Source organism: Desmodus rotundus, chromosome 3 (genome assembly GCF_022682495.2).
Source record: "Desmodus rotundus isolate HL8 chromosome 3, HLdesRot8A.1, whole genome shotgun sequence".
In the NCBI taxonomy this organism is placed as follows: Eukaryota; Metazoa; Chordata; class Mammalia; order Chiroptera; family Phyllostomidae; genus Desmodus; species Desmodus rotundus.
Window position 1 is genome coordinate 19,354,404 of NC_071389.1, and position 112,227 is coordinate 19,466,630.

At 45.0% G+C, this 112,227-nt stretch overlaps 3 protein-coding genes across 3 annotated transcripts; 1 reads left to right on the forward strand and 2 right to left on the reverse strand.

The window, feature by feature from the left end:
- Positions 1-3,628: 3,628 nt before the first annotated feature.
- SNRNP40 (small nuclear ribonucleoprotein U5 subunit 40) lies at positions 3,629-28,275 on the reverse strand. Its single transcript, XM_024554771.3, has 10 exons — positions 28,087-28,275; positions 27,276-27,405; positions 25,928-26,021; positions 24,584-24,749; positions 18,837-18,959; positions 13,549-13,669; positions 11,586-11,668; positions 9,944-10,005; positions 5,751-5,854; positions 3,629-5,017 (listed from the first exon to the last, which is right to left on the reverse strand). Exons 1-10 carry the CDS (start codon positions 28,228-28,230, stop codon positions 4,968-4,970), a joined length of 1,077 nt encoding a protein of 358 aa, XP_024410539.1. The 5' UTR covers positions 28,231-28,275; the 3' UTR covers positions 3,629-4,967.
- A 186-nt stretch (positions 28,276-28,461) lies between these two features.
- Positions 28,462-79,207, forward strand: ZCCHC17 (zinc finger CCHC-type containing 17). Its single transcript, XM_024554491.3, has 8 exons — positions 28,462-28,550; positions 37,130-37,250; positions 44,518-44,575; positions 55,792-55,892; positions 57,291-57,382; positions 64,186-64,286; positions 66,076-66,218; positions 78,299-79,207. Exons 2-8 carry the CDS (start codon positions 37,185-37,187, stop codon positions 78,458-78,460), a joined length of 723 nt encoding a protein of 240 aa, XP_024410259.2. The 5' UTR covers positions 28,462-28,550; positions 37,130-37,184; the 3' UTR covers positions 78,461-79,207.
- Positions 79,208-79,937: 730 nt separating this feature from the next.
- Positions 79,938-86,927, reverse strand: FABP3 (fatty acid binding protein 3). Its single transcript, XM_024554492.2, has 4 exons — positions 86,780-86,927; positions 83,583-83,755; positions 81,643-81,744; positions 79,938-80,216 (listed from the first exon to the last, which is right to left on the reverse strand). Exons 1-4 carry the CDS (start codon positions 86,850-86,852, stop codon positions 80,163-80,165), a joined length of 402 nt encoding a protein of 133 aa, XP_024410260.1. The 5' UTR covers positions 86,853-86,927; the 3' UTR covers positions 79,938-80,162.
- Between the last annotated feature and the right edge of the window lie 25,300 nt (positions 86,928-112,227).

The window sequence follows — 112,227 nt, forward strand, 5'->3', positions numbered from 1 at the left end:
AGAGAGACAGAATACCAAAAGCGTGAAGTGGGTTGATTCCAGATCGAAAAATGCCATGAAGACATTTTTGATACTGAGGAAGTTCTAACACGACCATTAGGTGGTGGTACACAATCTCCATTCATCTTCTTAGGTGTGGTGACGGTCTTGTGGTTGTAAAAGGGAATGTGCTGAGGAGAGACCTGCTGGAGTATTTAGGGATATTCGGGAGTAACGAGTTGTGTCACCACCTTACTTTTTCATTGAAAATGATTGAAACAGTCATTGAAAATGATGTGTACCGGTCCGCACGCGTGTGAGACAGAGAGATTACTGAATCCACGTGGAATGGACAGATGGCTTTTAACCCACCACAAGACAAAAGTATCAGTGAGTCCAAAGTGAATTTAATGCTGCCCTGTGGAGCACCAGTTGTTAACCCTCAGGATCGCGTGGCTGACATCTGGGAACAGGGGCTCGCTGTCCCTGCCCAGCATCTTGACAGTATCTTACCGCATATTGCTAGCGTGGGAAGAGATCAAACTTCAAAATCTGAAGTATACTTTCTACTGAATGTGCATTGCTTTTGTACCATTGTAAAGTCGACCCACTGTATCTATGTCAGCAGCTGTAAGTATATAGACAATTATGTTTGAAAAATTTCCAAAAAAAAAGTTGTAGGGCAGGAAAATCGTACATTTTACAAATTCGTGGTAAAATTTCAAAGCTATTAATTTCAGGAGTCCCTTCTTCTGCTCCAGTTCTCCTCTGCCAATCAAGGACACTTGTTCTTCTCCCCACCATTCTGCTCTGTGAGCGCCCAAAGAGGCCAGGACTCGGTCTGTAAATTCGGAGCCCAGTACAGGGTCTGCCCTAGAGGCATGTTGAATAAATGCACCCTGAATAAGCAAAACCACTAACTTACATGCATGTGACCTTGGCAAAACTGTCTACACTGTCTCCCCTTCTGTAGGAGGAGGTCGGACTAGATGACCTGAGGTCTTTTCCCACCCTAGGACCTTGGGATGCTATAGCTGGGGCTTTCAAGGAAGGTCAGCGGCCTTTTTTCCACACAAAACCCCAGAGTCCCAGCAGGCAGAGATGATCAGTGAATCAACCTCTGCTCTCTGGTCAAGCCCCTGAGTTTCAGCTCAGCCATGGGCTTTGGGAGAAGTGTTCTTGGCTCATACAGAACATGTGATTGAGCAGTGGTTTCCTTGAGAGCCAAGGGGTGGCAGAGGAAGTCACCTTAGCTTCCTACCGCCCTCTTGGCTATAGTCATAGCCACGGCTAACACCAGTGTCTTCCACCTTGATTGCACATTGCAATTACTTAAGGAAGCTTTAAAAATACTGATTTTCACCCTAGGGATTCTGATTTAATTGGTCTGGGGTATGAGCCAAGCATCTGGATTTTTAAAGGCTCCCACGGTGATTCTATGTGCATTCTAGGGCTGGCAGCCGCGAAGGCCTGCATCCTGGCAATGGGGTGAGCGCTCGAGCTGGGTTTGCATCCAGGGCTGCCACTTCCCACTCGCTGGATCTTGAGTGTTATTTCTTTGAACCTGTTGACCTGTATGTGACAATCCAGGGAGATCGTGCCCATAGCACTGACCCAAAAAGAACAGCAAAATTGGTAAGGACGGCTTATTCATGAGCCAACAGGAGGGCCTCTGTGGCTCTTCTGGGAAAGAGGAAAACTTTCCGAGCCTGAAGAGCAGTGGTTCTCAAACTTGTGTCAGAATCACCCGGAGGACTTGTTACACCAGATGGCTGAGTACCTCCTTTCCCCAAACTTTCTGACTCAGGTCTCAGGTGGGGGGTCTAAAATTTGCACTTCTATCAAGTTCTCAGGTGATGCTGCCTCAGCTGTTCCAGCAACCACACCTAGAGAACCACTGTTCTAGAGCAGGGTGTCTCAACAGCCCCACTAACGACACTTCGGAGCACCCAATTCTTCGAGCACCTTTGGCCCCGACCCACTGGAGGTGCATGGCATCTCGCCAGCTGTGGAAATCAAGTGTGTCTCCAGATGCTGCCAAATGCCCCTTGGGTGGCAAAACTGCCAGTTTTAAGAAGTACTGGTCTGGAGGACAAAAGTTAAAGAAAACTCTAAGAGTCTAGGGGGTTTCAGAGGCAATTGAGAAAAAGAAGTCGAAGCCTGAAAGGAGGGGGGAGTTTGGGATGGCTCAGGGCTTGCTGCAGAGAGGGTGGGCGCCCACCAGAGCTTTTCCGGAGAAAGATCATTTGGGTCTGGGGTAAAGACAACTGAGCAGAAGGCAGGCTCAGAACTCAGACTTGGCTTCAGCTGGTCCCACAGGAATGGGGGCTGTCTTTTAAGCCTGGCTCCTCCCTCTGTCCTGGGACACAGCTGTCAAATCTGAAGTCTCTTTGAAGAAGCAATCTTGTCCTAACTCAAATGGCCTGACTGCTTTTCCCTCAGGCTCCAACACCTGCAGCCTGAAGTTGCCCAGCGCTCTCTCACACCTGTTTCCCAGCGCACGCCAAGAGGCATCAACAGGCAGCAGACTCTAGGTCCCCCTGGGAGAAACAAGTACCTTGTAGCTGCACTGTGAAGCAGCTCTGACAAAAGCCCTGACCTGTCCAAATGCGCCTGACAATTCAGTCCACAAAACTCAACCAACCTGGTGGGGGGAGGGGGCTTGGCTCTTTTAAGTGCCAACAGTATTAAGAGCTGGAGACGGCAGAAGTCATAAAGGGAAATTAACTGAAAACCAGAGATGCCATTACTCATTCGGGAGCAATCTCTCTCTCCCAAAGTGAGAATACGATTTGCACCCTCTGGGGATATTTTATACTCAAATCTTTATTCCCCAGGCTAGGGCCTCTATTTCCTTCACATTCTAAGTGGTGCTATTTCCTGCTAATGGCCTCTACCCAGCCTCTGTAGGCACTTGGCAGGAGTGAAGAGGCTAAGGTTGGAGGGAAGCCCTTCGCGTTTCCAGGGCCTTTGTTCTACCCAATCACTGCCAACTTCTCAAGGTATTAATCAGGCTTTAAAAAGTGCAATGTCAAGGTTCAAGCCTTATTTTACCCCAAGCCAAGAAAGATGGGTGAGTGGAGGGTACTGGACGGTGAGGTATATGGACCTTCACAGGAACTAGGCAGTAACCTATGATAGTGGGAGTAGTGTGAAGAGCAGCTTGCAAAACATCTTTGGCCAAACCTCTCCTTGTTACAGGCATAACCAAGTATTTATAATTACTGCCCAGGCCTGAAACCTGAGTCACCATTCTCTTAGAAAATTCCACTATACTTGGGTATTAAAGGCTCTAAGCAATTCTGTAGTAAAGAAATCTGTTTCCCCGCACTTAACCCAGGCTTCTTCATTTATTTGGGCATGACGTCTCTATGCCCCAATGTTGCGAAGGTACCTGGGCAAGTGTTCTGTGGAACACACTAGGAAACCCAGGATCTGGCTCCTACTTAAGTCTGCAACTTTACTACCTGCTGCTCCCCACCTGTAACAACACGGAAGTTCAATGCACATGTTCCTCTCCGCCTGGCAGAGCCCCTCACTTTTTAAGTCCCAATCCGAGCACAATCACATCATCTGGGAAACTTCCTCAACTCTCCCAGGCACAATAAATTGCTGTTTCCAGTGGTCTTTATTAAAATTTTATTCACTGTATTAAAAGTAATTGATTTGACAGTTTTATCATCCTGTTAGTTCCTTCATCAATAAGTTAAATATTGGGCACGTGCTCACTCAAAACCATCCTCTCTCTTGTGTAACTGAAGATACACAGACGATTCAGGTTTGTGAGCTGAAAGAATAAAACCAAACGTAGTTAGAACAGGCTGGAGGCGTGAAGACCTCTGTGTTGATACAAGATTTCAGAAAAGACACACTCCACTCCCCAGTGTCACCTGGAGTCCGTTAGTGCTGGCTTGTGTGCTCGGCACGGTCCCCCGTGATCCAGGGAGACAGTAACCTGTCTTGGGGATAGAAGACAATAAATAGCATTTCTTAATACCACTGTCAGTTTAGGAGACACAGATAAGCAGAATCATAAACAAGTCTCAATGTCACGGCCCAGTTATACCCGAACTCTCACATTCCCTTTACGCTGACTTGATGCAGACTCCCCGTCGTCATTTCTGCCAGGGGAGACTGCCCCCAGGCTGCCCACTGCAGGAACTCTCCAGTCGAGAAAACACTGCTCAGAAAAGCGCTGGGTGTTTGCTTTGGTTTGGAGTTTTTTGGCAGGAAGGAGGGAGAATGGACAGACCCTGTTCATTAAAGATCAAGTAAAGTAAACAAGGTTCTTTCAGACCTTTTTTATCACCTCTTTACAGCTATGGTTCTAATAGGGGAGCAGTGTTTGTTACTGATAATTATTCTGTCACTTTTGTGAGAGTGAATTAAACCTACAAACACATAAATGGGGAAAAAAGCACAAAACATCCCAGTAAACAGCTTCTTGGAAGTTTAACTGAATTATTTCACCTGTCCACATCATGCCTCGTTCAGACTTATAGTGATCAAGCAAAGAAAGGACAGCAATAAATCCAGTCTACACAGCTCTTGTAAAAAGGCATCTATGTGGCTTTTAATACAAAATGACTCAGAGAAATACAGAAAGAAAATATACAAGCCAGTTATTGAATTAAAAAAAAAAATCCCCCAACTTCAGTCACATTCTGTCTTCGGTCTGGATTAGAAAACAGGAAGCTGCACACCAACCAATGTCTGTCCCTTTGAAGGAATATTAAAAAGAAAGAAAAAAAAGTAAAGGAAAAAAAACCCAAACAGTCCCTGAAATCTGGCAGGTGGTTTTTTAAGAGGCCACTGTCCGCTTGCCTTATTCATCCTGGTGAAATGCGATACATGTGGTTGTTGGAAGATGGCCACCTCCGCCTAGGTTCCTGATCTTCATCCAAAGGGCGCGTGCTGGCCTGGGCACCACTGGGTGCCGCTGATGCAGTCTGAGGTCAAGCAGCCCTGGAGTCGTCCACTCCTCATCCTCACTGAATCTCCCCCATATACAGTCTCTTGTCACTGGACGCTGAGAGAACTGAGGTGAAAGAACAGAGGAGAGTAACTGGTCATAATGAAGGCTCAAGGAGACTTGGTGTTCAAGGGCTCTTATTTCAAGAGCCAATTTTGGTATAAAAGAGCAATTGGATTTAGCTTAAACCCCCCTCCTCCTAAACACTATTCACGGGTAATTGTAGCCTGGCTTTTCAATCCACGTCCTCTCAGGACCCTGAGGGTGGACTGCGTGCGCCGCAGGAAATAACATTATCAGGCTCCAAATCCTGATGTGTCCTGTCAGTCACACTGTGGGAAAAAGATCGTCTCAGTCACTCCAGAAAAGAAGAACCAATGTCAATGCTAGTCGTTTTCTAAGTGTGCTTAGCCCTAGAGAAAGTCACATTTTCTCCTTAATTTCAAGGCCCATTATTTAGTCTACAAAATGACTGGCTAGCCAATAAAATGTGAGTTATTACAATTGAAATCTGAATATTAAGAAATATCATTTTTTTATCCAAATACTTCACTGAAACAGACTCGAAGCAAATACGCTCAAAAGAAAGAGACTCAGCAAGATCGCCCCGAGACTGAGAAGAAAATGAAACACTGCTCTTACCCCACCACTTAAGAACGATGGTGAGACTGTAACGACAGCCATAAAGGATGTGTGCGTGGACATACAGAAAACAGACAGCCAAATCTGCCTCTGTATTCTCAGGGCTCCCTTTGGGAGATGCCCGTAGTTTCCCTTTCCGTAGTCAGGACAGACTTACTGATGGGCTCGTCGGGGTGGAAAGCTACTTCATTGATGGAGCCAGCGTGGCCGGGCAACTTATACAAAATCCTCCTGCTTGTGGTGTCCCACACGTACACAAACCTGCAAGGTATCACGAAGAAAAAAGTTAAGGCCTTTCAGAGCTGAGAACAGGGTAGAAGTAGTGTTTTAAGGGAAATGAATGTAACCATTATTTACTCACCCATATTTATTGAACTGTACTCTAACTTCTAGAAATTAGGAACAAAGATTTTGAATAAGACATGGACCTGCCCTTAAGCAATTGAATGGAGAAATAGAAAGAGCCAAAAATATAAGCCTGACTGGTATTTTCAAACACCAGTTTGAAAATGAAATGCTTACGAAAGAGGAAGAATATGGAGGAGAAAGTTTTTCCTAGACCCCATACAGAAATCTTCCTCAAAGAGCACCCCATATAATTAGGCTGTAGTTAACATCATATGCATCCAGGAATGTCTTAAAGGTAACCCAATTCGTAGTAGGTTGGAAACCTAGGTTGTAGAGGCACCTAAACTTCTAATATAGTATTCAAATCACAGAGCCAGAGAAGGAACAGGAAATCTGTGCTACGTAAACATAATCCAAATATACACTTGACCCAAATCTTGCAGTGAAGGAATGCTGAATCCTAGCATGGGAAGGGGCCAAGAGAAATCAGGTAGTCTAAACTCCTTTTACAGTAAGAAAACTATGGTACAGTGACTTCTCCAAGGTGACACAATGCATCAGTGGCATAACTAAAACCAGAACTCTCAGTGTATCCCAGTGGTCTCCTTTGTCTTACCACCCTCAAACGCCTTGTCCCCCTCCTCCCCCAAAGAGATTCCTTTGACCCCCAATCTTGCTTGGATCATTTTAAGCTGAAGGTAAATAGAGATATTATCTTCATATGACCATGCAAAAATAATCTGTTGGTAAATTTAAAGGGTTTGTGGTTTTCAAACAGGTTGCATAAATTATTTATTTACACATTAGTTTTGTTTGGGCAACACCTAAAAGGGTACACTCACCAGTACTTGATTATAAAATGCCTACTTCAGACATGGTAGTACTGAGTTGGCCAAAAAGTCCATTTAGCTTTTTCCATAAGATGAAAGACACAGTTTTCATTTTCACCAACGACTTTATTGATTTGGATATTTTGAGTATGTCGGATATCTCCCAATATTGGCTTCTACTGGGTGCTGCTCAACATCTTCTAATGTATAAGGCAGCCCCACAGCAAAGAATTACTTGGCCAGCACATCAATAGTACCAAGAAACTTTGCAAACCACTTTTGACACATTCAATCAGAAACAGTACCTTCTCTTCACACTGTACAAACCATTTTTTGCGTTTCAGTTGTATTTTTACCTCTCATGAAATAGTAAAGCATAATATGTTGAAAATGTTGCTTATTTTCTTCCATCTTCAATATCAAAATGGCTGCATAAAAATTCACCAACTTTGATAAGTTTTTTTTTTAATGCACACTGATGTGACACCTGTCACAATACAATGTAACAAAATTGTTTCAAATGAAGTTAAAGACAACAAAGTGCCACTAGAACCATCATATGGAAAAAAAACTAAACAAACTTTTTGGCCAACCCAATAAACACTTTTGGTCTAAAATGGTGAAAAAGTGTATGAGTTCTGGAGTCAGAAAGATCTGGGTTCAAGTCTCAGTGCAACTACTGAATACTAAGTAATCTCAGACAATCATTTATGTAACTTCTCTGAGCTGCTCTTTCCTTAGTTGTAAGGATGGAAACAATACTGATCTCACAGTTTGGCTGAAAGAAATAATAAGATAACCCTGGCTGGTGTGGCTCAGTGGATTGAGCACCGGCCTGTGAAGCAAAGGGTCACTGGTTCAATTCCCAGTCAGGGCACATGCCGGCCAGGTCCCCAGTGGGGGTTGTGTGAGAGGCAACCATACATTGATGTTTCTCTCCCTCTCTTTCTCCCTCCCCCTCCTGTCTTAAAAAAAAAAAAAAAAGAAAGAAAGAAAGAAAGAAAGAAAGAGTAAGATAACGTATGCTAAGTGTCTGGCATACACAATTAATGATAGCTATTGCTATGACAAATACATTCGTTATCGAAACAGAATCACATACAATTAAGAGGTTGAATAAATCACTCACAGTAGAAAGACTGGCCAGTCTTCCTGTAATCTATATTGACCCAAAAATATATGACAGGACTTAAAAAACGTTTATTTTTTATTGTATTTTTCCCTCAATTACCGTTTATCACCCTTATTCCCTCTTCTATCTCCACCCGTCCACCTCCCTCGTTATGACAGCACTTTTGAAAGGTTTCAAGTCTGAACATGAGGGAGGTAGATGATTTGCAAGTAGAGAGAAAAAACTGGCCAATTCCAGGCCAAGCTGAAAAGCAGTTTTCTGAGAAGGAAGATTACATTTTCCAGGCACATAAAGGCCAGCAGAACCGCAGATCTCCAAAGCTTTACTTCAAGGCCTCACTCTCCATGGCTGCCAATTAGATACTAAATTTAGAGAGGTTCCATGTCCTATCGTTACTTTGGCATGGCAACATTCGGCAGGAAACGGCTCTTTATGTAACAGAGCTGCTTGCTGACTTCGGGCTAATTGGAGAGGAGGCTTGTGATATCTGGCCAACTCCCAGCAGGTAGACAAGCAGACTTTCCCCGGGCCAGAGCCATGCTCCTACATGTAAGGTTTAAAGAGAAAGAGGCAGAAGAGGGAGAGAGGACACTGAAAGTCTGCGCCCATGTCAGAAACAAACTGTTCAGGAGAAAAGCTTAGGCAACCATCACTTAAAAACTTAATCACACAGGAAAGATACAATATCTCTACTGAAAATAATGTAAGAATACTTTAGAATGGTTCTTATTCTGTCAGAATGCAAGACACCTTCTGCTGCGGACCTGGTTTAAGATCTTTAGCAACCTGACAACAGAAAATCTGCTACATTCTGCTTTAAGGCAGAGCTCTCTAAACCACTGGGCCTCAAACCATCAATGTGACACTTTTCCCTGGACCTCCTTTCACCCCAGAAAATAGCCGAACACTTGTTCATTTTTCCTGCATTAACTTTGCCAGGAAACAAAAGCCCATTCTGGAATTTCAGGTATGTTCACAAATAGAAAGGTGTGGGACAGACCAAATGAGGCTGCCCTATGGCCATGCTAGGGCCCCATATAGGAGGAGACCCTGGAACACGGTGAGAGCCTAGGAAAGGCTTCACATCTGTGGGATGGTTCCTGTTTCAGCAGGGGAGCAAAAACTCTCTACAGGGGAAGAAAGATGGGAGCCAAACCCAAAGTCTGTGACCAGAGGGGTTCCTCATTCTTTACCATTCCACATCTATGGTCCAACAGCCTGGGCACTTGGACATCCCTATTCAGCCTCTGACTCCCTCCCAAGTATAGGTCACCATATGCAGGGTAAAATTTGACTGCCGTCCTTGAAGTAGGAATTCATTCATATAATACTCACTAAGTCGCTCAGAATAGGGCCAAGACTCATTCTCTGATCCCTATGAGCAGATACTGTATGCGGGGTGCCCCACTGTCTGTCTGACAATAAGATGTAATAGATGCTAATAAAGGTTAGGTGTACAAAGTGTGGCTATAGCACGAAACAGAGAAATTAGTTACGCCCCAGAGGTAAGGGAGGGAGGACCAGGAAAAGTTTACAGACATAACAGAGAGAGGTGATCACTAATGAGAGAGAGAGAGGAGTCTGAATAATGGAGAAGAGGAGGGAGGGGAAAGAAGCCTAGAGGCACAGAGGATGTGGAACAGGGAACGTTCCATGTGAGCGAAGCACTGTGGTGATGGTGGGTGAGGAGAGTACACAATATGTGTTTACACAAACTGGAGCATGGCAGAAGAATGTGATAAAAAAAACTGGAGTCAGATTATAAGTCTGAAGTTTATTGTAATGGCAAAGGGAATGCAACAGAATCAAAGAAATTGAAGAAATTTACACCCTCCAGGTGTAAAATGTATCCAAAGAGGGCAGAATTGGTGTGTTTGTCTGATATGATCTTTAAACTCTACATAGTGCACATGGCTTCATCTCTGACTACAGCTGTAATTCTACGTCTACTCTAGCTCAGAGTCCACACTCAATGTATTAAACATGAGAAGATACCTGCATAGCTCCACCATTCTTTCCCACTCACCCAGTAACACTTACCTGTCGGCTGAGCCAGCTGCTATCTTGCTTCCATCAGGTGACCAAGAACATCTCAGAAGATTCTAAAATGATGAATAAGCAGGAATTCAATGAAGACACTAATGTACCAAACTCCTCTCTATTAGACTATAGAATCGCTGATTTTAAATTTCTTAAGCAGAGTTTTAATTTTCCCCCTAGAAAGATGATCAGCAATTATTTTATATTTGGTGACCTAATACAGCATGCTTTATAATTTCACAATATTAAAACCAACTGCAGAAAATGCTTAATTTATAGTAGAGTGGACCTGGCAACAAAATTTTGTTCTACCTACAAATGGAGGTTCCCTTTGTTCCGTTTACCCTGATCCTCATTAAAAAGTCTGATTATCTTGAAGAAAAAGAAAACTAAATTCAACAACAACAACAACAAAAGACTTGATTCATAAAGTGAAACAATCTCAATGGGATCTCAAAAGAAAACCATTAGTCTCTGTTATCAAATTACCTGGGGGAAAGCTGCTTTCAAGAGCTGACCTGGGATGCCCTGGCTGGTGTAGCTCAGGGGATTGAGCGCAGGCCTGCGAACCAAAGGGTTGCCAGTTTGATTCCCAGTCAGGGCACATGCCTGGGTTGAAGGTAGGGTCCCCAGTAGGGGGAGCGTGAGAGGTAACCACACATTGATGTTTCTCTCCCTGTCTTTCTCCCTCCCTTCCCTTTATCTCTAGAAATAATAAAATCTTAAAAAAAAAAAGAAATTTTTTTTTAAAGAGCTGACCTGGGATTTGAGAATTTAGAAAAAGTTTCTGTCTCTCAGCATTTGGGCCATGGTGCTTCCTGAGGAGAGAGATGTACCGTATTTTGCCCTGTATAATGTGCTCCCATGTAAAATGCACACCCACGTTTTTGGCCCAAACTTTCAGGAAAAACACCTTTTGTTTTAATTTTTTAACTCAAGTTTTTATTCATCTATATTAGATACTCGTTTTTTGTATTATAAAGGAATTTTAGCATTTATTTTTGAACATATTATGGTATAAGAAATTTTGTGTAACAAATAATTACAAAACACAAGAACAGATACAAGGTATTTCAGGCACTACCTATGTATAACACACATCCTTAGTTTCCCCTCAAAAATTTGGGCAACAAAGTGCACATTATACACAGTAAAATACAGTATTCTCTGGGCTCTAACGGCTGGTCACTGGGACGGGGAGGGAGGTTGTCTGGGTAACAGCCATAGGAGCCCGGGTCCCATTTGGAACACTAACCTACAAGCGTCAAAGTTACCAAAGAATTAAAAGGACAGGAGTGAGTGTCTTGTTGGAGTTGGAAGTCCTAAATTGGTGGGTTGGCCCCATCACTATTTATCTCTGTGACTGCTGTCTAACCTATCCTTCTATTGGTTTTGTTTCTAACAAGAGTTCTGATGGAGAACAGTGTCACTGGAATGCAGTTCTCCTTGTTAGGGGAGCTACCGATCTCTAACCTCAGCACCATCCCTCTTTTTTAATTTAAATTGAGATAAAATTGACATAATATTGTATTAATTTTAGGCATATAGCATGATTTGATATATGTAGATACTGCACCTCAGCGCTCTTTTCAGTATGTCCTTGACTCAAATGGACAGAAGAACTCTGCTGTGTAGAACTCACCTTTTCAAAGTTGTGCACATTTCCTTGAAATATCTTTACACATCTCTCTTTGGGAGCAAATGGTCGGACATCCCAGACCCGCACTGCAAATTAGAATAAAAAAAGCAAAACAGTTATCAGCCAGGGGCCTCCTGAGAACCCAGCTGAAATCAGTATCCTGACAACAACAGATATTATTTCCTGGGGGGAGAGTGGAGAAAAGGTCAACATGGTGCACTGTACTCTGTTAAGCTCTTTCTTTTTAAGAGGAATAAAAAATGCATTCAAGCCCCACTAACTGGGCCTAAGGGCACAGAGGAAACCTGAGGGGACAGAAAGGAAAAATGTCAAACACAATGTTGGGGACTCGCAACAAAGAGTAGTTGGGTTTAACATTAATTTCAACAAAACACTTTGCAAATGATTCCTCTGCCAACCCAGAGTCACATCTAGCAAAGCTTTGATACGGCAATCTAACCATCACTGGCTGCTGAGACATTCAATCTACAAAAATCAAACTCAGGACTAACCTTTTCTAATTTTGCTCAGAGGGGCGCCTGACAGTCTAAACTTGAACAAGGTCAAATATAAATATAAATATAAATTTATATATATAAAAAGCACTGTATCAACAATAAAAAAAGTGAACTTTGATTCTAATTTTAGCTCTTATGTATAAATGGTAGTATCAGATAAACAGTGAGGTCCTTTGTGTTTTGGTCTCCTCTGTAAAAAGAGAATAATACCACTTGTTCCTTTTTCTTTTTTTTAGCAAGAGTATTTAAAAATCAAGTAAGATGATGTATGTAAAAGGGCTCTAAAAGATTGGAGGCAATTAACAAAAATAAAGAATTTATAACTTTATTATATAGCCATAACAAGAAATTCTTTTTCTCCTTACTTTAATAACCATTTCAGGAAGCTCATCTTTCCTTACTGTGAACAATGCTAGAAATTAGTCATTGGTAAATCCATCGAAATCAGAACACACATGAGCAGTGTGGGTGAACATATACCCACAGTGAGCAGGGGCTATAGCTGTCATTTTAAATGTAAAAACAAAACAAAACTCAGTCCCTGAAGTCAGAGGTATAAAAAGGCAAAACTATGCATAAAGGTTTGCTACAGAGGTGACAATACAGCCAGAAGGTAAAGAATGCCCATTCACTCAGCAAGTATTTACTGAGCGCCCACTGAGTGCTTAAGACACTGTTTTTATCACGAAATGTGAGTGAAAACTCTTTAGCTTCTGACAAGCCTATGAACTCGAATACCAGAGGGACATTTCCAAACATATTAAGCATATAATCCAACAAGTCACCCTCCTTTTCTGCTACACCCATCCTCCCACCCAACAAGTTAAAAACAGGCAAAGAAAAGAGTGTGTGTTTGTGTAAAATCAGAATGTTGAGATGTTTTAATGAGGACCTCTTGTCACACCAATGCTTTGGAGTGGGAAAGGAAGACATAATGGCACAAAGAGCACAACTGAGATTCAACAGGTCTACCCATCAGCCGAGTTTGGTGCTCTTTGGAAATGCCTGAGAACTGCCTTGGATGGATCTCCAGACTCTCATCTTTCTCAATAAAGAAATCATCAAGAATTTCTTGTGTCCTGCTTGAATCCATAGCCTTGGATTCACAGCACACCAGAGCTAAAACAGGCCTTAAAAATAAAAGACCAGTCCTCTTTTTAAAAAAAATCAATGTAGAAACCGATGCCCAGAGAGGAGAAATGTTATGAGCAAAGTTGCTCAGGGATTAGGTGGCAGATCTGGGACTGGAGTCCTGGCTTCTTGACCACCTCCTTCAAATGTGTTCTATTACATGTCCTCCTAAGTGCCCTGGTGAAAATCTGTGAGCTGTCCTAACTCTTTCCTTGGACCTTCATTTATCCCAGCACACATTTTTAGCACCCAATGACCGCTTTTCTTTAGGGTCCACAGTGACTGGGTATTTGAAGTGCTTTCCTTTCCAAAGTCACCTGTATTGTCCATTGCGTTGGACAGGAGATAAGAGCCTTCAGAACTTAAACTCAGGCCAGTCACCGAATCTGCATGGCCTCTCATGGTGTAGGTCAGCTTGTTTTGGCGCAGGTCCCAGACCTGCAAAACAAAAAGATGCTCTCAGAAATCAAGCTGTGAACAGCAAAGGAATGAAATTACTAAAGAATCAATTGCCTGGAGAAATTGGTATCCCTTCTTAATATGGCTCTGGACCAAGAATTACTTTATCACAAAATATAGGATTTCTATCAAAGAGGAAAAACTCTCCTCTTTCTGAAAAGGGAGTCAAAGTTACTAAATATATTTGACAAGACAGATACAAACAAATGAATGTCAAATATTAAGATAAAGTTTAACAAAAAATAATGGAATTTACAGAGGTTATTTTCTAATCATAACAAAATATATCAGAACTTAAAAAACTAAGTAGCATTTAAAATGCTTAAACTAGGATTCTTAGTAAATAAAAACACTATTATAACTATAAAAATAAGTAAACATGTTATAAAAAAGGCATTATGATTGCAAGTACATTGTATATATCAGATAACATGCAAAGAGAGAGGCTTAAAATTTTTCATTTAATGTCGTAATATGTATCTACACACACACACTTTAGATGAAAATAACTTATGTCAAACAAAAAAATATAGTTTATTAAGTTATGGCTCATGAACACATTGCAACACTATGAGTTCTCATGCTAGAGGTAGGATAGCAGAATGGAAAAAGCAGAAATTTAGGGTCAGACTAAACCACTCATTGCTACTTAAGAGTCATGTGTTTTGGCCACTAACCCTTTCTGACCCTTTTTCTGGTCTGTAAAATGGGAACAGCAGCATTTACTCCTTGTGGTGTTGTGAAGATAATAGAATGCTTAGCAACATATGCCTGGCACATAGAAGGCCCTCAATAATTGGTAGCTTTCATTAAGCAACTCTTAAAGATAACTCTGAAGCTATTAAGCAAATATGGGAAATACAAGAAGAGTATGTATATTTACACAGACTATAACTATGTGAAGAATATATTAAAGCCAATAGAAAGGGTCTGAAATGTTATATAGAAAAAGAATAGCACCCTGACTGGTCCAGCTCAGTGACTGAGTGCTGGCCTGTGAACCAAAGGGTCGCCAGTTTAAGTCCCAGTCAGAACACATTCCTGGGTTGCAGGCAGGGTCCCCGCTGGGGGCTGCGCGAGAGGTGACTACACAATGATGTTTTCCTCCCTCTGTCCGTCCCTCTCTCCCTCCCTCCCTCAAAAAAAAGAGAAAAGAATAGCAATTTCATTAGGGTCATTCGATCACACACAATTTCCTCCAGCTTTGATTTAATATTGCCATTTACCAATAGTTTTTCTAAGTAAAAAAAGAAAAATTTGCTGTCCCTTCAGGCAAGGCACCTTCCTCATCTAGAAATGAATTTGGTGTTGTGTGTCAAAGCAACACACAAGGCAGACAACTTCACTTCCCCATCAACAGCTCATTCATGTGCGCGATCCAACACACTTCACCTTACATACACTCATTTTTTTCTCCGTCAGGATGTGTACTGGATCAATAATTAGGAAAATTTTAAATGGCTGACATCTTTAAAAAAAATTCAAGCTGTTGTTCCTCTTTTCCAGAGAAGGCACTGCTGAAATCTTCAGCTTTGTAACAACTGAGAGAGAATGCAATTCGCCATCTCTTACAGAGCTTGGCTGCTATTTCCAGACTCTCCCCATTAAGGCCTGCACATAGTGTTTGTGCAGGGCCAAAATGTATTTGGGGTTTGCCACACAAAGAGTGAGTAGGGCACATATTTAAGCAAAATATTTTAATTTTTAAGATTTTATTTATTTTTAGAGAGGGGAAGGGAAGGAGAGAGAAAGGGAGAGAAACTTCAATATGTGGTTCCCTCTCTCGTGCCCCACACCAGGGACCAGGCCAGGAACCCAGGCATGCGCCCTGGACTGGGAATCAAACAGGCGACCCCCTGGTTCTCAGGCTGGTACTCAATCCACTGAGCCACACTGGCCAGGGCAAGCAAAATATTTTGTAAATGACCTAATTGACTATTCAGTGAAGATCTGGGCATCTCATTAGGGGAAGGCACTTGAGAGATTAAAAAAAAAAAAGGCACAAACCCTGCTCTCCAGGGACTTCCAGCCTCCTAGAGAAAACAGACATGGAAATGTAAGTGGTGAGAGGTCTGTACAAGGTGCAATTGCAAGGAGGGCAGAGGGATTAACTCTCCTGTGGCACAGGGGTGGGAGTGAGAAATGGAAGGTTTCACAGAGAATGAAGAGGCACTTGGGCAGGGTAGGAAAGGAGAGAGAGAGATTTTTTACTTAGACAAAGCAGAAAGGTATTGTCAGGCAAAAATGTGTGAAAGCAGAGAAGCACGAAGAAATTACTGGGCTGGAGGGAATCTGACAAAGAAAGGCAACAGACAATACTTGAGAAGTAGGCAGGCAGAAGCCAGATCATGAAAGGTTCTGAACGTCTGGCTTGAACCTGATCTTCCTCACTGGGGAAACAGAAGGGTTCAAAGTAGTGGAATGAGTTGGTTAGATATGCACGCCGGAAGAATGCTTCTGGCCCAGACAATTAAAAGGATGAGAGCAAAGACTGCGAAATCGATGAAAATCTATTCTAACCCCTCACCAACTACATTAATAACAACAAAAAAACCATCAACTAAACTCCCATTCTGGAGCTCAGGATTATAAGTAATGCCAAAGAATTGCCAGCTTAGTCCTTTAGGCCATCGAGAAGAGGCACACTGTATTTTTTTACTCGTCTGCCTGATTCTCCAATTCTATACCCAGAAAGGTCATCCCAAGAGGCTGGGAGAAAAGTATTTGTTCACACGCACACGCGGAACTTGTTCCCCTCAGGTTTTAAAAGGGGCTCCTGTTCCCTACTTGTTCCCCCTTTCTTAGAATAGGCGGTGCTGTCCAAGAGACTAAGCAGCAAACAAAACCAAGGTCTTTCAGGATCATCTCTGAAAGGCGTGAGGAGTACAATGATTTGCCAAACAATCCCCCAAGACTGGAACCAAAGGTTACATCTGACATGACTCCATGGACAGGACATTGTAGAAAATGAGCTATAGGACAGAGAACAGGTCGATGGTTGGTAGGGGTTAGGGGTATGGAGAGGGTTTGACACAGAGGAGCACTGTGAAACTCTGGGGGGTGACGAAAGTTGCTCTACACCCTGTTTATGGTAGTTGTGCAAATCTGTGCAGCATTAAAATTCATAGACCTGTACACTAAAAAAGTTAATTTCACTGTACGCAAATTTAAATACCAACAGTAATACTAGTAATAATTTTAAAAGTACAAAAATTATCGTGACTTAATGACATTAACCTACTTTCATGTGTATAAGAAGGCTTTTAGTGATTCTAATGCTAGTGGGCTCTCAAACGTCACTCTGGGAAATACTATATTAGCTATTAAGATGATCTAATTAAGTTCCCCATGCTCTAATTCCACACTTCCCATATAGTTATAAGGTGGAAAGGCTGAATTTTTGAAATGGTGAATTCTGAAGTATTTATGAGATGTCTAAACCGGGGATGCCGAGTAGCTGGTTGTATACAGGGGTCTGAAGCTGAAGATCTGGTCTGGGAATATAGAGTCAGCCTAGAGGTGACAAGGTCATGGAAGTAGATGAGAACTTTCCAGGAAAAAGGTGTGGAGTGAAAAGAACACCTAGAAAATCACTGTGAAGAATGGTGTTTAAAAAATGCACAGCGAGACTAGCTCACAGAAGTTATTTGGGAAGAATATGTCAGAGAGGTAGGAGATTATATTATGTTGTTATAGCCAGTTTAATTAAAAAAAAAAAAAGACTAAAAGAATTTACTGGATTTATTTTTTATAGCTTAAATTAAAAAGAAAATCCTTATTTGATATGTTTATTGATTTTAGAGAGGGGAAAGGAGAGAAACACCGATTAGAGAACAACATGAATCCGTTGCCTCCTGTATATGCCCCAACCAGGGATCGAACTGGCAACCTAGGTACGTGCCCTGATGGAGGATCAAACCCACAACCTTTGGTGTATGGGGACAATGCTCCAACCACTGGCAAAGGGCAGGTTTGCTGGATGAAAGCTCATTGGTGACCTGGAGGAGAACAGCATCAATGAAACAATGAAGACAGAAGCCGAAATGCTGAGGAGTGATCAGGAGATACAGAAGTGAGGAATGAAAGGGAGGCAGGAATTTAAGACGGCGAGTGCAGGGAAATCTTCAGGGGGTTTCCCTCGGGCATTAAGAGCAGGACTCTGGAACCCAACTCTGAGGTTCCTTCACTATTAGCCATATAACCTTGGGTTAAGTTGCTGTATCTCTCTTGGCTCTGATATCTTCATCTATAAAATGACATTAATGTAGTTACTTTACAGTGTTGTTCTGAATTGTTAGTTAATTGAATGAATAACGTAAAGCTCTATGAACACCTGACAGAAAGTAAGCACTGTGGAAGTGTTAGAGGATGACATTATTATTATCACCACCATCATATCACCTTTCAAAAAGGCCGTGAAGGGGAAGATGGACAGAACGGTGACAAGAGAGCGCAGAGTTGAGAGAAGATTCCTCACACTCACAACCCTGAGGTAGATTTGTTATTATTACCCATGATATACATAAGGGAAAAACAGATGCTTAAGAAAGTTAAAGGACTTGCTTGACATCAAAAAAAAAAAAAAAAAAAAAAATTAGAAAATGGCGGAACTGGAGTTAGAACCCAAGTCTTAAAAGCTTGGGCTACACTGTACTGCCACACGATCTACTGCCCCTTTCTCCAACGTCATTACCTTCTCTCATTCTTATGTATAGACTCTCTACAACTTCCTTTCCATAGTCTAAACAAAAAAGGAAGAAAGGAAGAAAGAAAAAAAGACACACTGAGAGATTAGGGTACAGAATCACCCTAACGGATTCACTGCTCTCTTATTAGGTCAGTACAGTTTAAAAAAAAAAGGAGGTTTTGCATGTCTTTAGGCAGGAAATGCACTCTTCATTTTCAGAGTTCCCCCACAGGGACCCCACACTTCCCATTAACTGCCTGGTCCCTGAGAGCACTGATGTGAGCAACCCTTGTCTTAGGAAGTCAATCAGGATAGGACAGAAAGAACACAGTATCTAAATTACTGTCTTTCTTTTCACTGGCATTAAGTGCAAGCTACCACAATCTCAGAAGTTAGAAAAGATTCACCTCTGTGAGTAAAGACAGCGAAAGGGAAATGTAACATAAACACCAAGCATACCTTGATATCATTGTCTATTCCACCAGAAATAATCTGGTCACTTGTGTCATTGAAGGTCACAGCTAATACCTGGTAGGTATTCTGAAATGTCTGAATGGCTGCTTTCTTCCGGATGTCCCAAAGCTGAAGCAGAAGAAGAGGAGAGTCTATATTAACAACACTCCAACAAGTAATTGCATAATACACTCCTTGGTCCAAGGACTTCACGGAGGTGGACCCATTTCCATTAGCATCCAATTCAGAAACTTCTCTGGGTATCCCAATAACATGGTGAGAAGTGACCACAATTTTGCCAGCGTATCTGAAGGCTGGTGAAACAAATCACTTTAGTTATATTTTCAGATGTTAAAATTTAAATAAGTATAGTTAATGAAATCATCTACCCGCATAGTTCATATATTCTTAGCACAGCAAGAATATCAGATGAGTGTTTTCAAACAGTAGATCCTACCTTATTAGTAGGCTGCAACTTACATTTAAAAATATATATAGAGAGGAAATTATATCAGCAAAAATTGCAGAGTAAGAAATGCTAAAAGACTGTCCCTCTATAAAAGCAGATTATTTAGAATGTCCTTCGGTTTGGAGTTGTCTGATGTTTACTTGTGATTAGGTTTAAGTTACACATCTTTGGCAGAAATATCTCTGAAATGATGCCGCAATATTGAGTGACTCACAATTTTGATTTGTCCCACTGCTAATAAAGTTCAATTTGATCACTTGATTAAGATGTTTTGACAAGGTTTCTTGCATAAGATATTCAAGGTACAGGGGTGTCAAACTCATTTTCACCAAGGGCCACATCAGTCTCAGTTACCTTCAAAGGGCCGAATGTAATTTCAACTCCTTAACAGTTAAGGAGTAGTTACGTTTATACAGTCCTAAAATTATTTTGGCCCTTTGAAGGCAACCACGAGGCTGATGTGGCCCCTAGTGAAAATGAGTTTGACATCCCTGACCTAGTGCTTTCCTTCTCAGTCCTGCAATAATGAGGCCTGGTTCCTTTTAGTAGCAAAATGCTATTTAAAGCCAAGACCTGGGCAGTAGATATGCTCATTGCTCCAGGTGTTGTGATTCCTAAACCCCCTCGGTGGACAGTTAGGAGGAAATATAGGTATACATAGGTACACACACATCTACATCTATTTTTTTCTATACCTACCTATTTGTATGTTAAATGTCCTGAGTTCACACTCATACTTCCAATTTGACACCAACAATACAAGATGTATTTTAGTTTTTTCTTTCAATATTGGTAACTCCTTTCTCTAACAGTAAGAAATCTGTCTCCCATTATACTTATATTTACTTATTTGATCAAGCTTCCTGTATGTAACCACCTCCCATATCCTTTCCCAACCTTCCCCTGCATGGATTTCCTCCTTTTCCTGTATGAACTGTGATTCCCATTCTCGGCTGACTCTGTGGACCCCATTCGGGTCATCCTTTTGTGTGAACGAACATTCTCTTCACTCTGCCCAGGCTCTAATACCCTTCTCTAAGCCCCCCCGTCCCCAGGGATGCCATCTTCATCCGGCTTAGCCCCAGATTCCCTACCTGGACTGTTCCCACCCTTTGTGGGCGCCCTTAGCTCAGGCTCTGAAACCCACATTGTCTCCTCAACCAACGTGTAGATGATCCTTTTACCTCACTAGGGCACTGACTCTCCAGCCTGCGCAGTGCCCACTCCCCCCTGCCCCCAGTTCCCCACACTGAGATACCTATGGTGTGTTGTGTGGATGCCTCCTTATCCCACTCAGTCTCCGTCGCCCTACACTGCACTGCCCCGCCCTCTGTAGATGCTCTCTCCTTAGCTCGCTTGGCTCTGACACACTACTCTGGGCCACTTTGGCCCACCCCCCACCTCTTACCCAAACACGTTCCCTGCTTTGGTCTCCGTAATAAAGCTAGAACTGAGCTGTTTGTGACAGGGAACAATTTATTCACATGCACACATGTTTTCACCTGACTGCTTTATTAGAAGAAAGCATGAATTACTAAAAACAACAACTTAAAAACCACTGGTGAGGACAGTGCCCAGGATATTACTTCTAGACTGAAAATGCAAGGTACTGAAACCTTTGCTTTCTACTGAGCACGCTCACAAGTAAAACGCAACATGATGTTTCTCCCCTAAGGTAAGCAGAAGTTATTACATTCCTGTACTTTTAAACCTAGTAACAGAAAACAGTAACACCAAAGTAACTTGACAACTAAAAAGTCTATGTAAAAGATTGTTTGATGAAGCATTAATTATAAGTATATGGAAATTTAAAATAAGGAACTGGTTAAAAAGCAGTCATCTTTAGGTAATGTGACATGATGCACATTAAAAAAATACTACCTTGAGCAATAAAGTTAAAGTAATTACTTCAAGTCATGTTTAATTACAGGGGAAGAGAAGCAAAAGACTGAAAAAAAGAAAGGCTAGAAAAGACAGTATTATTTACAATGGAGGGTCACAGAAAACAAAAAAGCTAAGAAAGATTAACATAAGGACAGAGATAAAGGAAACACAAAATGAAAGAAAGTGAGAAAGTCCTGGCTCCTGTGGCTCAGTGGATTGAGTGCTGGCCAGCGAACCAAAGGGCTGCCAGTTCAACTTCCAGTAAGGGCACATGGCTGGGTTGCAGGCCAAGTCCCCAGTGAGGGCTGCGAGAGAGGTAAAACCACACATTGATGTTTCTCTCCCTCTCCCTCTCTTTCTCCTTTCCTTTCCCTCTCTCTAAAAATAAATTTTACAAAAATCTTTTTAAAAAAGTGAGAGAAAGGCAAAGGAAGGAAAAGCGAAAATAAATAAAAATAGGTTCCTTGATGTTTATTATCTCAGGGCCTCAATAAATGTTTGTGAACAAAATTCATGAGGGCATTCTCATCTCTAGCTGCCTTTTGAAACACCAATTATCCAATCGGCTACTGTCAAAACTCTCCAACTATAATACACCTAGGTTAAGAGCTCTGGCTTTTGGAGCCATTCCTAAGCCAGACTCTCCTCCTAGCCAAGCATCAAAGGGCCCCAAGCAATTAGATTTATTTTAAAAACCATCTAGTAGAAAAGCATCTCAAAGCAGATGTCAGTGTTACCACCTTTAATTATGGAAAAAAAGCAAATTCATTTTAAAGAGAAACAATCACAAGTTTAGTGTGGTTTCTCAGAGGTATTCCTTTGAAGTCTCTCCTTGTATCAGAGTCCAAAATTAGTGCCAAAGAAAGAATAAAATGTTTGGTACTATAAAGCAGTGTATCCTCCTGTGCCTTTGAAATAAGCTACTAATTCTAGGCCTCTTTCTCCTCATTCGTAAAATGAGAATTCTGGACAAGATCAATGGCTTCCACAATGTCAGAGACCTACTATATCAAATCATCTGAAGGACACATTTAAATTATGATTCTTAAAAACACAACACCATTTACATCAGCATCCATAAAAAGAGAAAAACTTAAGTATAAATTTAACAAAATATGTACAAAATCTATAGAGGAAAACTTCAAAAATCTCTCATGAATGAAACCAATGAACTAAATAAATGGTGAGATATTCCATGTTCATGGACAGAAAGACTCAATATTGTCAAGGTGTCAGTTCTTCCAATTTGATTTGTAGATTAAATGCAATTCAAATAAAAATTTCAGCAAGTTATTTTGTGGAAGTCAACCAACCGATTCTAAAGTTTATATGGGGACAAAAGACCCCAAATTGCCAACACAATATGGAAAAACAACAAAGTTGAAGGACTGAGACCACCTGGCTTCTAGACTTACTATAAAGCTACATAATCAAGACCGTGTAGCACTAGTGAAAAAAGAGAAAGAGGTCAATGGAAGAGAATAGAGCCCAGAAATAGACGCCCGTAAATAAGTCAATTGATCTCTGACAAAGGACCAAAGGCAACACAATGGAGCAAAGACAGTTCCTTCCACAAGCGGTGCTTTAACAACTGGACTTCCAGATGTCAAAAAAAACGGATCTAAACACAGACCCGACGCCCTTCACAGAAATCAACTCGAGATGGATCACAGATTTAAACGTAAAACATAAAATATGAAACTCCCAGAATGTAGCATAGGAGAAAACTTAAGACAATTGTGGGTATGGCAACGCCTTTTTAGATGCTATACTGAAGGCACAGTCCATGAAAGAAATAATTGATAAGCTGAACGTCACTAAAACTAAAAACGTCTGCTCTATGAAAGATGGTATCAAAAAAATGAGAAGTCAAGCACAGACTGAGAGAAAACATTTGCAAGACACATCTGATAAAGGACTGTTATCCAAAATATACAAAGACCTCTTAAAGCTCAACTATAAGAAAACAGCCTGATTTAAAAAACGAGTTAGAGATCTTAACAGACACCTCACCAAAAAAGATACAGATGACAAGCATGTGAAAAGATGTTCCACAGCATATGTCAAATTAAAATGACAACCAGATACCGCTACACATATGTTAGAAAAGACAAAACCTGAAACTGGACACCAAATGCTGATGAGGATGGGGTGGAACAACAAGGACTCTCTTTCATTTGCAAAATGGGACAGTCACTTTGAAAGACAGATTGGCAGCAACTACACATACTCTTATCATACGTTCCAGCAATTGCACTCCTTGACATTTACCCCCAAGAACTGAAAATGTACGTCCACACAACCTGCATATGAATGTTTACAGCAGCTTTATTCATGTTGCCAAGTCTTAGAAGCAATCAAGGTGTCCTTCATTAGGAGAAGACATAAATAACGGAATATTATTTGGCACTAAAAAGAAACGAGGTATCAAGCCATGAAAAGACACAGAGGAATCTTAAATACACATTACTGAGAGAAAGAAGCAAATCTGAAAAAGCCATATACTGTATGATTCTAACTATATGACATTCTGGAAAAGACAGAATTATGGAGATAGTAAAATGCTCAGTGGTTGCCAGGGCTTGGAAGGGATGAATAAGCAGAGCACAGAGAATTTTTAATGCAGTGAAAACACTCTGTATAATACCATACCGATGGATACATGTCATTACACCTTTGTCCGAACCCACTGAGTGTACAAGACTACAAGTGAACGCTAATGCAAACTGTGGACTTTGCGTAAACATGATGTGCCAGTGTAGGTTCATCAATCGTAACAAACGTACCACTCTGGTGCGGGAGGCTGTGCAAATGTGGCTGGTGGGTGTAGGGGAAATCTTTGTAGCTTTCCTTCTATTTTGCTGTAAAATGAAAACTGCTCTAAAAATAAAAGTCTTAATTTTTAAAAAATCTCATTTCAGACCTACTTAACCAGAATCTAGGTATTTTTTAACAGGTTCTTTGGCTGATTCTGATACACACACAGGGTGAAAATCATTGGACTAAAGGACCTTTAAGATCCCATCCTGGGTTACTAACCCATGTGCTGACATTTTTACGTACTGACTAATTTCACAACAGCCCTGTACGACACGTATACTACTGCCACCACTGGGAAGACGGAGAAACTGAAGATAAGAGAAGCGAACTGCCTAAGATCACACAATTAAGTAGAAAGCCTGGCCAAAAATCCAATTCAGGTGGCCTGTTTTATTCCAAGTCACATGGTCTGATATGGTTCAAATATTATTCTGTAGAAGACTTAAAAGTGTCTGTTTCGAGAAATAACTGCTAAAACAAAGTTGTGGTGAGGGGGATACAGCACAGAGGGTAAGGCAAGACAAGGTTCACATTATGTCACCTCAGAAACTGCAACATTCAGAGAGACAACTGCACCTACCTTAACTGTACCATCATCACTGCCAGTGCAGACAAGCTGGGGGCCTCTCCTGGCCGGGTAACAGGAGTTCACAAATGAAGTATGTCCCTTCAGCCTTTTAACCCTCTCGCCTGTTTCACTATCCCACACTGCCACAGTTTTATCTGTGGATGCTGAGAAGAGCATGCTAGAAGGTAAGGAAGAATAAAAAATAAGTGAATACACACACCAGCAATCTATCTTTCCCACTTACCGAAATGTACCAAATTCTTTAAGATCATTGATATGTTGTCCCCTGACAGGCAAATGATGCTGGAATGCCTGCCTCACCTTACCACTAAAACCCTACTGGTGCTTTAGACCCCAGTTATGAGGTCTACCCTAGTAAAAAAATTGTCCTTCTATCAGTCCCCAATGATACAGTACATATTTAATACAGTAGTTTTCTCAATCTTTCCCTCCTTTGTGACAGACAACACTTATACCTAAGACAACCTCCCACTTGGAAGTGTTTATTCACTCCATGCTGCAGAAGTAAGAGAGACTAGAAGTTCCTAACCCAATGGCTCAGCCTCTCCGACCCTTTCTCTAAAAATCAAAGTTTTAATTCTATCTAAGGATAATTCCTAAGTTATAATTATTTTAGAAGGCTTCCTTTACTTAAATATTAATAGGAAAAGTGCACACAAGGCTATGCACTGGTTGATTCAGGGAACCCTAAGGTTTTAAAGGTCAAAGGGGTAAAACAATGTTTACTGAAATACCTAATGGGAGTAATTACCTTTGTATAAACACATTTCTATGTTATCTATGGTTATTCTAAAATTACGCAATCATTAAAGTGTTTGAAACAGTATGTTATAACAGATATGTTAGGCGAATGAAGCTAAGGGGAAAAATCAGCAGCAAGATTGTAAACATAGCTCATAAAACCCACACAATTTTGAATAGGAAAAAGGCTTGAGAAAAATGTATCATAATTTTAACAGTGATTATCTTTGGACTGGTAGGAACATGGATTATTTTTTAATTTTTCTGGGGTTTTTATTTGAGTTTCTCAAAATAGTGTTTTACTACTTTTATAATAAAATAGCTAATTTCTACATAAAATTATTTTATGTCTTGAGAAAACAAATTTGAGATGTTGATATGTTAGATGACAGAGGTGATGTATGGAGAAATGCCCACATGCAACAGCAGACACCTTACTTGCAGTGACAGTGATAAAATAAAGCAACTGCCCAAACATAGCAGTTTTTGATAGCATGGTCTCCTGGGAGAGAAAACTCACGGACGGAAGGTGAAAGGATGCCGAGAAGAGTTAGTAGAAGCAGCAGCTGTCATTCCACCGTGCAGAATACTCACCTGCCATCTGTGTTATAATGCAGTTCCATCACTGCTCCACTGTGGCCCTTCAGTGTTGCATAGTTATCACAGTCACCGTAGACATTCCACAACACTGCCAGGGAGACAGGGGTTCTGTGAGCATTACCGGGCAAAAAGAAATGCAGTACTGGCCGGAAAGGGTACTTTATTTTAACATTTTACAAGGTAAAAAGTTACTTAGCGGATATAATTTTTTAAATCTTCAGTTACTTTATTATAATACTTATAAAGCTGACACTCACTATTGCTTGTCTCTTACAGTGGCACTTATGGAAAACCTAGGAAGCTGCAAATGACTTGAAGTCACACAGCAATGACTACAATTACTCAATCCACACGTAGTAAGTACCTATAACATACCGGGTGCTGGGGTGAAATGAGGTCAATGAATAGACACAGTACCTATCCACAGAGGGCTTGCTCTAGAAAGGAGCAAGTTTAATGAGAATTATTAAGGAGCACCCCTATACATAATAACGTACATATACACAGTAGTTTCTTTTTGCTAATAAAGTGATTTCTAGTTTGTTGGATAAAATGAAGCATACCAATAATTCAAGGATGTTCTGCAAAGATGTCCAAGCCTTCCAGATGCTTGGCCGGCAGGAAGTTTAAGGATCACAGAACTAGAACACCTGAATCAAACCGTGAACACCTAAACTACCATACTTAAGCAGTTATCATCCGCGCTGAGGTGCAAAGAGCCAAAGGACTCATTTCCTCTCACAATGCAGCAAATGATGCCAGAAGAAATAGTCAGAGGCTTGTTACCTTCTTTGTCACTTTTTCTCACAACGCCCCCCAAAGTGATTTTTTCCTACTTATTTCTCGAGAATGGGTGATCCTAAGGAGGAGCTGAGAATCTGGAAGCAGACCCTAGCGATGTGCAGGTAGACTGACCAAGTGAGCTGCCACTTTTAAGACCCTCCTCTCCTCCCCACACGCTAAGATTCTGAGAGTGAACCAAGAGGAAGGCCTCTCACCTTTTTGGGAAAAAGAAAAGTTACGTCTCTCTTCACTCTTCCCACTTGTTAAACCTAGAATTCTTATCTTGCTAAATCAGCTCCAGATCTGCCCCACGAGGAAGATATTCTCAAACTAGAGCAACCCACTTTCCAACCAGTAACATAATTCCTTCTGTATTTACCAGTCGGACCCCGAGTTCTACAACCAAGACCGCCCGGCATTTTCATGACCCTATTTTACCATGTTAGCCATGCAGTTTGTGATGTGATCAGACTGATACCTACTGTGGCACCAAAGACTTTAAAAATAATCATTATTTGGCTGAGCGTAACTACTCCAAATAGAAAAAACTATGCCTTACATATCAGTCGGTCAAATCCTGCAGACGCTAAGGTGGATCCACTGGGGTGAAATTTGCAGCAGTACACTTCCCCTTCGTGTCCCGAGAGAAGCATGATTGGCGCTTGGAGGGAGGAACACCTTGGAGGCCCCTAAACAAGTCACACACAGAGTAGTTACTGCAGAGCAGCAACGGAAGCTGGAAGGGCGGGGCGGGGGTCGGGAAAAGACAAGGGGAACAGCGAGAACCGCAACTCTTGTCACACATACAACATGGATAACGGTTCCTAACTCTTCAAGATTAATGGAGTTTTCATTTAAAAAAGGCACTTACTACAAGGGCTCAATGAATGCTATTCTTCCGTTGTTGTTAATACTACAGGAAATAAAGAGAAAAGCAACTTGCCCAGTGCCAAAGCGAGCTGGTATCATTAATTTCCCTCCTTCCCTCATTCATTCATTCACTCATTCATTCATTCTCCATCCACCCACTCTACACCCTTTTCTGAATGTTTATTCTATGCCGAATCCCCCGAAGATTTAGGATGGGAAAAGCGTGGTCTCGATTTTGAGCTCAATGTCCTTAACTTTAAATCTAACGCCACCTCACAGGGAGGTCGAGATGCTGAGAATGGGCATCTAGCAGGGAAACGTACGGAGTATTCGCAGGGTGTTAGCCGATTTTACAGTGTTTTTCTGCTTTAATTCCAGGTAGAGATTCTCGTTCCGCCCTGCAGTGCAGGGACAGGGCCGCTGCGGGATCACCCCGTGCAGCGCTTAGGGAAGAGAGGAAGATGAGCTGAGGGCCGAAGGCCGCCCGCTACTTCACTCACCGCTTGCAGCAAAGCTCCCGGCGCCGCCTGCTGCTGTCCCGCTCCCGGGCCAGACCCGGTAGCTCCCAACAGCAACTCATGCCGCTGCCTCTTCACTGGAACCAGCGGTAACTCTGGACCCTTGCGCTTCTGTTGTTCTATCATGGCGGCAGCCCTCTCCTCAGCGCCGCTACGAACCGCGCTGACACTCTCAGCCACCGCACGATTGGTTCCGACTTAGTCCTTCCCCTAGAACTTCCGGCTTGGAGAAACCAATCAGCTTCCAATACTCCCCTTGCAACGCCCCCTGGACGGTCTCCTGTTACTGGTCAGCTCTTTCTGATGTCACGAGAGTACGGCTCCAGGATTGGTGGATCGAGCTGGAGGCCCGCCTGAGCACGCTGTGTCTTGTGGGTGGGAGCGCGCTGACTGGGTTTTGGCGTTTCGCGCAATGCTGCGGCGGGGAGACCTGGACCTGACGCCTGGTAAGTGTCGGGGAGGTCGGGGGCGGCGGCTGCGGAATCTGGGGGCGGTCCTTCGGTTGTGTAGGGTGAGCCTGGCCCTTCTCAGCTCAAGTTTTGATTGCAAGGGCTGGAGGTGGGCCCAGATGTCCCAGCTCGGGTATGCGGTACCCTGGGTTCCCTTTCAAGGCTGGAGCAGAGCTTTGAGGTCTCTGTGGTTTCCTGGGGCCCTCGACGGTCGACTTCATGGAGCGCCTACCGTGTCCAGCCGTGTGCCAGGCGCCCCCAGGGAGAAAAGGCCCATCTCCCAGCCTTCACTAGGGTCCTGTCTGAGAAGGACCCTTGTTTCTGCAAGGCTTTTATTAGGCCTGCCCTGTGCCCCTGTAAAATGAAGGAAATATCTGGCTCCTGCCTCTCCAGAGCAGCCTGGTTGAGAAATTTGCACTCATACCGTGAACTAGGCCGCCTTCTTAGTGGTCCAACTGTTGTTTATTGTGCAAAGCTTGAAAGATACATTGTGAGCCAAACATGGTCCCTGACCTCAGGGGGTTGAGTCTGGTGGAGAAAACATGTTAAACAAAGTATCTCACTAAGAAATATAAAATAAGTGTGACCTAGTAGAGTCACCTGAGGTTATAAGTGCCTGAAATAAGCAGGAAGACTTATCCGAGGAAAGACGCCTGAATGGAGACTTCCCATTAGGTAGATGAAGAGAGGCCGACCATTCCGTATAGAACAACGTGTGCAGAGGCGCCGTGACAATGGCAGGAAAATGGCTAAAAAGCCCAGAGGCCAGTACGCAGAGAATGAGGAGGAGTATGGTACAAGATGAAACCGAAGGCAGGCCGAGGTCAGACCTTACAGGACTTTGTAGCTTTTGTTAGAAGACTGATGAGGTGTCTTTTGTTTGTTTGTTTTTGGTTTATTTTTGATGGGGAGTGGGTGGTGTGGTGGGGGAGAGGGCTAGATCCCTCAGGGACTCAGTAATGTGAATAAACGGAGAGATGGATGCACTTAGGTGAGAGCTGTTGGCAGCGAGGACTGAGGTATTGGTGGTGCTGCAGAGAGTTGGACAGATTCCAGAGATTTATAGGAGGTAAAATCAATAGCATTTGGTGATGGATTGGAGTCAAGGAGTGAAAAGAGAGGACTTCAGTGTAACTCCTAGGTTTCTGGCTTATGACAATGGGGTCGTTTTGGGGGGCTCATGGGAAGGGGCAGGTCATCTTGACATCAAGAAGGCAGTTTGAAATATGGTGTTGGAACTGGGAAAAATATATATATTTTTGAAATATAAATTCGGGAGTAATTTGTATTTGGTGGTAGTTGAACCATAAATGTGAGTAAGATCACCAAAGTCAGGACCTTGATTAGTTCTAACAAGGAATGACCAAGAACAGGAGCATGAGCCTACAGGAGAGCGAAGAAAGAGCTGGAGAGCGAGATCAGAGGAATGCTGTCTCAGGAGCCAGGAAATGGGCCTGGAACTTGTAAAGGAGAGGGGAGGGTGGAAGGTAAAGGAGAGGAGGGGTCACCACGGATCCAGTTGAGAGGGTGATGAAGAAATTGAGTACTTGGGAGCGGATGGGATCCAAAGGGTGGTTAGAGGGAGCAGCCTGGGGAAGATGGACAACGTCTCCATTTAACAGACAGGAAGATAGAAATGAAAGCAGTAGGTGTAGGTTGTTTGCGTGTTTGGAATTGGTAAAATGAGTTCTTTCCTCGTGACTTTTGGTTTCTCTGTAAAGGATAAGGTGGAAATAAGACTGAGAGGAGGTCAGAGATTTGAGAAGATGGCAGAAGATTTGGAAATCAGAGTGTGGGGGAGTAGTTCACCAGAGAAATGTAGATATTGCAGAATTAAGAGCCCATTTGAAGTTGGAGGTCATGATTTTTCTTCCCCCAGCAGTATCAGGCTATTTTGTGAAGTCTTGGAGAAAATGCGTCCATGTATGGCGAGGACTGTGGATGTGGTTTGCTTAACACACATTCCCATCTCTGGTGTGCTTTCTCTTACTGAAAATTCTGGGACACTGAAAATGATCTCTGGGACTCCTCGACGCCTAAGAAGGGAATTGAATGTGGAACTGAGTGAAGTGTGCAGAGAAGGGCGAGAGTATCGTAGCAGAAGCAGCGAGTTTCTTTAGCCAGCAGCGTTCTAGTTTTAGCGACTTTCTTGATTGTGGCAAAGACTTTTTTGTGTGTGGATTAGGCGTTGTTCCTGAAAGTCCTCCCAGAGCCTGTTCCTATAGCTCGTGTAATTCTGTAAGCTGCGTAGCAACTGGCAGTAAGTCCCTTTCGGCTTTACCTTTCAGCTTTCAGACATTAGAATACAGCTAGAGTGGGTTCTAACGTCTGCACCAGAGTAAGGGTTGTGGTGAATAGATGAACTGTACAGACAGAATTAAAGGGAGGTCAAGGTCACTGGTGTTTGAATAATAGACGGCGGAATCTGATCTGGATAGTGAGGAAAGTGAAGAAAAAGGAGAGGGCCGATTGGAAGAAAATAGACAGCAGGTAAGTGTTCTAATAAGGTCAAAGGACAGTATTCTCTGCTACAGGATTTTCATTGTTTTTAAAGGTTTTACTTACTTATTTTTAGAGAGAGGGATATGGAGGGAGAGAGAGAGGAAGAAAAACATCCATGTGAGAGAGAAGTATCCATCGGTTGCCTCCCACATGCCCTACCAGGGACTGAACCCGCAGTCCCAGGTAGGGCCAGTCAGGGCCTTTCCTTGATTCTTAATAAAAAGTCGTCACCTCTCGAACTTCCCTGCTTCTCCCAGGCCCTTCTTCTCTTTTTTATTCTCCTAGTATTTTGAACCTAGTCACTATTTTAGCTGTGATCATACTGCGTTATCCCTGCCAGACTAGGAAGTCTCTGAGGACAGGGACTGTGTCGAAAAGGGCGATTTAGTGCTAAGTGTAAATGGCCCTTGGACTAGCCTAAGATTTTGGACCAGTAAATTCATTCTTGTAATGCAGGGACATCTACTTTGTAGGCTTGTTTTAAGGATTGAAAGGAGATTTATGAAGTGCTAGCACAGGGCCGGATATATATAAACATCAATAAATGTGCTGAAGTGATGAATTTAAACTAACAATTTAAAACAGGGTAAAATTAAGTACTTCAGTATTTGAGTGGACAGTTTTAAATTTATATGTGCTTTCCACTGTGCTAGGCACTGGAGATTGGAAGGATATGCTGATGTGCAAGATAAGGGCATGCTCAGAAGATTTTCATAATCTAAAAAGGAGAAGCCCTGGTAGGTGTGGCTCCGTGGACTGAGCACCAGCCTGCCAACTGAAAGGTCTCTGGTTCAGTTCCCAGTCAGGGCACATGCCTGGGATGGGGGCCAGGTCCCCATTTGGGGGCATGCTAGAGGCAACAGATCTATGTGTCTCTCGCATATACTGTTTATCTCCCTCTCTTTCTCCCTCCCTTCCCCTCTCTCAAAAAGTAAATAAATAAAATCTTTAAAAAGGGAAAAAAATGTTTGTAAATAGGATTTTAATTTCATCTGCGTCATTCATAGTTTTTGTGATTTTTAGCAAGTTACTTAGCCTCTCTGTGTCTTGGTTTTTTCATCTGTAAAATGGGAACAAAAATTGCCTGTTTTGTAGGGTGGTCAAAAAGGGAATTAAATTAGTTAAGACAAGTAAAGCTTTTAGGTTAAGACATGGCAAATAGGAAGTACTCAGAAATTAGTAATTATTATTAGGGACTTGGAAGGGACTTTCAGGATTATTGACGGAAAGAACAGTGTGGAGTGGTAGAGTTAAGTATTGGTCTTGGGGTCTAGTACCAGCATGGCTGACTGTGAGCAGCCTTTATCAAGTTACTTGATCTCTGTTGGTTTATTTTCAGTTAAATAGGAGTAATGGGCTGAATGAGCTCCATAATTCCTTTCAGTATTCATAGTTTGAGTCCATTTTGTGTGTGTGAGCGCGTGGGTGTGCGTGTTTTTAAAAAACTTTTTACTATTCTCTTTCCTGCAATTTTGACCATTTTCTAACAGGTCCATGACGAGAGTTCAGGGAAGAAGTAGCATCGCTCTAAGATAATCACTCTTAGAAATTGGGCGGGAAGGAGGAAGGTTGGACCACTAGTTTGGCTTTTGAACGTCTCCCATCTTCTGATCTATCCAGTGTATTGTTGAAACTCAGTGGCTTCTTCTGCATTCTTTAGACCAGAATGCTTTCTTCCTTCTTTCTCTACCTTGGTTTGGCACATAGTAAGGCTCTGCTCACTCGTTTAAGAAAACTTTGGGTACCTACTGTTTACCAGGCATGGGGAACACAAAACCAAATAAGAAGTGGTCCTGGATATAAGTTTGGATGAATGCATCCAGCCCTGGCTCATTGTTGCCTCCTCCATGAGAACTATACGCTACAAAGTTTAGGTGTGGAGTGTGAATTCTTTTTGAGGCAGTGTAGAATAGTGGTTGAGAATGCAGGCTCTGTAGGCATTCTGTCTCTGCTCATATCCCAGTATTTTTACTTATCAACTTATCTCTTCTCAATTCATGTCCATAGGTTAAAGATGGATTAAAATCCCTTTTAATGCTCAGGGTTCTATCCAATTAGTACTGTTAAGTAACAATAACAAATCTAAATCCAAACAAACTTAAAACAACAACAAAGATCTTGGCCAGATCAGTAAGTGTGCACATGAAATGAGGTTCCAAGGGGGCTGTGAAGTATCTTATCAATTTAATATTATTCTATGAACTTCTCTTTGCTTGAGAAGAGGAAGGACAAGACAGGATGTAGTTATTTTTCTTCCAATTGCATGCACATTACAAAAAACTTTGAAACAATCACAAAATTTTGGAAGTACAGTGCAAATAAGATTTTTTTATGAATCATTTGAGAGTTCAGTTGTTGACCTATCACCCCTAAATACTTCTGTTTCCTACAAACTGGGACATTCTTCTGTATAACCACAATGTAACCACCAAAATCAGAAAATTAACATTGCCTTGCTCAGGGTCTGCTTCTCCGTGCTTGGTCACTGATTCCCTGTCCCAGACTGCCCGATGTACGGATGGCCTCATCACCCCATTCCTCCCCACGCTGGGTTGCTCTTCTTTGCAGATTTTCTCCTCACCCGACATAGGCTTTGGCTTTACTCTCGGCCACCATTCCCCTGCTATTGCTCCTCTTCCTACATTATTCTTTCCTTGCTCTGCCCCTGGGTTTGGGAAGGGAATGCCCAGTAATTGGGTCCTTACTGCTTTCCTACATATTATAGTTTAAAGCATTGAAGTAAAATGAAGTGTGTAAGGAAGATTTTCTGTTTCCGGAACTATTGCAAGGCAACACCAAGTGGTGTATCTCATTCCTTGTCAATTTACTTGCTTTTTTAAGTCTGTAGATATCATCCATTCTGACTGGACTATATTTCAGTGTTTTATAAACCTTTTTTTCAAAAAAGATTTTATTTATTTATTTTTAGAGAGGGGAAGTGAGGGAAAAAGGGAGAGAGACTTCAATTAGTTGCCTCCCACACATGCCCCAACCAGGGACCGAACCCACATCCCAGACATGTGCCCTGACCAGGAATTGAACCAGCGACCTTCCACTTCATGGGATGTCTCCCAACCCACTGAGCCACACTGGTCAGGGCTGTTATAAACCTTTTGAAAGCAGAATAACTTTATTTCCCCCCAAATAAAAGCTTACATAGAAGTTTAATAGGTAAGCTGGATCAAAGCAGGATACACTGCTAAAAATAGCTCCTCCTCCTGTAACCTCTACTCCTTGCCCACCCAAGGCTGGGAGGGCAAGTGTGAACCGGCAGTAATCGACCTCTGCCTAATTTTCTTTTTTACCCCTTTAAATTCTATTTATTTATTTACTTACTTATTAATTGATTGACTTGAGAGAGAGAAAAAAACATCGATTCATGTCGTTCCACTTATTCAGGCACTCACTGGTTGATTCTTGTATGTGCCCTGACTAGGGAGGGATTGAATCCACAACCTTGGTGTATCGGGATGATACTCTAATCAACTGAGCTACCCGTCTTTCCAAATGCTTTGAGTGGGAGACCTCCCCCAATTCTGGTTTCTTTGAGATTCTGCTCCTTGCACCTTTGATGTAGAGACTCTCTTCTGGGTGGTTGGCCTAGAGCCCTACTACTTTGGCTTTCTTGAGCCCTATGGCCCTTAGATATTTCAAAATTGACTTCTTAAAAATAAACTTGAATTCCCTAAGGAGCTTCTGAATAACCACCATAGAATCCTAATGCTACAGAACGTAGTCTGAAAAAAAAATTTTAATCCCATTTTAAAAAATGGCAACCCTCTACTTTCCTGAATTGTAAACATATATTGTTACATTTCAGGGTTTCCCTCAAAAATGCTGCTGGTTTCCTTCTTAAAGAATTGCATAGGGTTTCTCAGGCTACTGTTCTACAGAAGGAGCAAACAAGAGAGCTTTAAACTTAACGGCTTATATTCATATCCCAGCAGAAATAAGCAAGAAACAGCTTGAGACTGTTTCCACTTTTGTTGTTCTTTCCACAACCTTTCTGTGGGCGGAGCAGGTGAGGCGAAGATACGTGGATTTGAGCTCATTTAGAGATCCTACCTGCTGATGTCTCTGTGGATCCTGTACCTCACTAATGCTCCAAGAGTTGGAAGGATAATGAAGGGTTTTTTTAAAAAAATACTATATTTTTATTTTTAATTTTTAAAAAAGACTTTATTTATTTATTTTTAGAGAGATGGGAAGGGAGGGAGAAAGTGAGGGAGAGAAATATCATTGTGTGTTGCCTCTCACATGGCCCCCACTGGGGACTGGCCCACAACCCAGGCATGTGCCCCGACTGGGAATCAAACCAGCGACCCTTTGGTTTGCAGCCCGCACTCAGTCAACTGAGTTACACCTGTCAGGGCAGAAGGTTTTTTGATAGAACCCTTGACCTCAGATTAATGACTTCTGTTCTAGGATGTGATGCGAGAGATGCTGGGCAGAGGGAAGGGAAGGACTAGTGAGACTGCATAGCTGGGAAAAGGAAGGAAGGATTCAACCAAGCTACGACACTTGGATTTAACCTGCTTATCAGCTGTTTCTTAAGAGCTGACAAGTCTGCTTGCATTCTGTCTGTGCACTGTTAGTAGAGTAATAACACACCCCTCTGGCTGACTTGACCCAGAAAGGGCAAGTTTATGATAAGGATACAAGGTTGTCTTACGGAACTCAAGGACAGGGATGTTCCTGGGCGTTGGGTAATACTAGAACCAGGATTTGGAAGGCTGACAGGATTTTCTTTCATTTCTGTTGCAAGCAAGACAGTTTAGTTGGTGGATGGTGATTGTAAATCAGGAAGAGTTCGAAAATAGGACCCTAAGTCATCATCTGAAAGTGAGGGGTGGCAGTTGGGGTTGAGGAGAGAAGAAAGTATTTGCTTATGAAAACTTAAGGAAAATAGTTTCAAGTCTAAATGGTGCCAAGTGTAATTGGGAGGAAAAAAGAGAACTGAGGACAGTATCGTTAGACGTATCTTCACGTGGCAGTGACCTATCCCGCAGAGTAAAGGGACATGGTTGAGAGCCGCTAGATTGCGAATTTCCTCTCTGTTTAAAACCAGGGCGCTGGGCAAGAGCACCTGTAAGGAAGGCCCATGCAACTCCGAAGCAGGAAGACTTGTTCCCAAGGCAGCATACAAGTATCACTCAGGAGCTTGTTAGAAATGTAGTCTCAGGTGCCACCTCGGAGTTGTATCTGTGTTTTAACACGATCCATAAATAGGTACATGAATTTGGTATCTCTAACAATGGGTTAGTATGTAGGCATTAAAAAAAACACATGTGTGTATATTTGTATGTAAGAATTGTTAAAATATATTAAGAAAATGGCTGTAAATGATTAATGATTTCATTATTCCATTAAAAAACCCACTGTATATAAAAAAGTATAAAAGGATATAAACAAAATTGAATTATAAATTATTTTCTTCATTATTAATGTGCTATCTGACCTTATAAAATGAGCACGTGTATTTTTACTTTTATCAGGAGAAAAGTAAGCTATTCTTTCTCTCTGAAGTCACTTCAGATTTAACACCTACTTGGCACAGGAGTTAAAAGCTTGGTCTGGTGTCCGCTGGAGTTTGACTCTACCATTCTCTGGCTTTTGGACATAGGCGTAGTAATTCGACCTCTGGAAGCCTTGATTTTCTCATCTACGTAACATGACAGTAATAGAGCCTATATCTTGCTGCTTTTGAGAATTAAATGAGTGCCTGGACTGAGTCAGTGCTTGATAAATGTTAGCTCTTATGACGACTGTTTTCCTTTCTAAAGATCCACTTATACCGCCCTCCGCCACAAACCTTCCTTTGGCAAAAGAATACCAACAATAGCAATTAAAACACGAGACAACAGTAGATTAGTGCCCTTGGGTAAGTATCAAATTGAACAGAAATAAGATCGAGGTTTCCAAAACTCCCCATAATGGAATAGACAAGAGACATTTTGGTGAAAGCACATGGTGTTAAACCTGTATTAATTATTCTGCGGACTGGATTGCCTGCACTTTTCTGCCTTGGTGCAGACGTCTCTCACATTGTCGTCTGGCTTGTTTCTCTGTGACAGGACACTTGAACTAGCTTTAGCAGAAGAGCTATGGAGGAGCCATAGAACATTAAGGATGAATTCAGGAAGACCCGAGACCATGGAGAACTTGCCTGCTCTCTACACTATCTTCCAAGGAGAGGTATATTCTTTTGTCTTTGAAAACTTACCTTTTTTTGTTAAGCATAGATTGAGGGTGAACAGCCGCTGGGTTTGGAGCTCCTGTCCACTTGAGAATATCGTGAGCATTACAATTTAAACAGGAACAGGTAGTGGAGCATCTGGCTATCCCCTGTACCCCTTCTAAGCTCCAGACTTCTAGCTGCATACTTGATATCTTCATTTGGATACCTCACAGCATCTCTGATTTATGTTTTAAATGATTCAGGTGCCCACACTAGAAATCTGGACATCGTCCTTTATTTATTTTTTTTTTCTCTAGATTTGATCTTGATTTTCCCTCCCTCTGTAGCCCATTAGCAAGTCCTATCATTTCCACCTCCCAGATATATATCTGGCCTGTATATTTCTTTGTTGTGGCACACTGTTCAGGCTCTCCATCTCTTCCCTGGCCACTACTGGGAACTCTACTTCTATCGTAGGCCCTCTCCAATCTGTTCTTTACATCATAGCCAGAATAACGCTTTAAAAACGGGTTTGGACAGTGCTGCCTTCTCACGGCTTTTCTCCTGATTACCCTCGAATGCACCCAGACTTGTTTTTATGACCCTATATAACTTAGCCTCTGCCTCATCTGACAGTGTTGTTCTGTCCTGCTGTACTTGTTCCCAGCCACTCTGTCCTCCTCACAGCTCTGAACATTCTAAGCTCGCTTCCTTCTCGGGACTTGCACATACTTTTCCTTCTAACCACACTTCCCACTATGCTTAGGTCTTAGATGTAATGTCATCTCAAGAATTTCTTTTTTCTTACCTAAGTAAATGGATTTATCCTGCGTTTATTTGCGTACTTGTTTAACATGTCTTTTTTCCTCACATGACACTAAGCTAGCTCCATGAAGGCAGAGCCCTCCCTGTCTGTTTTGTTTAGTGTTGTCTAGCTTAACCCCAGGTAGGTGGGTAGAAAGTAGTAGGTTCTCAGTATTTCTTGATGACTGGGTAAATGATCAGACTTTGAGGGACAAAGCGTTGTATTTGTTTTTAGAGTAAAGGCTTTTGAATAAGACAAAACCTAGACTCCAGTCCTAGCTATTTACTTACTGTGTGATCCTTCACACTGTCACTCGATCATTTGAGCCTTAGCTTTCTTTTTTCTTTTTAGAATTTATTTATTTATTTTTGGAGAGAAGGGAAGAGAGGGAGGGGGAGAGAAAGAGAGAAACATTTATGTGTGGTTGCCTCTCACTTGACCCCTACTGGGGACCTGGCCCACAAGCTAGGCATGTGCCCTGACTGGGAATCAAACCAGTGACTCTTTGGTTCTCAGGCCTGCGCTCAATCCACTGAGTTACACCAGCCAGAGCTGATTTTATTTATTTATTTATAGAGAGGGAAAGGGAAGGAGAAAGAGAGGGAGAGAAACATCAATGTGTGGTTGGTTTTTGCGTGCCCCCTACTGGGGACCTGGCCCACAACCCAGGCATGTGCCCTAGACTGGGAATTGAACTGGCGACCCTTTGGTTCTCAGGCCAGCACTCAATCTCCTGAGCCACACCAGCCTGGGCATCAGCTTTCTTATTTATTAAATTGAGAGAACTACTTCCATGGGATTGCCACGAAGCTTAAATAAGCTGTCATCTATAAAAACACAATGCCTGAGACAAGGTAGGAATACATTAACGTTATCACTCTCTCTCTCTTCTCTTGAAGCAAACGTAAAGCCAAAAAATTGTTTTCAGTGTCTTAATGAGTAACTGTAGTATTTTAACCATATCATTTTTATGGCATTTATGCTTGCTTTGTGGTTGACAATTTTTCGCCTCCTAATAATGTGAGGCCTTTGAAGGCCCACGTTGTAACTGCCAGTTGGCTCTTGACTTCTGTTAAGTTGGTCCCAACTTGTAGTGTAACAGTCCTGATACAAAGGGTGATAAATTCTAACAAATAGCAAACAACTCTGCTCTTAGAGCCTTTGTCCTTTAAGGCCTATAGTGTCCCGAAAGGTCAAGGTACCAGGGCTCAGGAAAAGGAAGTGGCAGTGTTGGAGATGAAATGGAGTTTTCCAATCAGAAAGTCCTGACTTGTCAGGTGTTACACAAAAGACAGTTCTCTGCCTCTACAGACTGACTCGGATTTATGGTGAAGTGGCTCCTGACCTACTGCTTTTTTGTATCTGAGATGGGCCTTGTATTAGTGTGGGCTTTACATTTTACTATCAGGATGGATAGGCCAGACAAGTGTCCAGAGAGAACTTCATGGTTCCAGCTTAGTATTTCAGGAGCACATTTTGAAAAATGATGGTTTAGAATTACTGGAATTAGGGACAGAGAAATTTCATGATAAATTGAAAATAAACTTTTTCAAAATATTCATCCAGCAAACATTTAATGAGTCTCTAATATTCACAAAGAAGACCTGGTTACATTAAAATCCAAAAAGAAATTTTGTAAGCCTAATGTAAATCAGCACTTTCACACGTTCTGTCATTCTCTCTCCTAAGAAGTTGTTAGCCCCTTTTTATTGGTAAGGAAACTCTTCTCAGCAGTTAAGTAATGTCCAAATGGTTAATGAGTGGCAAAGCTGGGTTTCTGAAGTTCTCTCTCCAAGTCTGCTTTCTGCTACCCTGTAGCTGGGGTTGTTATCTGTACATAAATGCACGGAGGACTGAAAGGCCCATAAGAGAATTCTTGACTGAATTGAAGTATAGAAGGCAGTTAGACGGTAAATCTGGTTGTTCACGGTCACTTGTTTGTACCTCTGTTATGGCATTAATTACAGTCTGTCATGTATTGTTTTACTTGTGTGTGTGTATCTCCTCCACCAGCCTGTGAGTTATTGGAGAGCAGAGGCCATGGTTGCCTCATGTATCTTGGCAACTACTTCAAATTCATGTTAAAATAGTCTGGGCATCTCTTTTTTTAAAGTTGTTTTTATTTCAAAGTACTTGGCATAGGATCTTGCATATAGGTGCTCAGTAAATGTTTGATTTAAATTGATCCTAAGTCTCCTAGGTCCCATTGTCACTGAAGACACTGGTGGTGCCGCCCTTATGCTAGCAGTTCTTGTCCTTAGCAGGCCCAGGAGGGCAGAGGGGCCCAGTGACCGAATAGCTGAGAAGCCCGTATTCACCCTTCTCCTGTCCATTAAGCATGGTAGGGGACACAAGCATAGCAGTGGGAATCGGGATTTGGCTTAGCCTAGCCATAGCCAAAGACATGCTGAGAGGACATTGGTGTTGGGAAGTGGAAACACATTGAACTGGAAGTCCAAATACTTCTGTTCCCTGCCTAGCCATGCTACTTGCTAACGTTGTGACTTTGCACAAGTAACTTATGCTTCTGAGCCTCATGTTCCTCATTTACATTGTGGAGATAACTAGTTTCAAGGCCGATAACAACCTCTAATCTGAAGATGGTAAGTTCATTTTATCCAAGCCTGGAGTCTAGTTGTGATAATTACTGATTTTTTCCCCCTGAGCTATTTAACTAATTATTCTGGGGACACCAGGGCAGACTTTGTAATCATCTATGGCAGGTGCCATTCTGTTAATTTCAACTCTGTCTGCACCTTAGGAGACACAGTGATGGAAACACCTGGTGCTGGATAGAGGCAAGACTGCCTTTTCCTAACTGAACCGTTGAGTGCGTCTGTTCTGGACCCCATTAACCTTTCCTTTTGGGAGAGGCCAAATGAAGGTCTGTCATAATACTTCCTGAAAAGATCAAAATGTGACACTGGAGCTTGAGGATTCGAAAATGAGGTTGTCTTAATTTACAACAGCAAGGTGATTTGGGCCCCTACTTCCAGATGCTATTTTTAAGTTCGTTAGATAGTTATGCTTTAATAATGTTGTTACGCAGTATGAGACATCTTAGCCCTCTTTTTAGAACCCTGGAGCAAAAGCCAAAGTACCTGTGGTTGGTTCAGAAAGAAGGGATTTGCTTTTATTGTAATTAAAAATTAAAATCGGCTCTGACTGTTGTGGCTCAGTTGGTTGGGTGTTGTCCCATAAAAGCAAAAGGTCACTTGTTTGATTCTGGTCAAGGCACATGCCTGGTTGTGTGTTTGGTCCCAGTCGGGGTATGAGAGGCAACTGGTCATTATTTCTCTCTCACATTGATGTTTCTCTCCTTCTCTTTCCCCCTCCCATCCCCTCTCTCTAAAAGTAAATACATATTTTTAATTAAAATCGTCTTTTTTATCCAAATGGTCCTATCTTACAGGGAACACAAATGGCTTTGTGAACTTGGGTAAGCACTTCATATCTCTGATCTTCACTTTTCTCATTTGAAAAATGACAGGATTGGACCAGCTAATCTCTAAGGTCCTTCCTACGGTTCCACCTTGCTTTGATTTTAATTGCTGGTATCTGGCCCTGGTCAGGTAGCGCATTTGGTTAGAGCATCGTCCTGATACGCCAAGGTTGCGGGTTCAGTCCCGGGTTAGGGCACATACAAGAAGCAACTGATGAATTCATAAATAAGTAGAATAAAAAATCGATGTTTCTCTCCCTTTTTCTTTCTTTCTCTCCTTCCTCTCTAAAGTCAATACAAATAAAATAAATAAGTAAATAAATAAATAAATGTATGTTAGTGTCTGCCTGATTGTACTGTTCTCTTTTGGCGGGGGAGGGGGGGCGTGGTGGCTCTCTGGTCCCTACCCCAGCATAGCATGTTCGTCAGTCTAAAACAGAGGTTTCAAGGTTTTGGTTCTTAACCCATTGTAAATGCTCTATTTTGGAGATTTGCTTCAAGAGCTCTGTCCCAATGTCCCCATTAACAATGAGGAGAATGGAAAATTTTAATCTATTTTTATCCTAACTTTGAAGTGAGTAGTGATGATATTTGGTAACATAGGAGGCACTGGACTAGGACTCAAGGGACCTAGAATCTGTGCCTGCCTTGTATCTGAGTTAGCGGTGTGCCTTTCCACCTTCCTGTGCTTCATTGTCTTGGACTGTAAATTATTAAAAGGCTAAAATTTGTTGAATGTACATTGGGTGCCAGATGCCAGGGCCCGTGCTTCATGCACATCATTTGTTATCTGCAGCAGCAAAATGAGTACAGTGGGCACTTAGGCCCTGAAAGGCGACTTGTGCTCAAGATCCCACAGGTAGGAAGTGGGAGAGGTGGGATTAGAAGCCACATCTTTCACTCGGAAGCCTGTGCTCTTTGTACACCTACACTGTTCCACCTCATCTGCAGCGTGGGAACCTACCATCTCTGCTTCCTCAGATTGTTGCTAGGAGCAGAGAATATATCCACTGTCACGTTGCTTTTGGCTGCTGGAATTTTATAATTAAAGACAACCAATGAGCAGCTGTAGTGAGCTAAGACTCCCCTGGGTTCAGATCCCGGCACTGTTACTACTAGCTTTGAACATCGGTCAGGTTACTTAGTCTCTCCTTGCATCAGTTTTGTCATCTATCAGATGAATATAATATATTAGTACCAACATATATGGTGTCATGGGGATTTTGTAAAGCACTTTGAATAGTGTTTTGCATATAGTAAGTATTCAATATATACAAGGAGGACCCCCCCCCCAAAAAAAAACAGAATTATTTTCTGGAGGGTGGGCCCCTTGTAGTACAGGCTTCCCCCTAGGTGAGTATTCCAGGAACTCATTGGTATCAGTGTGCCAGCTGGTGGTATTGTGAGAGGTTGTGTTCAGCTTTTGGTAAAATTTTTTTTTAAGACTTTCATTGTGTTTGCCCAAAGTCTTTCATTATGGTGACTTAACGAGCATACCCACCCATACCGTGCTGAGTGTTTTTGACCAAAAACGGCATGACCCCCATGCCCCACCTTCCCTATTCACCTGATCTAGCCCTGACCAACTCCCTCCTCACACACACACACACACACACACACACACACACACACACACACACACACACACACACAGAGTCCTCAAAAGGAAATGTTTTGCCGATGTGGAAGAGGTGAAAAAAAAAATGGCAGAAGCACTAAAAGGCATCAGAATTGATGAGTTCAAAAGTTGTTTTGGTTCCCTGGCTGGTGTGGCTCAGTGGACTGAGTGTTGGCCTGTGAACCAAAGGGTCACCAGTTCAATCCCAGTCAGGGCACATGCCTGTGTTGCAGGCCAGGTCCCTAATAGGGGATGCATGAGAGGCAACCATGCATTGATGTTTCCCTCTCTTTCTTCCTCCTTTCCCCTCTCTAAAAATAAATAAATAAAATCTTTTTTAAAAAAGCTGTTTTGAGCAATGGAAGAAATATCTTGATAGGTGTATTGCGTCATTTGGAGAGTACTTTGAAGTTGACTGAAGTTTAAACATGTAAGAATAAATGCACAACTTTTTATAAATAAATTACGTTTTTGGGGGTCCCCTCTTGTATTAGTGCAAAGCAGTCCAGCAGGGATTGTGTTACTCTATTCCCTTGTAGTTGTGCTGAACTGTAACAGTGAACAACTATTTAAGTCACTGACAATAGTAAAATGTATGTGTATAAGATTGTATTGAATAGTTTTCAAAAATAATAATGTATTTAGGATAAATACAGTATGTAGTGACAACTTGAATCCCAATCCACTGGTGAAGGGAGTAGTCTAGAGGAAAGAGGGGAGGGGAGAGAGAGTCTGGAGTAACAATGTATCTGGCAAGGGATCTGGGCCTTTCATATGTAATATTACGTATTACACAGTACATACAGACTGATCAGACCTCTGCCCCTTCATCTTAGATCAGCTCTGCACAAGGCTTGAGGACAACTCTCTGAGCGATTATATCTTTTCAGTGTCTGTGAGATGTCTGTGTGTTGACTTTTTCTCTGCCTTGATAAAACTCAGACTCTGGTTAGAAGTGAACTAGAGCAGGCTTTGACTTGAAGTTTAGGAGAAAGGGATGTCTTACATGATCTATCCCAAATTGTTAAAGTTCTCTGTGTTGGGACTGGAGGCCTCAATCCCAGCTAGGGTGAAGTGTAGCTTTATTACCTGATTTTCTGCTGTTTGTTCCTTTGTTCATAAACTTCCTCGAAGATTTCAGTACGTGTTGTATTTGGGCATTCCTAGGTTCTCTCATACCATCTGACAATAGTCCACTCTCACCAATGTTTTTAATGGGTTCACACATGCCTGTTAGTCTCAATTTTAAAAAGAATAGAAAAACTTTGACAAAATATCAATGTTAGGCAGTTTGGCAGCAGACAGAAAGGCAGTCAAATATCAAGTAGAAATTCAGGGGGATTAGGTTAAATGCTACAGAAGAGAATCTCATGTGTATGACATTGATTCTTTTATATTTTTTCTTTTTTGTCTTTATAGGTTGCTATGGTGACAGACTATGGAGCCTTTATCAAAATTCCAGGCTGTCGGAAGCAAGGTGGGAACCTATAATGTGCAATTCAGCCTTCCCATTCCACCACCACATCCTAATTAGTCTCTATGTTTTTAGGCAGTAGTTTTGTTTTTGTTTAGAGATGTGAATACAGACAAGTGATGACAGGTAATTTTTAGCAGGTCTTCAATCAGAAGAATGGTGTTCTCTGACATGGAGGGAGGTTTGGGGTATAGCTGCTTGGGCTTGCTTCTGGAACCAGCTCTTCCCCAGATTTCACGTGTGACCCTAGGCAAGTCACATGACCCCTTTGGTCTTAGGATTTGGGGGAAAGCAAGCTACTTACTCTCTCAGGCTAACATTGTGAGTTTTTTAGTTATGGCACATGGAAAGGAAATAGTAGTATTATAACTAACACAAATATATATGTTATACATCATAATTACATTACCCAAGATTAAACGCAAGGACCTACATCCAAGATTACTGTATCCAGCAAAGCTATCATTTAGAATGGAAGGGAAGATAAAGTGCTTCTCAGATAAGGTCAAGTTAAAGAAGTTCATCATCACCAAGCCCTTATTATATGAAATGTTAAAGGGAGTTACCTAAGAAAAAGAAGATCAAAAATATGAACAGTAAAAATGACAGCAAACTCACAGTTATTAACGACCACACCTAAAACAAAAACAAGAGCAAACTAGGCAAACAACTAGAACAGGAACAGAACCATAGAGATGGAGATCACATGGAGGGTTATCAATAGGGGAGTGGGAGGGGGAGAGAGGGGGGAAAGGTACAGAGAATAAGTAGCATAGATGATAGGTGGAAAATAGACAGGGGGAGGGTAAGAATAGTGTAGGAAATGTAGAAGCCAAAGAACTTATAAGTATGACCCATGGACATGAACTATAGGGGGGGAATGTGGGAGGGAGCGGGTGTGCAGGATGGAGTGGAGTGAGGGGGGGGAATGGGACAACTGTAATAGCATAATCAATAAATATATTTAAAAATATATATATATATATATTATATATAATGCTTTAAACTTTCTTCATATATTGATAGGCATTTGTTAAACATTTTTGGAGAATCTCTTTCATGGCTATAATCTTATTTGTTTCTCAAAACAATTGTGGTAAGTAGAAAAGGCAAGTTTTACAGGCTGGTAGTCTGCTCGGAGTGATTTAGCTCAGTGATGCACACCCAGGACTAGAACCCAGGCCTCCCGATTTTTAGCATCACACTCCCTTCGTAATTTCTTGTACTAAAATAAATTAAAGATTTAATGGGGAAATGCAACCATAAGGATGTTATTAGAAGAAAATAAAATAATATTTGCACAAAAATCAAAAACTTTCTTGCAAAAATTATCAGAAGCAAAGTTGAGACAATGAATTTGTAGTACTGTGATAAAGACCTTGTAAAAAAAAAAAAAGGGTGAGGTAGGAAAAGGGACCAAGGATATGAAAGGATTTCACAGGAGGAAAAAATGGCAGTTGATCAATAAATATCTTGAAAGGTGCTCATTCTCCGTATTGATTTACAAAATAAAACAAAAGTACATCCATACAATGGAATACTACTCAGAAATGGAAAGGAATAAAAATGAAGTACTGATATGCACACAATCTGGATCAATCTCCAGAGAATTAACGGTGAGTGAAAAAAAGTTAATCCCAAAGATTGTACACTTTACTATCCCATTTATGTAACATTCTTTTTAAAAACAGTTTAATGAGATATGACACATACCATATATTTTACCCAAAGTATATAATTCACTGGTTTTTAGTGTGTTCACAGAGTTTTGCAACCATCTCTACAGTCTAATTTGAGAACATTTTTGTCATTCCCCCCAAAATAAATTCTGTACCTATTAATAGTCACCCCACATTTTCTATTACCATCCCTCTTTCCTCACCAACTTTAGGCAACCAGCAGTCTGCTTTCTTTTTTTTCCCTTTTCTTGTTAAAGGTATTTTTTAAAAAGATTTTATTTATTTTTAGACAGAGGGAAGGGAGAAAGAAAGAGAGGAAGGGAAACATCAATGTGTGGTTGCCTCTCGCACACCCCGCACTGACCAGGAACCCAGACATGTACCCTGACCGGGAATTGAACCAGCGACCCTTTGGTTTGTAGGCCGGCGCTCAACCCACTGAGCCACACCAGCCTGGGCTGCTTTCTGTGTTTATATACTTGCACATGTGGTCTTTGGTTATTGTCTTCTTTACTTAGCATGCAGGGTTTATCCATTTTGTAGCTTGCATCAGTTCTTCATTTCTTTCTGTTGCCATCCCAAAATGTGGCATTTGGAATCAACAGCCGGTTCTCCAATTCTCTGATTCTTTGATACCAACTATGTATCCTACAGTTCAATTCTGACACTACCTTAAGGTGGCGTCAGGCTCCACAGGTTTGAGGGCTTAGTCACACAAGACTGCGGACACCAGTTGCAAGTATCGAGTCCCCAAGGTTACCCACACATCTGTCTGACTTGGCTACAAATTTAAAGGTTTCCATACCACCCTCCCAAGTTTCAGTAATTTGCTAGAACAACGCAAAAAAACTCTAGACAATGCTGTGCTTACTAGTAAAATTTATTATAAAGGGCACAAGTGAACAACCAAATGAGGAGATATAAAGGGTGAAGTCTAAACTGGTCCCAAGTGGAGTTGAGGTGTGTCACCCTGGCGGCACGAGGATGTATCCGACGACTTGGGAGCTCTCCAGGCCTCGTTGTTTAGGGGGTTTTTATGGAGGCTCCATCACGTAGGCACAATTGATTAAATCATTGACCTTGGTGATTTAACTCAATCTCTGGCCCCTCCTTTCTCCTTGGAAGTCAGGGAATAAGGCTGAAAGTTATAACCTTCTAATCGCATGATTGGTTCCTCTCAAGCTTACCATCCTCCATCTCGAAGTTCTCTAGGGGCTTACCAACGGTCACTTTGTAGCATAAACTTGGATAAGGTTGAGAGGGCTTGTCATATAACAAGACATTCCTATCACTTAGGAAATTCCAAGAGTTTAGGAGCCCTGTACCAGGAACGAAGACCAAATAGTTATTTCTTTCCTTTTTTTAAAAAAAAGATTTTATTTATTTATTTTTAGAGAGAGGGGAAGGGAGGGAGAAAGAGAGGAAAAGAAATATGGATGTGAGAGAGAAATGTGTGAGAGAAACATCGATTGGTTGCTCTTGCAGGCTCCCAATTGGGGGCCTGGCCGACAACCCAGGCGTGTGCTCTGACTGGGAATTGAACCAGCAGCCTTTGGGTTCACAGGCCAGCGCTCAATCCACTGAGCCACAACAGCCAGGGCCCAAATATTTATTTTTTATTATATCATGTATTAATACAAATGTTCTGGTTGTGATAGTGTTCTCTGGTTTTACAAAATGTTACCTTTGGAGGAAACTGGGTAAAGGGAACACAGGGTCTCTCTAATATTTCTTTCAACTATAGGTGAATCTGAAATTATCTTAAAATATTTTTTAAAAGTGATTTAAAACACTGTTAAGGTCTTTGAGATTAGTGAATATTTGAAAGGTTGCTATTAATACCCAGTAGTGGAAATGGGTATTTCCAGCAAGAGTTTTGCTTATTATCGGAAGCATAAATTGTTACATGTTTTGGCAATACCTATTTACATTTTAATATACTTACCCTTTAATTTAGCAGTTCTTCAGAGAATTTAGTTTGTGATGTAGCATTAAATAAATTACATACATCTATGCAGAGGACAATGCAAATGAATGATAACTGTTCTAAGATCCTTGGATGCCGATGCTGTCCTCCTTTTACCAGAAAGGGTCAATGGAAAGTTTTCCTACAGTTCTACCACACTGATACCTGGCTGATGACAGTTGTACAACACTATTAATTAGAAGAAACATTCTAATTTCAGAGATGTTAAAGTGTGTATGTGGGACGTGCTTCTCAGAATCCATGAGACAAGGTAGATCTCAATGTACTGAAGTGGAAAGATGTCCAAGATAATAAAACGAAAAAGCATATTGCGTAAGAGTCTGTATAGCATGACCACCCTCCCCTTTAATGCATGTGTACATGTGCCAGTATATTTTAGAAATCATTGCCTACAGGGGTGGGCGATAGTGGGTTTACAGTTTTAATACAAATGAATAAACTCGGTTTCATGCACTCACAACTGTAAGCCTACTTTTGCCCACCCCCTGTATGTTTAGGAGAGTGTGGAAGAATATCCAACGAATTGTTAACAATAGTTACCTCTGGGGAGTTTGACTTGCTTAGGGAGAGATGTATGTGGGAGAAGGATTTACACTTTCTGCTATTTTTAAAACAAAATTTTTTAAAAAAAAGTCTAACAGCTGGACTTGGGATAATAAAGCGATGCTCTGGCCTTAGAGCTACTATGCTGCAGATTGCACGTTGGCATTATAAATGGCTCACCAGCAGTCTCCAAGCTAGCGGTCAGCCATCTGTAGTGAAGTTTCTCATTTTATGTTGACTGGGATTTAATGAGGTTGAAACTCATGCCGGGGCCTATAGGGCATACACCTCTTTTGGTCTGAAGACAGATTTTTTTAGTGTACTTTCCATAGCTGCCAGAATCTGAAAGTCCTGTCCTTACTTGAGCATTTATGTGACAATTTGGGGACTCTGTGGGGATTAAAGGCCTACCGCCTTCCAGCAGTCAGTCAGCTCACTTGTGTGCATGCCCTGTCAGATGGTGCCTCTGATTGTGGCTGCCAGCTTACAAGTGCATCTGTCACTTTGCCAGCTGTGCTGAGTGGGACCAGCCATGGAAGGAGAGCTCAGGGAGCCAGATAATTAGGTGGAAACTATGAGTTCGAATCCTGGCTATGGCTATAGGTTTATTGGATAACTTGAGCAGTTAACTTTCCTACAGTGTATTTTAGATCCTCTGCTTTTAAAGGGGAAGATTATTAAGTCCCACCCTGAAAGGACTGAGCTGTGAAATAACTCGGGTCTCCAGATTTTAACATTTTGGTTCAGAAAGGTATACTAATCTGAGTTATTTTTGTCAGACTTCTATTCCCAGAATTGTGTACTACTGAGGTGAAATTCCTTTCCCAGTATTCAGATCTAAGATAGATTTTCTTTCCTCTCTCACGATACTGTCCAAATAGAACTTTCTGTGATTAATGGAAATGTTCTGTTTCTGTTCTGACACCAACCAATTCTCCAGTTCTCCAGACAGAAGGAGAACCTCCCAAGAATTCAGAGAATTCTGAATTCTGTCTTCTGAAAAATGAAACTAATGATGATAAATCCCCCATACAGAGTATAGGATTAGCCATAGATAGAAACATACTAGGTGATTGCCTATAAATTGTGACTGAAGAGGTGGGAGCACTCAAGACTTCAACCAGATAATCTGGGTGTAAATACAAGGAAAACAGATTGGGATGAAAGTGTAATTTAGGAGACTAGAATCTAATTGATGTCTCATGGTTTGTCTAGGAGGAGATTATATGAACAGGTGTGTGTGTGGGGGGGTGCTTGTCATCCCACAACATAGTAAAGGAAAGCCCCAGAGTCTGAAGTTGGTACTGTCTGTTTTATTTAGGGAGAAATGCATCTGATGGCAGGAACTAGAGACATGGATTGTTTTATGAGGAAGTGATAGTCCATTAAACTTTCTGGAAAAATATCTCAAAATATTTGTCACCCTTTGTTCCGATTTCATGTTGAAGCTGTTTCTTATCACAAGTCTGATTTTTCAGGTATTTGATACTGGGGAGTGGATAGTTCACCTAGATAAAGACTGGGAACCTTCCAGGTATAAGAAAAGAATACCCTCTATTACAAGTTAGTAAATCTGTGAATTGTGTCTAGCCCTGAACCAATCACTAAACTGACAATCTGGTTAGTATATATTTTAGCATATAAGCCTCTGTATGCTGAAGGCTCCTACGTTTGTATGTCCACTTCACACCACTTTTCTGAGCGCAGGCTTAGATTTATGAGTGCGTACCTGACATTTGCATTCAAAACTGAGGCCTAGACCATTTCCCTCGTTTAATTCACCCTATAAACTAAGGCCTTTTGGCAATAAGCCATTTACGTCTCAACTGTAAAAATCCTACACCCTAGTATAACTATTTTGATATTTCCTTTTGTCTGTGTCCATATGAGACATAGTTCTATCTAATTTCAATTATAGTGTACATCATTTTACATTTTGCTTTTAAAATATTTTTATGATTGCATGCTTATTATAGAAAAATAAGGAGAAAAATACAAAAGAAAATGATCATTGTATGATATTACTACCACACAGAGATAGGCACTGTTAACATTTGGTGTGTTTCTTTATAGTTGCATATGTATATAAAATTAAACATTAAGATTAAAATTACCGTATTTTTCAGATTATAAAATGCATCCCCCAATTTGGGAGGAAAATGGGGGTGCATCTTATAGTCTGAATGTAGCCTACTTGGCTTGCTGGGGCTGGGGGTGGTGGTGGTGGAGTGGGTTTTGTTTTTTTTTTCTATTTTCCTCCTCTAAAACCTAGGTACGTCTTCTGGTCTGGTGTGTCTTATAGTCCGAAAAATACGGTATACTCCATATATTCATTTTGTAGCTTTTTATATTTATTGAACCATAAACATTTCTCCATCTTTTAAAATACTTTTAATAAATATTGCAATGGCTTTATTCTGTTACCACATGATCTTTTGTTTCCAATTTTAAACTATTCAATACTTTGAGAAGTGTTTAACCAGGAGAGGTGACCAGACCAAAAAATAACCTGCTTTGAGATCTGGTTAGAGGACAGAAAATGGTCACGGCCATTATTTCTTTGTTTTTGGTACTCCAACAAGTAGACTTTCTGTTTCAGGAAAGAAAAAAAATGTTTTCGGAAGTATATATTAGGTTCAACATTAATTTCCTTCACAGCTTCCATTAGCAATTGAGGAAAGAAGTGGATTTTAGAATTAGAGGACTATTGCAGCCAAAAATGCCAAAATGAAAGGTTTCCCTTTCCACCAGGACACCTGGATTTCCTCTCCAGACTTTGCAGTTGGGCTGGTCTGCTCGTTTCATCGTAACACCGTAAGGGGGTGGGAGGGAACCCAGCTCCTTGAGATTTACCCAATTTGCAGATTATATGATGGTCTAAAATTTAAAATGTGGGGCATATAGAACACTTTGGGGGCACCAGAGTTATTCAGAGGGGTAGACCATCAACCTCCAGAATCAGCTGAAGTGGGTGTGTGAGGCCAGTAACCATGAAGGTCACAGGTTTGATTCCCATCAGGGCACGTGCCTGGGTTGTGGGCCAGGTCCCCAGCTGGGGTGTGGGACAGGCAGTGGATCAGTGTGATGTTTCTCTCCCTCTCTTTCTCCCCCCTTCCCCTCTTTCTAAAAATAAATACATAAAATCTAAAAACATAAAATTAAAGAAAAAGGCAATGAGGAAAGTGAGCCATGTTTTTAAAAAAATTGAAAATAAAAGAGAAAACCTGTAATTTTATGCCCTAGCTTAACCATTGTTAATAGCATTTTGGATCATTTCTTTGTAATTTTTAAAATTTACTTTAAGCATTTGTAATCACGGTATACAATTTTACATTGTATTTTGTTACTTACATGGAAAAGTGCTAGTTGCCCATAGTACTTGGCACATAGTATTCAATAAATATTTACTAAAAATGAATTATTTGTGTTTTAATGTAATTTTTTTAACATTGTTTTTAATGGGCCATCAAGTGGCTATACTATAGTTCATTTATCCTTACCCTGTTGTTGGATATTAGGTTGTTTATAATTTTTTTCTCTCTTAAAAATACATTGCATAGTTTGATGTAGATAGTTTTCCCAGATGCATATGGTTTTTCCTACATATAAGACTATTTTCTTAGGATAGAGTCCCCAAAGTGATGATATGTCAAATTAATTGTTAGTCAGAACTATTGGTACAAGGGCAGAAGCACAACTGAGAAACATTTTGTTAATTTTGCTGGGTAGTGCAGGATAAATCGAGCTTCCACGAGGGCTGTATCAATGATTAGTTTACGTCTTCAGGGATTTGTCTCGTTTACCAATATTATTCTTTGCTTCCTACTGGCTGACTTTTGCCACCTGGTGGTAAAGATGGGCATTACTAACTTTTTATAGTTTGTAATCCTGACGGAAGTCTTGAAAAAGATGTTTTGATTTCGCTAGTGTCTTGTGTCTGTCCCTGAACCAATCAATTACTGTAGCCAGAGGGGTGAAATACCTTGACTAAGCCTGTGTCATGGGCCCACAGTTGTGGGTCAGGTCAGCTCCAACCAAATTACATGGGCTTTAGAAGATAATGAAGGTATTATCCTAGGAAAGGGCCTTGGGCAGACAGGAAAAGGGCATCTGTTGTAAATATGTTATTGTGTCATTAAGTTATTTAATAACTATTACAGATTTTAATTCTAAAATTAATTTTATTAAATATTTTATCACTCTTGATAGCCTTTGCTAAATGATTTCTAAAAATCTATGCTAGCCCTAGCAATATTTCTTATTTTACTATATTCTCATCAACTTCAGGCATTATTTTCTAAATATTTTGCTAATTTAATAGATTAAAAATTGTACTTTGTTTTTATTTACCTTTTTCATTTAACAGCTGCCATAAATTTTTCTGTAACTATAATTTGAATAACTGCTAACTCTTGCTTTTGATAGAGTTACCATAGTTTACCAAGCAATTTTTCAATTATTGGTCATTTAGGTTATTTAAAAATTTTTATTTTTAACATTTGTAGGTAATAATATTGCACGTATTTTTATATGCCCATACATTTTTGTCTCTGTGAGGCTTTTCTTTTGGAAAAATTTCAGTGATATTTTTGCATCACAAGTATAAGCATTTTTATGCCCATTGCTTTAAAGAATTTTTCCAATTTGTATTTTTACCATATTATGTAAATATAGTTATTATATTACATTTTACTAATATTGAGCACTATTTTAGAGAATATTTGTTAGTTGATTAGGTATAAAAAGTGATCTTGAGACTGGAACCAAGATGGCGGCATAGGTAGACACACTGCGCCTCCTCGCACAACCAGAACTGACAGAAAATCCAACGGCAAGGAAGTCCGACACCAAGTAGATAAAAAAGAAACATACCTCCAGACCGGTAGGAGGGGTGGAGACGGGCAGCCAGGGCGGAGAGGACTCGTGTGGCCATGGCGGGATGGAGACTGGCGACAAAAGGGGCAGGCAGTCTGACCACTAGCAGACCCTGCGGCCCCACATTCGCGCACAGATAAACCGGACAAACGGCGGGGGAGCGAAGCAGACCGCGTAACCCAGGGCTCCAGCGCGGGGGAAATAAAGCCTCAAACCTCTGAGTGAAAGCGCCCGTGAGGGTTGGGGCGGCAGCAGGAGAGACTCCCAGCCTCACAGGAGAGGTCGTTGGAGAGACCCACAGGGGCCTGGAGCGTGCACAAGCCCACCCACTTGGGAACCAGCACCAGAGGGGCCCAGTTTGATTGTGGGTAGTGGAGGGAGTGGACTGAAATATGGTGGAGAGTGGAGCGGGCGCCATTGCTCCCTCTCAGCCCCTCCCCCACGTACAGCGCAGCAACCAGCTTACCCCGTCCTGGTGAACACCTAAGGCTCCGCCCCTTTAAGTAACAGATGCGCCAAGACCAAAAAAAAAAAAAAGGCCCAAATGACAGAACGCTTCAAAGCTCCAGAAAAAATACAACTAAGCGAGGAAGAGATAGGCAACCTATCGGATGCACAGTTCAAAACACTGGTTATTAAGACGCTCACAGAATTGGTTGAATTTGTTCGAAAACTAGATGAAAAAAATGAAGGCTATGCCAAGAGAAACAAAGGAAAATGTACAGGGAACCAACAGTGATGCGAACGAAACTGGGACTCAAATCAATGGTGTGGACCAGAAGGAAGAAAGAAACATCCAACCAGAAAAGAATGAAGAAACAAGAATTCGGAAAAATGAGGAGAGGCTTAGGAAACTCCAGGACATCTTGAAACGTTCCAACATCCGAATTATAGGGGTGCCAGAAGGAGAAGAGGAAGAACAAAAAATTGAAAATTTATTCGAACAAATAATGGAGAACTTCCCCAGTCTGGCAAAGGAAATAGACTTCCAGGAAGTCCAGGAAGCTCAGAGAGTCCCAAAGAAGCTGGACCCAAGGAGGAACACACCAAGGCACATCATAATTCCATTAGCCAAGATTAAAGAGAAGGAGAGAATCTTAGAAGCAGCAAGAGAAAAGGAGACAGTTACCTACAAAGGACTTCCCATAAGACTGTCAGCTGATTTCTCAAAAGAGACCTTCAAGGCAAGAAGGGGCTGGAAAGAAGTATTCCAAGTCATGAAAGGGAAGGACCTACATCCAAGATTGCTCTATCCAGCAAAGCTATCATTTAGAATGGAAGGGAAGATAAAGTGCTTCTCAGATAAGGTCAAGTTAAAGGAGTTCATCATCACCAAGCCCTTATTATATGAAATGTTAAAGGGAGTTACCTAAGAAAAAGAAGATCAAAAATATGAACAGTAAAAATTACAGCAAACTCACAGTTATTAACGACCACACCTAAAACCAAAACAAAAGCAAACTAAGCAAACAACTAGAACAGACACAGAACCACAGAAATGGAGATCACATGGAGGGTTATCAATAGGGGATTGGGAGGGGGAGAGAGGGGGGAAAGGTACAGAGAATAAATAGCATAAATGATAGGTGGAAAATAGACAGGGGGAGGGTAAGAATAGTGTAGGAAATGGTAGAAGCCAAAGAACTTATAAGTATGACCCATGGACATGAACTATAGGGGGGAAATGTGGGAGGGAGGGGGTGGACAGGATGGAGTTGAGTGAAGGGGCGGAAATGGGACAACTGTAATAGCATAATCAATAAATATATCAAAAAATATATAACAAAAAAGTGACCTCAAATTATTTTAATTTGCCATTTTATTTATTTATTTATTTAAATTTATTTATTTATTTTTAAACAAGGGAAGAGAGGGAGAAGGAAGGAGAGAGAAACATTAATGTATGGTTGCCTCTCAAGCATCTCCCACTGAGGACCTGGCAACTCAGGCATGTGCCCTGACTGGGAATTGAACTGGTGACCTTTTTGTTTGCAGGCCAGTGCTCAGCCCACTGAGCCACACCAGCCAGGGACCCGACTGTCATCTTACTGTTACTTTGTTATTCAGAGTATCGAGACATGGAGTGTAACACCAGACATATTGTGCTTTATTTTATTTCTTTTTCTTGTGCCCAGGTCTGGTCCATCGAACTCACATGTCATCCTGCCGTGTGGATAAGCCATCCGAGATAGTAGATGTTGGAGACAAAGTCTGGGTGAAGCTTATTGGCCGAGAGGTAAAGTTCTCTGCAACTTTTTCACCTGGTTAGAAAGGATTAAGAAAAGCTGTGATTTTCTTGGTATTTCATGATAGCGAGTGTATATGTGTTGTTAACTGTGGCTGAGAATCTTATTTTGAATCCTGCCACCATAATCTGACCTGCATTTAACCCTTCTGCCCGGCTCTCTGCGAACTCAGAAGGAATGGTGTGGACTGCAGTAAGTGTGGTGCAACAAGCGCATGTTTATAAAGCATCCCTCCCTGAAGTTCAGCCAAACGGTGGATGTGAAGCAGAACTAAAAGGAGAGAAGGAAACTTAATCCAATCGTCTTTATCACAGACTTTAAAGAATTCTTCCCAGGTGCACTTCAATTTGAACCAAAACAAAAAGGACATAGACTTTACAGTCATTTTTCCTAATACCTGGCACCGTGCAGCGTGAGGGAAGTGGAAAGCTCTGAAGGACCCTGTTGACAGCTCACTGGAGGGTGCGTGGGCCGTGCGTGGTGCGGGTAGACGAGAGGAGAAATGTGAGCATACATGAGGCCTGCTCTTCTGCCAGAGCACAGCCGGGGAGACAGGCCTGAGAGAGGTTATTCAACAGTAATTGAACGTTTGATGCGCACTAGGTCCGAGGGATACAAGAGTGAACCAGAACCAGAGCTGTTATAGAACTTATATAGAGTATAACTGGAGGAGACAAAAAAAGTAAACAAATTAAAAATGATTACAAATCATGATAAGTGCTATAATGAATCCAAACAATATGAGAGGTAGATGTAGATAAAGTGGTCAGGAACAGGCTTTCTGAGGAGATGGTATACGAGCTGAGACCCAAAGTAAAAGGAAGTAGTCATGAACGTTGGGATAAGAATATTCTAGGAAGAGAAAATAGCGGGTGCAAAAACCCTGAAATGAAGAAGGGCTCCAAGTGCTCGAGGAAGCAAAAAAAGACCACGTGGCTGACAATTGCGCTCATGTTTATAGAAGCTCTAGACTAAGTCCAAAAGGAGATCTGGTCTACTGGGATGTTCTGAAACCCATTCTGGGTTCATGGATCTCTGCGTCGATCATTCTACTGAACTCACCTTGAAGAAGCAGCTTTTCTTTGCTGCTGGGTTTCCTTGACAGGCCTTGGATTTCTGAGCAACTGTTTTTGTCTTTCCCCCCCAGGAAGGACAAGAATGAGATAAAAACCACTTCCTAATTTAACCTGTGGCAGGTTAAATTCCTGCCACAGGATCTGCCTATTGTGCTTATTAGTACCACCAGTGCTCTTAGCACAGGACCTTGGCTGTTAGAGGAGTTCAGTGTTTGTTATAATGACAGAAACTTTGATTCTTAGATCATTCTAGACCAGAAGTCTAAATAATGTACTGTGAGCTTTTGGTGACTTTGCTTTTGTCTTTTTCAGATGAAAAATGATAGGATAAAAGTATCCCTCTCCATGAAAGTTGTCAACCAAGGGACTGGGAAAGACCTTGACCCCAACAACGTTATCATTGAGTAGGTAAAAGGTTTGGAAAGGCTAAAATTCTTCCGCCTCTCAAACCATAGAATGCTGTAGTAAATCAGGCTGCCGGGGGCCCTGCCATTTATAGACTGTGATGAGTAATATAACCTTTATGATTTTGGGGTTTTGGATAACACTTCTAACACGCAAAGCTCCCAGCACAGAAGTGGTCCATTGTTGGTTTTGTTTTCGTCTCCTCATTCTTTCTGTTTCTGCTCTTTAGCCAGTTAGCCAGCAAGCATTCCTGAAGTACCTGTTATTTGCTTGTCTCCTAGCACTGGGACTGAAAAAGGTAGAGACCAAAGAGGAAGGCAGGGTAATCCAGGAGCCACTCCAGTGGGGCTTAGATACCTGTCTCTTAGGATGCACTGTATTCTGAGCACAGTGACTTTGGTCGGCTCTTTGGACCTTTAATTTAGGCGTGGGAGATTTTCTGTTTATGTAGACTAATGTCTGGTGATATGGGGAATTTACCATCTGTCTCAAACTGTTTCTTGAATATCTGCCAGTGATTTCTAACCAGGGGTTCCTAGATCCTTAAAATCCCTTGAAAAGGAGTCTTGGGGGTTTATGAACTGTTTCTAATATTTTAGAAAGCCAACCAAAATCATACATTTATCCTCAGTTAACCATGACATTATTTTGTTGCTTTTGATGATAAAATATCACATTATTTATGTCATCCTAATCAGGTGCTCTCACTGGCAGTTATGTTATAGATTATTTTTTTAAAAAACAAGAAAAAAATGTTATTTGAGTGGGATCTTGGTGATGAAAAGTTTGGAAACCCTATGTTTGTTGTTCTCAGTGAAATCACTTCAGATATGAAGGAATTTTACCTAAAAGGAACGGAAGTGACATTTTTTAGATATATACTGCGTGCTAGGTATTATGCAAGTCAGTTTCTGTACATTAGTGCACCTAATACGCATAACAACCTGCAAAGACTGAGTGTTCTCTCTAGTTTCTAGCTCGATGCTTGGTAATTACTTGCCTGTGATTATATAGCAAATTATCACAGGTTAGGATCTTTAATCTCAGTCTCTCTGACATTAAAGCTAATGCCCTTTTACCACACGATGCTTCTAGCTGTTGCATGTGACTTACAGAGTTTTTCATAGTTTTGTAGTTTGGTCTCTAAATATTGACATGTTTGTAGGGCCATTATTGACAAAACACTTTCCACTTACAGTAGAAATCCCTTATAACTCAGCTCAGAAATGTTCTTTAATTCTTGCTTTTACCGATTACATTGTAACAAATTGCTTCTGCTCTGAATAATTTTATGCTAAGAAGACTCGTTAAGAAACAGTGAAATTTCTCAAAGCCACCCTTGTAAGGGTAAAATACAAAAACAAGATAAAAAGGGCTACTTCTCTTTCTCAAAACAATAAGGGTTGGAAAGGGAAAGGGCTCCTTGGGTTTATGCTGGACGTGTTTCCACAAACAGGCTATTTCTAGTGATAACCAAGGGGCTGAACAGTAACTTTTGTTGTAACTATTTCTAGAGCTGCATCCAGGGAAGAGGCATGGCATAGTGGATGATGACAGGTTTTAGAGTTAGACTTGAATCAGAAAGAGTCCTCATTTTGCCCCAGAGTAGTACGTGACCTTGAGCAGATTGCCTAGTCTCTCTGAATCCTAAGTTCTTCACTCTAAAATGGAGATAATGATACCTACATCTCAGAAATGATGGAATGAGTTAAATAAAATCTTGTTTGTAAAGAGCCTAGCTTATTGTACAGTCTATAATAGAACTTAATTTATAATAGCTACTTGTAGTTACTGTTTTATGATTCTTTGTTTTTCTTCTAATATCCGTGATTATCATACTTTTTCTTTTGAATGCATGAATAAGGTCGTGAGAACAGGAGCCGCACCTTATCTTTCTTATTTCCTGTAGTGCCTGATGTGTAACAGCCGTTTAGTTAGTGCATCCACTTATTCCTTTATTCAGCAAGTATCACTGGGTCCATATTCTACTGGAGATACAGTGGCAATACCACGTTTTCTGCCTAAGGACCTTGCTGCCTAGTGTAGTGAACTAATTATGCAAATAACTTTAACATAGGACAACATGTAATAAATGCTAAAAGAGTAGTTTAAAGAAAGGATTCTACACCCCAGCTGGTGTGACTCAGTGGATTGAGTGCCAGCCTGCAAACCAAAAGGTCACTGGTTCGATTCCCAGTTGGGGCCCATGCCTGGGTTGTGGGCCAGGTCCCCAGTAGAGGGCGTGGAGAGGAACCACACATTCATGTTTCTCTCCCTCTCTTTCTCCTTCCCCTCTCTCTAAAAAAAATAAATAAAATCTTTAAAAAAAATTTTTTTAAAGGATTCTAGGAATTAGCCTGAAGACGAAGAGTTGATTTAAGGCCCCGATGATGAGAGAAGTGGCATTTGAACTAGGTCTTGAAGACCTAGTAATAACCAAGGTCTTAACCATTCTACATTTCTTTCCCTGACTGCATCCTATACACACGTCAGTCTTAGCACATATCACACTTCATTGCTCCATATATTTGTTTCTTCTCTAGATCATGAGCCATTTTTGCAGTATTTAATTTATATTTGTTTTCCTGGCACCTTAGCCAGGAAAGGATAAGATTTTGTCAGGCAGCAGGGGTAGGAATGGTATTCCGGGCAGAAGAAATCGTTTGAGGAAAGACATGAGGCAGAAAAGCACATGACACATTCAGGAGTCTTGTTTAAGGAAAGGCAAGGATATGGTCAAGTACTAGAGTGCAAACCTTGAAAGGTATGTTGGGGTAGATTGTGAAGAGCTTTGGATACCAGTCAAAGAATGTGAATTTGTTTTTAAAGCCTTTAAGTGGCAAAGGCTCCTGATCAGACTGTTCTCTCCAGGTCTCCCATTCTCTGGCTTTGCCCTGTTATGCTCAGTGTCTTCATGTTGCCTTTAGCCACCCAACAACCTGCATTTTCCACCAAAATCTAGCTGTCTTAGATTTCATTCCCTCAGGCCCCACGGACTTAACAAGGTCATCTAATAAGTGATTCTGCGAATGGAAAGGGGCTAAAGCCAGTTTCCAGTTAGGTTAGACGGCATACTATAGTCATTAGAAAGACCATTTATGATTCCCCACACTATTATTATCTGTTTATATATCTCTCTCTGCTGCTAGACTACCAGCTACTTGAGGAAAAGGACCAGGTCCTATCATTTTAATATACTTATATCACTAGTACTAACCCAGGTGCTTGCCACTTATTAATTGAGCTGGAAAAAAAAACAGATTAATCCAACTACTTGTGTTGGATGGATTGGAGGAGGAAAATTGGAGACAGAGAGACCATTGAAGGTATTATTGCTTTTTTTAAAAAAGATTTTATTTGTTTATTTTTAGAGAGAGGGGAAGGAGAAAGAAAGAGGGGGAGAGAAACGTCAATGTGTGGTTGCCCCTTGAGTGCCCCCTACTGGAGACCTACACCACAATCCAACCATGTGCCCTGACTGGGAATCGAGCCAGCAACCCTTTGGTTCTCAGGCCGGATCTCAATCCACTGAGCCACACCAGCCAGGGCTAGGTATTATTACTGTTTACCTGAAATGTAATGAAGCCTGAGCCCTCCCTGGCTGAGTAGCTCAGTGGTTTAGAGCGTCATCCCAATACACAAAGTTTGTGGGTTTGATCCCTGGTCAGGGCACATACGAATGCATCAAAGAAGCAACCGATGAATGCATCAATAAGTGGAACAACAAATCGATGTTTCTCTCTTCTTTCTCCCTCTCTCTCTAACGTGCTCGCACATGCTCTCTCTCTTCTTTCTCTAAAATCAATAAATTTAAAAGATGTACAAAAAAAAGAAAGAAAAAAAATGTAATGAAACTAAACTGGCATGATGGCAATAAGGACAGAAAGGGAGACATGCGGTGAGTGACACATTTGTTGGATTGAGTGTTAGGTGGGAGGTATGATTTGGTTTGTAGTATGTTAGAATCCACAGAATATTGGGGTTGATTATAATGAGGGTTGGCTTAAGCGTCAACTCACAGCCACTTGAAACGCAGCTCTACAGATAAGGACATCTGAAAGCCATGGCCTTGATGGCTGCTCAAGTTCTGTCTTCAAAGATCCTGCCCTATTTTTTAAATTTTGTTTTATTGTGGTGAGAATACAACATCAGATCTACGTGCTTAACAGCTTCTTAAGTGTACAATAGAGTACTGTTGACTGTAGATCAGTGTTGTACACTAGGCCTATAGAACTTACTCATCCCGATTAAACTTTATGCCTGTTGATAAGTAACTCCCCGTTTCCCTGTCCACTCCCCTTGCCTTTGGTTTTGGTGCTCAAGCCTCACTCTTTGAAAGGATCCTCTCACATGACTCCTCTCAAGACCCCTGTCACTCGAGTAAAATTCTTCTAGGGTAAAAGCTGGGGGTCTGAGCAGGCATTTTCAGAACCCAAATCATGTGCTCGTCTGTATCGTCTGACTAAGTAGCAACTAGTCGCGTACGGCTATTTAAGTGTAAATTAATTGAAAGTAAATAAAGTTTAATATCCAATTCCTCAATCAGTAACCCCATTTGAAGTGCTCAATAGCTGCAGGCATGAATAGTAAATAGTACAGATATAAGTGTATAGAACATTTCCATTACTTCATTCTATTGGATATGGTGTTCCAGAGAGTATGCCTCTGCCTGCTTAGATATAGAGAAGAACAAGACATAGACTTTAACTCTGAAGTCCTGTACATGGTATAGAAGGAGAGGCAAAGTGAAAAATTAACAAAATAAAATGAATTATAAACTCTGCTGGTGGTAAAAGGTAACATTTATAGACGACACAGTATTTTAGCTGAACTTTCAGGAGTGACTGGGACAAGAATATGGAGTACCTTTGCCCTCCCCATTTCCTCTCTAGAGCCTGCACATCCCATGAAAATGCTGGCTAAGCTTTGTTCTGCCTTGATATTGTCATCCTGCGTTTCTCTGGGTAATGTGACCCTTTCAGCAGAGTATTTCTCTGTTTTTGTTGGACTCCGTACAGACCCAGCAAATGGTTGGAAAAGTCTTAGGTAAAGTCAGAGTTTAAAGTTAAAGAGATTCAGGTAGAGAAAAAATATTTTTGGTAAAGAGCAAAGGAATTTCAACATTTATAGTCATTGCTTGCCTTGCCTTGGGCTAAGGTGCCAAGAAAACAAACAAGTAAAATATTGCAAAAAGTGCTTATAATCTAGAGAAGAAACGTAAATATGTGGTGCAATGAAGTGGGATATGTGCTAAGACTGAAGTGGGTACAGGGTACAGTTAGGGTTTGAAAGAGAGTGACTAAGGCGATACTCTTCCGTGAAACATTTTCTGAGTCCCTCCTCTGTGCAGGTATCATGTGTTATAGTAAATGTAAAAAACAAGAGCTGAGATAACTGGGGAGCTTAGGCTCTGCCGGCGGGAGTGTATTGTTAGGCACACTGTGGAAAACTGCCTGGCAGCGTCTGCTAAAGCGGATGCCCACCACCTAATGGTTCCACTTCTGCCCGGAGCCGGCATTTCCCAGTAGAAATGCATGTAGTATATATATGTTCACCAAAAGACGTGCTAGAAAGTTTACAGAAGCATTGTTCATAATAGAAATTACTCAAAATTTCTTTACATCAACAGCAAAATACAGCAATTTAGAACAAACTACACACAATAATATGGATGGATCTCACAAATAAGTGGAAAAAACAAAAAATCAGACACAGAAGGGTCCATACCCTATGATTCCATTTATATAATTTCCAAAATAGGTAAAACTAGTCTACACTGGTAGAAATCAGAGCAGTGGTTACCACTGGGGGAGGCATGGTAACTAGAGGGGCTTCCGAGGTGCTGGTAAAGTTCTGTCCCCCATCTGAGCACTGGCAACTGGGAAATGTTCACACTGGGAAAATCACAAGCTGTGTGCTGGGAACACTCTTCTTCATGTATATTATTCCTTGGTCAGAAGCTTAGAACTTTTAAATGTGCTATGGGAATGTGAACAAAGAGATGAATTCTGGCTCAGGGAAGAAGACTTGGTAGCCGGAGAGGTGGTGATTCAGCTGAGCCTTACAGTGTTTGGGTGTGGGGAGGTGGGGAGGTGGGAGTAAGGAGGAGAGGCAGAGCGTTTCAGAGAGAACTCCATGAGCAAAAACAGTGAGCCATCTGAAGAAGGTAAAAGAGTCTGGTTTGGCTAGAGCATATATTGTACAGGTAAATATGAGGCTGGAAAAGTAGGCTAAAGACAGAATGCCAAGGTAAGGAATTTGGACTTGATTTTCCGGGAAATCTTTGAAGATCTTTTCAACCCAGGAGTGAATTGTAAGGCAGGGATGTCAAACTCATTTTCACCTGGGGCCACATCAGCCCTGCGGTTGCCTTCAAAGGGCCAAAATAATTTTAGGACTGTATAAATGTAACTACTCCTTAACTGTTAAGGAGTTGAAATGACATTCGGCCCTTTGAAGGCAACTTCGAGGCTGATGTGGCCCCCGGTGAGAATGAGTCTGACACCCCTGTTGTAAGGTTGTAGGAGACTTAGCGAGGTGAGTAATTACGTCTTTATCCTCTGTGCATCAGTGGGATGAAGTCTAATTTCATTCATAATGATTAATTCAGAGCCTGTCCTGAATGAAAAAACTCTTTTTTATGCCATTGCTTTTACTACATATCTTCTTATGCCCAATGCTTTTCCTTCTTTCTTCCTTCTACGTGCCAAAAGCAAAACAAAAAACCGACATACTGCATGACCTTGTAGTATCTCTGGCCACAACTCTTACGAGAGCCAACACAGTATCCTTTTCGTTACAGGCAAGAAGAGAGGCGGAGACGGTCCTTCCAGGATTACACTGGGCAGAAGATCACCCTTGAGGCTGTGCTGAACACTACCTGCAAGAAATGTGGCTGTAAAGGTAAGGTGAAGCCTCTGCTATTTCAGTCTTTCTCTCCTTGTAGACAGACCCTTGACTGGATGAGCAGCCTCGTGAGTTTAATTCACCCTGTTTTTAAGCCAAGTGATGGCCTCATTTGTTCATGCTGTTATTCCAGCTAGACTTACGTCAGAGTTCGTGGCTCGCTACTTTTTCTTTCTTTTTCTGAATGCTGTCTCTGCTGCTGGCCCTGGTATATATATTATCACCACCTCTCCCCTCCTTCTGCAGCTGATGCCCTACCTGGGCACGGCCCCGGGTACTATGCCAGGAAGGTAAGAGTGTTGGATTATGATTTAACACTCTAAATTTTATCTCCAAGGACCATTATTGTTCTGCTGCAAGAATTAAGCAGCTTAGAAATATATTCTTTAAAGACCCAGGTTAAACCCTTTCTTGCTCATCTCTTTAACGTCTTTTAGAGTTTTGAATACAATATCCTTGTAATAATAAGGAACACACACGAGTCATTTCCTTTTAGCTCTGTTTCCTCAGGTTTCCTCCAGTCTTGTTCAAATATTAAAGAGTTCTTTCAGCCTGACTTCCCTGTTGGAGCTATAATGAGAGGGATTGCCAACTTCTCATTTTCAGAGTGACCTCAATTTGTCACCTCTTCTCCCTAGCCTTCCATCTACCTAGCCTCGTTGGTTTTTCTACAATGACTGGTAGCATCCTTTATGCCCAGGTTGAGGTTGTGGGATTTAAGCCCCACTTAATGTAGAGGGAGGAAGGGAAAGTAAAATTGAGAAAAGAAATACCTCCTCAGGGGAATTGTGGGAGCATTCCATGTATTTGGAAGACTCTATGCTGTATTCCTCTTCCAGGAACCATCCAGCTTCTGGATTCAGTTGCAAAGTAGTTTATGTATTGTTTTTGATGATCTTATCCAATTCTCTGTGTCCCTGAGATAGGATCTACAATAAGCTCAGACAAAACCTGCTGTGTAGCATCTGTTAAAGGGGCTTTGATAGCACTGTAGCCTCAGGGAGGGTGGGGTCTTCTTACCTTTAACTAGTGTCCACCAGGTGTTACATGAGGCAGAGAATAGTAATGGGAGATGGAATTTGGCCCAGTCAGCAAAGACTGGGCCAAAGGTGGTTGGTTTTGGTGCAACAGAAGGAGCGCAGGGCAGGGAGGCACAAGATCCGAGGTAAGTTTTAGCTCTGCCGCTGTGTGACCTTGAGCTACTTCTCTACTCTGGGTCTTCATATTCTCTGCAGATGCAGTGTTGGATTCGATGATCTCCAGGGCTCTTGCCAGACCTGACAGTCTGTGAATGTTGAGTGCCCCTAGGTGACTGTGCCTGTCTCTCTCTGTGTTAGCTTGGATGCTTTCTTCCTGCCAGCTGCCCCAGAGCTGTCTTCCTTTAGGGCCTTGGCCTGCCACTTGGCTCCCTCTGCTAAGCATTCTGCTCTCTGGAGCAGCCTTTTGTTGTCAGGAATAAGTTCCAAATACATCTTTAAAAAAATTACTAAGCTCCATTGCTAATAGAGGGCAGTACCAGCCTGCATCCTCATATCCTCTGCCATCTCCAAAGCAGCGCCAGTGTTTCTCACAGCTTTAAGACCAGCTGCTAGTCCGGCTCCGATTGAGTGAGCAATGCCTTCTTGGGGTGACAGAAAGTCTACTCTGAATCCAAAAGCTGCTCTGAACGAACTCAATAACAACTGCTGAACCAGCTAGCCCCTTCCAGGAGCCTCTGGGGAAGACCCACCTGCTGAGAGGAAAGACTGATTCTCCCCTCTCTACCTTTTCTGCTTCTCTCCTGCAGGCCACTTTGCGAAGGATTGTTTCATGCAGCCAGGTGGGACCAAATACTCTCTGATACCTGATGAAGATGAAGAGAAGGAAGAGGCAAAGTCAGCAGAGTTTGAGAAGCCTGACCCCACGAAGAATTCTAGAAAAAGAAAGAAAGTGAGTGTTATCTTGCTTTTGTTTATCAGATTTTTTTGTTTTAAAATGAAAATGTGCTATTTCCAGATATGTTAGAAATACTGAGAAACCTAAAGAATATTAGGATCTCCTGTAATCTGTCTACCCAGGGAAACTCTTACAGTATTTTTGGTATATTCTAATTTTTTTCTAGGTAATAATTAATATATATATATATATACACACACACACACACACACACATACATACATATGCAAATGATACTACATACACATATAAACACAAAATTATGGTCGTACTAGATGTGGCTTATATCCTACTCCTTTCATTATACTCACCAAAAGCATTTTCTAGTATCCTTAAGTGTGCTTCAAAAACTTGATGTAAGAGCAGCATATGGTATTGCGCCCTGTGGCTATATGATGTTTTATTTAATAATTTTTCTATTATTTTCGACTACTTCCACCCTCAATTTTGGCCACGTATCTTACTGTTTTCTTTGGATAAGAGTGTCTTGTCTCACTGAGTTCCGTCTCCTACCCACTACTACTTACAGCAGAAGAATTCACAAAACGCGTTGCGGTGCAGAAAAACAGTGCATTTGTACTTTGTCACACACTACACAGAGGAAATGGGAAAAAAATTATGCTACACTTTGGTCAGAAAATCATGGTTCTCAAGTTGTATAGTGTTTTTCTAAGTGTGGGCAGTTAATAAGTTTTGAGGTTTTGTTTTGTTTTATTTAAAGCTTCGGCAAACTTTCGTCCAGTCAGCTTGTTCCAGGCACTACAAAGCTAGCAATACAAAAATTGTGATAAAGTCCTTGCCCTCAGTGGGCACTATCTACAAATTAAATATTATCTCCATTGTATGGGTGAAAAAGCCTATTTTAACAGTATAAGAATTAGCCAAGTATATGAATAATAATTTATTGATCTGCGTATTCTCTCCCTGGGTGATCACATCCTTTCTAGGACTTTAGCTGCCTTGGCGACTTCCACATCTCTAACTAGTATCCCGCAGCTACCTCACACTTTGGCTTGGAGTCCATCAGACTTAGGTTTGAGGCCCTTCTGTGCTACTTACTAGCTATGTGACTTAGGGCTAAGTTCAAAATGGGATTGGGTTAATTTTCAAAATGGGATCGTTCTGATCTTTGATGACAGTGTGTCTCTCATATGTGCCCTGGGACAGAACCCGTAGCCCTTTCGCTTTGCTGGATGACACCCACTCAACTGCAGGCCACACTGGTGCTTTGTTTATTTATTTTCTTAAGATTTTTATTTTTAGAGAGAAGGGAAAGGAGGGAGAGAAACATCAGGATGTGTGAGAGAAACATCAGTTAGTAGCCTCTCGCATGCCCCCAACTGGGGACCTGGCCTGCAACCTAGGCATGTGCCCTGATGGAGAATTGAACTGGCGACCTTTTGGTCTGCATGCCAGTGCTCAGTCCACTGAACCACACCAGCCAGGGCTGTATTGCTTTATTTTGAACTTAGGACTTAGCCTTACAAACCTTTATTATTTCTTCTTTTCCTTTTAATCCTCAATAAGAACATGTTTCCATTGATTTTAGAGAGAGAGGAAGGGAGAGAGAGAGAAATATTGATGTGAGAGAGGAACATCAACTGGTTGTCTCCTGTACGTACCCCGACTGGGGATCGAACCCGCAACCTTTCAGTGCACAGAATGATGTGCCAGCCAACTGAGCCATATGGCCAGGGCTCATGCCTTTTATTTCTTTTCTTTTTTGTTTGTTTATCATGCCTTTATTTCTTGATGTTAGTGTTTCCAGAACCTTCCTTGTAGAGATCTGAGGACTTAATTTAAAGAGGGAAAAAGGAAGTTCCCACTATGTAACCTCATTATTGAAATGTAAAACAAAAGAAAGGCAGTCCATAATCTGACTGCTTCACCAAGGTTTACGTTACCGTGGCACGTACTTTCTCCCAGGTGTTTTAGATGCTTTACCTAGGTGTAATACAAATGTATGTGCAGTGTTGTTTCCTGCGATTTTACTTCGTCAGAAGCATCTCTCCGTTTCTGTCACATAGTCCCAGTACTGCTCATGCGCGATGACAGTACCATAATACATCAGGTGGATGCTGAGGAATTGCATTTTTGTTTTGTTTTTTGTGTGTAGTAAAGTAAGGGTCCAACTTCATTTTTTTTACGTGTGGCTATCCAGTTTTCGTAGCCCTCTGTTGAAAAGGCTGTTCTTTCCTATGGAATGGTCTTGGCACCCTTGTTGAAAATCATTTGACCATACACCTGAGGCTTTATTTCTGCTCTCTGTTCTATTCCATTGGTCTGTATGTCTGTCTTTATGCTGGCACAACACTGTTTTGATTATTTTTACCTTGTAGTAAGTTTTGAAATCAGGAAATGTGAGTTCTCCAACTTTGGTTTTTTTCAAGATTATTTTGGGTGTTTGGGGTCCCTTGAAATTCCATATGAATTTTAGGATGTATTTTCTATTTCTGCAAAAATGTGATTGGGATTTTGATAAGGCCATATCAAATCTATAGATTGCTTTGTGCATTATTGACATATTAACCAACCTGTGAGTACAGATTTTTTTCCATTTATTTGTATTGTCTTTAATTTCTTTCAGCAGTGTTTTGTAGTTTTCAGAGTACAAGCATTTTTGCCTCTTTGGTTAAGTTTATTCCTAATAACTATTTTGTTCTTTTTTATGTAAATGGAATTCTTTTCTTAAAATTTTTTTTGATTGCTCATTGTTAGTGTATAGTAGAAATACAACTGATTTGGGGATATTGGGTTTTTTGTCCTGCAGCTTTGCTGAATTTATTTAATAGTTCTAACATGGTTTTTTGTGGGATCTTTAGGATTTTCTGCATATAAGATCATACTGCAAACAGGTAATTTTACGTCTTTAGTAGAGCTAGATTTTTAACTGTGATTCCGTTGATATGTTTCAGGGATTTTTTTGCCTCTTTCAACCTTTTTTTTTTTTAAGATTTTATTTATTTTTTAAAGAGTGGGGAAGGGAGAGAGAAAGAGAGGGAGAGAAACATCGATTGGTTGTCTCTTGCACGCCCCCAACCAGGGATCTGGCCCACAACCCAGGCATGTGCCTTGACTGGGAACCGAACCTGTTACCTTTCGATTTACAGTCTGATGCTCAATCCACTGAGCCATACCAGCCAGAGCTTTCTTTTAACTTTTTAGGGTCTAAATGATATTTGTCAGATTCCTAAAATGCTTCTGTAGATATCTCACTACTCACTTCCTTAGTAAAGTTGTTTTTGCATTGTTTTTAATACACCTATTGCAATTAGTTGTTGCTTTGTTTCTGAAGCTGCTTTGAAATACATCATTTTATCAAAATAATTATTTAGCATTTGCTAGGTATGTAGCTCTTTATGACCTGCTTGGTCATCACCCTACTCATTCTCCTACTTTCCATCACTGTCCACTTAGTAGAGGAATGGCCTATGAACAATGGCAGTAATAATCAGCAGACCTTAGTTATTTTTTTACTTGTGTGTATATGAACTTCTAACTCATGAATCCTCTTTGTTTAAAAAAGTGCTCTAGGGAGTTGAAACCATTAAAACTTCCCCTTTGTGTCCACTGTTTCTCCCAAGATATAATCTAGCATCATTATCTTTTTACTTCATTATAAATTCCTTTATTATCTTTTATGTCTTATATTTGTTTAGCATTTACAGTTTATAAAATATTTTTCTATTTTTATTTTGTCTTATCCTTACACAATGCTATGAGGTAGTCAGAGTAGGTATTGTTATCCCACAGTTTTACATATAGGAAAGTGGAGATTAAGAGAAATGTCTCCCCAGAAGTGACCCAACTGTAAGAGAGTGCAGAAATAGGAACCCAGGTCTTCAGGTTACTAACCCGATATTCTTTTTGTTTTGTTTTGTTTTAAATGGATTTTTAAAGAGAGAAGAGGAGAACGAGAAACATCAGTTTGTTGTCCCACTTATGTATGCATTCACTGGTTGCTTCTTGTACGTGCCCTGCCTAGAGCTTGAACCTGCAACCTTGCATATCAGAGACAATACTCTAAGCAACTGAGCTACCCAGCCAGGGCCGCAGGATTCTTTTCATTATACACATTTCAGCCATTAATTCATCTAGCTCTCCAATTACTTATTTACTCAACAAATATGTACTGAGTGTCTCATACAGGTCTGCTGTGTATTGTGTTAGGTGCTTGAGTATCAGGACTCATAGGGCACATTTTTTGCCCTATCACCATCTACCTTTAGCAACCATTAGATGTTATCTTTATTTATTTTTATTTTTTTAATTCTCACCCAAAGATATGTTTATTGATTTTAGAGGGAGGGGAAGGGAAGAGGGAGAAAGAGAAAGGGAGAAACATCGATGTGAGAGAGAAAAATTGGTTGCCTCCCATACCTGCCCTGACTGGGGATCAAACCTGCAACCTAGGTATGTGCCCTGACCTTGAATTGAACCTGCAGCCTTTTGGTGCTCCAACGACTGAGCCACCCGGTCAGGGCTGATGTTATCTTTGATCTGTTTCTGTTCACAGCCGTAAATCAAGATTCTAGGCCTCCTGTCTGCTTCCTTTACACTCTAAATTTTTTATCCTAACAGGAGATTGGCTTTCCTTATACTAAAATCTTCTACCTGAGATGGATATTTTTGAGTAAGAGTGGCAGATTCAGTTGTCCATTCTAGCATGAATTGACTGTGAGAGCCAAATATGGAACTGAGTAAGTTTATCTGAAGGGAAATACCTTCCACAGTCCATGATGCTGAATAGGATTGTGGGTAGCAGGAATGCCTGATGTGTGGAAAGCATATATGATGAACAACTCAATGAAATAAAGGTCATATATAGCACCTGTACTCAAGCAGCTAATAGCATAAGCGGAATAATAAGCATCTAAAGTATGGTGGCAAAGGACAGAAACTAACTTCAAGAGGGCTTTTGGATCTCATAGAAATCCAGTGATAGGAAGTGAAGCACGGCTGGGCCACCCAGAACTGGAATCAGAAAGGAACAGACTATTGGGGTCTCATCTCTGCTTCCTCACATGACTGCTTCATTGTCCCACTTAACTCTGCAGTCTGGTGGAAGGAATGCCTAACTAAAGCCTCTAAGGCAGGAGAAGGTTCCAGGCATGTTTGGGAACCAAAAAATGGCCCAGGATAAAGAAAGGATGCTACTGGTCCTGGCTGGTGTGGCTCAGTGGATTGTGTGCCAGCCTGCGAACCAAAGGGTTGCCAGTTTGATTCCCAGTCAGGGCTCATGCCTGGTTTGGAGCCAGGTCCCCAGTAGGGGGCATGAGAGAGGCAACCACGCATTGATCTTTCCCTCTCCCTCCCTTCCCCTCTCTTTAAAAATACATAAATGAAATCCTTTAAATAAAAAAAATAATAAAAGGATGTTACCTGTTCCAAATAATGCCTGGCACATAATAGGCATGCACTAGCTACCTTAGAATGGATAGACTCTGTAATCTCTGCTGTCGGTAGCTCCTCAGGGTCCACTGCTCAGTGAGACCTGCCCTCAGTTTGGAGAGTAATCGGGACTGATTCCTGCTGCTGGTAGATAATAATGAAGGGAGCAGGGGCAGGAGTAAGAGATCTTCTGGCCCTGAGCCCCCCAACTCTTTTTATCAAGTATGCATGTACTGAACGCATGCCCTTGTCCAAAACCTGGTGTGCATTGATTTAGTCCTATATACCCATTTGGTACCGTGACAATTTTTGTCTGAAAATTGTAAGTCATTTTTGTTGGCCATAATTAGAATAAGAAGAAACTGTTGCAAATGGAAATGGGGTATGAAGTGGTTGGCCAAACAGGAATAGAAATTTTTGTCACGAAGCCCTGGATAATTTTCCTGTGAACCTGTGGTCTGTGCTTTGCTGGCCTCTTCCACTTATCACATGCCGTCATGGGTCTTTCTGAGTCAGTGTTGTATTATGAGGAAGCATGTGCCTTCGGATCAGGCTGTCCACTGATTATAGTGAAGTTTAGCTATATTTGACCCAGAATGTAATTTTCTCCTTCTGATATGGCTACTATAATTACTCTCTGCTGGGCTATATATAGGAGTACAGAAATAGGAATGTCATCCTGTGGCTGCAGGGCTGGCTTTGTCCTGTTGTCCAGAGAACTTCTGGAGCCTATCTGAGAGAGAGAGAGAGAGAGAGAGAGATTGCCAGTCCTGGGCCCATGTGCTCGAGCACAGAGACTCGTCCCGCATAGTCTGTGCAAAAGCCTGCATTCATTGATCCCCTTCCACAGAATAAAGTCTAAGTCCCTTTAAGACTCTTCACAATCTAAGCAAAAAAAATAAAAAGACTCATCACAATCTATCCAACTTCCCAGCATCGTCTCTCACAGTCCCTTCCCACACACACTGTATTCCACTCTGATTCATTAACAGCATCTACCGTGTGCTGAGCTCTGTTCCAGTCACTACAGGTACAATAGTGAACAAGACAGATAAAATCCCTGTCTTCATGTACCTGCATTCCGATGGGGTCACAGACAATGAACTGGTAAATAAATACAAAGCAAGTTTTATGGAGGAAAATTAATTTGGTTAGAGACATAGGGAGAACTGATTTGGAGACAGGTAGGATAAGTGACTTGGCATTTTAGGTACGGTGGTAAGGGCAGGCCTTTCTCATAAAGTATCATTTGAGTGAATGTTTGAAGGAAGTGAGAAAGCAAGCTACTCATAAGTGGAGAGAAAGCATTTCAGCAAATATAATACCAGATGTTGGGAGTGACCTTGGCATGTCCAAGGAATGGTAAGGAGGCCGGTGTAGCTGGAGTGAAGTAAATGAGAAGAAAGGAAGTTCGAGGAAACCCAGGACTGACTAGGACAGTAGGAGGACTTCAGCTTTCACTTAGAGAGAGACAGATGTCATTAGAGGTTTTGACCAGATGGATGATATGTTCTAAATTACCTTTTAAGAGAATAATTTTGGCTGCTATTTGTAAGTTAGATGGTGAGAAAGCAAGGGTGGAGGCAGTCAGTGGCCAACGTTAATAACCCCGGTGAGATGGTGGTGGCTGAGGCTAGAGTGATAGTGGAGGGAATGGAGAGAAGGGAGGTGAAATGTGGCTCTGTTTTCAGGTAGAGCTGACAGTGATTGCTGAGTGGTTGGACATGAGGTAGGAGAGAACAGTTAAAGATGACTAACAGGAAGATTTGAGTTAAGAGGAGAAGGAATGCAGAAGTGTGGGAGTGGGGCTTGAGTGTTGAGATGCTATCGATGAAGACGGGCAAGGAAGTTGGGGGGGAGTAGGTTTGGGAGGGGGCAAGGCACAGGAGTTGAGAGCCTGTCAGGTATCCACGTGGAGGTGGAGAGTAGGCAGCTGGATGTGTAGTTCAGAGTTAAAGGAGAGGTGCAGGTAAGAGGTAAATTTAGAGAGAATGTAGTCAATAATAATGTAACAACTGTGTGGTGACAAGGTAACTGGGCTTATCGTGGTTATCACTTCGTAATGGATATAAATATTGAATCACTATATTGTACATCTCAAACTAATATAATATTGTAAGTCAAGTATACTTCACTTAAAAAAGACATAAATTGGGAGCCATCTACATATAGATGGTATTTAAGTTCATATATGAGATCACCTGGAGAGTAAATACAGGGAAGAGAAGGGGTTTGAAGACAGCCCTAGAGTGTTCCAGCTTTGGAGGTTGAACTAGCAAAGAAGACCGAAAAGGAACAGCCAGGAAAGTCGGCAGGAAAATAAGAGGATGTGGTGGAAGTGAAGTGAGGAATGTGTTGTAAGGAAAAGGGATTGTGTTGAATACAGCTGATCAAGTAAATGAGGCCCAAGGACTGACCACGGACTTGGCCATGTGGAGTTCATTGGCAACTTGGACAAGAGCTATTTCCGTAGAGTGGTGGGGTAACAACCTGGTTAAAATTGGGAGGGTCTTGTTTGTTCTTTTATTATTTAGGAATGAGCCAGTAAAGAGGGGGAAATTGATGCAAAAGAGAGGGGACAGTTCCTGGACCGATGTTGAGTAGAAGGGATGAGATCCTGTGCATAATTAATAAGCCACACGAGATAATTTGTCACTCTTGAAAGATCTGTCAGGCATTTGTCTCATTCTGCCTTCCCTTCGCGGGAAGGGCCTCGCTTCCCTTCTTCCATCAGCACTACCACCACCACTCCATCCGCCCAACCCACACTCATCCTTCAAGAGCACAACACATCTAAGTCCTTCGTGAAGCCGTCCTCGGATTCCTTGGCCGTAACTGATTTCTCTCCCCTGCATGTCCATAGCCTGCTTTTTGTACTTTTCTTACATCATTTCCACGGACTGTCTAGTATCTTAATTAATTATTCTTTCTCCTTGCTCAGGTAATTTGTTCCTTCTAGGGCCCTGGTCCCTAATTTCTGACCTCATTCAGCTATTATAAGAAACAAATGAATTAATAGATATATCTGGCTCATAGAAGGTACTCACCAAATATGTGTTGAATAAATGTACTGTGTGATTGTACGGAGTTATTATTTCCCTTTTTTGATGAGGTCACCTTAGGTTTGGAAGAATGGTGCCAGGCTCCACTCAATGAGTGTGTTCGCTTTGTTACCTCCTACTAGTGCAAATACTACTCTCTATTTGTCTGAATTCTGCTAAAAAAATCCATGTGTTGTCACTCCTAAGCAACACTGTATGTAATTATGGGTCTCTAAAGTGCTTTGTAGGGGGTAAAGTTCAGTAAACTATTGTGAGTTGATTAATAAAACATTTTTTTGTGGTCTTATATTTTCCAATCTGTGATACACTGGTGCCCATAGGAACTTCTGACCAGGAATTACCCTCTATCCCTATTTCCCAAAAATTCGCCCTAGAGAATCAAATTATCCCTTGAGAATCAATCATTTCTCAGTAATTCTGAGCCCTGGCTGTGTAGGAGCCCAGTTGGTTAGAGCATCACCTGGATACGCCAGGGTTGTGGGCTCAGTCCCTGGTCAGGGCGCAGACAAGAAGCACCAATGAATGCATAAATAAGTAGAATAACAAATCAATGTTTTCCTCTCTCTCTAAAATCAATAAATAGAACAAGTTAGTTAAAAAAGAATAATTCTTAAGAATAAATAAAACTAGTGAGTGCTTGCTTGCTTGATTTTTGACCAAATCAGTGCCTTTTGTTTGGGAAGTACTAAGTTAGATGCTACTTATAATCTAGACGGGGCTGAAAAGAACATCCACATTGGGACCCAGCCTGAGTCGAATACAGGTTCTACCACTTGGGCAAGTCACTTCACCTCAGTCAACCTCTCTGAAGTTACAATTTTCTTTTCTGAAAATATAGGGGTAATTATACCCACATAGTAGATTTGCCAGGAAGGTTAGATGAGGGATGTGTGAAAAGTGCCTCGCTCAGCGTCTAAAGTGTGTGCGCAATAAATGTCACATGCTGTCATTCCCCTCTCTCAGTTTTTGATTTTGTGTTTCTCACGGTGGTTCGCCGCCACCCTGTTTCAGAACTGTAGAGAAAATGGGTGGGCTGGCCGATGGGGCGCGAGGTGTGTGCTCTTCCTAGAGAGCAGGTTTGAGCCATGGCTTCTCTGCCATGTCCCTCCTGGCCTGTCCGCCAAGGGCTCATCCCCTTTATCTTCTCTTCTGCATTGAGTGCAGTTGAGCAGCCTGCGTTTCACCTTCGGCGGTCCATCTTTTTCCACCCCGACTCCCAACTTTCCTTCTGAACTACAACTGCCGAAGTGACTGTTGTTTGTTCTCTAACTGAAAAGTTAGACACACAGTGAAAATGATGTTGTCTGCTAGAGGACTAGATTTTCTTTGCTTGGGTTGCAAAATAGCTTTTGCATCAAGACTGAGGTCTAAGAGGCCTCCTTGCTAAGTAGGGTACACGTCCTGGCATGCGAGGGTTCTCGGGTGATTTGCTTTTCTCTTCTCCTGAGCCTGCATCTTTGAGAGAGAGCAAAATGGAAATAATGCCAAACTCTGAGTAAGAAAGTACCACATTTTCATCACTGTAGTGTAAATCGACCCGCTTTATGTACTTCCTCTGAGTTGCCGTTTTCTTGTTTGTAAAATGGGACTAGTAATTCCTGAGTTTTGGCCTTACCAGATTGTTATAATAAGGTAAGGGGTGCGGAGAACTTGATAAACTAGAGTGCTGCTTGGATGTAAGGAGTGTTACTACTTTCCTTCCTCATTTTCCCAGGCTGGGCCAGGCTTAAGGGGAATGGGTGCCAGACTCTGCATTTATGCGTATTTTCTTCCCCAGGAGCCTGCCTTGTCTACGGAGCAGAACCTGGTGAGACCTAGCCCATATAGCCTGCGATGGGCTTCCATGATCTTGCCCCCAGGAAACTGCAGTACCTTAAGCCAGACCATTGATTTGCCAACTCTCAGCTCCTCCCAGCCATGGTCCCTATAGCTTGGTAATGTGAGCCTAGGGAGCTTCCCCTCTCTTTACTCCATTGAAGACTCCAAGAAAAAAATTCTGGCTTAATTGCCTCTCAGAACTTTGACTTATCTGCCATAGGTGTGTAACCAGATTGTCAGAACATTCTAGAGTTCTCCGAAATGAGAGAACAATTCATTACTTCTAGCGACCCTTGAGTGTCTATCATAGATCAGGCACTATAGTTAGAACTTCTGTTTAATGCTCATAGCATCCTTTGAAATAGCTAGTTATTATTTGCAATTTACTGAAAAGAACACTAAGGTTCAAAAAGATTAAGTCTCTCATTTGAAGTCACACAGGTAGTAAGTGGTAAAATTGGAATTTGAACTTACCTCTATCTTATTACAAAATTGTTGTTCTGGTCATCATGCCACGAGGCCTCCCAGCGCCATGTAGAGGGGCTTTGTGCGACAGAGGGAAATTCAGGGGGTTCCCAGTCCCGTGATCCACATGCAGACCCCGACCCTGCCTGTGCAAGTGGCTGTCAGCTTCTCCGGCCACGGCTGTCGTCTCATTAAATCTTAACCACAGTTGTGTGACTTCTCTCTCTCTCTCACTATTTGTTACTCTGTTTTACATTTGTGGAAACTTAGTTCGGTGAAGTAATGTGCCCAGGGTTACGGAATAGTAAATGGCAGAGCCAGAGCTCTGGTCCGTGTCTAATACCTGGTTCAGTGTTCTGTCCACTGTTTGTCATGGCCAGCTTCCAAGACCCGGTGCATCACTCCGGCAGACCTACGGCTTTCGGGATGCTGGTTGAAAGCCTATAGGAGCAGGAGCCTCACCCTCTTCTGCTCTTGTTTCTTTCTCTCCCCATAATCTTTCTTCTCAGAAACCTCACTAAGGCAATGTAAACATTTGTAATTCAAGGAGGTTTATGCAAAGCTTAAAAACTGCCCAGAGCCTGGGAATCTGCCCTCCAGAGTTTGTGCTGCTACTCTGGCAGCAAGGTGTTTGGTAGTTTTCAGAAAATTCTTTCTGAACTTTTTTATCATATAATCTTGTAAGGTTGTTGTGAAGGTTAGAAAGGATAACTATTCAGGGGCAGCAGGTAGAGCCTTATAGATTCCTGGCGGTCATTGACCCTGGTGGCAGGGTCTAGGAGGAACCGGAGTGGGCATCAGGAGTCCCAAATCTCTTACTCCCTTATTCTGTGACCTTGGGCATGTGAAGCACTGTCTCTGGACAGACTAGATGGTCTCTAAGGACTCCTTTCAGCTTTAATATCTGTGCTTTTAAAAATGAAAGTAATAAATGTTTGTTTAAAAAATGAAACTGAACAGAATTATATGAAATAAAAAGTGAAAGACCCCTATTTTTCCCTATTTGATACATTCCCAAGATATTTCTTACCACTTTGTATACTCTGTTGTTTTCTGTGTATTGTAAACATATACAGGTAGCATTGTATGCTAGACATGTATACATGTGTGTATAAACACACACACATGTTAAACACACTAGAATCTAGCGTGCGTGCCGTATTATGACTTGATCCTTTACTTGCTTTGAGCAATTTTCTAATTGATAATTGAAGGTTTAATTTATTCTTTTTAATTAATATTTTATAATTTATTAAGTGGTCCCCTATTGATTACATGTCATGATTTTTTAAAGCAAGTATACACATACAATGTTGAGTTTTTAAATTTTCTTTCCAGGAGAAGAAGAAAAAGAAACACAGAGACAGGAAGTCATCTGACTCCAACAGCTCAGACTCTGAGAGTGATGCAGGCAAGAGGGCACGGCGCACATCAAAGGACAGCAAGGCAGCAAAGAAGAAGAAGAAGAAGAAGAAACACAAGAAGAAGCACAAGGAGTGAGGGTGCAAAGAGTAGAGGGGGTGGTTGAGAGAGGAAGGAACCAGAAGCCTTGTTCCTTGCAGCCTTGGCTCCTGAAAGACCCAAAAGTGAGCATGTGGCCTCCCACCCCATGACTTCCCTCCTATGGGAGATGGCTTCCCAAGTAGCAGGCAGGTTTGGGAGTTACATGTCAGACGCATCTGCCTGAATGAGTTGTTTCCTTGTCATTCCTGGTCCATTTGCAAATGACACCTGCAGCTTACCCATCCATTCACCCAACATCTTTTATTCAGCAGGAGGTCCTATTACCCTCTCCAGCTGCCACTGCCAGAGCCTGATTCCTGTGCAGGAGTCCAGGCTAGAGCCACAGTTACTGCTGTGGAGGTGAGTCTGGCTGTAGTTGGAGAACAGTGATTGGCCCTTCCCTGTTGGTTTGCCCTGGTGGGTGATCTCTGCTGCACCCAACCAGCACTGGGGCAGGTAGGAGACTGGCAGTCTGAGAATATGGTAAGAAGTGGTGCTCGCTTTTTTCCATGTCCCCTAACATAATAATTTTACTATGCTAGAAGTGACAACCAGTGGTTGCAGCCACAAAACCATTGTTCACAGTGACTGAGCTTGTGTGAGACATTCTGCCAGACCACCAAACCAGACAGCTCAAGCCAAGATCATCGCTTTACTTTGTGTTCACCACTGTATGAGTCAATTGGTTCCACTTCAGGTTCCTGCTTAAATTCCTGGCACTAAATGGAAGTGTGTTTGGTTTTAGACTTACTGAAAGTTCTTATTGCTAAAATACCTCTTCCCAGACCGAACTTACAGACTGAAAAGTCACTGAGTCTACATGATTTGACAGGAAACCATTTAATAAGTTACCTTAGACTGTGGGGAGAGGCCCAGCTGAGGTGCAGAGCCAGGTGTACCAGCAGGCACTTAGTTCACTTAAAAGCCCCCGTTCTGTAACGCCCAGATGACCTCTTCTCCCAGAGCTGCTAGAGAACCAATGAGAATTTATAACTGAGTAATGGCCTGGGGTATGGGTTGGAGCTCAGCAGTCATCTTGGCTAGTGGGCATTTTCTCCCACCACCACGGCACAAGCCTGGATCCTTTGTCCTGAGCCTGCGTTCTGGAAGGAGACCACCACATTGCACAGAGAAGAGCGACTGTCCAGACCCAAGGGCATTCGGTACAGCCGGGCCTGAGGTGATAGTTCAGAGCCAGGCCTGGGGAAACCCTGCCACTGATTGATTATTCCAGGCTGGACCAGCTCGTTTGGCCATGGAGAGGAAGTAAAGGCAAGGTACAGGCACAGCTGTTACATTGCTGTACGTGTGAGGTGGTTTAGTACCACAGCTACCACTGTCCCCGAGACTGTCCACTTCAGTCTCCTCCAGTGCTTCTTCCTGAGGGACCTTCAGGCAGGTGTTTCTGCGCACTCTGACACAGGGAAACCGAGACTCCCGGCGTCATGTCACCCAAGGCAAACAGGCAACTGGGCAGTCTTGTCCCTGCTTTATTGACCTCAGAGCACTCTTTGGATGCAGTTAGAAAAACAAACACAATGGTACTGGAACTGGATTCCGGATGGTGCACCTGACCCCAGAAGAATTTCCCCAACCGAGGTGAATTTATACAAAATGCCGGAGGGAAAAATGAGGCAATCTGGCGCTGAGTCCGGGGTAGGCAGTTGGCAGAGGAGCAGTCAGTGTAGGAGCTGGCAGGTCACGCGTCTTTCTCGTAAGTGCGAGTACAAACTACGCTGCCGTGGGTGAGTGTCTGGAAGGGAAGAGAGAGTCCAGTTAGGGCAGGGCCGGGGGCACAAACATGGGGTCACGCTCCATCCTGATGGCAAGGGCCCTCTGCCTTCATCCTAATTATCCTCATTTATTCGCTGTGTGCCAGGCGCTTTACATGTATTGTGTTTTCCAATACTTACACCAGGTCTTTGAGTTATGCATGTAATCCCTCTTTTAGATATTTAGGAAAATGAGTCTTGAGAGAGGAAGTAACTTGGTCAAGATCCCAGAGTGTTTCTCTTTCCCTTGCACCCTTCTTCTCCCTTCACCCTTAATGCCTGAGGTGGTGCCTAGCATGTAGTAGACATATAGCTGAATACAAATATCCAGAGACTCCTAGGGAAGGACTGTGCCAGGCCACCGACTCTCCTTTCCTTCCCTTACTTGGGGTAGGCCCAGGGCCAGAGCCCTGAGCCCCCACCACCCACCCTGGCGACGTAGAGCCAGGCCCATGGTCTTGCTACAGCTGATTGCCCCGTGAGTATTTGGCCCTGCATGTCTCATGTCTGCCGAAGGCAGTCACCTCATTCCTAACTGCAGGGGCCTCTGTTCTGAGTGCAAGAATGCAGTGAGCAGGTTACACTGACCCAAGAAGGTCTGCCGTGAAGACGCTGAATGAAAACCTGAGGCCCTGTGGAATTAGGGGGTAGACACCATGGGTGGCTGCTATCTTCCCCCCTGGGTCTGGGGGTGTTCAGTCAAGTCTACATTCTCTGAGTGGGGTCCCCATGTGTGTCCCTAAGCAGATCTGACAGCATGGCTGTCACTTCCTACCCAGCTCTATTCAGGTACTTGCAGTAGGCCAGGCGTGAAAGGCACTCAGAGCAGCTGGGGCTGGAATGAGGAAAGGACTGTGCTGTCAGGTCAGTGCCCCAGCCTGTCACTGTCTAAAGGCTTCACGTGTGGCACTGTCCTAGGGAGGAGGGAAAAGGGAAGGCTGTGGTAGGTGGGAGCCTTTCTTAGGGACTTGGGATCAGCTCTGGCCCTGTTTTCCCCCCTCTGGGGTGAGGCAAGGCAGCAGCACAGGAGGAAACTAAGGTTGGGGAGCGTCTGCTATCTTCCTCCCATGTCAGTGATGCTCTGCTCTGCATCCACTGTGTCATTCAGGCGTCCCAGCAGCCCCACAGAGTTGGTGTTTCTGGTACCCGTTTCGACTTGAAGGACTTGAAGGTGACTTGTCCAAAGTCACACGGCCTGTAAGGTGAGATTTAAACCTAGGCCTGAGATGTGACTCCAAAGCCCTACACAGAAAATTCCCACCTCACGCCACCCCCACCTGTCCTCCACTCTGCACTGTCCCAGGTCCCAGCACTGCTGGGGGAAAGCTTCGGGTATTCACAACAGGCTTGGCTGAAGGGGCGGCAGTAGTCATCAACTGGGTGAAGCTCCAAAGCTGTCCGTCTTACCAGGATGAGTTTTCCATCAACGAGCTCCCGTACAAGTGTTGATTCCTGCCCGTCCCATTTCTGCACGTGGACAAGTTTGCCTCCATCCAGCGTCACAATCGACTGGAAAGAGGGTAGAGGCCTGAGATGTGATTTGAGACAGCAGGGGGTCTGGTCACTGGGCCTCTCGCCCAAACTAATGGTGCTAGGCCCATGGCGCAGGCAGCCCCCCTCCAACCTAGCCCTGCAGGATGTCCAGATCACTTCCAGCCTCTGCCCCACTGCTGCCTGTCTGGGGGAGGGGCCTTCAGGTGTTGGCCGAGTAGGAAGAGACAGGCAGTGTGGTGGAGCCAGACAACCTGGCTCTCAGAAGCATCACCAGCGTTCAAGACAGGCATTTAACCTATACTCTAGAGTGATGCCACAGCCCCGGTGCCCCTAAGATACAGGGGGCACCTATATCCCTGGGAGATTGGTGAGGGCTCCTGAGACTCTCCTGCCTAGTGGTGATCACACATAGTGTCTGAAAGACCCATGGGGATGGGGGGGAGGGGCTGGAAAATCAGACTTCCCTCCCTGTATTTCTACCCCTCTTGGTCCACATCATATGACCCCTTCAGCTGACAAGTGGGCAGCAACTGCCAGGTCCTGGGTCGGGGTGCCCTTGGAGTGTTCCATAGCTCTGGCCAAATGCCCACTTTGTCTTCTGGGTGCTACCAGCCTGTATCAGCTGGTTCTCACTTGGCAGCTCTCCCAAGTCTCTCCTCTAGGAATTCGGGGGCTCTAGGCCAGGCTAAGGGACTCTGGCTGAGCAGAGTTCAGTAGAAGAATCTGAGATGGTCGTATAAATGTGTTTGGGGCTGGGAGGTGATGTATCTTTACCACCACCTTACTCCTTATTCCCAGTCCCTTAGTGTTTGCCCACTCACAGCAAACTGTTTTTAGCCAGGCAGGCCGGGGAGCTTGTTTAGTTGGGAGTTTTGCCGCTCAAGAAGGTGGGCTAGTTCAAGGAGGTACAGGCATGTGATAGGGGCAGCCACTTCTTTCCCAGGAAGGCTGCCATCTTTGGGCACCGTCCCAGCTCTGCTGCCAGCCTCCCATGTGATCCCAGGCTGGGCATCAGTTTCCTCCACAAAGAAGAGCCCAGACGCTCCCCTGTCCTTCCTAAGGGCAGCTGGGAGGAAGAAACAGCTGAAGCACAGATTGGTAGGGACTGGTGGGGCACCCTGTAGAGATCAAATCCCCTTTGTCTCCTGTTCCTAGCCCAGGGAGGCCTGAGCCTGGAGGTAGGTGCCCTCTTCATCCCTGAAAGGAGGTTGGGCTAAGGCTTGGTTGGAAGACACTGCAAACACAAGACAAAGTCCTGTTCAGATCACAGCTTATGCTGCCCGCGGACTGCAGCATTGGAAACACTTCCTCAGGGGCACTGGCCAAGCCTTGGAGGTGGAAACTGGAGTAGAGGAGGCATCTGAGTGGATCTCAGCTCCTTGTGCTCAGTTGCCTCCCTTGTTGCTGGAGACCAGGATGACCTGCTAACTCAGTGGAGGGCCCTGACTTCTGGGACTCATTCCTAAAACACCTGAGGTAACGGCCACGGCTGTTACCAATTCCAGTTCCCCATCTACGGTAGTGGAAAGAAAGCCAGAGTTACTGCGTGCCATGCACAAGGTCACCCTCCAGCCAGAACTGGCAAAGACACAGAACACCCTGGCTCTCTGCTGCCCACTCCCAGAGGCAGCTGGTACTTGCTTCTCAAGAATGGAGGAGGAAAACGAGAGGATAGGACCGACATGCATTTAGCACTGGGGCATCTCTGCACTTCTTGCGATGGCCCTTGTTTTATTTCAATCCCCCATAATTGCCTACCCCTCAGGGTGCAATAATAGGATGCAAGGCTACCAGTTTATTCCCCTTCGGGGTCTCAACATCCTCGATTGCCCATTCCCCCTTCCTTTACTCACCTTGACCTTCCTGTCATCGGCTGTTGTCTCATCAAACTCCACCCCCAGCTTGAAGCTGACCTCTGTATTCTTGAAGGTGCTTTGGGTTTTTATGGTGATAGTGTCCCCATTTATTTCGATGATTGTGGTAGGCTTGGTCATGTTGGCCACCTGCCTGGTAGCAAAACCCACACCTGAGGGCAGAGGGAAGGTTATGAGTGCGGAGCAGAGGCAGGGTACAAAGGAGCTCAATGGACAACTCGGGCTGGTGGTGGGAAAGGGGAGAAGAGGATGAGAACTTTCCAAGACTGCATGGCCCCAGGCAAGGGGACAGGCAGGCCACAGCAAGTGAGTGTTAGAGCAGAGATTAGAATAAGTGCTTTCTGTGTGATAGAACAGTTGGTATGTTATCTCATTCAATCCTTCCAGTCTTCCTGAAGGGTTGATTTGTCTCCACTTTACAGATGCAAAAATTGAGATAAGAGTTGAAGCCAAGGTCCCAAATCTGAATTAGTTGACTGCAGAGCTCACTTAACTGCTCAGCTAGCGTGTCTCACGGCTGGAGCACAGGGCTCCCTTCCAGGGCAGTTTTCAAGCCACAGGTTAAGTAAAGAAATGTGGGTTTTGCCTTACAAGGCCTTGGGAGGAGAGTGTTCCACCTTTGGAAATTTTACCCCGAGACATACTGGTGCTTATCACAGACTCAGGAGGTAGGCACGTCTGCCTCACTGTATAGATATAGGAGAGGCCTAAAGTGGTGGTGCAGTCAGTACTTGAATCCAGGTCTCCTGGCTCCTAGTCTAAGGCCCGATGGGGACTCCCAACCCAAGCATGGCTTCCCTGGGTGCTGGGCACAACCCAAAGTGTCCTGCAAGGGTGGGGAACAAGGAGTTCTCAGGCAGTCTAAGGCGTGTCCCCGCGGTCTGCCCTTTTGCTTCCAACCTCCCAAGACTGCCTGGCCCCTCTGCCCCCAGCAGCCTATGCTGAGCTATCCCCCAAGGCAGAGGCAAAGCAGGAACAGCCCAGTGGAGCGAGGTGGTGTGCATAAAGTCCCCATAGTGCTTGTTGGCAGGTAGCCCACACCCGCCATGGGTTATTGTACTTGAAATGCTCATAAAAGCCATAAACAGCAGTGGTTTTTATTACCCCCATTTCACAGAGGCTCAGAAGGTAAAGCAACTTGCCCAAAGTCAGAGAGGAAGTGATTGACCTAGATTTGAATCGAGGCTCCCAAACTGCCGTTCCTGCGGGGCCATCCTCCCTCCAGCGATATGTGCCTGTGATCACTGGTACTACCTTTGCCCCTAGACCTGTTGGCCTAAAATGAAGGGCACAGACAGCTGGCCCATCCTGCTTGGCCACTAAGGGATTTTGGCCTTACCCCTTAACTGTCAGCGTGAGTCCGGCCAGTTCCACCTGCCAGTAGAGATCTGGCCTTATCACTGCACAAGTTCTGTTTGCATAGGACTCGATTGGAGGGGTGGGATGTTTGAGGAAGGAATCTTCTGGAGAGTGAGGGAGGGACTGAGCCAAGAGGAGCTGAGAATGAAACTGGGCTGACAGAATTTAGGGGGCTTGGGGAGACATGGGTTCTACTTTGAAAAGAAGTTGAAGCTGTTTACTGAGAGCTGAGCAGGGGTTTTCCGCCCCATGGGCCTCAGCCCTCCGTCAGTGTGACCAGAAAAGCAGGTTGGGTGGCCGCTCAGCTCCCTAGCCCAGGCTGGGGCAAGATAAGGAAGCAATGGTGGTGAGAAGGTGGCAGCTCACTTCAGGGAACAGGTCTTCAGTTGGAATGTCTGCTATGGAAGGCCTGGGAGAAGGAACTAACCATGGGCATTCCAACTTTCCCAACAGCTGCCCAGAAGTCACTGGACATAGTTAGTGCCCAGCCTAAGACCTCAAGAGCCAACACTTGTGGTCCCTATTTGGGGAAAGGATTAGGAATAGAGGTGAAAGGTGCCTGGAGTGGATCTTCCCCCCTCCTTGGGATATCTGCAGTAATCCAGCCCACCTTCCCTGGGAGGAAGGCATGGAACGCTCTCTCTGTCCCAGCCAGGAGATCTAGGGTAATCCCGGAGCTGGGGATTTCAAGCCATGCCATCACCCTCTCCCAGCACGAAGCACATACCAAAAGGGGAAGAGCAGAGGGCACTTGTTAGGGAAGCAGTTCCAATCACTCCCACCCACAGGGCCCATATGGGAACTGACCTGGGTTGCAGATCTAGAAATCTAGGCTTTCTGCTCTGCTGTGGAATTTTTATGACAAGTTTCTACTTTCTTTGGGTCTCAGTTTCCCCATCTGTTGAACTAAGCAAGGTGTGGGGATCTCCAAGGACTTCATCTATAAGATTCTTTGAATTTTTATCCTTATGCATCCCAACACCACACCCTCCTAGGCCAAAGACCCTCCCTGCCGTTAACAAGTCTTGGCCTTGCTCTAGGCCCCTTTGTTGCACCCTGGATGCCCAATTTCCGCTGCACCCTTCTCTAATGAGTAGCAAAGCCTTGGGCTGTGGCTGATGTTGGGGCCTGCTGTCCCACCTCACCGCTGTGATTAAAGGCTCATTACAAACCATTGCAGGACAAGGTCACCCGCTGGTGAGAAAGAGGGTGTCCTCCAGGGGAAATCCCTTCCCCTAACCCAGCATGGAGAAGCAGGGGTTGTTGCTCACAGTGTGGACTACGAACTAACTCACCTCCCTCTCATAATATCCCATCACCGGGGTTACCCACCCTTCCATCGCTCGCCCCCTGGGAATTCCCCAGTTCTGCAGGCCAGCGTACACTCCCCCTCCAGACCATTCCCTTGCTGTGTTCTCAATTTGCAATTCCTAAACCACCGGTGCTGCTGCTCTCGTCCTCCCCTAGCCAGCCTCCCACCTTCTTGGATCAATGCTCTCTTTTTACCCAAACCCTCCAGAATATATACCCCTCTTCCTGGAAAGCACCTCTCAACACCCACAGGACCAGCACATCTGCCTCCTTAGGCCTCCCCACGTGGGAATCCTTCTTGCCAGGTTCAGGCCCTGAAAGACCCCTCCCAACAGGCCGCAGATGCCCTAGCCCAGGCTGCCGCCGCCTTCCCCCGCAACCCTCATCCCCAACCTCGATCGGGAGGGATGCTGCCGGCGTGCAGGGTAGCAGCCAGAGCGCGAGCGCTGCGCCGGCTGGGCACGCGGCCAGCCTCTCCGCTGCCTAGCATCCCGAGCCCTGCTCACCGAGTGATTTCATGTAGTCATCGAAATTCTTGCTGTCCACTAGCTTCCAGGTGCCTGCAAAGGCGTCCACCATGATGAGGCTGGGCTAAGCCAAGAAAGAACAAGGGACTAAGCTGGCAAGAAAAGACTCCGCAATCAGCCGCTCCCAGCCCGCGCTGCCGCTTTAAATAGCTCACGCGTCACGTGAGGAGGCGTGGCCCACACCTCCCCGCCTTCCGCTCCCGTTATAGGAAGCCCCAGGCTGGCCTGGCCACTCACCCTCCAGGGGGTGGCCGCCCATCCTCCACCCCGCCGAAGCGGAGGGGACAGCAAGTGGTGCCAGGCTATCCTGCGTCAGCGCGGTGCCTGGCCTTCGAGGCCCTTGCTCTGCGCTGGCAGGAACGGCTCCCTTCCCTGGCCTCAAGGCTTTCTTCGGAATCCGAGAAGGAAGCAGATGGGGGCACTGTGCCGGCGAGCTGGGGCGCACGCCACGGACGTCTTCCCCCCCACCCCCCAGTTTCTCCCCAGCTTGGGGTTAGAGCAGAGATGAGAGACACTAGAGCAGGAAGGAAACTTGCCCTTGGTTTGATGGCCATGCCGGCAAAGCTCTGGCTGACACTTCGCGGAGCAGGCGTCTTGGACCCCCTTTTATAGGTGAGGAACTAAGAGGGGGAACTGACAAGGTCGCACGAAGAGAGAGGGTGAATTGGAACCCAGATTGCAAACCTGGTCTAGTTGATTCTTTGGCCACTCCCCACTGCCGGATGGCCGGGAAGGTTACCAGGGGCACCCTCGTGGCTAAGCTGCCCCTGTGCCCTCTGTCTGCTCCAGGGAAAGTGTGACCCTACCCAACGTACCCGCCCCACACGTGCTGGCGCCTCCCGGAGGAATGTCTGCTGCGCGCCTGTCCGCCCAGCAGTCCAACTGCGCATACACCCTGCCAATGCTCCAGGCTTTTCTGATCTCGCACACGGCTCTGGGCATTTGCTGCGGTACTGCCCACCTCATCGTCCTTCGGAAATTCTGTCCCTCACCTGCCTGGCTGCTGCAGCCCCCACCCACTGCCCTTTCTCTGACTTGTGCACACCAGCAAGCAGTCAGTCACCTCCTTTAAGGAGATCACTCAGTGTTGGACGCGTTACAGTTCACAAAGCACTGTCAGTAATAACATCCACCTTGTAACTGACGTTTACTGCGTGCTGAGGACATTAACTACATTGTCTGGTTGAACTTTTACAACAAAATCCATGATGTAGGTGTTATCATTCACCCTGCTTTACAGATTTGCAAACCAAAGCTTAGGGGAGCCATTCATTTCCGTTATTAAAGCACCCGCTTTGTGCCAGGCCCTGGGCTAGGCTCTGGAGAGACAACCATGAATATGAGCACACTCACCTTCGGGTGGGGAGACACAAAACTATCGTGGTGGCTTTAAAGGGAGGCCTAGCCTGGTCCAGGGGCTCAGGGAAGACTTCCCAGTGGAAGTGAGTGTAAGCAAATTCCCCGTAGGCGGCCCTGCACAAGGGAGTGGTGCCCAGCTACACTTCAGCGAGTAGAAGTCCACCCAGGGGGACAGACAGCCCTGGGCTCCTGCCCCCTCTGCCTCACACTTACAGTGTGGCAGACCCCCGCACACTCCCCACGCACACTGGACCTCTGTTTCTCCTTGTGGAAATAGCATCTGTCCTTACCTCCTTTTCCCCGTCTGGGAAGGAGGCCAGAGAAGAAGAGACCTCTCTCTCCCAAGGTCTTGGTTATTTTGGATAAGTCCACCTGCCAGAAGACTGAGGGGCCTATTTCTGCCAAAACTGCAGGATCAGGCCTCAGGGCTGGGCATGGAGCCCTGGTAACCTAACTGCCAGAGCAGTTGCCAGGGGAGGAGGGATGTGGGATGGTTTCTAACTCAAGGTCACAACCTTTAGACACAGGGCCTCCTCTTTCAAAGACTGGGTGGCAGGAGGCCCCGGGGCCCAGAGCTGCCTCCCTACAAGGTCTTTCTAATGCAGAGGTGACGATCTGGGGTGGGCAGGCAGATCTATGTTCCAGCTCTGATTCCACTGGGTCTTGGCTGTGTGGCTGTGGGCAATGCACGGAGGCCACTCTAAGTCTTCGTTTCACCTTGCAAATGAGGATAGTGACAGTATTTACCCCACAAAGGTATTTGGGGATCCCATGAGATAACGCATGTAAAATGCTGAGCATGGTAGACTTCATAAATTGTGTTCACTCCTGCTGATGCTCTTGCTGCTGCTGTTACTGTTTTGTTTTGTTTTGTTTTTAAAGATTTTATTTATATCTTTTTAGAGAAAGGGAAGGAGAAAGAGGGAGAGAAACATCAATGTGTGGTTGCCTCTCACGCATCCCTCACTGAGGACCTGACTCACAGCCCAGGCATGTACCCTGACTGGGCATCAAACCAGAGACCTTTGGTCCACAGGTCGGTGCTCAATCCACTGAGCCACACCAGCCAGGGCTGCTACCATTATTATCATCTCCGTGGATAGTACAGGAGTCCTAAGACCTGGTCACAGCTCTGTCCCTCACCTGCTATGCCACCCAAGGCAGATTGGTTTGCTTCTCTAATCCTCAATTTTCTTGTTTCTGAAACGATTAGAAAATGCTGCAGCTGTGAGGAAGGGGCAATAGAGGTCTTAGGGATGGGTTGAGGGGGATACTGCCAGAAAGTCCCTTTGCTCCTTCTCTTGGGCCCTGCCTATGTTGAATGGCATGGTGCTTTGAGGAACTCTAGACAAACCCAAGACCCACAGTTCTCACTGTCCTATACCCATCTCCCCACCACGCTCAGACCTGAGTCACCAAGGCTGACTTCTCAGCTGCACCCTATCTCCTTTCCACCTGGTTTTCATCTTCCTTTTTAAGTATGTGCAGTCTTCTACTCATCCCTCTGATTACCTGCATCCTCCTTGCCCTGCTGTGCTCACTACATCTGGGGAGAGAGGGGCAAAGAGAGGGCACATGAGCCCTGTCCCATTTCCTGCTCCTCTCTGTTGCCGTTGACAGGTCCAAATGTGTATATAACATCTGGCAGGTAGCAGGACCCATCCCTGCCAACAGCAGCATTTCCCCAGCCTTCTCCCTGTAGTGATGTCACTGTTCTCTGTTTCTGTGGCAACCAAAGGCTGGGAAGATGGGGAGGAGGAGAGATGAGTAGCCAGGAGAGAGCCAATGAGAAGGGCCAGCAGTACCGGGTGATCCATGGGGCCATAGGAGTGGGGAGAGGGAGGCCTACTCAGCATCTTCAGCTGTTCCCTGGATCCTCCCTGCCATCCAGACACCTCCGCTGTGGAATGTGCTGCTGGCACAGGGGAAGATGCCAGAGGTAAAGGCCAAAGAGGCCTAGCTGGAGGCTCCTCTGACCCAGGGACGTGGAGACACCCCTCGCCCCTTCAGGGCCAAAGTCTGTGAATGCTGGCCACCCGCACCCCACCCCCAAGTACCTGAAACTGGAAATTTTTCTCTTTGGCTGATAAAGGTGGTGGGGGCTCTGTGTCTGCCTGCCACGGAATCATCAGCTTTCTTCACACCCTTTAAACCCTCCCTCGGTGCATGGTGTACTCAGAAGCAGTATGGTTGGAAAGAGGCCTAGCTCTAAATCCCAAGCCTCCTGCTTACTAGCTAGAGACCCAAGCAAGTCCCTTCCCCCTTCTGAGTCACCTTTCCTCCCAGAGGGAGGAAGGCCATCTTCTTCCCAGGGCTGTTATCAGGATGAAGAGAGATAACATGCAAAGCCTAACAGACACTAACGCTCAATGAATGGTGACTCCCCTTCTCCCTTTTGGGTCTCCTTCCCAGGGCATTTGTCCCTGAGGCGCACAAGAATGAGTCAAGTATACCTCCTCCTCACTGAGGTCACTGAGTGCCTTCACTTACTGCAGAGAAGTGTCCTCATCGCTCCCTTCCTCTCCCGTTAAATAAGTCTCTTCGCTTTCACCAATCTCAACGGAGTGTGTCCCATGCCCAGGCACCGTGCTGGGCTCAGTGGGGATCCAGTACCAGTAGGAGAGCTGTGGCCCCACCCTCTCTCTACGTAAGAAATGGCCAAACCTGTAGAGAATTTTTACAAACATTTATTTGAACCAAATAGAGGATATACCTGGTGTTGGGGCAGTCTGTGACGCGGGCTGTGAAAATTCACAGAGAGAAGGGAGTACAGAGAGTAAACGTTTTATTTTCACTTTCCCAAGGGCGGGGAAGGGTGCGGTGCGGAGACGTGCACCAGCACCGGCTCTGAGGGCTCAGGGCTGGGAGTTTTGAGTCGGTTAATGGGGTGGTAGCAGAGCAGGATGTTTCAGCTGGGCTGCAACCTGTTTCGATGTTATCTTTGGGTGCGGGGTCCGGTGGTCGTTGTGGTCTGATGTGTCCTGTTTCATCGGGGGAACGCAGAAGTTCCCCGAGCCTCTGCGCCTTCAGGGCGCTTCCAGTAATTTTCTAGTCCTGAGGATAAAACAGTTCGGGACAGTCATGCTTAGCAGCCCTGAGAGCGAGGGCCTGAAAGGGGGCTTATGTCCTATGACCTGGAAGCAAGATTTCAAAGGCGGAGATAAATGCTTTTGAGGATAAGCTTGCAGTCTCTTTTGTGCGTTTGAGGTTCAGGAGGGAACATACGGGAGATTACACAAACAGTGGGAGAAACCGAGGTGGGGATGGGATTACAAAATAGTTAAAAATACTTAAGATGGTGTGATTTCCTGAAGGCTGTCATGCGGTGGAAGTAGGGGTCTGGAGGGTGGTCCAGCATTAGAGCAAGGGCCTGAAAGGGGGCATTTCAAAGAGACATTGACCTAGATGCCCCGCAAAGGACAAGGCTGGCTTAAGGCAAAGATAAAGTTTTTACTAAAGAAGGTCTAGGCCTGACTACCCACGTGACTTGGCCAGTTTGGAATTTATGCCCAGATCACCCTGTGAGATGACTTTCCAGAGAGCCCCTTTTCTGTCCAACCCCCCCCCCCCCGAGCTCACAATGTGGGGCGTTGCAGCCACAGTGGGTGGAATGGAGTGTTCTTTCTGCCACTAGGAAACCGCTTCCTCGTTCCCCAAGAGTTCTAGATACTGTGGGTCTGGGAGAACAAAAGATGGCAAGAGACAGAGGTGTCCTCAACCCCGGTTTGCTTCCGAGAAGCTGCTGACCACGGGAGAACAGAACACTCCCTGGAAGGAAGACAATGGCCCTCCCTGGACGGAAGGAGGGAGTGCAGCTCAGAGTGGAGGGGCAGTCACCTCTGCCTTCCGGAAGCCAGCTGTCCTACCTGTTGCTGGAAGAAGAAAGCCCGAACTCTTTAGCCTTGGCTCATCTGTTGTATTGGTCTACTTTATTACCGGAATACGACTCCTAGAAGAGTATTTGGCAGATAGCAGGCGTGAATGAATGTTGAATGAATAAAGGAATGAATCTCTCCACATCTCTAGCGTTAGGGTCTCTGGAATGAGATGCACCTAGGTTCCAATCCTGCTTCTGTTACTTATATACCAGTGGTACCTTTGGGCAAGTCAGGACTGCTCTGGATCTTAATTTCTTTTTTTTCCCCCCTAAAGATTTTATTTATTTATTTTTAGAGAGATGGGAAGGGAGGGAGAAAGAGGAGAAGAGAAACATCAATGTGTGGTTTCTTCTCGCACACCCCCTGCTGAGGGCCTGGCCCGCAACCCAGCCAAGTGCCCTGACTGGGAATGGAACCAGCGACCCTTTGGTTTGCAGGCTGGCACTCAATCCACAGACCCACACCAGCCAGGGTGGACCTCAGTTTCTTTTTCTGCAAAAACCCCAGCCAGCTGCCCAAGGACTCTGGGAAGATAAGATAGGATTAGCCTAGGAGTGCAGTACAAAGGTTAATTGTTTCTCTTCTCAGCCTCCTTCCCTGGCTGCCCATGGTCCTCAGCACAAGACCCCCATCCCTTGCCTCCTGGCCCCCCGGTTCTGGCTCCTGCTCGCCTCTCTAAGCTCTCCACACTGCACTCACTCCCCTTTTACTACCAAGAAGTAGTGCTGTATTTCTCAACTGCTGTTTGCTTAGAATACTCCTCCACCCTAGCCCCTCCTCCTTCCTCCGGGAAACCCCACTTTCCTTAGCACAGTGCTTACCCTGCTCTCATGGGGTCCTCTTGTTTCAGAGTCTCTCTCCTATTGTACCAGGACCCAGTCCCTGTGGCTCTGTGCTATGTCCACAGGGCCTAGCATGGATTTGGGGAGTAGACAAACATTCTCGCTGGAGCAAAGAAAGCCGCTTGTCCTCTTCAGTGTTCTGTTTGAAAATCTGCTACCTATACTCAGCTTTCCTCCTGCCAAAGTGTCTTGTCTCACAGCCTCCTTTTCACTCCTTCCATGAGGGCCATAGAACGGGCCATTTCTGGTGTGCAGTGGGGCCCCAAGCAGTCCCAGGTGGAGCTGCCCTCCTGGGCACACAGGAGTAGCGCGAATCTCAATGGTAGCTCTCAGGGTGTGAGGGTGATCCAGCTGAGACAGACACCTGTCACCCCACTGATGGCCAGGGTTCACTGGGCTGGTCTGACTGGCTGTGTGGGTGTCCCCTTCCTCCCTCACGGCTCCGTGTGTGAAGACGATGACCTTCCAGGATAGAGGAGCGGACTGTTCTTAAGTCAAAGGTATGTGAGTAGCTGCGCTCTCCTGCTAGAACCTCCAAACAAGCTCTCCGTGGAAGCTCTCTTTGGGGACAGGGCTGTTTCCCAGGAAGTAATCAAACCAGATCCAAGACTTGGGGCTGCCTCTGGCGCATTCCCCAAACTACTGCTCTATCAAATGAAAAACTTGCCTGTGCAAGAATACAAACAATATTAGATTAAGTAAAGTATAATTAGAACTAATGATTCAATGGTCACTCCCCAGAGTACACTTCATTCAGGAACAGCCTGCAGAAGATTCTAGGAAGATTTCCAGGAGGCCTGATGCGCCAGGTTGGTGTGGACAGGTGACCACTCTGTGTCCTTAGGTGAGGAAAGTTGGCAAGCCATGAAAGGGGGCCTGGCAGGGAGAGGATCTTGGCCTCAGGAGTCTGGGACCAGGTGTGTTCCAGGAAGCAGGTACAGAGCCAAAGCCATTAGCCTGTCTTGATCTGTTTTAGCGGCCTGGGATTTGCGGGTTGGCTAGGGGTTGGTTGGGAGCAGCATCCCTGGGCTCTGTAGTAAACAGAGACACTAGATAGGAAAAGGAAGGAGTCGTTTGCAGGAAGGACTAGGTAGGCTGGGGGCGGACCCGGACAGGAGCCTATGCTGGGAGATCTCCCCTTCTAGGGGTGGGAGGTGGGAAGATCAAGGTATTGAAGAATGGAATCAGAGTGGAGAGGGGATGATGTCAGCTGGATAAAACTACCTTCCTGGCAACAGGGTCATCCAGTGCAGGGGTAAGAAGAGCTCAGGGCGGCCTCAGGACCCGAGGGCTGGCTCTCCGTGTGCTCTCTGGTCCCTCTGCATTTGATGAACCAGTGTATGAGCCATCAGTGGCAGCAAAGAAGAGGAGGTGGGGAGACCACTGGCAGGGCAGTTGAGAGACACGATGCCGGCCTTGTGAACTTGGCCAGTCAAGCGCTCTGTGCCTGTTTCCTCCTCTACGTGAAGGGGGTAGCGATGCCTACCTCTCAGGGTTGTCGGAAGGACCAAAAGAGAGGGCAGGTGTTGAGAAGGTTTGTATGCTGCGAAGTGTGGTACAGAAAATGATCTCTAACATCGGTACGGCATGTGGCAAGTGCCAGGCCGGACTTAGCAGCTTTCTGGCCCATCATCCTTCTATAACCCTGAATATAACCCAGTGAGGTAGGTACTGTCGTCCCCATCCCCGATGGATAGATGGGAGCCGGGCTTTAGACCCAGGAAGACAGGCTCTCGGTCTTGTGTGGCTTACCCCTGTTCCACATCACCTTCCCCTGTGACAGTCTGCACCCTGCCTTGCTCCGTGACCTTGGACCAGTCTCTGCATTTCAGTGTTCCCATCTCCCTGGTAGGGGGTCGGCCAGATAGGCTCTTTAATCCTTTAAGCTTTGGCAGTTGGTGGTTCAGGGAGAGAAATTCCAAGTGGGGAAGAGGGTGAGGCGGGGCCGGAAGGGAGAAAGAACAAACTTTTCCAGTGCCCCTGCCCCACCCTGCCCCCTCCTCAGTGGGTGGACTGGCAGCCTCCCCTTTGCCCTATAAGCTGTGAGGCCAAGGGAACAGGTGACGCTCAGCCCCAGCCTGAAATACTCACTGGCCACTGAGGTCACTGAAGTTTGAGTGCCAGGACTGACCGCCAACAGTCTGGCTTGCAGACCCCAGAGGGCAGCAGGGTCGCAGCCTGCCTGAGCCATACCTCTTCATCTCTACCCTCCCGTCCTGGGCTCCTACCCCCTCAAGCAGGGTCAGTTTGCCTGGGCAGCAGGCCTGGTCTAGGGCCTGGAATGAGGCTATTTCTAGATGTCCTCTCTGTCTCCTTGGCCTGAACCTCCAGCCAACTCAGGAAACACGCACATGCACACACATACACACACATTCCCTTTCTATCACTCATTGAACTTGACCGCTACTGGCTTGGTGCCTGGTCCGGTACAGGGTACTGACAACCAGCACATGACCCAGACTTGATTCCCGCCCTTACAGAGATGGGAGAGGTGGATGCAACTCCAGACCATGACAATACAGAAAGGCTATCACTATCCCAGAGTGCTGTGTACAGACCATGGAAGACCAGAGGAGGGCGCTGCTGGGTCTGTAAGGAGAGGCAGGAAAGACCTCACACAGGAGATACGCTTTTGGGCTGGGGCTTGAAGGATATGTCGTAGCAGTCTGTCCGATTTGGGAAGAGAAATTGGGAAGGCAGAGAAGAAAAGGATTGTTAAAGAAAGAAGAGATTTTCTAAATTCATTTTAGATTTTATTTATTTCTAGAGAAAGAGGGGAAGGGAGGAAGAAAAAGAGGGAGAGGAACATCGGTAGATTGGTTGCCTTTCACATGCTCCTCTGACTGGGGACCTGCCCCGAAACCCAGGCACATGCCCTGACTGGGAATCGAACTAGTGACCTTTCAGTTTGCAGGCCAACACTCTATTCACTGAGCCACAACCGCCAGGGCAGAAGAGATTTTCCTGATGATTGATCTGGGATGAAGGCAGAGGATAAAAGTGGCAAGGGATGAGACTGGGAAGGCAGTTTAAGATCAGATAGGAAAAGACCTTGCCCATCTTCTGGAGGCAATGGGAAGTCACTGAGGGCTGGGGGCAGGGCAGTGACATGATCTGACTCGAATTATGGTAGGAGCTCTGTGGCTGTTATGTGGAGGAGGCTGGTTAGGAGGCTGTGGCAGCTATCCCAGTCTGCTCGTCCATGCCTGCAGCCAGCAGGAATGGCAGCGGGGAGGGGCGCACCTGTCCTAATTAAAGGCATGACCTGGCAGCTGCACAGGGCTTTCTCTTGGCCAGAAATTAGGTACACGGCCACATCTAGCTGCAAGTGAGATTGGAAAACATGGTCGTTATTCTGGACTGGCTGTTAGCCTAGAAAAAAGGAGAGAATGGAAGTCTAACACAGTGGTTAAAAGTCTCTCTGAAATCAGATTTCCTGAGTTTAAGTCCTGCCTCACCACTCACCAGCTGTGCGGGCAGATCACTTACTCTCTGTGCCTCGGTGGCCTCATCTGACAGTACAGTGAGCTAACACACCAAGACATAGGGGAGGGCCTGGCATATGTTGAGGCTCAGGGCTGTCTTTACTTTCTGAGAGAAGGGGTTCTGGGGACAGGTTCTACCTGAGTCCCTGGCGGAGCTGAGGTACCCATATGAGGGTTGGGTGTGACTACTGCAGCCAGGACTGTTTAGCCCCATCCCTTAAACTGAGGGTTTAGCTGAGGCAAAGGATGCTGGGAGTGGGACATGGTGGGGAGGAGTCCTAGGAAAAGAGAGGTCGATTTTGGAAGAATAAGTGGCTCAAGAAAAGATACCCCTGGGCCTAGCTATTCAGAGGCAGCCCAGCCCATAGCCCTTCCTCTCACAGGACAACCCATCTCTCAGGACCAGGAGGAGGAGGAGGAGAAGGCCAATTTTGAGTCAATGGCACTTGAAGCCAGGCTCAAACTGGCTACTGTGTGACCCCGGGCCTCCAGCCATCTTTGAACCTGGGCCTTCCGATCTGGACCCTGGGGATCATTTATCCTGCCTTCCGCGATGTGATCACAAAGATTAGATGTTAGTTCGGGCTCTGGAATTGGGTTGCGCCTGCAGGGATGAGCGCTGGGGAGAGCTGGGTCGCGGCCGATGACAGCGCGCCCCCTCCTGGGAAGGGTGAGCATCGCAGCTCCGTTCTGCTAAGCGACCTGCCCTGTCCTATCTTCCCCTTCGTTTGGCCTTTTCCCCGCCTACTGGCTTTGAAACAGGGTGAGATAAGAGAGCTAATGTGGGAAGGACAGGGGAAGGGCCCAGAGGACTAGAATGGGAGGGAGGAGTGGGGAGGAAGATAAAGCAACTTCAGAAAAAGGCAGAGCTGTAAGAGGGCTCATGGGCAGGGGAAATACAAAGTTAAAGTGAGAAAGGAGGTGTTTAGAGTTAGATTTGGAGGAACCCATTTTTCTCACATTCAGGCCCAGATGGGGAGCCTGCTGAGGGCAGGCCCTGTGTCTTATTAGCCCCTTTGTCCTCTTCCCCGGGCCAGCATAGGCCCCCAGGTTAGCTGTCAGAGTTTGCTGGTGAACCCCAGGGTCACCCCCTGCCTGGGCCTTCATGAAGCCCCCACCCAGGCCCTGCTTAGGGGAAGATCTGAAAGGCAGCTTTGGGGAAAGGGAATGCATCTGGGTGGCCGGAGACCAGGTCCCAGGCAGGCCTCTCTCATTGCCTTGCTCTGTGACCTGGGACAAACCACTTGCCCTCTGGAGTGGTCTCCCCATTGAAGTATTGTGTGTGTGAGTGGGGGTGGGGAGGCCGTGGTTTGAGAACTATTTTTGCAACAGAGAATTCTGTCTTCAAACAAATTCTTAGGTGAAAGTCCAGGAGAGGAAACAAATAAAAGGGAGCTGTACTAATGGAAGCCAGGCCTGGAACCTACTTGTGTGGTCCTGGGGCTTCAGTGGCTCTCTGGGCCAGGCCCCACCCCGCCTGCCCCACCCCTGCCTGTTCTTTCTGCAGCCTGAGGGCAGGGACAAGGTGGTGGGGGGCACGGGTGTCCAAGCAGCTTTGCCAAAGAGCAGGCAGAGTCCCTCTCCAGATGCCCTTCTATTCCTGGGAAGGGGCAGCACCCCCCACCCATGAAGACACAGAGGTCCCACCCCAGGTCCCCAGATTCCAGGGCCTGTGGGTGCTCAGCAGAGCTTGGAGTAGGAGGCTGAGGGGAGGAGAAGTGAGGGGAACCACGAGATTTGGTCCAGGAATGCCCACCTGATCCAAGTGGGCCAACCAGATCCTTTGTCTGGGGATTGTGGATCCCGCTGGTCCCTGACCAGGCCAACTTGTTGACTGTAAGCAGCTGCCTTCACTTTCACTGCTGCTGCTGTTTACACTACAGAGGGAGTGGGGAGTTGCTTGTGCTCCGGGCTACTGTCATGATTGCTCTTCCTTGGATATCCTTCATTTATCCTTCGAAAGTCCTGCTTCTGTTTCAGTTGGCCTGACACATTGCTACTACTTGTAGTCCAATACCCTTATATAAGGCACTCACACTGAAAAACGTCAAAGGAAGGAAAGTACCACAAAGCCCCTGAATGTGTTAGTTTTATTGGCATTGGTGAAAGTGACGAATCCCAAAGCACAGAGCTGTGTCCTGGGAATGTCCTCAATGGAAGCATGAGGTCATCTGTCACTTTGTCCTGAAAATACTTCGCCCAGGGGACAGGGCTTTTCCAAGAAAAAAATTTGCTTTGAAAAGGACTTTATTAAACTTTCAGCCCTGGCTGGTGCAGCTCAGTGGATTGAGTGCTGGCCTGCAAACTCAAAAGGTCACCGGTACGATTCCCAGTCAGGGCACATGACTGGGCTGCAGGCTGGGTCCTCACTTGGGGCATGTGAGAGGCAACCAATTGATGTATCTCTTGTACATCGATGTTTCTCTCCTGCTCTTTCTTCCTCCCTTCCCTTCTCTCTAAAAATAAATAAATAAAATCTTAAAAAACAACAACAAATAAAACACGCCCTGGCTGGTGTGGCTCAGTGGATTGAGCACCAGCCTGCAAACCAAAGGGTTGCTGGTTCTATTCCCAGTCAGGGCACATGCCTAGGTTGCCGGCCAGATCCCCAGTAGAGCTGTCTGAGAGAGGCAACCACACATTGCTGTTTCTCTCCCTCTCTCTCTGCTCTCTAAAAATAAATAAAATCTTAAAAAAACAAACAAACACCACTTTCCTTTGTCCCATGGTGTGCTGGCAGATGTTGGACAGCTGGTTCTTCCGAAATCCAAATGTATACGTTACAGATGCGGGTGTATTTATCATAAACTTGACTGACATAAAGGATGCGGAGCACACAGTTTGCCAAATTCTTGTATCTGTAGTCAACCTCTAGTTGTAATTCAGCAAAAGTTTGAAATGGAGCCGCATTCCAGTCTACTGACTCCTTCCCCGGGACATGTGTCGACCTTCTGTCTGATGCAGAATCTGCTGCTACACTGTTTCTCCCTTTCCGCCCCGCGTGCTCACTGAACTGCAGCCTCCTTCAGTTGCAGCTTCTCAGTTTAGTCTGCACTACTCACCTTTTGTCCATCGCTTTCTTTAGCCTACAAAGTCGACAGATCAAGTCAAGTTCTGAACACAGAGTAGGGGAATACGTGCAGAAGCCCGCCATACGCCGAAGTCCCACCACGCAGATACAACAGATGTGGATGACCTCAAAAGAATGGGAAATAGTAAAATCTCTAGGAAGCGGGGAGCTTTGAGTGTTATCTTTATGTTAATATAATTTATTTAATTGTGATTTAGTGCAATTTAATTTTTAATAATGACTATCCAACGGCATGTGCAAAGTTTCTGACACGTCAGCAGCTGGCTCTCGTGAGCTGGTGCGGGCCAGCTCTGTGCACTGCTGAACTTGTCCCCACCCCAAGGCATCCACGGGACATTTTCAGCAAGAAGCCCCATGACCGGAAAGACAGCAGTGAAGCCATTCGCTCTGGAAAAGTTTGAGCTGGTTTGTGCCTGGGAGCAGAGGAAGAAACCTGAAGAAGTGACCCTATCAAATTCAAGGTCAGGACACATCCACATGGTATTTTGGCATGGCCGTGTTGATTCCTCCACATCAAATGTGAGATTGTTGTCTGTTATTATGAAGCGCTCAACAGACATCCTGACCCTTGGCCTCCCTCTGTGTCCGGGACTCACCCCACTCATCACGGCCAGTAGTTCCTGTGTTCACCTCAGGCAGCCAAGCAAGAAGGGGCAGCCCTTCCCATTCACTGGATTTTCTATCCACTTTACAGCTTGCTTGTCCTCTTTTCCAGGGAGAGGCAGAATTGTCACTAAGATCAATATTTTTGCATAAGTCAATGTGATAGGAAAACTGCTTAGTTTTAAAAAACACAGTGCCCTTTATACTCCTTTTCATCCTCCTCCCATGCCCCCTCCCGGCACCAAGTGTTTTCTCAGTAAATACGTCAAATGAAAAATCCCGAATATGTGTTCAACTCTCTGAGATGATTTTGACCCAATCCTTCCCTCAAGGCCCCTAACTTCTTCCCCTTAATTTCCCTGAAGACACGGTTCCCATGTGGACCCCTGACGGTCAGAGCCAGAGGGGTGTGAGGCCATTCGGTCCCATCAGATGCAAACTGAGGCCCAGGGAAGGGCGGGGACTTGCCTAAACTCACGCAACTTACGAATTAGTGTGGAAACCAAGCTTTACACCTCCAAATAAGTTAATAAACTCCCTTATTAGAGACAGGGAAACAGGCCTAGGGAGGAAGGTGAGCACAAACTCAATAAGTGAGGGGTCTGGGAATTCTCCTGGCAAACCCAGATCTCCTCAGGACCTTCCTCTTCCTCTTGGGGCCTGGAAATGAGACTTGCACTCAGGGTCAGGGGTCAAGACTCAGGGGTGGCAATTACAAGGGTACTCTGTCTCAGAACTGATGGAAAAATGCAGGAATGCAGCTATTTGTCCACAAGGGGGCACTTCAGAGCCCACATAGGACAGTGGTCAGCTCACTGAGATGACAGCCTTGGTTTAGCTATGCTTGGGCCAGACAGCAAAGACCAGGTGCTGGGAGGAGGGGGACTTGCCCAGTTCGCCCTGAGAGCCGGAGACAGAGCTGGCACTTGACCCGTACACCCCTGGCTAGGGAGGCATTGCACCTCTGCCTGGGACACCCACCAGTGCGGAGCCGCACCCTGCCTCGCCCCTGTTCTGTCCAGGGGCCCCACCTTCCCTGCTGCCCCCTGTCCATCACGGGTCTTTGAGGTTTAGGAAATATTTCTGTGCTGTCTGCTAACCTGCTTTGTTTGTGTGGAGAAGAGGGTAGGCCTGGGGTTAGACGAGGGGGCTCCAGTCAGCCACTCAACCTCAGACTCGGTTCACGTCCCTTTGTGCCTCCTCTCCTTATCTGTAAGGCGGAGACTTATCTCTCGGGGTTGTTGGGAGGATTAAATGAGATGGCAAATGAAGTCACTGGGAGCTTTTCATTAGGACGGAAGCCTGCGCCAGCCTCCTGGGAGAGAGGTGAAACTGAGGTGACAGAACTGAGGCTCAGAGAGGCCGCGCGGTGAGCGAGACTCGTGTGCACCTGCCACGCCACAGCTCGCGGGGGGTAACAAACAGAACCTTCCTTTTCTTCCGTCCAGGGCTGGTGCAAGTCGGGGTAGGAGGCGATTTTATGTAGTGCTAGGGCTTGGGTGGGCCCGTTTTTCCTAGTCATGTGTCCATATGGGTCACCTTGGCGACACTATTGTTCCTTTTGCTTCTTTTTTAACAGTTCATTTTTTATTAGATTTTTTTCCATTACCATTTATCCCCCATATCCTCTTCTATTTCCACCCACCCCCCTCCCCCATCCTTTTGCTTTGAATGGCCCTTGTGGGCCATTGTTCTCCACTTCCGGGTCACCCTGGGGGACCAAGTACCTTTCTGCCGAGTTGGGGGGTCCCACTATGGTTTGGGGTCATTCTAATAAGCCCCCTCTGGGCTCTGGCTGCCGTCCACAGGACCCTCACCAGTAGCTCCATCCCTCTTCCCCTTCCACCTGCTTGTACTGGGAGGGGGGAGAGAAGGAACAAGTCAAACACCAGGAGAGACACAAGCAGACAGTCACATCAGTACATACTTCTGGGTGCCTTTTGTGTCCCAGGCACTGCTCTAGGCCTTAAGGTTGAAGCTGTGAGCAAGCAGACACAGTGGCTTCTCTCAGGGGAGCTGGAGGGGCAGGCGGCTGGTTGTGATGGCTCCCATGACGGAGCTCTACTCTGCGCCAGGTCCTGTGTCATTTCGTTCACACCATCCAACAACACAATGACGTGAGTGGTGCTATTATCCCCATTTTATAGGTGAGGAAGCAGAGGCACAGAGAGGTGCGGCGCAGCGACTTGCCCAAGCTAGTAGATAATAGGGGTAGGATTCTGACCCCAGAGTCTGAACTTTAAACGTGGTCATGGGGTAGAGAAGGACTGCCCTGCGTCCCGCTGAGAAGCGAGCACCGCATTTCCTGGACGGGGGGGGGGGGGGGGGGGGGGGGGGGAGGGGAGGGGAGAGGGAGGCGGAGGAGGAGGGACTGGAGGGGAAAGAGAGGGAGGGGAGGGGAGTGGGGGGTAGGGTGAGCCGAGACACGCCCAATGATCCGGAGGCCCTGTGCTTAGTTCTGCGGGATGAGCAGTGCAGGCAGAGAGGACAGCGATGCGAAGGCCCCGAGACAAGAGTGGCCTTGATTTACCCAGGACCAGAAAGAAAGCTGCTGTGGGTAGGAGGCAGGAAATGAAGGAGGGAGAGTGGTAGGAGGCAAACAAAGGAGTACAGGCACCCCGACCAGCAATGTAAAACTCCACAGGCGGCTGGCAGACATCTGGGCCTCTTTCCTTGAGCTGCGTAGGGCCAAACCCTATGCCCATAAACCCAAAGAGGTCATTATCTCTCTGCCCCTGCGGGCAGCTGGGCGCCCACTGCTGGGGCCTCTTCTAACCTTTCATTGGGCCTGGGGCCCTGATGACCATCCAGCTTCCGGGAGAAAGGGGGCCACGGGGTGGGCTGGGGTGGAAGACCGGAAGGGCTGACCCCTGAGTCAGAGGTCCTGAGATCTGGCCCAGTGGTGGCAAAGACACTTTGATTGGCGTCATTAAGGTCACCCTACCTGGATGGCCTGGCCCTGAGCCAACCTGTCCCACTGGCTCTCCCCTAACTTCCTGGCCTAACCTCTCCAGCAGACCTCTGACAGGAAAGGCCCCTCTGAGGGCACTAATAAGCACCCCCTCTTCTGGATTCCAGGGCTCTCTCCCTGCCCCCAGCTCCTTCCCCAGACCAGGCATTGCCCCTAGGCCTACCCTTCCCCCAGATCCTAGGGGTTCAGCAGAGGCCAGTGCGGCCGCAGTGCCCGGGCTTCCCGGTCCTGCCCAGGAGGAATTTGCACAGATGGGTGCCTTTGCCCCCGCTGCCCCCTCTGCTTGGGCTGGCCTTCCAATTTTCGTTAACATTGGAAATTCCTCTTCCCTTATTCTTCAAGGTAGAGTTTTTCTTTTTCTCTTACTTCCTTTCTTTCTCCCTCTGTCCCTCCCTTTCTTCCTTTTTACCTATTCATTCATTTCATTCATACATTTTGGTCATTCATTCATTTGGCTTCTTCCAGGCACTGGGGGCACAGGGTAGGGGTGGGGGGAAGTCAGACCCTGGGTCAAGGAGAGCATTGTCCTGTGTGAGAGGCAGAAAGCAAACGAGCAGGACTAACTACGTAATTGGTGGGTCCCCGTGCAAAATGAAAATGCAAGACCCCTATTAAAAATTATTAAGAAATTCAAAACAACAGAGCGACAGCAGAGGATCATGCCAACCGAGGGCACTTCCGTAGTACTGGGGCCCTCCTGCAGAGGTCGCGTGCCCATGACACTGTCCCTGTAAACAAGTGATTCCACCAGACCTGTGTGGTGGCGGGTGAGCCTGGGAGGCATCCAGGAGGAGGTGATGTCCACACACGCCAACCCGAATGTCTATCAGCTGGTGAACGAAGCAACAAAATGTGCTATGTTTATACAATAAAACATTACTTGACAATAAAAAGGAACGAAACACTGATACATGCCTTGACATGGATGAGCCTTAAAAACATGCTGAGTGAAAATGACACAGAATGTCACAGAATATCACACTGTGTAATTACAGTATATGAAATGTGCAGAACTGGCTAATTCAAGGAGACAGTAGATGAGTGGTTGCCAAGGTCTGTGAAGGGAGAGGAATGAGGAGTGACTGCTTAACGGGCACAAGGTTTCTTTTGGGGGTGTGGAAATGATCTGGAATTAGTGGTGGTGATTGCCCGACCCTGTAAGTGTACTAAAAACCACTAGACTGTACACTTTAAAATAGGTGGATTTGCCCTGCCTGCCGTGGCTCAGTGGATTGAGCGCCAGCCTGTGAACCGAAAGGTCACTGGTTTGATTCCCAGTCAGGGCACATGCCTGGGTTGTGGGCCAGGTCTCCAGTTGGTTGTCCCAGTTGAGACAACCAATCAATGTTTCTCTCCCTTTCTTTCTCCCTCTTTCTAAAAGTAAATAAGTAAAATCTTAAAAAAATAAAGCAGGTGGATTTTATGGTATATGAAACGTATTTCAATAAAGCTGTTTTTTTTTAAAAAAAATCACAGATAGTATGGCATAGAATTAGGGTAACCAACTGTCTCAGCTTGCCAGAGACTGGAGGTTTTCCTGGGACAGGAGGCATTTATGCTAAAACCAGAAAAGCCCCAGGCAAAACAGGACAAGTCGGTCACCTTGCATAGAGTGCAAACTTTACATTCATTGCAATGATAAAATATGAGAATTTAAAAGGATTTCTGCCTACAGCCCATTAGAGGAACCACAGGGGGAAAGTTTAAGGAGCATTAACCTAAATTCCAACAACAGGAGGTAAATTCATTCATTCATTCATTCTCCATTAGAACATAAGCTCTGTGAAGGCCAAGGTTTTTGTTGTTGTTTTTTAAGATTTTATTTATTTATTTTCAGAGAGAGGGGAAGGGCAGGAGAGAGAGAGAGAGAAAAGCACCAGGACACACCGTCCGGGCAGGGCCAGGGCTCTGTCTGTTGTGCTCCCTGCTGCACCCTCAGCCCCTAGAACCCCACCTGGCACCGTGTGCATACATGTTTCTGTTTGGGGGAGGCATGTGCTAGGTGCCAGTGAGCCCTGCGTGGGGTGCCGCGGTTCCAGAGCTCACACCCCTCCATGGGCAGTGTGATAAGCAGACAGACAACACATTAGCGAAAGGGTAAAGGAGTAAGACACTTCAGATGGCGATGAACGTCGTGAAGAAAATAAAGTGACGGGGGACGAGGGCTAATTCAGCCTCAGTGGTCCCAGCAGCCTTAGCAAGGAGAGGGAGAGAAACATCAATGTGTGGTTGCCCCTCATGCACCCTCTCCTGGGGGCCTGGCCCAAAACCCAGGCATGTGCCCTAACTGGGACTCCTTTGCTTCACAGGCCGGCACTCATTCCACTGAGCCACACCAGCCAGGGCAGAAGTTGACTTCTGAATGGAGGATGTCCACTAACAGAATTAAGAAAACATTTGAATGGCATGAAAACGCTCTTGGCGGCATGTTACATGAACAAGACAGGACACAGCCCTGGCCTGGTGGCTCCGTTGGCTGCAGCATCCTCCCGTACACCAAAGTGCTGCCATTTTGATTTTTCAGTCAGGACACACACCTACGTCGCGGGTTTGATTCCTGGTTGGGCCACATGCGGAGGCTCGATGGATCGATGTTTCTCTCACGTCGATGTTTCGATCTCTCTCTCCCTTCCTTTCCCTCCACGCCCCCAAAAAGGACAGGCACACAGACCTAGTGTGAGTGTAGATTGTTTTCTGAAAAATGTGTAAGTGTTAAATCGATTAGACTAAGATCTATCACAGCGCGTTGAGGGGCGGAATCCATGGATGGTTTCTGTTTAAGCATTCCTGTATTTTCGCACTTTCCTAAAGTCCACGTGTTCCGCCTGTGTGGTGCCCTACCCACATACAAGTCTGGGAGTTGGATCCTGTGCTGAACCAACTCATGGAACAGATATAATCACTGGGAGACATGAAATCCAGAGTAGTTATTTTTTCAAAAGATGAATAAAATTATTTTAGTAGATGTGCCAAAAAGCAGGCTGGAAGCCTCAGTCCTGTTAGGAGGCTGTTGCAGCGGCCGGGCGGCCGGAGCTGGGGTGGGGCTTGCTTGGGAAGGAGCAGAAAGCCAGGGAACACCTCTCAATACCGACTGTGTGTACCGGGGTCAGTCCCTTCCCCTGTCTTGTCCTCAGTTTCCCTATCTGTTAAGTGAGAGGAGACACTAGTTGTTGGGTTTTGTTGGTTGGTTGGTTTTTAATAACTTCCCTCTTCCCATTCACCCCAGGCCCTGAAACTCCCATTCTGTCCCTACGAATTTTACTGCTGTGGGACCTCCACTAAGTGAATCTCTCAGTATTTGTCCTTTTGTGTCTGGCTGATTGCTGATTTCACTGCACACGCTGCCTTCCAGCTTCACTCAGGTTGTGGCAGGCGTCAGAACCTCTTTCCTTTTAAAGACTGAATAATATTGCACTGTACGGGTATACATCAGGTGTTTTTTGGGCTTCCTTCAGCTCCAACATTGTAGGATTCTCAATCCCCACCTCTCTGTCCTCTCTGGGGCTGATTGCTGCCTGGCAGGGTGGGGGCCCTGTCTTCTGACAGACTTTCCCTCCTCTTGTGTCACCCCAAAGCCAGCAGCCCCGGAAATGAAAGGCTTTGGCTAAATACCTGCCGCCTTGTCTCTGGGGCTTCAGCAGCCAGGCCAGGGCCTGGGGTGGGGCAGGTGTGGGGAGCTAATGACGGCCTGCTGGGGGCCTGCCCTGATTACAGGGAGCCCTGCCCTTCCCTGCCCGAACTGGCCTGGAAGCAGCCTCCGCACACCCAGCTGTTCTACAGCCCCTGCTGAGACAGACTGAGGAACCTGGTGTAGCAGCTGCCAAAACGCTTTGGCTTTGGGGTCTATAATGACAGATGGGGATCATGGTGAAGCCAGCAGGCTCATGGGTGGTTCTTCTCTGGGGTTATAAGAGCTACTGTTCCTTGAAGTTTTAATATACTTATCATGTGCCAAGCATTGGACATGAATTCTCTCATTTAACCTCTCACAGCCCTGTGAGGTTGGTATTATTACCCCCATTTTACAGGAGAGTAAACTGAGGCCTGGAGAGCCTTGCCTGGGACCAAGCAGCCAGATGTGGGCGCTGGTTCTATGCTGAAGCTGGTACTTCCCCACTGCTCTGTAGTTGGGTGTGAGTCTCCTTGGGGAGCTTCTTGGTGGAGGGCAGAGGAGGGGGGCAGTGAACAGAGATTACCTGCCCTCCTACGTTGACCAGGGCGGCAACTCTTGTAGTTGCCTGGGGGCTCTGCTTCAAAATATGTGAAAGCCGCAGCAGTATTTCACCTCATATGTTTTACAGCTGGAGAAACTGAGGCCCTGAGCGGGGTAGGGAGCTGTCCTGGGTCTCTGGGACAGGATCCAGGGAAGAGCTGGGAGTAGAAGCTGGGTCCTGCCCCCAAGCCTTGGCTCCCTGGGTCCTGTGTGTAAACCCACAGGGGCAGGAGAGCAGCCTTGGGCCTCACCTCCAGGCCTGCTGGGCGTGGAGCCCCCTGCAGTGACTGAAGGGGGAGGTGCAGACGTGGCTGGCAGTGGGGATGGAGAATGGAACCTGGGCCGGGTCTCAGTGGCGGCTCTGCTGCTGACTTGCTGTGTGGCTTGGGCAGCTCCATTCTCTCCAGACTTCAGTTTCCCCATCTGGACAATGAGAGGGTACTGACGGGTTGGGCCTAAAGGCATGGGGCAGGGGAGGAGGAGGAGGAGGAATGGCCAGACATGCGTCATGCATGTATGGCGGGGGGCGGGGGCAGGGGAGGAGCCGCCAGGCTGCAGGAGGGCTCTGGACATCCTGCCCTTGCCTCACCTCCTTCCAGGAAACAGCTCAGTTTCAGCCACCCACACCTCCGCTGCTGGCCCAGGGACGCCGGACGCTGCTTGGCTGATTGAGCGTGTCCACGCCTCAGATAACAGAGTTCTTGGTCCCCAAGGCTGCCCTGGGGCTGGTGGCTGCCCTTCCTCATCCCTGAGCATCCTCTTATCCCAGCAACAGGGCTGGCCTCTGGACACCTGGAAGAGGCCGAGCCCCTGGGGTGGGCTCACACACGGGTGTCAGCCTCGCCCACCCATGTGGATACGTGTACACCCACACGCATACCTCACGCAGCAGGGCCTCTTCTAGGCCCATAGAGGCACAGCCAGTTCTGGTTTTTGAGCCTCCCAGTAGTTAAAAATGAAGAAAAGTCACAATCGTGGTATTCTTCCATGTGTTTATTTTAAAATGAACGTCTTTTAACACACACACTCACAGACAAAAGCAATGTAATTCAGGGCTTCAAGGGATAATTTCAGGAATGATAAAAAACTTGAATTCATAGTGCTGTGTGGTCAGTGATGGGGTAGAAGTTTAAAATTGTGTGAAGAACTTTCTATTCCTCCCCTCCGCTGCATGACTTTTGGGTCTAGACACCTAGCCTCCCCTGAGTTTACATTGTTTCTTAACATTGTCTATGGAAATTTTCACACATCCAGGAAGGTTGAAAGAATTGCCCGGTGAACACCCACATCCTCACCCTGGTACCTACAAGGGACACCTTGCAGTACAGCGTCTGCGTTATCGAATAGCCATCCCTCTACCCAGCCCTCTTTCCTTCCATCCACCGGTCCCTCCAAATCCATCCACCCATCCACTCCTCTGTCTCTCCACCCATCCATCTCACTCTTGATGCCTTTCTGAGGCTTATGAATGTGAGGCCCGGGCCGTACGACACTCCCTTCCCTCAGCCATGTCCCTTGCAGTAACAATCCCTGCTGCACACACTCACAACATACCTACACGCCAAACCCCCACGGGTACACACCACATATGACTCACCCGTGTCCCCCCGTTCACACGCGTCCACTCCACCCACACAACCATATGCACACGCCACACACACTCACTCATGCACACGTGCACACGGTTACACACACACGGTGCCCACCTGCGCATTCACGGCAGACCCTTGACGTCTGTGAGGGAAGCATCCAGAGTCCTTTTAGAAGCCTCAGGCCTGTCCCTCCCAGGGAACCCGTGCCAGGTCCTGCCTAACTCTGCACCCTGCACTCCTGGCCAGATGTCAGAGGCTCCCCTGCAGCTCCTCACCCCACTTGTCCCACCGTTTTCCTTTCCACCAGTCTCCTCACCTCCTAGCACATCCTACCGAGAAAACCTCCCACAAAGGTTCCTTCTAGTTGTTACCTCATGTGGGTACGAAGCCCACCGCACCATCCCTCCAGGCAGACAGGGACTGTGTTGGCCTTGCTCACACCATGTCCCCAGCATCTGGCACACAGCGGGCCTCTCTGTGTTGATTGGAAGAGGAACAAAGGCAGCACCATGGTGCATGCACCGGGCACGCACACGCTTACATCCATGCACGCCGTGCACACACCTGTCTGCCTCTCTCCCTACTTGCCAGATGAAGTCAATTCCAGGACCCCCATCCTTTCCCAAAGCCTCTGTCACCTAAGACCACAGTGAGCTCATCTGCTGGAGTGTGAGGTTCAAGGGCGGCCCGTGACCACGTGCTCAGGGCCCCCAGCTAGGCCCCGTGCGTCTGGGCAGCGGGGGTTCAGAGTGCCAGCTTTGGAGTCCAACCACAGCTTGCTCCATCCTTGCTCTGCGCATCACCGCTGTGCACATTCCACCTGTGATTTACGTGTGAGCTAGTTCACTTCCTGGAGCATCAGTTTTCTCATCTGTTAAATGGGGAAGACAGTTCCCACCTTTAAAGCACCTTTCAGGAGATGCTCTTAGCTGTGCCTGGCACATTGTAAGCACTTAAAAAATGGTTGCTGTGGATATTCTTATCATCTTTGCCCCAGACTCCCACGCACCCTTTCAGAGGGAGGGCAGCCTTGGTGGGGGGCTGTGTATGGACAGAGTGGGTGGGGATGGATGGTGCTTCTGTGACCACTTCTCCTAGATCCTCCCCCAGTCCCAAGCCCTCATTATCCCACATGCATATTCATAAGGGATAATTTCAGCCCTGCTCTGTAAATGCTTCAGAAGTGGGAAGTGGAGGCCAGTGCAGAGAGTGGAGCCCAGGGGACAGGAGCCTCACAGCCAGAGTCCATCTAAGTCCCCATGGATGGGAGGATGGTGAGAAGGGATGGGGGCAAGAATGGGTTTGGACTATTGAGGGTCACTAGGGGCTACAGCAGGGGACTGTTCCCATATTACAGATTTGAAAACTGAGGCCCAGTGAGAGCAGATTAAATGAAGAATTCTTGGAGTGACTGGTCCAAGAAGCCAGAGCCTGCTTCCTTTGGTTCCTGGAGAGCTGAGCATCTGTCTGGGCTGGGTGATAGGCACCGGGGGATGGACCAAGGGACCCCTGCATGTTGCTCTCAATGGACATAGCTTGCAAGGCAACGCACGGTTGGAATAGCTGCTGTGAGTCGCAACCCTCAGTGAGGCTCAGAGAGGTTGGGGGACTTTCCAGGAACACACAGTGACTGACTGTGATCTTGCCTTTGGAGGCGGGAGAGGCAGTGATCGCAGCCCAAGGCAGGAGGTCCAAGCCTGGGAGAAAGGCTGGTCAGGACACAGAGAAATGAAGCTTCTTTACCTAGCACCTCATTTCATCTCCTCAACAGTCCCCGGACATACCCAGAGCAAAAATGATTATCTCCATTTTACAGATGAGAAGCATGAGGCTGAAAGAGGGTGAGTCGCCGGGACAAGGCCGCACAGTGAGTATCTGCAGAGCAGGCTGGCCCCTTCGGGTAGGGTGACACAAGGTGGGGGATGTGGGAGTCTCCGTCACCTTGGTCCTGGCCAGGGTGAGGCCAGGCCAGTGGCAGTCCCTCCCCCTGTCTGGAAAGTTTCCATCGAAAACCAGAGAGGGCTGTCTTCCCTGCACATGCAGTCAGTCCCTCACCCGTTTCAGGTAACTGCCTATTTCTTAGGGTGCTTTCTCGGTGCTCACACCCGCTCTGTGAGGGTAAGCAGGGTAACTACCCCCTGCCAGGGGTGGGGGTGGAGGCACAAGGAGGTGAAGTGGCCCCCAGGACACTTGAGGGTGTGACAGGCTGTGACAGAACAAGAGTCTGGTGTTACCTACTTTGGTCTGGGGCGCTTTCTACTTGGCCAGCTCATGGGAAAGCGAGGGGCTGAGGGATGGAAAATTCAGCCCTGAGGACAGAAGTGTCAGAAGGAGTTGACTCTGGGGTGAGGCTGTGAGAAGCCTGTGTGGTAGCATTCCAGGCACAGAGGACTGCTAGGTGGGAGGACGCCTTGTATGGGCTGTTTTTGGGTCGGTCAGTCCCAGCGGAATGAGGAAACTGGGCTTGAGGTAAAAGTTCAGACGTTCATTTATTCAGCAAGCATTTACTGCCTTAGTGTCAGAGGTGAGTCTGACAGGCCCTGGGCGGCTCCGAGTCTCCTAAGGGCCTCGGACCAGGGAAGGGCTGCACATGTCATTGGACAGAAAAAGAGGTGGACTGGATATTGTCGCCTCTGCTTTCCAAGCTAGGCAGTGAGATGTTGGGGACAGGCCTTGGGTATGAGATCAGGCAGGCTGGGGGGTCTTCTAGCTCTGGCTGTCTGAGTCGTGTGGCCTTGAGCAACAACACAACAACAAAAATATCACAGGCAATGTTTACCCAGCACTCAGATTGCACACAGGCAGGCCACTTTACTCCTTGGAGCCCCAGTTTCCTCACCTGTAAACTGCAGTTAGATGGGCAATGAATCTACCTTCAGGGCTCCCGCGGGGCTTGAGTGGGACCGTGTAGGTGAAAGAGTTCGGAACGTGGTGCAACGTGCGTGACTTGTGAGGCCCTCACGGAGGCTCATGTTGCAGAAACACAGGGAAGTGGGAGGAATGGGCATTCCTCATGGGGCCAGATAGAGTTTTGGAGGTGGTGGCGGTGGTTCTCTTCACGGGGAAGATAAGGGATATGTGAGCAAATTTACAAAGGGCAGACACGGGGCTAAGGAGGAAAAGAACTTTCAGAGAGAAGGACATCATGTGGGCCCGCGCTGGGGGAGGAGAGGTGTGGGGAATATTTGCGGAGAGTCCTGGCACAGTTAATGGCTAAGCCTGGCGTCCCCTGGATCTTCGGTCCTGGGGCCACCTGGGCAGAGTCCAGGTTCCCTTTCCTAACATTGCCTTGTGTGGAGCTGAGTGAGGCGAGGGCTGCAGGATGAGCCTGGAGTAATTACAGCCGTGTTTCTGGGTCTCTGTCACCTGTCCCTTCGGGACTGGACGGTCTGC

Coding starts and splice junctions, on each gene's coding strand:
- SNRNP40 (XM_024554771.3), bottom strand. CDS start 28,230: ATGATAGAACAACAGAAGCGCAAGGGTCCAGAGTTACCGCTGGTTCCA. Junction 27,406..28,086: donor CGGGAGCTTTGCTGCAAGCG/GTGAGTGAAGTA, acceptor TGACTTGTTTAG/GGGCCTCCAAGGTGTTCCTC. Junction 11,669..13,548: donor CAACGCAATGGACAATACAG/GTGACTTTGGAA, acceptor TCTAATTTGCAG/TGCGGGTCTGGGATGTCCGA.
- ZCCHC17 (XM_024554491.3), top strand. CDS start 37,185: ATGAATTCAGGAAGACCCGAGACCATGGAGAACTTGCCTGCTCTCTAC. Junction 37,251..44,517: donor ACACTATCTTCCAAGGAGAG/GTATATTCTTTT, acceptor TTGTCTTTATAG/GTTGCTATGGTGACAGACTA. Junction 64,287..66,075: donor CAAGAAATGTGGCTGTAAAG/GTAAGGTGAAGC, acceptor TCTCTCCTGCAG/GCCACTTTGCGAAGGATTGT.
- FABP3 (XM_024554492.2), bottom strand. CDS start 86,852: ATGGTGGACGCCTTTGCAGGCACCTGGAAGCTAGTGGACAGCAAGAAT. Junction 83,756..86,779: donor TGACTACATGAAATCACTCG/GTGAGCAGGGCT, acceptor CTCTGCCCTCAG/GTGTGGGTTTTGCTACCAGG. Junction 80,217..81,642: donor TTGATGGAAAACTCATCCTG/GTAAGACGGACA, acceptor CTTCCCTTCCAG/ACACTCACCCACGGCAGCGT.